Here is a 144,179-nt window from a genome sequence, read left to right on the forward strand (position 1 = left end):
AAAGGCATCAAGTTCTGAGTTCAGCAATGGAAAGGCAAAGATAGATGTTGGACATATCAGAAGTGAAATGAATAAGACATGGAGGAAGAAAGATGAGTCTAGCACATCAAGTACAGAGATCACTTCACCTAATAGGTCAAGTGATCACACTTCATCAAATTAAGGAAAACAAGTGTGAGGGATTGATAAACCAAGTAACATCATAAATCAGTCCCAAGACATATAAGAACTGCAAAAATGAAATCAGCATAAATAAAGATGCTAAGTCAAAATTGAGAACTTTTTGAAGATATGTCAAAGTTGCCTTCAGGAGCCGAGTTGCTAACAACGACCGAGTTGATAGTTGATGCCGAGCTATGAAATATCAATAAGAGCCGAGTAAAGTAAAACACAATGGGAGCCGAGTTATGACAAAACTTTTCAAGTGCCGAGTAGACAGTTGGCAGCATACTAAGCATTTATTACTCTATTTTGAAGGGTACATAAATCCAATTTTCGATCATTTTCCCACCATTCGAACAAGAAGCAAAGCCGAAAAAGAGCGGAGAAGATCAAGATCAGCTCAGAAGCCATTTGTGAAGATTTCAATAGCAATTCAAGAAAAATTTAATCGATTTAAGGTATTTTACTTAAGTGTCGAGCTACGTAGGACTTATAAACTTGTTTTAATTATAAACCCTAGTTTGGCAAACAATGGCATCTGGGTCAGGAACCACTAAGGGTATAGAGAGTCATGAAGTTCAGTTGGTCAGCAACGAAGTTAAACAACCTGAATTTAAGCCCATTCTAGAAGTAGCATACAAGAATGATCTTGCAGGTGCATTATCAGTTATTCCAGATAAAGTTGTTATGGTCCAAGATGTTCGCAGATGTTATAATTGCAAAATAGGTGCCATAGGAGACTTAGAAATTCATAATGCATATGATAAACTGTGTGAAAACAAAGTACTAAAAAATGAGTTTTCAATAGTAGAAAGAAAAGGATTGACCAAAACCCTAGCATTTCTGACTGTTTTCAAAACTGAATGGATACAGATAGTTTTGAGCCGAATACATAGCGGAGCTTTTTGGTTAGAATCAGGGCCAGTAAAATTCACCAAGAAAACTATTCATAGGGTTACTGGTATTCCAACCCTAGATCGGCCAAAGACCCTACGAAGTGACAAAAGGGAAGTAATAGAGAAAAATACAGGTGCCAAATGGAACAATAGAGGAATGACTATTGACACAGTCACAGATCCCCTACTACATTTTGCTGTGAGAATCATTTCACACAAATTCTATCAATCAAGCAGGTTGAACAGTGTACCTTGTATAGCAGTTGATGTTGCATACAAGATAATCAAAAGGGATCATACTTATGATCTGGCAGAGCTCATGTTTCAACAGATTAATGAAAATCTGGGAGCTATAAGGAAGAGCAAGGGAGCTCAATGCAAATTTGGATCAGTTTTGATGTGTATGTTTTTCTATCTGATGAAAGAATTTCCTTCTATGGGTAAAGTAAAATGGAATCCAGAGAAAACAATTGTTGAACAAATTAATGGATACATTGAACAGATGGGTGAAAATTTTGATGCCCAAATGACTGGTTATTTTGAGGACTTCAAAAAGTCCATGAAACAAAGAATGAGAATTCCAGTCTCATTGACTGAAAAATATGAAAAAGATATTTGTTTTCTTGTAGATATAGATTATACTTACATACAAGCAGTTATACCTAGAATAAGATGGCTCAGGCCACTAGGTTATGAACTTGATGTTGATCAAGCCTCTGCAGCAATAACAGCTCTACTTGCAGAAGAAGCTGATAAAAATGCAAAAAAAATTGGAACCTATGATGTTGTCAAATCAAAGGTGATAACAGATTTGAAGATTGCTTCAGCAATAAAGAAGAAAGAGAAAATGGTGAGACAAATCAAAAGAAAATTTGGCGTGGAAGAAGAAGAAGGAACAATAGAAGAAGAGGGAGAAGACATTGAAGAAGAAGGAGATAAACTTGAAGGTCAGACTCAAGGGTTAGGAGAAGACAAAGAGGAAAGTGTTGAGGTAGAAGAAGCCAAGGAAGCACCAGTTAAGAGAAAAACCACAACTCCTTCTGCTCCTAAATCCAAGGGGAGCAAAGAAGCTGCCCCTGCACCTAAGAGACCGACCACAAGGGCTACAGCACAAAAAGCCCAAGAGGAGGCAAAAGGAAAGAAGAAAAACTCAAAGAAGACTGCTGCTGAGTCAAAGAAAAGCAAATTTATTCCCCAGCCTGAAACACATGAGGAGAAAACAGAGTCAGAGGACAATAGTCAATTTCAAGTGGTAAGACACAAACCCCAGACTGCTGTTGATAAATTATGTTCAAAAATTAGAAATAATGATTTAAAAGGTCTAAAGAACCTGAATTTTTCTAAGCTCACCAAAGAAGAGCAAAATAAATTAGAGGAATCTGTGTATGCTATGATGGCTAAGTATAAGCACACACCTCTAGAATTAGATGAATCTATGCCAAGAGAATTGTATAAAATTGTAGAGGATAAATGGCATTTTTGTTTACAAATGAAAAAAGAAATAAGGGAGTCAACATTAGCAAGATTGTTGCCTGATCTGACTAAAGATCAAATAATAAATGCCGTAAAAAGGTATAATAACATATTCACTCCCAAGTATAGAGCATTCAGTATATTGCAGAATAAAATTGAAGAGGTAGTTACCAAATCCACAAGATTGTGGAAAATAGTTTACAAGAAAATTGAAGATGTATATAATGAAGAATATAAGGCAGAGGCAATTGCTAAGACAAAGGAAAATAAAGTATCAAAAGCCAAAGAAGAAGAGAAGGAACTAGTGGAGAAGAAGAGTAAAGAAGAAAAGGAAGAAGAGGCACATAATGAGGAGAAAGAGGAAGATAAAGATATAGCTGAGCCACAAGATCAAAGTATGCAAGACATACAGGCATCTCCTCCTAGTCCTCCTCATGCCATCATCACACTTGCAGATATCATAAAAATAAAGAATGTTACAGATACTTCAAATCTAAACATCAATCCATTAACTACAGAGGATTTGGAAATCCTTGACCAATCATCACTAGTAGCAAAATTAAGTTCAAATCCTGTACTGGTTAGTGTTGATGAATTACAGAATCCAGAAGTCAAGGTAAAAGCACTAGTGCCATCCTCGACCATACAAACTACTGGTATTCTATTCCTTCCACCACCACCTCCACCAAGTATAGTCACTGATACACTCCAAGTGCCGAGTACAGCAACAGGGGAAATAAAAGAAACATCTGAACAATCGACAAGTTCAACCCCACCCAGCAATCATAAAAGGGATATTCAAGCTAAAGAAAAAGATGAGACAAAGAAGAAGGAGGAGACTACAATACAAACATTGGTTGCATTACCAAAATCTGGTACTCCAACACAAACTCTTCAGCAGCCGAGCACAGATGGATTACAGTTGCAAATCAGGACACCAGGCTCGAGCTCATCAAAGACAGTCAGGAGACTTCACTATGGAGTTCCTAAACTTGATGAAGAAATAAAGATCCCATATTATGAATCTAGCACTCTTACTGAAGAAAAGATTAATGAAATTTAGAGTGCATTAGACAAAAGAAGGAGACAAGAAGCACTAAGAAAGGAATACAAGCACAAGCTTACATTGAATGAAATTAAAGACATATTCACGGAAGCTTTTTGCTTACAATCTCCAGATGAGTCAAGACCAATTATGGAACAACTATTTGATATAGTTGACCAGGTGACTAATGAAGACTAGGAAACAAATACCAGATTGCTTGAATGGCCAGAAAAGAAGTTCCAAGGTAAAGTAAATAGTAAAATATCTGGTGATATAGCACTGTCACAAGAAGAACTGGCAAAGAAAGTTATAACAGTTAAAATTGTACTAGGAAACATCTTTTACCTGTACAACAAGTTGTGTGATTTTTCCACATTCACACAAGACACTAGCCAGAAAATACTGAGCTTGGAAAACAATCTGAAAATTTCTAGCATGCAAGTCCCCACAGATCCAGCTCAGAGTGAGAAGCATTTTGTCCAATCGCTTCACACACAAAGAGAGTTAGCTGTTTTAGCAGCAGAGGAGGTAACCACAAAAGCCAAATTGATACAAATTCAATCGTCGGTTACTCCTCATTTGGAATTACTTCACAAGGAGCAGATAAATGTAGAGACAGTCCTCAGGAAAGACCCCAATCTTTCTTCATCTGATGGAATTGTACACCTAGCAACAGAGATTGTCATCCATCATAAGACATTAGATGTCATATTAGCAAATTGGGATGCAGCTCTAAAGGTACTCCTTGAAGTAAACAACACATTTTTGGCCAAGTATGGCATTTCATTGTAAAGACCCTTGACATAAGTGTCAAAAAGGGGGAGAATAAGTAATAAGAGTTGAGTACAGGAATGAAATGATAAGTATAATAAAAGGGGGAGATAGCAAAAAGGGGAAGATAGCAAAAAGGGGGAGATAACACATTTTGAGCAAATTTTGAGATAGCAAATTTTAAATTTAGGATAAATTCATGAGTCACATGGATCTTAATTAAGTGTTTTTGCCACTCATGTCAAAGGGGGAGATTGTTAGCCTAAAGAATAAATTTGACAACTGAGTGTCAATACACTTAACCAAGACCAAAAGTAAGTGTCGAGTAAGATAAAGTGTCGAGTGACAACAGGTGCCGAGTGATAGTAAGTGCCGAGTGCAACAAGTGTCGAGTGACAACAAGTGCCAAGTGACAACAAGTGCCGAGTACAACATGTGCCGAGTGATACAGTTTTGTTCAAGTGCCGAGCTATCCAGGAAACAACATGTGCCAAGTATCAGAAATACTTCAGGAGCCGAGTAACTCAGTAGATCAGCATAAAAGTTTGAAATTGCACAAACTATGATGCAAACAGTTTTTGCAGCCGACAAAAGGTAAATCTCGAAGGATTTAATGATGAGATCGAAAATTTTATTTTTCCTATGTAATTTGCATGCAGCCAATAAGAAAAATGCTAAAGGCATGCAACCAATCAGCAAAAGATAAGTATTGAGCGGGAAATTGAGAATCAATATGGATCGTAGATCCAAATCAAACCCTAAATCTTTGAAGTCTTTATAAGGAAGACAAAATTTCACTGTAAAAGTGAGATAAGACATATGAAAGGACATACAAGGGTGCATAGGAAAATCTATTTTCAGAAGCAAGGGTTATTAGATCACAAAGGATCAAGATCAGGAGAAGGCGGAAAAGGAGCCTGTATTCAGCAATCAAGGATTGTAATCTATCAGGTTTATTGTATCTAATACTCTCTAGCAATTGTATTAGAATGAAAATCCTATGGTGATAGGTTAGCTTTACAGCTATTTTGTAAGATCCTTTTGATTAGGTGATTAAAATCCTTTAACCGGGTGACACTTCATGTTAAGTGTTTGTAAATCCTCTAACCAGGTCACTATTAATACAGTGTAAAGCCTTTAACAGGGCAAGCCTTTAACAGGGCAAACCATCAGAAGTGGTTGAACAATCTTGCTGCAGTAAATTTTTGTGGGTATCATCCCCACCCCAGTTTTACCTTCTTATTCCCAGAGGGTTTCTGGGTTACCAAAATTTTGGTGTTATGAGTTATTGATGCATGAGTTTTGTTACATGTTTATTTGATGTATTTACATGCATACAACTTACTTTCAGTTAAAATTTTTATTGGCTAAAGTTTGATACTTATGATTCACACCCACCCGCACCCCCCCCCCCCCCCCCCCCCCCTCATAAGTACTCTTTCCATATTTGAATATTCCAACAAATTAGACATAAAAAAATTGATTATTGAAGGGGACTCACAAATAATTCTAAATGTTTTAAGGAAAAGAAGTACTCCCAATTGGAAACTTAATTCCAAATTTCAATATGCCTTAATGCTAGTTGATAATTTTGAAGAAACTAGAGCTAAACATATATTTTGAGAAGGGAACAAAGAGGCATATAGATTAGCTAACATAGGCATAGATGGGGAATATCTCTCTATAAAAAATGGTTAAGTAATTCTAAATATACAAAACAATATAAAAACAATGTTTAATTAAACTAATAATTCTACTTAGCAACAAGGGGAGTCTTAAATAACTTTTCTTAAAAGGCATAATAAGGAGTTTATGAAGTACTAGAATACCAATATTATCCTTAAATCTTGATTTATTGATTTTTTTCCATTCCCTAACCCCTCCTCAAGTTTTCTCTCTTGTTAGCTTAATTACATTAAACAAATATTAGTAGCATAATCTTTTTTTATAGATTTTTTTTGGTTAATCTCTCCCTTTAATTTAGTATTTTTTTGATAGATGCTTTTAAGCTCTATTTCAAATGATATCAGTAGTATATGATTTGATTTGAAATGGATAATAATCTCTACAAAATACTCAATTGAGCTAAGTATAAAGTGTGTAATTGTATGGGTAATAGGATTATCCTCTCTAGATATATAAATATTCTTTCAATAATCTAGGCATTCATGGCTAGAATGCATAAACTAAACTATACAAATTTTAAACTGGATAAGCAAGTGATATGATCTATGGAGTTTAATAAATGAATAAAGAAAAACAAAACACCTCTAATATGCCAAAACCCTTTAGGTTTCTAGATCATTACCTATATTTTAATAAGTTGAAGTTAGACCCAAGTTTTACCTAAGTATGGAAACTAATATATGACTTGGATGAATAACAAATCCGAGTTGCAAATTGAAAGATATAATAAGGAACTTTAAGTTTCACATTTGAATTAAACTCAAAAACTTACAACTAAATATTCTAATCTTAGAAAGTTAGTATTCCAATAGATTTAAGGCCCTAATATTTTCATTATCCTAATGAAAGCAATTCTTAAGTATAAATCTATTGTATAGTTTCAAATCAACCAAATATCCAAGGAATTTGAACAGTCTTTTTCCTATTTTGGATTTTGTTAATGGACTTTAGAGACTAACTTTTAAAAATGAGCTTGAAGTGTGTTCAAAGTTGTAAGACTTGTGAAGAAAGAGAAATCTAGAAATGTATCGTTAAAAGAAGACATACATACAAGAAGAAGCCACATAAAAGAGAGAAATTTTGATTTATAACTAAGGATGCATCAATGACTGTAACTAGTTGATCATAAATATATGTTGAAGTTGATGAAAGTTCAACCCCACAACTCCTAAGAATCACCTATATGCAAACACCTATCACAAAAGAGAGAATCAAAAAGCTATGGAGACTGAAATTCCCAAATCCATATATAAGACATTCTTGATGAGCAAAAAAGAGATTAATATTATCAAGAGTGAGTCAATGTAATAATTACAAAGAGAAATCATCTTTATAAAGGAGATGAAAACCCTGGAAGGTAAAACCAAAGTTGCACAATAATAATTAATAAAAAAATTAATTATTATATGCCTAATGTTTAGCTTAAGTAAACTAGAGATAATAAGTGACTTCAATATGATTTAATTAAGAAGAAAAAACTTTATTACTCTAACAATATATGTAAAACTCAATTAAGGGAAACTGTAATAAGTATTAATGGCTAAAAGTGTAATGGAATACCCCCAAATATTCAGGCAAGTATGTATGTTTCACCAAATCATGCAAGGAATGAAACAGTGTAAGGGAGAGTATGCCATCTCAAAGGTATTTGCTAAGAAACAAAGGTGGATGTACTAACACATATGCATGACATAATATGTTCGAGACTACACGAGGAGTTTTCTTTCCCATTCTTTGCCCCCTAATGCTCGCACTCTGAATGGGATAAAAAGATCATAATTTTTTTTATTTTTTTATCGGTAAACGACCAAGGCCATGATAATTTTATTAATAATAAAATAAAAAATACAATAGAGTTCCATCGTTCAAACGAGCACTAGTAGGAAAGAATGGGGAAATAAAACCTTCAGTCTTGCCTAAGACCGTGGTCCTTTATTATTACATCGTAAAAGGGGCATACCCCAATCAGATTGACAAGTATTACAATATAAAGATCTGATTTAACCTAGAAAATTGAGCTTATAGCTCCTTGATACAACAAAAGACCTCTCAAAGAAGATTTCCAACACTTCTCTTTTTGTACTTGCTTGGATGCCAGATACGATCATCCTTGTCTAGCTAACTTACCAATCAAGCTTGTTAATAATAAATATGTAATAAAATTATGACAAAAGTCTGTCTAGATCTAAATATATAATTACTAAAACCATTATAATAAACATATCTTTTACTAATTTAAAGAGATGTTTATGTTCTCTCTTGAACTTATCAGCATATTATTAAAGTTAAAACATATACTAAGCATGACATAAGAGGATTTGTGTAATGCCCCACCAAGGGATCCAAAAGAATTAACCTAAAGTTTTGCTAAGTTTGCCAAACATTAAAAAAAAAAAAACAAGAAAGATAATACATACACATGAAACACATAGTAGTGGAAGCAATAACATACAATCAACTAAAAGCATACATAACAGGTTACATTCCTTAAGGATCCCATGACATTGAATTACATTTAAATTAAATTAATACTAAGTCTAACAACTACCACATCCATATGAAAGAATAATTATAAAGTCCAATGTCCATTTAATATACATTTGTTCTGAATGCCTCTTGGCAAATGAAATTCAGAATGCTCAATCATCCACTGTACATGTCATAGGGTATGAAAGGCTAAAAGAATATACATATGTAAAAATAGAAATACATCATCCTCTTTGGATCCATGATACAAAGTACAATAAAATAAATGAAACCATCCACCATACATGATACATCCATCCATCATAAAACACAACTATCCATCATAAAACACAACTAAATAAGTGTGCAGTTCCTCCCAACTGTCAATAGCATCATAAGACCATCATGGGCCCTAGCCATCCCCCGCATGCAACATCCCAAGCCATCAATCATATTGTTGGTACTATCATAATAGGGCTGTCACTACTAAAAACATGCTACAACATAAGCATAATGAAATCTAACATGTTAGAATAAAGCATAAGATGATTCTACAAAGTAGATAACATCACCTATCACATGTTAATCATCAATATAAGGAATGTGTCAGTAAATACCATCATCTAAAAATGATAAACAAGCATCCCAAGAAGCTCCAGCCACGGTGACTATAGACAGATCTCAATGGTAAGAGTGAAAAAGCACTACCACCCAACCGCGTGGAACCTAAATGGCCCACTCCCACCGCGCTGAGGAGATAGTCTCAAGTCCCAAATAGGATATCAATCCAAACATCAAAATACTCTCTAAGTCCAAGAAATCCTAAAAGCAATCTAACTCAAAGTGTTCTGAGATAGGTCAACATATAATTCCTAGAGGCACACAAGACTCGTAGGAAACCTACTATGTAAGCGGGCAAGTGTCATCACACGAATCACATTGGAGTTACCTTGGCAATTTCTTAGGACTCCAAGGTCCCTAGTGATCCCTATGTGGTCCACTAGTATCCTCTCGTACTAGCAAGGCATACTATGGAATGCAAGGTCGCAACCAAGCATTCTCTCTACTCCCATCCTAGTTTGTACTAGCACTCAAGGCATGGACGAGAACATACAAGACTCTTATTAGGTTCATTTTAATCCCTGTTTAGTGTAATGTTTTCACTTATTAAACAACTTACAATGGGTTACCCTTGGAGCCACTTAGAGCCCCCATTACAAGACACTTCTTGACATTACAAGACACTTCTTGACACTACAAGTAGATAACCTACCCTAGGCTCATCAAAACCATAAAACAATAATCATCTAAAAATACCTCATCCCTATACAAGTGACTGAAAAGCATCAAATGATAATCCACAATATTCACATCAATTCTCCAGGAGCAACTGGAAAGCACCAAAAGATAATAATAATAATCACAACAATTCTCTATGAGCAACTGAAAGGCATTAAATGATAAATCACAATATCCATTGGTTCTCAACAAGCAACCAGAAAGTATCCTAATAATACTGATCAAAGACTCAAATGGTTAAGTCAAACATGTCACAACATGACATCATCAAGAACATAGCAAACACTTCAGTCCTATCAAAGCGACTAGAAAGCAACCCAAATATAAATGATTAAGGACTCAAAAATGGTTAAGTAAAGTAGGTCATACATTCACCTTAGTGTCACACAAGATCACTAGAAAGCAATAACGAACCGTAAATACAAACATACCATCACATTACCATGGTTGGGTTAAAAAGATCGAGAACAAATCATCATAACATCACATTCACAGAACCCCCAAGCCTCTGGTAACATCCTATGACTAGTCAAACTAGGTCAACCCCCAAAACCCAAAGCACAAACAATATACAAACAATTGTGTTGGTCGTATATGGTTTAGTCTTGAATACACATAGTGTCAGTTCACAGTGAAGTTCCAATTTTCATTTCAGTTTGAGTTTTCAAATTTAAAAGGGTACATCCTAATCCATAAAGCTTAACCCATTTTGAATAAAAGTCCAATTACTCAACTTGATTTAAATCAATATTCTAAAATAATCCCAAGATAATTATTTATTTAAATTAATAAAATAGTGCTTGTTGATTTCCCAAGAAAATAATCTACAATCTAATTAAAATTCAGTATTATAATAATTAAGTAAAACTATAACTTAAACGACTTTCATTATTAATTAATTCTAATTAAATTATATTTAATCAAATTAATTAATATACAAAATATTTGTATCAATTCTAAATTTATGATTATAAAATACTTTAATAATAATTTAATTAAGACTTAAATTAAATATTATCATAATTTAAATCAATTAATTAAATTAATAATAATAATTTATTTAAACATAATTTAAATTATTAATAATAATAACTCATTAACATTTTATAAATTAAAACTGATTAATATTTAATACATATTAAATAACATACATTAATATTAATTAATTAATATCTATTATTAAATAAAACCTATTATTAAAACTTAATAATATTAAAATTTACTATTAAAAAAAAGATAAATCAAACTTTGAAGCAATTTAAAATTGTTGTAGGGCTCTTTAAGTCACTGGCCTTAAATATAAAGAGTCGTGCGGCCCCTTTAAACTCTCCCCCATTGCAGTCAAACTACAATCCACGCAGGGCAAGAAAACAAGGAGCAGCGGATAGTATTAGGTAAGTGGGGGATGGGTGAAACCCCTCCCCATATATATATATATATATATATATATATGTATATGTATATGTATATGTATATGTATATGTATATGTATATGTATATGTATATGTATATGTATATGTATATGTATATATGTGTGTGTGTGTGTGTGTATACATATATATGTGTGTATATATATATGTATATACACACACACACATATATATACATATATACATATACATATACATATACATATGTACATATGTATATATGTATGTATGTATATGTATATATATATATATATATATATAATTTTATTTTTAAAAAAAATTGTTTGTTAGAATAAAATTAAATTTTGTTTTAAATTTTTATTTATTATTTATTAAGAACAAATTATATAAATATATTTTATTTTATTTTTAATAAAATTTATCCAAAACAATCTTTTAAAAAAAAAAATTCCAATATAGATCTGGGATGGAATTCTAGATCAACTAGTCAAATTCTACAATAAAATTCATTTTCTTATCAACCCAAATTCTTGAATTCACAACATTCGATTATGTAAGAGGTTCTCAGATTTGTTTGATTTCTTATTAAACCCTATTTGTAATAAAGTTATAATTCCCTAAAATAAACTTAGCGAGGTTTTCTAAATGATCACTAAACCCCTATATACAGATGACATTGAATAGCAAAAGATTCAAAATGAAGAATTGACAAACACATATAATGAAATTTGAGAAGACAAGTTCTTACAATCATGAAGTAGACATGAATATCAAACTGTATAATTCATTCAATGATCAAAACACAAGACCCTACCTGAACCTGATGCTAGCACACAACCACCCGAAGATTGTGAGAAGATTCGCTTCTTTCCAAAAACTTTTCTCTAACAATTTTCCCAAAATTTTCCCTTCCCAAAATTCGCTTCCCAATTTTCTTCCAAAATTTGCATCCCCCCCAAAAATGAACCCTCCAATTATGATAAAGAGTTCTCTCCTTAAATTGAGATACTAATTGTGCATTCATCCGGGACCACTCTCTGCTCACCAGACTTGAACTCTAAATAACTTTTCTTAATCTTTCTTTTATCTTTTTCCATGCACGTTAATGAATTATTAAATTACTTTATTTAATTTTCACTTGACTTCTCTTTTATTTAATTAATTAATTTTCAATCTCATGCACACTTTATGCAATTAAAATATCTTTATTCACTTGTTTTATCTGTTTAATTAATTTCTTTTATTTTAATCTCATGCATACACCATGCAAACTTAAAGCTTTTATAATAAATTAATATCTTTTCACTTTTAATTTATTTTCAAACATTTAATTTGATAAAATATTTATTAACTTAAATAATAATATTATTTAGCATTTATCTAAAAATGAACTCTAAATATATTATTATTAAATTAAATAAATGTTATCACATTCTAAATTTATCCTTGTAACTTTTATCTTCAAATTTAATTCTTTTTATTTAATTAATTTTCCAATTAATTAAATATAATTAAATCTTAAAATATCATAATAATTTTCCATTAAATTAAATCATTAATTTAATCTTTTAATTAGACTTAATTAATAGAAAATTTACCAAAGACTCGTAAAACACAATACGAAAACCCATCATAGAAAAACACATACAAAATCAAACTAAAGGGTTATAATCACGAATTAACGTCATTTGATGCGTTCAGAGGGTACTCGACTCAAATACTTGTCCTAATTTTCAATTAAGACAAATAGCTTAAAAGTTTAGGATTTGGACTCAACAGTTTATCTTCCCTCTCTTACCATTGAGATGCAATAGGGTATGCTCATCCTGGCAATTTAGGGAAGTCGATACTCGGTTTCTGCAACCTATATAAAATCCACGCATGTACAAACATAATATTCTAAGCTAAACAAACAATGACAGGAAGTGATGCATCGTGTAGATCCCGACTAGCAAGTGACTATGACTTCCTTCCTTAACCACATCAAAAATGCCATACATAAAGAAAACAAACACACACACCATACACATGTAGTATGGGTTAAGTACCCATAAGAAAGCACATATGATAACCCATCTAACTAATCATCATTAATAATTGAAAGCACTGTAATAATCATCATGCATACATGAAATATAGAGTACCAAGTAATCTCAACATATAACCAACTAAATGTAAAATAATATCTAATAATCTCAAAACAATACTACTAGTAATCAAGCATAAAACTAGCCTAAAAGAGTTCAAAAATGATAGCAAAAATGCGAACTAGGGGCAGGCACTACATCCACCCCCCAGACTTAGGCTTACTCTTGGAAGCCTACATGAATGATAAAGATAAGGGATTCACTGGGCAGGCCCCACTGGACACTTTCCCCTGTAGGAGGATATGGCTCCATTGAGAACACTCTATGGGGTCTACACATATCGCCAATTGTAGGTTCTAAAGTTGTGGGTGTCTAGTTTGAGAATTGTGGTTTCCCTTGAGGGCAATGAGATGACTTGTGTCTGCATTTTCCACATGAGAAACACTCTCCATCGAAGCTCCTCTGAACTCCAAGTGTTCTAGACTGTTGAATGCTACCCCTACTGACATAAGAAAGAATACCCTAAGATGGCTGGTGAAACTGGTGGCACTTATTACGCTGTGCATTGCAAGATAACATGGACACATAACTATTACATCCCATCTAATTCAAAGGAATCTTTCAATAGAAAATTGATCTATCTAAACTAAATATGCTTACCTACCAAGAGTCATAAGAGAATCCAAAGACAAAGAGGAGCTCACCATCACCACTATTATCCATCTACCATACTCAACCATCACGAAACAAGACAATACAAAATAGGAAACTAACCCTAAAGCTATTCAAACTAGAGGAGAGCCCTTCAAAATATAAATATTATACTAAATAAGAAGATATAAGTATACAATCCATAATAGAAGAAAACTAAGACGTGCTTATACTACTAGACTAATTGCCATCAAATATCAAATTAAATAAATAAAGAACTGAATGCCATCACACCATACTTCTGAGAATGTGAAATGGAGCTCCGAACAATAAACCAACCATGGATACACAAAACTCTGGGAACCAAAATCCCATGAGGGTAGAGGAAACCCAAACCAAATAATATTCATAATAATCATGAAGTTGCAACTAGCTTAGATATCTGAGATTTGCTCACCGAACACCATGAAACCCATGCCAAGATATTAGGGTAGGAAAACTAAAACCAAGCATGATAATTATAATAGAATAGCAACATCTAAATATCAATAGAAAACAAAGTACCTCAGAGAATTGTGAAAAAAGATAATCCTAACCATTCAAATCAAAATTCCATAAATCCAACTATAATTAATGAACATCCACTCAAAATCAGGTCAATATAGCAAATAAGATCTTAACAAATAGCCAAAGGCCATGAGAACCTCCAAATCCAGAATAACCATAAGCATGATAATAACAATATTTATTGCCATCTGAATTAGGAAATAGACATATACAAAGGGGAGGATATAACAAAAACCTCCATGCATCTATATTTAAAGGGTTATACACAAAAACCTAGAGCCCAACTCTATTTTCTGAAATACATCGAAATATCCTAAACATACTATCCATTACATATACCCATAGCAGTGATCATGAAATTACCAACCCATAGAACAAAGCCCTAATATAAAATGCCTCCTAACCAACTTTCTAGGAACATCAAAAACTACCCGTCGGAGCACCCAACAAAACCTTACTTCCACAACACCATAATGACTTCAGGAATATCATTTGGATTCTCCGCATAGAAGTTAGGTGGAAATTCAAAATTAAACTTAGCCCTATTAGTTTTCTTTGAGTTTGGAGTACAAAATTTTAGGGCTTCAAGATTATCGAAGACCACCCCGAGATGAATATATGCATTAAACACATTGAGATAATTGGATAACCATTCTCTATTCTCCTCCACAACAATACCTCTCCACTGTAGAAGAAATTGGATACTGGCCTCCATCTTGGGCCATTCCCAGTAAAAGGCTAGGTTTTTGTGTATGATCAAAGAAGGACGATAGTAGGCAACCTCCAAGTCTAGAGACCCTGGCAAAAGATCCATGTATTTCTCTGAAAGAGGAATGCACAGTTTGTCATCTATGCTTTTGATGGCTTGTTCAAGACCTTTGCTCCAAATTGGGTCAAAGATATTGCAGCAGAGCCTAATAATGGCCCACGGCTCCACCCTAGCTCTTTCCATACAACCAATGAAGGAGCCTATTATGTCACTATTCATCCTCCATGTAAATTTATAATAAAAAACCCCTTCACCAATGGCTCTGCTTACAAGAATCCTTGTCGTATCGTCCACCAAATTAAGGATTCTGCTCCAACACTCTGGTTTGAAATTACCAAGGAATACCATGGTGCGCAATTTTGAAGTATGGAAAATGCAAATATTGGAATCCATGACTAGGGAAGAAAGAGTCGAACAATAGGAAAGGGAGACAACACCAACGAATTAAAAGCTAAGGCAAACAAAGAACCTAGAAGCTCAGTGACGTCATGCAATGATGGCACTAGCAAAATGAAACACGGGCTGGACTTGAAGGATGAAGGATGAAAAAATCATAAAGAAGAAACCATGAAAAAGGACAATCAGGAGTGGAAATGGAGATGATGTCACCCAACTTAATGATAAAAGAAAAGGGGGGTAATAAAAACTCAAGGCAAAATCAATAATGATAAAACAAAAATATTGAAGAGGCATGTCCCTAGATACAAAAGAACTGCACGAGAAAATGTCAAGTCCTGATTATATAATTTAAAGTTAGAAAAGACATCATACTATGAAGAATAATAAAATAAAATTGAGGTCTGGTTAACTAGGATAACCTAGGAATTGAAAAATAACTAAGATAAACGTGTGAGCGATACATCCTTGACAACTTGGAAGTTAACACGATCAACTCCTTTGTTTGCTAAAGAGTTTGCTTTCTAATTACCTTCTTGGAATATATGGCATATCTGACTATCTACGAACTGATCTAGAAGATCAAGGAGTTCTTCCAGCTTAGAATTAAGGATCCAATTCAGAGTGGCACGTTTCCTAACTGCATTTAGGATGATCTGTGAGTCACCCTCTATGATAACTCTGGACGGGCCTAACTTATGACAAAGTTGCAAACCTTTATCGAAGGCTTCTAATTCTGCCAGATTGTTGGAGGTAGGTTGAATAGACATGGCTTTTTTGGCTATCCAATTGCCTGTATCATCATTAATGATACAACCAATTCTTATCGTACTTGGATTGCCTCTAGCTGCACCATCAAAATTGAGTTTAAACCATCCTTTTGGAGAGGGGGACCATTTGCATCTTTCCCTAACCTCCTTGCTCTTCTTATAATAAACTAGAGGAGGATTAATCAGGTTAGTCCAATTCTTTTTCATCTAACCATCCCAAATAGAGAAAGAGCCTTCTTCTTTCCTGGTGTTTCTAAGATGGGAATTAGTTATTTCCATTATGCTAGCTTCAATTTTTAATAATAACTCTTTTAGTTTCAATTCTAAGTCTCAAAAAATGTTTTTGTTTGTTTCTTTCTAAATTTCTTATGCCAAGATGGAAGGGCATATATTCCAAATTTTATTATAAATGCCCTTAACCAAGTTTGTGGGCCAACCTTTGAGGAGGTCAAGGAAAGATTTTAGCAAAGGCATTGACCACCCTAACCTAAGTCTGAGCCATTCCCAACATACGTGGGAGAATGGACAGCTATATAATAGATGGTCCACATCCTCAGTGTTATGTTTACATAACACACACCTAGATGAACCTTGAAATCCAAGTTTACGTAGCCTGTCTGCCATCAATATTCTATTCTAAAAAGCCAACCATAAAAAGAATCCTGCCTTCGGAAGACATGCAATGTCCCAACAAAGATTGAGTGGAATTTCCACTTTATCTCATTTTTGTGAGTGTATCAACACTTATATCCCTTTTTCATGCTATATTTTTCGTCATTCGATGTCGCCTAGATAAGTTCATCTTTCCTCTTGGATTGCTTAATTTTCCTATCTATCAGAATCTTTTCATAGGCCTTTATAGTAGTTGAATCTACTTCCACATCTTCCAAAGGTTTCCAAACCCATCTAGCGATACCTTTCATAGTAATCTTTGTCTTGTAATTACTGACTTTATTTCCCTAGAGACTGACTAATTTTTCTTTGAGTTCCCTAGGGATGGACCTACAATCTATTGGAGGGTGACTGTCCCAAGAGTCCTCCCAAAAGAATGCCTCATCATCCATATCGACATCCCAGGTTAGATACTTGCAGACCAAATGACGACACTTAATCATGAAATTCCAACTTTCAAACCATCTAGGAAGGTTCTTCATTCTAAAAATCGATAGGGGATCATTTGCATTAAGATATTTATTATATAAAATCTTAGCCCACTTGTGATCTCTTTCCTTAAAGAGACGCCACATTAATTTGGCACCTAAAGCTACATTTTGCCATTGTAAATTCTTAATCCCTAGCCCCCCCATGTCCTTAGGTTTACAAATATTCTCCCCTTTGATGAGAGCCAATTTTTTATCTTCCTTGCAATCATTCCAAAGAAAATTCCTGAGCTTGCCTTCGAATTTGAGGAGGAGACACTTGGATAGAGGGAGATAGGAAAGAGGAAAAGTAGGAATGCAGATAAAACAAATATGATCTTTGTGCTCTTTCTAGTCTTTGATAACCATTTATCTTTCCAGCTACCTATTCTAATGTCCATTTTTTCCAAGGTGTTAATCCAAACCTTACTGGACTTCGAACCTTTCTCTATAGCAATGCCCAAATATTTACAGGGAAACAAACCTTTTTTGTATCCCATAATTTTGCAAATCTGATAGTCTACTTTAGGATTAGTGTTCATAAAATAAATCTCAGATTTAAGCTCATTTACTTTTTGTCTAGATGCAACCATGTATGATTCTATGATGGCCTTTAGGCCCAACACCTCTATTACTGTACTTTTGCCAGGCTGAATAATATCATCTGTATATTGTTGATGTGTGATGTTGGGCATGTTCCTAGTTACAGTAATTCTAGAAATCTTTTGACTATTATAAGCATCTGTGATCGCTCTCCCAAAGGCTTCTGCCTTAATAATATAGAGGGATGGAGATAATGGATCTCCTTGTCTAATACCTCTAGATATTTCAAAAAAACCTTCTGGTGTCCCATTAATGAGTACTAAAATTTTGGGTGAAGAAATAAATTTAAATATGAGGTTAACCCATTGATGAGAGAACCCAAAAGCCTCAAGCACCTTACAAAGGAACCACCAATAAGCCATGTCATAGGCTTTTTGAATGTCCAATTTCATAAACATGCATGCCTCTTTGTTCTTGCGAGCAAAGTGAATTGTTTCTTGAATAGTGAGAATGCCATTGAGAATAGATCTACCTGGGAGAAACCCTGTTTGTTCCTCAGATTTTATCTTTGGGAGGAAACTCTTTAATCTATTTGCTAGAATCTTTGAAAAAAAATTATAGACTATATTACAAAGCGCGATAGGTCAGAAGTCTCCTGGAGTCTTAGGCTTAGTTTTTTTAGGAATCAAAGTAAGAAAGGAGTAATTGATTTCTGATAACATAGCTCCACCATTCCTTGAGGCTTTAATAGCTTTCCACAGGTCGTCTTTGATAATATCCCAACATTTTTGGAAAAAGAAGGCCTGGAAACCATCAAGACTTAGGGATTTATCAGGGTTCATATTGAAAACTACCGATCTAACCTCTTCCATAGTAATAGGTTTATTTAAAACCTTATTATCTTCGATTGTAATAATTTTAGGAATTACTTTGAGTAATTGAGCTTGTGCTTCTTTATTAGACCCTTCACAATTATTTAAAATTCCTTGGAAGTGTGCAACAAAGGTTTCCACAATTTCACTTGGTTTATTAGTTAAGATGCCCAAGTATTTTTTGATGCTGGATATTTTACCCTTTGTTATGTTATATAAGGTGGAATTGTGGAATAATTCCGTATTCCAATCCCCCTCATCTAACCATTTCTCTCTCGATTTCTATCTACAAAAAATTTCCTCTTTGGATAATATATCCTCCTGTTTAGCAAGCAATTATTTTTCTAACAAATAGTTGTCATTGTTCATACCTTTCTTAATTACTTCTAAATTTAAGTCCTTTAGTTTCTCTTCTATATCTAATTTTTCTTTAAAGATATTATTGAAGTGTTCTTTATTCCATCTAAGAATTCATTCCTTGAGCATCTTCATTTTAGAAAGAAATATAAACATCTTGGACCCTTCAATTGTCTTGCACCCACCATTCTTTTATATTATTAATGAAATTGGGATCTAGAAACCACATTTTTTCACATTGAAATGGATTCCTTGAAGGTTTATGTGGCTCTGAAAACTCAAATCGAACATGAAAGTGATCAAACCCAGCGATCAGAAGAATGGAAGATTGAATATTTAAATTATTTGCATCCAAATCTCCTTTAATAAAGAACCTATCTAATTTTTTAGCAATATAAGCAAAATCTTTCCTCCTATTATTCCATGTGAAATTCCCATTAATGATTTGGATATCGATCATGTTATGAGCATCACACCATTCTTTAAAATCTATCGATGATTGCGAGATATGTTGAATTCCACCTACTTTTTCAATTAGATTTAAAATGGTATTAAAGTCTCCACCTATTAAAAACATAATATCCTTAAAATTGTTCATAAAAGTGCTAATTTCTTTCCAAACAACTTTTTCCCCCAAAATTACTAGTTGGACCATATACATTAATTAACATGAACTGTAGATTTGATTTCATACTCTGGACACTAACATTGATCCAATTAATACTACTATTTAGAATGTTTGTGGAGACCTTCTTAGGGTTCCAAAAGATTCCTAAACCACCTGAGGCACCTACTGACTCTTGAAGAATGGAGCTTCAAAGGCCTAGCATCTTATCTAATTTAATACCTTCTACCTTATTTAACTTTGTTTCCTATACTAAAATGATTTTAGACTCAAAAAATTTAAGGTTTTCTTTCAGTAACCTTTTATTGCTAGGGGCATTTAGACCCCTAGCATTCCATGTAGTAATCTTCATGATTCCTTGGGAAGGCACTTCCCCTTCCTGTTGTTAAGTAAATTGTCTATCTTTTGTTGTTCTTTGTTGAGACCATCTACTTCCCTGAGTTCCTTCAGAGATCTCCTTCCTCTTTTTCCTTTAACTTTGCCGCATTTAGGTGAGTTTAGACCTTCCTGGTTCATCTGAATCCCTAAATGCTCTAAGTTTCCTTCCGCATTTTGCACAACAATATTCTTATTATCAAGTTTCTGTTTTGCATCCTCATTTTCAAGTTCTCTTAAGATCTAATTTATTAAACTTAGATTTTCCATTTTTGTATCTGAACCTTCTTCGCTGACATTCCCCATAACATTATCCTTTTGTTTTGAAGCTGTTCCGTTTCCACTTATCTGTGAATGCCTCTTATCATTATCCTCAATCTCAATGTTCAATAGATCTCTTCTTAAGTCTTTGCATGTGTAGTTGTTTCCTCCTAATTTGAGAATTCTCTAGATTAAATCTTCTCTCTAAGCTTAAGAGCTTTTATCAATATTTTCAAAGCTAAATACTTGAACTAACTCATCAGTTAAAAGATCTTCTTCTGATTTTGATGTGCACAAGTCTCCATATTTGCATCCAAATTGTTGTCCTTATTTAAGAAATCATGGAGTACTTATGAGAGAGGTTTTTCTGCTCTCTTTGCACTACTGTCATCTCCCTTTTGATTACTAACTGGGGAGAATGGTGAACTAGTAGAAATTGATGGAGTCTGTCAAAGTTTGGATAACTTGTTAGTGACCTCTTTGATAGGAGTTACACTCTTGTCCTCTGAAACATGCAACTAGCAGTGTTTCATTTCGATCTCTTCCACCAAGATTCTATGTTCCTCTGCATCTTCTAGGTTTGAATAAAAAAGCAAAGAATTCTCTATGTCATCTACGTTACCTTTTCCACTATCCCGTGATGCCTCTGTTTGTTGCAATGCAGAGATTATTTTGCCTTTGACTTCTTCGCCTGAAAGATTTAAATTGTTATCCATGATATATTTTTAAAGAAGAATATCTGTATCTTGATGCTTAGCTGCAATAGGGCTTGACTTATTCATTCTTGTGTCTTTAGAAGCCACCCGTCCATGGAATTGCTATAAAATTGTACTTCCAATGGTTTTCATGACTTTACCTTCTTCTATTGTCTTAATTTGTCCTCTACTAATTTTTGAGGTTTTTATTCTTTCCTTTAGATCTCTGTTTTCCTATAGAGTTATCATCTTTTGTCAATCTTGGGCTCTTCTTATGATCAACCACTATAACCGATTTGAGCTTGGCTTTAGCTACTGTTGATTCCTCTATCCTTTCACTAGCTACCCTTTTTTATGCATGGGGGTTCTGTACGAAACTCCATCTCCTCATGTTGAAGTGTGGAAGTGTTCTTATCTGGAATCGTTAGATTCATTCTCTTTTGCCTAATTCTAATCATTGAGAACTTGCTATTGAAATTTGAAGTAAGAGGCAATGTCCTGAATTTGATCTTTCTGTTGTCATCTAATCTTATAATTTATGATATTTTAACCTTGAATGTTTGTAATTTTAGAACATATGTAGCTTTGTTTGTTATCACTTTCCTTTGCATCTGTGATGATTGATTAAACTTGGATTTGATGAGCATTTTAACATTGTTACAATACTGAAAGGAGGAATCAATGCCTATTAATTCTCCGAAGGCAAATTCTAAAGACCTAAGAGTTTCTATTTGGAGAAGCTCCTGGGGTAGTGATTGTATATTAAACCAAGTTGGTAAAATTAATTCTAAACCTTCTTCTTTAAAATCTTGCAACTATTCTACAAATTTAACAACATGACCTTTAAAAAAATACTCAGACACCAAGATAAGTTCTTTTTTAACATGTTCATCCATATAATGCAGATAGAGAATTCTGTCTGAGAAGTGAGAAATACTTACTTGCTCTTTGCAGTTTTCCTCTAGTGAGTTAGAGAGATGAGGTAAATCTTTCTTAGGGCCATTCCAAACCGCAAAGATTCTGACCTTTTGACAATCGAGCCATGTATCTTTGATTTCCTTGTTGGTGATGTGGATGGGATTGTCTAACGTTGTTGACGGAATTTGAGAACCAGGATGACTCCTAGGTTTAGATGGAGTTGTGGGAGAAATAGCTACAGGGTGACGATAGGGGGGAATATAAGAAATTGGGGATGCACTAGCAGAAGGAGGGTTAGACCTTAAGTTATTGGAATGGAGTGAAGCTGAGGGCGTAGACATACTTAATCTTAAAGGTTTTGGGATAAACTCATAGAAATTTGGATGGGCATACTTAGTGAGGTAAAAAACCCTAAACTGGTTTTCCAGACTTTCGATGGTAAAGACTAGTTGGGATCTAAACATACCTAATATTCCTGAATAATATGGAGGAGATATGACCTCAGGGCATTTAACCTTAAGCATATAGTCTGTCTGCCCATTTGATGTCTTCTGCTGGATAATTGCTTCATTGTGGCTAGGATGGCTTTGAATTTCTTTCTCCTCAAATTTCTCCAGGATGAAGAATTTGTTTGCTGTCTTGACTGTATAGTCTGATCTTGTTGAGTCATGGATAACCGAGGGATACTGAGATCTGAATCGAATCTCAGTGTTTGCTATTGAATTGCTATCTCTCCAGTTCCCCATTTTTTTAAAGTTATTTTTTCATTTTTAGAAATAAGATCATAATATTGTGAAGCCTTGTACTGATCACATTTTTTTTAACTTTTATTAATAAAAAATAAATTATACTTATAAATAATTTTTTATTTAAATTATCTAAACTTATTACACCAATTTATATGTCAAAATATTTAAATTTATCACAAAATTATTTTTTCCTTAAAAATACTATATATTAAAAACTATTACTATAGTGCCAAATAAAATAAATTAATGAAAAAAAAAATTATATAAAGATTTGCACATTATTAGCTTTCTAACTTGTTTAGCTGATAGGCTATGTTGGGAGCTTTGCTAGAATTTGTGGTGGAAAAATTGTCAATTTGGCTGGAAAATTGTCAACCCTTCGTTAATTTGTTAATTTTTTTTTGGGTATCTCACTCCACTTTTGAATCTTGTTATTTTTTTATTAATTAGTTGTGATCTCCACTTTTAACTTATTTTTTTCTTATTTAGAAAATTAATTAGTTGTTAACTTTTGATTTTTACAATTGATTTAAGTTTTAAATTTTAAATTGATTTAATTTATTTTAATTTTTTAATTGATTTAATTAATTTTTTTATACAAGTTTAGTTGTTTTTAAGTTTCCATAAATTATTTAGTGTGACAGGAGTTGCTATTTTTTCATATTATCTTTTTTATATTTTGTTATTTAATTTTGATAATAGATTTTTTGAATATTTTTTTAAAAAGATAATATTATTAATATATGATAAATTGAATTTAAATAAATATTATTTATTAATATATTTTAAGTATTTTAAAAAATATTATATTATTTAAATTGTAAATTATTAATAATCTAATATATATAAGCTCATATTTTAAATTTTTTAAACTTTATCAAAGCTCAAAAACATGCAATTCCTAGTTTTAAAAACTCTTCCCTACCAATAATCTCAGCTTCAAGTCAATATAATTATAGATAATTATTAATTATAATATATTTTATTTATAATAATAGTATAGACAATAAAATATATTTTTCACACAAAAAATAAAAATAAAAATGATTAAAAATATATTTATTACTGAATGCCTATAGTTATTTCACAATTTTTTTTTTTTTTGGATGAATAGTACTTTTCAATTAATAAACTATTTCACAATTTTCACAAAAGTACTTTTTCAAAAGTAGTTATTAATACTTTATTATCCATAGCTTTTTTTTTGTCGGGATGCCAGCATAAAGAACGCCTACTTATTTCGACACCCTACAGACGAAAGGGAAAAAACACCACGCTGTTTATGGGTCTCTTTTGATTTGATTTACAGTGGAACAATCGACAGAAAACAACAATTGACGAAAAAAAAAATTCTTGTTCCGAGAATTTGTACTGCTGACCTATTTCATCGGAATCTCTCTTAATGTAAGTAAACCTCATCTCTTCTTTGTAAATTGATCCGTGCTCTGAATCAGCCCATCCCATTTCCTTGAAATTCTTCAAATAATTCCAATTCCTTGCATCGACCAGGTCATTGCGAGCCTAAATTCGGGCGAATTGCCAAAATTTGGGCTGATTGTGTTGGCCGCGAGATTTCGGAAAATATTCCAGTTTCTAAGGATTTTGAACCGTAGTTGCGAGGTTGCTGTGTTTTCGGGATAAAACTGCCAACTTTGTCTGAATTCAGTTATCATTAAGCTTGTTCTGAGTTTGATTGAAAATGAGTGTCATTGGACTGGACATCGGCAATGAAAATTGCGTTGTAGCAGTGGCAAAGCAGCGTGGCATTGACGTGGTTTTAAATGATGAATCGAAGCGAGAAACCCCCGCCATGGTCTGTTTCGGCGAAAAACAGCGGTTTCTCGGAACGGCAGCAGTGGCCTCGGCCACCATGAATCCCAAATCTACTATATCACAGATCAAACGCCTCATTGGGAGGCAGTTTTCTGATCCGGAGGTACAGAATGACATCCGCCTCTTTCCTTTTAAGGCTTCAGAGTCCCCCTTGGATGGTGGTGTTCTAATACATGTTAATTACATGGCAGAAAATATTACATTCACACCGATACAAATCCTCGGTATGATTCTGTCAAATTTGAAACAAATTGCAATGAAGAGCTTGGAAACCACGGCGGTTTCCGACTGTGTGATCGGAATACCGGCCTATTTTACAGAATTGCAGCGGCGGGCGTATTTAGATGCGGCTACCATAGCTAACCTTAAGCCTCTTCGTCTAATGCACGAGTCTGCCGCTATCGCTCTTGCTTATGGTATTTATAAAACAGATTTGCCTGAAACGGAGAAAATAAATGTTGTGTTTGTGGATGTAGGGCACTCTGACACGCAAGTAAGCGTTGCAGCCTTTAGTAAGGGCCAATTAAAGATACTCAGCCATGCCTTTGACAGATGCTTAGGCGGCAGGGATTTTGACGAGGTTCTTTTCAATCATTTTGCCAAAAAATTTCAAGAAGATTACCAAATTGATGTTACTAATAATCTTCGGGCGAGCTTGAGGCTTCGTGCTGCTTGTGAGAAGCTGAAGAAGGTTCTCAGTGCAAACGCAGAGGCGCCGCTTAATATTGAGTGCTTAATGGACGAGAAGGATGTGCGAGGGTTTATCAGAAGGGAGGATTTTGAGAGGCTTTCGTTTAACTTGTTGGAGAGGATCAAGGTGCCCTGCCGGAGGGCTTTGGAGGAGGCTCAGTTGAACTTGGATAAGATATATGCAGTGGAGGTAGTGGGATCCGGTTCAAGAATTCCGGCAATTATGAGGGTGTTGAGTGGGTTTTTCAAGAGGGAATTGAGTAGAACTCTGAACGCCAGCGAGTGCATTGCCCGAGGTTGTGCTCTTCAGTGTGCTATGCTCAGCCCTACTTTTAGGGTTCGTGAATTTGAGGTACGCAGGAAACGAATTGGCCCGAGCTAAGACAACTTCATTATTGTAGATGAGTGATTGATAGGCACCATAACATTTAAATCAGTGTGTTGAATTTTGTTTCTCTGCCTGCTTGCATGTATTTTGAATTTGAATCTCGTCTACGATTTTATCCTTTTTACTTGTATTCATATCTTGTCTATGGTTTTATCTAAATTTCTGGACAGAAACTTGTCACAAGATTTAAAAAGTTGAGTGGCGCACCCTTAAGATGAACGGGGCCAAGGAGTGCAATTAAGAGATGTTTATATAAAAACGTAATGTACATCCTGAAGCTGTGTATATCCAAAAAAGAGAAAATAGCCTCGATGGTGCTAGTCTCCATAGCATAAATTCCGACAAACAAATGCTAGCAAGTCTAATCAAGCATTCTGTCCTCATGCACGAAACATAGGTACCACCATATTGAGTAGCTATCGTGTCCGTAATTGCATCATCTGTATGTATCATTTGATCACTGGTCTGAGTTAACTAAAAATTTAATGTGCTCAACTCATGAACCCAGCTTTGTAGACGGACAAGCCCACTATATTTTCTCAAAGTCCTGCAAGTTATTTGAGTAGCGTCTCCAGCAAGTTTATGGGAAGACCCTTGAGCATCAGTGTCAGTGAAAATTGACTCTGGGATATTTTCTGTTCTTTAATAATTTGTCAAACTTGACAAGAGTTATTTGCCATTATACTCAGGGTTTGGAACCGGAGGATGCAAGCGTGGGGGACTATGGATAAAAAATTGGGATGCAGTTGATTGACAGGGGATGCAAGTGCAAGTACAATGTAGTACTTCAGAAAATTAATCAATAAAATGAGAAGGAATTGCAATCAAATTATAATATACTGTAGTAATTGAAATTTAATATAGTACTTAGCAGTGTCCATTGACATCACATGCAGGTTGCTTAGGTCCTCAGATGCTGTTAACTTATAGTCATTGTGCTAAGTAAACTAAAGTCTTTAAACTGCTATTTGCATTTCGAGTTGCTCAGCTTGTGCTGTTGCAATTATTGTAAATTTGTTATAATTCTCGGCATGGGTGTTGAAGAGCTCACTGTGCTGTATATATTTCATTATTAATGAGCTTAACATCGTAGTGAAAGGGAAATTTAAATCCTTGTCTGTGATGAAAGTCTTTAGTGTTAAATAAGCGAGCATACATTGTAAGAGGCAAAGTATTGAGTTGCATGTAACAGAGATAAAGAGATCTGCTCAATCACAGAATAAAATTCACACAAAAAGACTTAGTTCTTCTTTAAAGTGTTAAAAAATGATCGTGTGATGGGATTCCAAGCCAGCATAACTCCCTTTTTCCAACGCCTTAGCTTTTGCCCAAAATTACAATTCCAACATAATCCATAAAACATATCTTGCCTACTAGAGTTAGGAACATTAACTCAATCATACAATATAACTAATCATGTTGATGGAGTTCCTTTGTAATGTCCCCAACTTGGGGTTTATCATCACATAACCAATCCTAAGTTTATCATCACATAACCAATCCTGAGTTCATCTAGGTAGGTGTAATGACCCCATCTTTTAGCCTTCACGTTCTCCAAAGTCTAAGTGAAGCATAAGAGGAAATTAAATTAATTTCTTATAAATTCATTAAATAAATTAAAAATTAAAAGGTAACTTTATATTTAATTAATTTAATTATTATATTAAAAGGGAGAAGCTTTTAGAGTGTGTATTAATTATTGGAAAGGCGGAAGCCTCTAGTAATTTAATTTTCTAGAAGCACATTTAATTATTGTATTGCAAGGGAGGAGTTTCTAGAGAGTGCATTAATTATTGGAAGGGGGAAGCTTCTAGCACTTGCAATTAATTAATGTTATGGTTCCTTCTAGAAGGGTGAAGGAAAAGGATAAATAGGGGTGAAAGCCTCATTGTTGAGCATGGGATTTTTGTGAATGACATTTGATAAGAGCTTGGATGTGTGAATCACATATCTTTCTTGGCAATAAAGGACGTTCATCCTCTCTTGTAACATTCTAAACGTCATTCCCTTGGGGTTTGGCCTTTGGAATTCATTGCTTTGTACTTGATTTCAACATTTTGAGAATCAATATAATTTCAGCATCGGTTCCATCTTCAGTTTGCTTTAACAACAATTGGTTCGGTTTTTTGGGCATTTCTAGGGTGCTCATTACAGTGGTATCAGAGCTTGCTTAGTGTTTCACAAAGTTATAACCAGTAGCTATTCATTATAGTGGTATCAGAGCTACAAGTCTTGCCATCTTGTGAAGATCTTCAGCATCTATGTTTGAGCATGCAACAAGGGCTTTATAATTTTCGCAATACCAGAGCAAGACAAAGTAGGAGTTCAAACTTGCAGAACAAACAGGGTAGTTCATTCGTGCAGAGGGACATACAATCCAGTTATACAGACACAGGGGAGATATTCTTTGAACAAGACAGTAGTATGGGTGACCGAGATGATCAGGAAAATGTAATGTTTAGGTTACTGGGTACATTGGAGGAGGGGCAGTGGATGCAACAGGAGCAGAATAGGTGAATGGATATGATGTTGCAGTTAATAGCTAGACAGATGGGCATCAATATTAATCTAGGTGATGCCAACAATGGAAACAACAATAATAGGGGCAATGATAATGGAGGTTGAGACAACATTAATGATGGACATGACAACAATGGAAATGAGGCTGATAACTTTAGACGTGTTGCACGCTCAACTCGAATAGCCAGCTCGAGACCTCTTCTACCCACCTTCCCACCCCGAGATCCAATTCAGCTGATTAATGAATCACAGATTGTAGAGTTACAGGATCAATTTAGGAGGGATTGGGAGGCTAGTGGATCGGAGTTTCAGGCGGACATTTCTCGTAGAGATTACTTGGACCTGAGGATGAGACACATGCCTAGATCAGGAGGACGAAGTCAAAACCTTGAGCTGAGAAAGAAAGTTGGGAAACTTTCTTTACCTTATTATGATGCTTTAGGGAAGATGACCACACGAGCTTGGGTGCAGAAGATGGATACATACTTGCAGCTGAATCCTATGCTTGAAGAGGAGGCTATAAAGTATGTAGCTATTCACTTGGATGGACCAGCACATGAGTGGTGGTACCATGGCATGGTAACCTTAGGACATAATTAGATCACATCTTACGAGGAGTTCACTAAGAAGCTCATAGAGAGATTTGATACCAGGGATCCCGAATTATAGTTTAAAGATTTGGCACAACTCAAGCAGTGGGGATCAATTGAGACGTATATTAGTGAGTTTCAGAGGTTAGCTGTGTTGGTCACTGATATTTCAGAGAGGAGGTTAGTAGTGTTGTTTATGGATGGACTCTCAGAACCCTTACGAGGTTGGGTCAAGGGGCATGACCCAGCTATGTTGCAGGAGGCCACTAAAAAGGCTCGTGACTTAGCGCCTTCTTCATTTAGGAGCAGATTTCAGCACAAGGTTTCTTATGTGAAAAAGGACAAGGAGAAGGATAAAAAACCTGTTCACAAGGATGCTCAGCCCAAAACAGATAAGTTGGATAATGACACCTTGAATGATTTAAGAAAGAAGTTATGTTTTCACTGTAGAGAGCCTTGCGATTTATCCCACAAGTGTCCTCTCAAGGCTAAGGCAAATTAAATGGAATATTTCTTAGTAGAAGAGTCACAATCATAGAGGGAGGATCAGCACCCTGATTCATATGAGGATAGCACTACAGAGGAGAGCAGCATTCCTGAAGATGAGAAGTCATTAGCACGATTAACTGGGGCTCAGAAGGAAATCACATTTAAGGTCAAAGGTACTATCCAAGGGCAAAAAGTGATCTCACTCATTGACATTGGGGCTACACATAATTTTATAGATGCACAATTGGTAGCTAAAAGAGGTCTACAGACCGAGGAGCATGCCGAATTTAGAGTTATGGTAGCTAATGGTGACAAACTATTATGCACTCAGAAGATATCTAATCTTCACATCAGGTTTGGAGATGGCTATGAATTGGAAGATGAGTTCTATGTGGTAGACATGAGAGACTATGATGTCATCCTTGGCATGGCATGAATGGCCTCGCTAGTAGAGTTCACACTTAACCTAGCAAAATTGGAGATGAAGTTTCAGCATGAGGGAAGAATTGTTGTACTTAGAGGACTTTCAGATGGGAGTTGCAGAGTAGTTTCCCTGAGGAGAATGCAAAGACTTTTTCGGCATAATAACATAGAGTGGGCAACAGAATGTTTCACTATGCCAACTTCACAAGAGCCACAGGTGAAGAGTCATCCACCAGATATCCAGGAGATACTTGACAGGCACATTAAGGTATTTGGCGAGATTCCGCATGGGGTTCCTCCTGACAGGGGGATAGAGCATGTTATTGAGCTCGAGAAGGGAGCCAAACCAGTCATGATTACTCCCTATCATCATCCTAAGAAACATAAGGATGAGATAGAAAAGGCAATTAAGGAGTTGTTGGAAATAGGGCATATCAGGCCTAGTAAGAGCCCCTTTGCTTCAGCAGTAGTGTTGGTAAAGAAGAAGGATGGGACAATGCGCATGTGCATCGATTACAGGGCATTAAACAAGAAAGCCATTAAGAACAGATATCCCATCCCATGAATAGAGGAGCTGATTGATGAGTTACATGGTGCATGCTTTTTTGCAAAGATTGATCTACGGTCAAGGTATCATCAGATCAGGATGAGGGAGGAGGACATTGAGAAGACAACTTTTCGGTGTCACTATGGCCACTTCGAGTTTTTGGTTATGCTATTTGGGTTAACCAATGCCCTTGCTACATTCCAAAGTTGCATGAATCAGGTATTCAGGGAGCAACTTAGGAGATTTGTCTTGATTTTCTTTAATGACATTTTAGTCTTTAGCAAGACTTGGGAGGAGCATTTACAACATCTTGAGATGGTGCTGTCCACTTTGGAGAAAGAGTTACTATATGCCAAGGAATCTAAGTGCGAGTTTGGGATCACTGAGCTACTATACCTTAGGCATATCATCAACGCTGATGGAGTTCGGGTAGATCTTGAAAAGATTAGGGCTATTGTTGATTGGCCTACTCCTACGAATCTTACACAGCTTAAAGGATTCCTTGGTCTTTGCAGATTTTACAAGAGATTTGTTAAAAGATTTTCACAGATCGTTGCACCCTTGACAAACCTTACCAGGAAAGGGGCCTTCACATGGACAGAGGTAGCTCAGAGAAGCTTCAATCATTTCAAGAAGGTGATGTCATCATGTCCAGTACTAGCTCTACTAGATTTCACAAAGCCATTTGAGCTTCATTGTGATGCGTCGGGAGGTGGGATTGGGGCGGTCTTGATGTAGGAGAAGCATCCCATTGTTTTTGAGAGCAGGAAGCTCCGTTGAGTGGAGAGGAGCTACTCCATCTATGATCGAGAGATGTTGGCTATAATGCATGCATTGGCTAAGTTTCGGTCCTACCTAGTTGGGGGAAAGTTTGTTATCAAAACCGATCACAACAACATCAAATACTTCATGAACCGATGTGATTTGAATGATAGACAACAGAAGTGGATTACGAAGTTATAGGCCTATGACTTTGACATTGAGTTTGTCAAATATAAGAAGAATGTGGTGGCAGATGCTTTATCCAGGAGACCTCATATTTGTGCTCTAGCTGAGATTACAGGAGATTGGAGAAATAAGATCATAGAAGAGTATGCGAGGGACACTTGGGCTTCTGGAGTAGTTGCAGGCACCATACATGATGATCGTTATGTGGTGATGGATAGATTGATAAAGTATCATGGTAGGATATATTTGATTTCTTCATCACAGTTTAGGGAGGTAATATTGAAGGCTTTTCACGATGCACCTACAGCTGGACATCTAGGGGTCTTTAAGACCTACAGGCAGATCCATGAGCGGTTTACATGGAAACGGCTCAAGGATGATGTTCAGAAGCATGTTAGGGAGTGTGCAATTTGCCAATAGAGTAAGGGAGAGCACACATATCTTGTAGGGTTGTTACAGCCTTTGCCCATTCCGGATATGAAATGGGAAAGTATTTCTATGGACTTCATCACCGGGTTACCACGAGTACAAGGGAAAGATTGCATCTATGTGATAGTTGATCGGTTGACGAAGTTTGCTCACTTCTTTACTATTCCATCCACTTACACAGTAGCACAGGTGGCCGATCTTTTCTTTTGAGAGATATTCAGGTTACATGGGCTACCTAGTTTCATTGTCAGTGATCGGGACAATAAATTCATGAGTACTTTTTGGCAGGAATTGTTTAGGTTGTGTGGTACAGATCTTACACCTAGCACTAGTTATCATCCACAGACAGATGGGCAGACAGAGATTGTGAATAAATGGGTGGAAGGATATTTGAGGAACTATGTGACTGCACAACAGAGGGCTTGGGTCAAATGGCTACATATGGGAGAGTACTGTTATAACACCACTTATCATATGTCCATCAAGATGACTCCATTCATGGCACTATACGGTTATGAAGCACCTAGTTTCATGGATCTGGTTTTGGGGGATAGTAGAGTGCCGAAAGTGAAATACTTCTTGCAGGATAGTCAGGATATTTTTAGGGTGCTCAAGGAGAATATACAACAAGCCCAAAATCAGTAGAAATTGTATGCGGACCAGCACCGGATAGAGCGCAGTTTTGAGGTTGGGGATATGGTTTACCTGAGGCTACAACCATATAGACAGTCATCACTCAAGAAAAGCAGAGCAGAGAAGTTGAAGCTTAGGTTTTATGGTCCCTATAGAGTGATTCGCAAGGTGGGCAAGGTTGCTTACGAGATTGAGCTTCCAGAGGGTAGTCGGATACATAATGTGTTTCATGTGTGAAGGCTTAAGAAAGCCATCGGTTAGAGAGTTGTGCTTTGAGCAGAATTACCACCATTAGATGAGGAGGGAAAGCTCGTATTAATTCCTGAGGCTATTCTGGATACTAGAGAAAGGACTCTGCAAAGCAGGTTGATTAAAGAATATTTAGTCAAATGGAGATATTTGCTGGAGGAAGATACTACTTGGGAGAGTGAGCAGGTGCTACAGCAAACAGGACTGAGATTGCTTGAGGACAAGCAATTTCAAGGAGGGCGGATTGTAATGACCCCATCTTTTAGCCTTCACGTTCTCCAAAGTCTAAGTGGAGCATAAGAGGAAATTAAATTAATTTCTTATAAATTCATTAAATAAATAAAAAATTAAAAGGTGACTTTATATTTAATTAATTATTATATTACAAGGGAGAAGCTTCTAGAGTGTGTATTAATTATTGGAAAGGCGGAAGCCTTGAGTAATTTAATTTTCTAGAAGTACATTTAATTATTGTATTGCAAGGGAGGAGTTTCTAGAGTGTGCATTAATTATTGGAAGGGGGAAGCTTCTAGCACTTGCAATTAATTAATGTTATGGTTCCTTCTAGAAGGGTGAAGGAAAAGGATAAATAGGGGTGAAAGCCTCATTGTTGAGCATGGGATATTTGTGAATGACATTTGACAGGAGCTTGGATGTGTGAATCACATATCTTTCTTGGCAATAGAGGACATTATCCTCTCTTGTAACATTCTAGACGTCATTCCCTTGGGGTTTGGCCTTTGGAATTCATTGCTTTATACTTGATTTCAACATTTTGAGAATCGATATAATTTCAGCATCGGTTCCATCTTTAGTTTGCTTTAACAACAATTGGTTCGGTTTTTGGGCATTTCTAAGGTGCTCATTAGAGTGGTATCAGAGCTGCCCATTATAGTAGGAGCTTCAAGAGAGTGCCAATAAACTGCACAATCCAACTATGACCAGTTCCATCCCTTTGGGGCATCCCACAAGCTGCAGAAATGTCCAAAAATGACCGATGCCCTCCCTTCGGGTAAACAAAATTGCCTCTAGAGCCACATGAGGCAGGAATATCCAACTATGACCAATTCCATCCCTTGGGGTGGTGTACATAGCGCAGAGGAGCTGGTAAACTGTATCTCCCTATCTTACTTCCTTCAACTCATATGTGATTGATTGCCAAATATATACATGCATATATTTAGACACATGATTCAAGTATTAATCCTACTGCAAGCAATAATTAGTAATGCATATGACAAGATTGATTGTATTGCATACAGGCAGATCAAATGTATTCTTATTGATAGTTTCATGTAGGCAGATCAAATGCATTAATATCTATCTATAATTTCCCCAACGGGATGCTAAAAAGAAAACAACCATTTTGTTAAGTTTGGTGATCAGATTTATATATATTGAAAAGAAATAATTTGGTTGATTTAATATATTTGTTCAACTTAATTATCTTCTTTAAATAATTATTATAATCTGCTGTGACTGACAATATTAGATCATTAATGATAGTGAATTTATCCTGCAACGAATAAGAACTGAAGACTGGATGTAATTATGTGTTAGATGATGTTAAGACATTGCAGGTCTCTGTGTGTGTGTCTGTGTGTATATATATGTCATGTCCACGATGGATCGTGACTCCATCGTGGAGTGACCACGATTTTCAAAATACATCCAACACTGCTGATAATAATGGTTGATCGGTCAGTTTGATTAACAAGCAGTCAGTCAACTGATTATTATGTGATTAATATAATGACAATTATTGATGACTGTGTGTGTATATATATATGTTTATGTATATGCACATAATATCTCTTGGATCATTATATTAATTTCTTCAGCATTACATTATATATATATTATTTTAAGTGTTAAAGTATATATGTCATATTTCATATATACTAAATATATATATGTGTATCTTCCCTAGTTTGGTTTCATAGAATTTATCTTATACTAAATATATATATGTATCTCCCCTAGTTTTGTCTCATAGAATTTATTTGATAGAAGCTACAAAAACATCAATGCTCCCTCTTAGCTAGGGAGGATAAACACATGATCTGATATTACCTCAATGTAATATCAATAATGACATGATTATGGATATCTTTGATCAGAAGATATTCATTAAAATGATATTGTCTTATGATATCACGAGTAATGGCCCCATTATATTAAGTCGCATGATATTCATCAAGTGCTTCGAGTAATGGCCTCCAAAAATCAAGATGCATGATATTCATCAAATACTCAAAATGTTCATAAGGTATGTGCACACGTATCACTATATGATACTTACTATAGGAACATTATAATCATGGGTTGTTTACAAATGTTAATCCACCATGATATATATCTATCCAATACAATACATAGATATCTATTAGATGATATTTATCTCTCAATTGCTATTGATTTACAAGATATAATCTATCATGATCTGCTTAGACATCAACCATATGATATCCATCATGATAGAAGGTTAAACTTTTGTAAGATCAACACCTTACTATAGTAACCACAAACAAACATCAACGAAAGGTCATCACCTTCCACGATATTTCCTCAAAGTCATGTAGTAACTCACATGACATCCACCATGAACATATCCAGAGGGTGGAACAAAGGCTTTCACCTCAATCTTCTCTCTCATAGAGAAGGATGCATTAAAGTACATCTCAAGTAAACACTAATGTAGAGGGACCCTCTTACCAAAGGTTTTGATCCATAACGCCAAGCTTGTCTTCAATAATGTACAAAAATCACTTTGGCAGAAGGCTTGGAGAAACTATTAGTTGTTAGATCTTCAATGATAATATACTCTGAATGAATAGTATTCCAAGTATCCATCTACAGTTTAGACGTTTGCATAAAGGCCTTTTAGTCTGGACATATAGAACTGCATCTCATGAATCATACACCTTTGACTGCTATAGTTTCTTGACCATTGGAGAATCTATCTCGACATGGTCTACTCCCTTTGAATCAATATGACCAAGATCCTTAAAAGTTGACTGAAACATATCCTCTATTTGCTCCCTCTTTCATGGAAGCATACCTTGATTCATAGTAACATGAGTCAATGTACTAAATTGTGGATTTTTTCTTAGGCTTGGCAACATTAGATACTAAGATAATGTGGTTCTCTTAAGTACATGTATCAACCTCTTGACCTCTTCGTCCAGCGTTTCCTCTAATGAAATGTCAGGCTCCCTCTTGATATAGAAGGATATCTTGCTTTAAGATCCTTACTTTATCTACCATGATCATCAGATGACTAATGAATCCTAGATCAAAACTTCTTTGGAGCTACTATTCTAAGATTGAATCTTACACAATATTTGGTAGCATGGCTAATGTACCAATCTTCTTTTTCTGCAAGAACATCCCCAGAGACAAAGGAAAAGATCAAGGCAAATAGCTCTTAATAGTATGTATAGAAATACAAATAAGAGAGAGACTACAATGAGTAGATAAATGTAATATCTAGGGATAATAATTACTTATCTGCACATCAACATCCTTGATACAAGTTGCTCCAATGAGGGCCCATATGCAACAAAAATGTTTCCATATACGCATTTGCCGAACAATGGGAATAGAACATTGGTTATTATTCCCCCTCACCACAAAGTAAAAATTCCCACTTATTCCATTTTGTAGAGTTCTCAGTCATTATTTAATCCTTTTATATGATAGATTATGAGGTCTTCATAGGCCATGTTATTGTCCATCACTTAGAACAACTATATTCTAAATGTACAAATTGTCTCCCCTTTCCAAGCTACACAAGGAAGGACAGTTTGATACTAGTATTATCGATCACTGCCTTCGATGGCTATGATAGCTTGCCATATAACTCAGATAATAAACTGCAGCACTTCACCATGCAATATTTGCTAAGTGCTCAGAGCAATGTGTTTTGGAGATGGAGCAACAGCAAGCTTACGCACAACAATCCCTCAAAAAATATTGTCGTGCTCAAGCAGTCACAACTTTTCAAGCTTCTGAAACCAAAGGTTGTTGGCTCAAAACAGATTGCACAACAAATATCACAGTGACCTTGTCTAGAAATCACTATCTGCTTCCACGTTGTAAAAATAGTGGAACTGTTGGATTCATTGACTTGTCACTAATGTTAAATCCTTGTGCCCCCTTTATTCTTTCACTAATTGTGACGATAAGTTTCTCATAAGACGTAACACAACCTCCGAGAGAGCCAGGGGCGAGTTCCAGATTCAGCTCTGATGCAGTCACAACTGTGATGGCCCTTGGCAGGATGACTTAAGCTTATTCCCAATTTCTCAATTTTAGGGAGCTCGTCTCTATTTGCTCCTTTATTTGTGAAATGTATTCGCTATGGACTGAGAATAGATATAACAATCATGTCTTTGTGTAAATATTAATTCATCTGACTAACAATTCTGATATTGATATATCTTCAATATTGCCTTTAAAGAAGTCTTACTCTTGACCCCCTACAGAGGAACTGAATTCATGTGCGATACAGCTGTCTCTGATCATTCTTAACTATCATGCTTCTGAGAAGTGTATTTCCTTGTTGCTGACATGTATAGGGGTGCTTGTTTTTGCAGAGTTGCTCACTTCTTCTAGATCCCTTTAAAAAATCTTTGTCTCTTGCTATCCACTGCTCATGTAATAGGTCCTTTCAACTTTGCTAAATATCAGTTTGAAAATAACGTCACTCTTTTTGTGATGATTTGTTTGTTTACTGACTTATTAAATTCGTGGCCCTCCATGAAGTGATATTAATATCTGATATGATCACTGCGATTAAACAGTAATTCTATATTCTTGTCTCTCATGGACTTGATCATGTTAGGAGTCTTTATCTGCTTGATATACATTAGACATAACCTCAGTAATTGAAAGCATTATATTTTCTCTGTCTATACAAATAGCTGATGCTAGCTATGCTCAATAGACCTGACAAAATCTGATGTGCTAAGTGTTCCATTTATTCTCATGAGAGATGGATTCATGTTGAATCACTACTCATGAAACATGGGTCAATGAGTTTGACTCAAAAATCACACAGTTAAATCCTGATAGCAATATCACAATTTGACTTGCTGTGGAAATTATCTCCTACTTATCAAAATCTGATGTGTTAGTTTGTCTTGATTTCAAAGATTAGTTTAGTGCTACGTGCGTGTCTATTTGACCGTGTCATTAGTGATTCTTCAATGCTAAATACTTATCCATCTTAAGTTTGGCTCATAACAATACTCACAAATTATTCATGTCTCCTATTATTCAGTGGCACTTGTAATGATAGATATCACAGTTTGTATTTAAGGAGGTATATTTCTTGTTTAAGAGATACACAGTGGCACTGATTGATACTCTCATTTTGCAATAGAAATGCCAAACCACTTTCCAATGATTATCAATGCTGTAATGCTTGAAGGATGTTGTCGTCTACTCCCTTCCTTATCATTAGCTTTGAGCACATCTTGTTCTATACTCCCATGCGATTAATTTATTCTAGAATTATCTCTGGCTTCTCAAGCTGATTATCTCTGTCTTTATGCGCTGATTGTTACTTGTCTTCTGCTTTGTTCATACTCTCTGTATGAACCAGATCCCTGATCCCTGATCTGGTGTCCTGATTGCAACTAGGCTCTGATACCATGTTAAATCTGGTGATCAGATTTATACATATTGAGAAGAAATACTTTGGTTGATTTAATATACTTCTTTAACTTAATTATCTTCTTTCAATAATTAGTATAATCTGCTGTGACTGATAATATCAGATCAGTAATGATAGTGAATTTATTCTGGAATGAATAACGACTGAAGACTGGATGTAATTATATGTTCGATGATGTTAAGACATGGCAGGTCTCAATATATATATATGAATGTGGAGTCATGTCCACAATGGATCGGGACTCCATCGTGGACATGACTTCCACGATATTCAAAATATAATTAACACTGCCGATAATAATGGTTGATCGTTTTGATTAACAAGCAGTCAGTCAACTTGATTATTATATGATTAATATAATGACAATTATTTATGACTGTGTGTGTCTATATATATGTACATAATATCTCTTGGATCATTATAACATTTTCTTCAGCATTACATAATAATTTATATATGTTAAGTACATATATCATATCTCTTATACGCTAAAAGTAAATATATATATGTATCTTCAATAGTTGCGTCTCATTGGATTTATCCGACAAAAGCTACAAAAACATCAATAATTTATGTAAAGCTAGGGCAAGTCTGATAATAAAAACTATTACAAACTAGGTCATAAATCTGAAATTTATTTGCATATAAATATCTTGACGACAAAACCAGAATTCTGGTCAATATTTGAGATCTGATTTTTGCAGCTAAACAAAATATGGATTTTAGATTATTTCAGAACTTAGGAGAATTCAACCAAATACCTTACTTCTGCCCAGAATTTTCAAAACCATGAATTAGTCATTTCCATCAAACAATATGATGCAGATAACATACCAAAATATTTTAGATTTGGGTCAGAACATTTACTAACCCTAGTTGACATTCCAAAAGTGGTGGTGATAGGCTCCCAAATCGACCGACATTAAGTCTGAAATTGATGCTCTTTAACCATCATCTATAGAAAACTCAGATATAGATGATTTGCGGTGGTGAATGTTCCCAGATTTGAGTCTCCAGCACTAATATTGTCCTTAATTTGGCCTCTAAACCTGATGAACACTTGCAAACCAGAATTAGCAATGTGCTACTGCTAGGGTATCACCAACTGTAGTTCTTCTACCAAATCACACCCTTCTGATTAGGGAGAACCCATATGTCTCACCAAAATCAGGGATACTAAAGGTTTGAATCCTTAATCCAAGTTGCAGCAGCAATAAGCAGAAATCTTCATCACACAATGAACATTAAATGAGCCCCTTGGGTGTAGCACCTTCTAAAATGATGAATCAATCTCTACTCTTGATTTTCCACTTCTTAATCCAACACTCCAAAACAAAAACCTGATGCATGCCCCAGTGAAACTTTTTAAAGCTGGGGCCCACCTTGACTTTTTGTCATGTTTTATTAAGTCACTTAAGCACATAAAAGAAGGGATAACATAAGTTCCTTGGCTAGGCATCTCTTAAGTTGCCTAAAAAGATGTGCCTAACTTATAATAACTTAAGTTCACTTAGAAATAACTTAAGCGCTCTTCAATTGCGTCAAAAGACATGCACTCAACATAAAATTAGAATTTAGAACAAGTCAAGGACATCATTTCTTAAACAATGATGCTCTACGTCCTCTTCCTCTTGGGTAATCCAAGGAAAGGACAATCAATTGCCGTTAGTTGTCTTGCTTTGAGCTGGGGACATGACAGACCAATTCCATCCCTCAGGTAAACAAAAATGCCTTTCAACCCACCTGAGGCAGGAATATACAACTATGTTCGATTCCATCCCTTGGGGTGGGGTAGTTAGTTCAGAGGAGCTGGTAAACTGCATCTCCCTATCTTACTTCCTTCAACTCATATGTGATTGATTGCTGATTATATACACGCATATATTTAGAGACATGATTTAAGTATTAGTCGTACTGCAGTCAACAATTACTAATGCATATTACAAGATTGATTGTATTGCATATAGGCGTTTTAAATGTACCTTAACTGATAATTTCATGTAGGCAGATTGCATTATTATCTTTTAGTGCAAATAGGCAGATCAAATGTATATAACAATTTAAGGCTTATACAAATTTATGGATAGAATGTCAACAGCTGTGTGTATATCTGAAGTCTGCTCTTTTTCATCTCCACAGTCTGCTCCAAAAAATCTGAATACTATTCTTTTAGTGATGCTCTATATTTCGCCTCGATTGATGTGTTCTTTATTTAGATAACTGTTGCCTAATCTCAGGCAGATGTAGACAATTAAACTTCTGCTATCACTTAATTATCTCTGCTGTTGAATTGTGTTTCAAACCCACTCCCTTTGTCCTTGTTCTCCGTTCTCTATATATCTTTTCTGTTTATATCTGTTCATTGGATTGACCTTTTTAACCCTTGACTAGTGAGTCGGCTCTAAATTGTTAGACCCGTAGCCTTGGTTGGTCATGTGAACCTTTTATCTTTTAATAATTTAGGTGATAGGACTTTCTTTTTTGGAAAGCTGCTGGACTTGTCATGTCTTATGCTGATTTCCTGTGGCTTTCCAACCCTGGCGGGTTTTCTTGGGTACATTTTGTGGGCATTGAATATGATTAAATGGTGGAGGGAGTGGGTTGATTTGTTTTCATCTTCCTTGTGTGAATGCATGCTTGGCTTGGTATTCCTACGTGCAATGAAAGGACAAGGACAACATTGACTAAAATTTCCAATTAAGGCGATGGATCGATTCCAGCCGTTGTGCAGTAAAAAGAAAGGTTGCTTGTCGAAATTGTTGAATTTTATAGCTGCGACAGAGATCGTGGTACCTGTGCTGTTTTACTCTGTTGCTACTTTTAAAGTTGTTGGTCCTCTATCCTCCTGTTCGACCTTCTGTTCCTTCAGTTTTCAGTTTGAGAGATTATTTGTGATGACACTTATTCATGGTGGTTACTCTATTTCCTCCTTTCCTGAGTTCTTTGGCATTGTATTGCCTTCATTTATTTCGCCGTCCAACATGGCTTCATATTTGCCATTGACTTTGAATGAGTCAGCATTGTTGTTATTGTTCTTGGCACTGTGCGAACTTGTTATGTTGCTGACAGAGTTTTGCTGATAATGAACACACACGATAAGGTTGACAAAGGGATCTGCTCAATGGTAGATGAAAACTAAAAGTAATGCAAGAAGGATTAGTTCTTATTTAAGTTTTTGCTGAATTTTTCTTGAATTGCATGTAAGAGGGACAAATGAATCTGCTTAATGGTGGATGAGAGATTACGCAAGAAGGCGTAGTTCTTATTTGAAGTGTTTAAAAATGATTGAGTTGCCTACTGGTGTGAGGGGATTCCCAGCCTTCCTTGGGACAGTTGAACAACACCAAGGTGTCCCCTTGCTGTCATGTGGATAGATGGGAGTTCCCACATTGTCTTCTGAAACGGGAAATGTTCCTAGGACACTCCAATTTATGGGCAATGGTTGGGGGACAGTGGGTAGGCATTTCATTCTCGTCCAAACTCCTCAGCAGTGTTTTTGGGCGACCTCAAATTGAGTGGCAATATGGCTAGAGTTTTGTATATTCAAAATTCACTGGTATATATACATGCATATGTGCATATAACTATAACTGTATATGTATGTGTGTGTATATTCTTACATTCCTTTATTTTGCTTGCTAAGTTTATGAACTCCTAATTTAGTAGTTGTTTGAGCTCTCTGTAATTGTTCATTGCGCAACAATTAGCAAACATAATTAAATAAAAATCTAGAATTTTTTGTGTTCGGAATTGCTATTATTATTAATCCCTTCTTTAACTATCATGGTAAAGTTTATCTATAATGGTACAAAGTTATTGGTTGTTTTCTTACATGTACTTCCCCTCATTCTGGACTTCTTTGAATTGGTTTGTCATGTTTATGATGTGTGTAAATATCTGGTTTTAGTTTGTGTGCTTATCCATGTAACATATTTATGCAGGTTCAAGACTCTTTTCCTTTTTCTGTTGCTTTATGCTGGCAAAGTCATGGCTCAGAGGCAGATGAAGGGAGTGCGCCAACACAAACTGATAGTGTCTTATTTCCAAAGGGTAATCCAATACCCAGTACAAAAATGCTAGCTATTTATAGGAGTGGCACCTTCACGATTGATGCTGTTTATGCTGATACAAGGGATTTACCTCCAGGAACCCCTCAGAAGATTAGCACCTTCACTGTAAATTTTCTGTCAGATTGCTTTTCCCATTTTCCAGTTTTATTTAGCAATTCTCTTTTGAAATTGAAACAGTGGTTAATATACATCTATCTCTGGTTAGAAAGGATTTGTTTTTGAAATCAACAGATAATTATATGTTTAAACTTTAAACTAGTCACCACATCTGAAAGCTTTACAATTTTCATTTAGATTCTGCCATCATCTTTTCCTGTCTTCTAGTGTCTGATCTTGCTCCTAAAATTTCTGTAAATTTTCTCTCAGATTGCTTTTCCCATTTTCCAGTTTTATTTAGCAATTCTCTTTTGAAATTGAAACGGTGGTTAATATACATCTATCTCTGGTTAGAAAGGATTTGTTTTTGAAATCAACAGATAATTATATGTTTAAACTTTAAACTAGTCACCACATCTGAAAGCTTTACAATTTTCATTTAGATTCTGCCATCATCTTTTCCTGTCTTCTAGTGTCTGATCTTGCTCCTAAAATTTGTGTGCTTCTGTATGCTCAATTTAGTGGTGCTTTCTTTCTATGTGCACTGAGGAGCAATATAAACATTTTGTTCTTTTGTTTTCATTATTTGAGAATTGAGATATAGTATCAATTTTGGACAAGAGTGGACCCTATGTTACATATTGGTTTTGTATTCGAAGACGTGTACTCTAGAAGTTTGCAAACTGATCCGTGCAGCTTTTGATAATTGTTATTTCTTATTCCTGTTAAACTCTTGAGCTGATAGCACACTTTGAGATCTATGCTGCATTAAATGTAGAACCTGGAGAAAGAATAACAATTTTTTTAAATATTGTAATGGATTGCATTAGGTTTGGCTAAAAATCTATTAGTAAGAACTCTTAATAATGGTAGATAATAAGACTTTGAGCATTCTTATTGACATAATGCAAGGGAGCATGACAGATCGTCTTTGATTAAATGCAATCAACATTCGTGTTTTCTCTCTTTATCCTCTTTAGTATAACAATCATTGATCTTTTTATACTGACGTCTTTGGAAAGATTTTTCATAACCTTATATACCGGTGGAACTTGGTTTGGTTAGGATTATTTCCTCATGAGGAACGAACATATGGGAAAATTGTATAGGGTCAATGACAATTTTTTTTGGTGATTTATAGTTTGTGCTTACTGTTTATGATGACAATGAGAATAAAAAAGTTGCCAATTCTCAGACATCTCAAGTAGAAGGCTATTTTCATCCACAAAGACTGAATTGGTTGTCAGTTAGAGAGGACTAAATTTTGATTAAGTCCTTGGTAGATAGGGGCAGGGCTTTCAATCAGTTGTGGAAACTGATCCTATAAAAGCAGTTTGGTGGTTGTATATTAAAGTAAGGGTTGCTGCATTTGTATCAATTTCGAAACTGTACAAACCTGTAGTCTTTATCGGCATATGAATTAGTGCTTGGTTAGGAAACTGCCAGATTGTGTGGAGATTGGTATTGTCAATTCAATACCACTGAATAAGATATTTACTTCATTTGATTTAGGATCACATATGTTGGAGACTATAAGAAATGCTGGAAAGGAAGGAAAAGGGTATTGTTGTAGACACAAACCAAAAACTTTTCATTTTAAAAGTGATGCAGCTACAGCACTTGGGCGCCTGGGACGAAAACTTGAAGGTGTTTCTACAGCAACCACTGAGGACAAAAAGCCTCAGCTACAAGAAAATGTTGCAAGGCGACAGTAGTACAGGCTAGTGCATAAAGATTTATAGTTCAGTTTGCATGTTTGCAGATTCTAGAGGCTTCAAGGAATCAAATGAATGTGCTGGGTATGCATAGTAATGAAGTATAAAGTTAAATTAGCAGTAATATTTATAATATGAATGGAAAAAAATGAAATAACAAAGGAAATCATAATATTTTAGTTATTATTGTTAGAACCCTTTCTAGGTCTATTTCCCTGTGTTTAGATGAGGCTGCTAAAAACTGGATTCTAGGTCTATTTCTGTGTTTAGACTAGGTTCCTAAATTTTTTCTATATGTTTGAGTAAGGGTCAATACGGTGGCACCAGAGCTGCAATCTTTTTAGCACGTGGAAAGCTCACGAATAAAGAAGCACATTTGTACTGCATGTCTAAAAGTGAGTGGGAAACGAGGTATCAGTATAGGAAATAGAAGAAGCGGTAAATGTCACATGAAGACAGAGCAGAAAATTTTCAAGGTGATTAAATCCTCAAAGGACACTCATATCAAACTCTTCATTCAGAGTATGCAGGATAAGGAAACAAAAGCAACAAATCATGTCACCATGCCTCCAGGAAATAGTGTTTACAAAGAGAGCTTTTATATTTAGATGAAGCAAAACACCCCAGTGGAATCTGTTATAGATATAAACTCAGGGTCTTATTCTTGTAGAAAGAAGCATTGTTGGTGGACAAGAAATTTCACAATCTGTAGGAGAAGGATTTGCATGTTCTTCATGCAGGATATGGGGGCAAAGAGTGGAGAATTTTAGGTGGATATTTACTTCATGAATTGTTTTACAGTGAAGTGGGTTGGGAGGAAAAAAAAGTGATAACATACACAACATCTATACTCGAGACCAACTTTGGAGGACTATAATTCAAAATCGGGTGATCGTCATCACATGTGGCTTGGCAGGAACATTTATATGTAATAACAGAGCATATGTACCAAGTTACAGATTTCTGTTATCAATGTTTAATATACTCATTTTTTATACCCTAAAAGATTCATTGCTTTGCACACTGACTAATGTGCATAAGTGGCTCCCTTTGAAGATCAATATTCCAATACCTTGTGTTTCCTCTCAAATTGACTGTTCCCTGTAATTTCCCTAACAGCAACAAACCCTTGTGTCCATTACATGTAAAGCTCCAAGAATTCATTTGATATTTTTCTCAAGCCAAAACCAAATGCAATTTATGCTAACTTGTTTTTTGCAGTGTCAAAATCAGTTGAAAGTCCTACTTTGAAAAATAAATTCTCCAACTGGATTTATTATTAATCAACCAAATTGATCTTGGCAATTTTTATATGTCCATAACCCCTGTGCAATATTATAGAAATTCATGATCCGGTTTGATACTTTTTATAAGACTCAACCCAAATGCAATTTGCTGAGGTCTGAGCATGCATTTTCAGAATTATTTCTGAATAACCATTTTTGATAATTAATAACTTGCAGAAGGGTGGAATCAAGCAGATCCCGTTGGTACACATATTCAGTGAACTTCAAAGCACTTCAATGTCAGATTTTATATTTTTACTAGGGTTGTTTCACAGACGGTTTACTCAGTTATGGGGTCTGGATGTAATGATTAGGGATTGAAAATGGAAGATGACCCATTTTGTTTCCGGAGTTGGGATATATTGAAATCAGTGTTTCAAATTATTTTAGGAAGCAAATTGTTCGGGTCCACTTCAAGACAGCTACTAGAATTCTCAAAGTGGTCAAATAGAAAAATAAAAAAATCATTTTAATTATAATCCAAAAAGAAGGCATATCTAAATATAAGAGATGTGTTAGTGGTTAACATGCCAAATTTTCATTTATGAATAAGTGGGAGAAAATGAAGTCTTTCATGGATGACTTGGAGTCGCGGCAATGGAGTGAATGTTAGGGACCACGTGGAATTTCATCTGTTTCAATTCTTGGATTGACCAAACATGCTAGATCTAAGAGACCAATTAAGAGTGTTACTGAAGCTATATGTCTCACAAGTGGGAGTGAAACATTGGAAATTCTTCGATGTTTGGAAAGACATTGGGAATCTATCTTTGAAGTGCCATTTCTTTTCGACAAATAATGAGCTAGCCCTAAACAACATGCAAATATGTTTGCAGATTACACAATATGGGAATGTCCAAATTGGATATGCACAAAATGAATTTGGTGGAAAGGCTTTAGGCTTTGAACAAATACAATTGATGGAGATAGATTATAATTCTATAACCATTGCCAAGATCCTCTCTCCATGGACAAAATTGGAAACTTTGAAAATGTGTGGACATGTGTACAAAAATGGAAGCATGCATTGTACCCATTTTGAATAGGCATCAAAGTTAATGGATTTAGCCTATTAGTGGGTCCTTGTAGTATAACACTGGTGATTAGAGGACCTTGTTGTCGAGTTTTTGGCTCTTCAAAGGACATCTGTTGGTGCTTTTCATCTTTAAACCCTTCATATGTTCTTAGACAATTCTATTCAAAGGTCTTTGTTTTGGTTTTGAGGGACTTGCTCTTTATAGTAAGATAGGTGATGTTAGAGATGTGTTGTTACTATTTTTATTAAGGCAGTTCGAAGCATGGTTTATACAAAGTGAGATGGGTTCTTAATGTTCGAATTGGATATGCACAAAATGAATTTGGTGGAAAGGCTTTAGGCTTTGAACAAATACAATCGATGGAGTTAGATCATAATTCTATAATCATTGCAGGGATTCTCTCTCCTTGGGCAAAATTGGAAACTTTGAAAATGTGTGGACATATGTACCAAAATGGAAGCATGCATTGTCCTCATTTTGAGCGGGCATTAGAGCTAATGGATTTAGCATATTTGTAACAAACGAATTTTCCTAACAAAAAAGAAAGGAACTAAAATCTGTTTTTAAGTAGAAATGAAAATAAATTAATAATACTTCAACTAACTTCTGAAAACATAACATCTTATAAGCCATTTCATGAGATATTAATTGAAATAACGATAAACCAAAATAACGTTCAACTGAAATAACGATTAACCGAAATAACAATTAACTGAAATAATGATTAACTGAAATAACGATTAATTGAAATATTGATTAACTGAAATAACGATTAATTGAAATAACCATTTCCTAATCATTCTTTGTATACAAGTAAAGTAAATTATTGTCATTTTTACTATGACGCAAGAGGAAACAATTGCATAATAGGGATATAGAAAGAACATACTAAAAGTAACTGGTGAGTCTTTAACTGGTTGTGCAAGCCTCGGCTTTCGGATAAGAGGAGAAGCATTGACTTAGGCTTAACCTCCCAACAACGGACCATATCCATCCCCACACAATCTTTTGAAAAGAAAGGCCCTCCCTACCTTGGGGCTAGGCTTGGGGTACCACTAGTCCAGCTATCCGAGCAATACCAATGTTTAGAATGTCCGCACAGTTATGAACGGACATGTCTGAATAACTGGTGCTACTGACATCATGTGATCTTAAGAAGGCAAGCATGCCTTTTGATGGAACTCTAAAATTTTGGCAAATTTTAGAGTCTCAAACACCATGTCAAGAGAACAATTTTCAGATCTAACCCACTACTTATATTCAAACAATATACTTCAAGATTCTATAAGTCATGATGAGGAGAATGCCACAGTGGATTATCTGGGACGACTGCAACACTTGATGCCTTATGTATCACATGTAGTTGGGAGAGAATCTGAAGTGGCAATTTCTCATTGTGAAGTTGAAGGACAAAAATAAGTAGTGAAACATTGGACATTGATATGGCTTGCCATCAAGTTAGTATGAACATAAAACATGGACCTGAAGTATGCAGGTAAAAGCAATACATTCAATCTGCATAATAAAAGGTTACAGCTTTCCTTGGAGGACTTGATTGCGGTGATTTATATCATGATATTCCAGAGCACCATTTATTTCAGAATTTGGTGGACTCAAGAGAGCATACAGCATATGATGTTCTGACGTATTTTGAGGGGTGTTGGACGAAGGCAGCAAGACGCTATGGTCTTGGGAAATTAAAACAATGGAGTGGAGATTCTCTTCTGAAGTTAGATCAGCTTCCAAACATTATAAACATGAGCATAAGAACACCCCTCAACTATATACAATCATGAAATTATTTGCGACAGAGGCTGAACCAGGAAGTCAGAATTTGAAATGATTGTTTTACTATACTACATATGGAGTTGTCAAAAAGCAATGTAGTGGCAGTTGTATATATATGGCCACAGTCCTATGTGACTGCTCATGTTATTTCATGCATAACAGGTGGACTGAAGATGATGACCATGGGAGATATACAAAACAATCAGTCCAATAAAGAAACACACACATCAAATGTTATTCTCAAGGTCTTTGAGTATAAAGAAAAAACTGAACAACTAGCATATCTGCAGAGGAAAATATATAGACATGAACTGAAAGGCAGTCCCATACAAATTATTATTGTAACTTTGCAAACTCTTGTCTGAATATCACCATATGTCTACACAGTACAGGGAATGAGGGAGGAAGAATTGTCATTAAATGGAGACCTAAATACACTCCAGATTATTTGATGATTTTAATACGCTAGGCATTAAAGGATGAGGACACTTGATCTTATTTCCCGCAGTTAGTAGAGATGGCTGAGAAGTTGATATCTATTAGGAAGGCTTATGTGGATGGCACACTTTGAGAGCAGATGCAAGTAAGGGGATAACCTACCAAAGATCTATTTCAGCAACCATTCAACAAACCTCGGGGAAGTTCTCTTATGAGTATTCTGAGCTCACTTATGGAAAAGACTGGAGCTTCTACTACAACATCCTTACTCTCTGTCCCACCTGTTAATGAGTACCTTTCAAAAGCTGCACTATCAGAAGCACAGGATGCTCAGGATCCCATTGGAACTCAATTTAATTCAGAAATTCTCAGGGTTCGTCATGAATCTGTTCTCAATGCATTATATAATGATTTGCCAAGACATTACACATCATGTGGGATGCGCTTCAGATATCAAGAAGAGCACAGCCATCACATGGATTGGCATGTGTCTAGAAATAGAACCTTTTCAAAGAGTCGCACGCAAAAGTCTCTGCAATCCACATCTCATAAATGGTTTATGAGCGCTACAAAATGGCTCAACGAGATGGACAATTTGGCAGCTGAGGCTGTTCCTGCCTTTTCTCCTATGGAAATGATTTTGGATAATAAAGACAATGAAGCCTTTGCCGTCCATTAAGTGCTACGGTAACCTGTAGATTAAAAGAAGATCATCATGAGTTAGAAGTCATGGGAGGAAAACGTCACTATCAGCAGAGGATCGATGAGCATGGAAGTATCGTGTGTTGCAGAAGGCGACGCGATTGCAAACAATAGAAAGCTTGGATTAATGTCAAATGCCATTTACAAAGTAGATATTAGGAGGAGCGATTATTATTTTGATGGAGTATAATTTTATTTGATGAATCATTAAAGTAAAGAGAAGACAGTCGAAGAGACTTAGTCTAATGAAACTAAGTGTAAGCTCGATAGTTATATTAAAACATTAATAATAATTATAGAAAAGGTGCAACTTATTTATAAAGAAATGACTTTTGAAATTGAAAAGTCATATTCTTTTTAAGTATGAAGATATAAATAGAAGGAGTTTTAAGAAACAAAAAGACATTGGAAAATATTCATCATTGTAAAAAATTCATATCCGAACATTTTTATATTCTCTCAAAAGGGAGTATTTTATATTTTATTATTGTAAGGAGGGATAAGGGCTACATTATGATTTTGTATTATAAAGTCTATTATTTTATTTTTAAATAAAATAAAATGTCTTTTGTTTATCTTTAATGGCATGGAGATTTAAACTGCAGGCGAATCGTCCTTCATAATTATATTTTAGAATTTTGTATATGATTTTGATATCGGATAAGTGGACATGGTCAATTAGCATTTTAAATTTGATCGTCATTGGTGTTGTGAAATATTAAATTGTTTTCGTACCTTTGTCCAGTTTGTCTCCCTGCGTAGTTAAAATTCAATCCGGACTAGTTTAAGATTGCATTATAATTGGTTGGTCACATCTGGATTATTAAAATTGTTGGTAGTATAAGTGCATTGAACATTATGAAGTTGTATGTAAAAATTCTTTGAAGTTGACTCTATCGCCTGGATGAACAAAGGCACTGGTCTTTTTATTGAAGTCAGAAAATCAATATATTCCTTCTGCAAGCATCAATTCCATTATTTACAAAATTTATACAAAACATTCAATTATCAAATATTCAGCATCCATTTTTAGTTTCATTGAGTTCGAGGACCTTGCTAGTCGAAGAACTCCAAGTTTAAATTTGTTATAGAAAACCTTGAAACCAGACAATTAGCGTTTGAGGTAAAGGTTAACCCGCCTGGGTGTAGCGGAGCCCGAAGTGCAGGGGAATCTAAGAGATTTCCGTTTGTTGGCCAAAATTTGATTGAGAGATCCTACCGGAGAAGTGGCAGGCTCTTGGATTTCCAATCTGTGGTTTTGGTAACCAACACCTTTAACGACCTTGGCCAAGGTTTTGGATGGTTTTCTATTACCCGATCACCACTGCTTGACTTGACAAAAAAAAAAAATATAAATGGATATGCATGAGCTATTAAATGGTTCCTTTTAAAATAATATATATTTATTGTATCACATCTGATTTTGTTTCATATTCTTGCAGATCTTTCTCTCACCTCTTCACCATCTTCCTAGGCCATACAGCTGGGTGAGTCCTAGGTGTTCAAAACCTAGAGTAATCCAACTCTTTCTGCTAAACCTCAGCTAGTGTAAAGAATATTATAAAATTTTAGTATGTCGTAGCACAGTCTTTAAGACTTGGGAGCTGATCTTAATGGACTTGCAAGGAATATAATTTGATTCTGAAATTCATCAGTAAGATAGAGATGTATGAACAAATCATATACATTTGATCTTGACTCAACATGGGAAGAATAGACTCATCAAATATCTATTCGATATTGCAATTTAAAAGTAATGTACGGAATTTCATGGACACATTCCTTATTGTTGTAAATTGAAAAGCAATTATAAACATATAGCAATCTATAATTGGAAAGGCTGACCACATAACCTGGTCTGGAAGACGTGAGCTTGGCTTGACTCTATGTAGCCAGTTCTTGATGTGAGCAATCCAAATGAAGATCTTAGGGTAAATATGAATATGACTTGTCTGAATCACTTGCAGCAAAAGTAGAATAAAGGATAATGTAGGAGAGTAGAGGTAAATCGTGTAGAAGAATAATGTTTTTGGGCTTCTCTTGACCAACATAAATAATGAAACATTCGAAAATAACAAAGGCTTCCAAGAATCCGTAACTCTTGAGCAGTTAAAAAAGAAGAAGAATTGTCTTCTTGAATCATCGATAACATATGCCAAGTGCGCACTTCCGCCTCTTATAAGGAAATAAATAAATATGGAAGAGAACTCGAAGTTTACTAATCAAAAGGATAATTTAAAACATATATTTTTTATTAAGATGGCATCATATTTAATTTTTATCCAATGTTGTACCTATTAAGTATGTATATCTAAATACATGTTTCACCTAGAAGATTATTTTATCTTCTTATCTGCCCATGGTGTACACGCATTTAAATGTACGTATTTTAATAGATATAATCTTGTATAAAATAATATTATGGTGTCACCTTTTTTTATATCTATGTGCACGTACATAAATATGTATTATATTGAAGTGATGAAAAATGTCAACCATAAGCCATTAGAGGTATGTACTTTAATTAAGTTAAAATGATTAACGTTTTTTAATATTTATCTCATAGCTCATGCGTGTCCAATGATTGTATCTTGTTCTACAAGTCGCTAGGTCCTTACTAAGATAGTTAGAGGTCATACTGATCGACCAGATAAATGGACTAAGGTAGTACTCCATTCTGTAGATCTCGTTAAGCAATGCTTCTCCCCTTCGTCTGCTCCTGCAATCACCCATGCAACATTTTCCACAATAATAACAAGTTCCATGATAAATCCATAATAACATTTAACATTGATATTAGCAAGGAATTTAGTTGATAACCATAATTCCAAAACCAAGCAATTGCTAACTGCTATCATTATCATATGACAAATAACGGATAATGACCATCATCATTAAACAGTTAGATCAAAATAATTGATGACAAACAATTTCATAGGATACAACGGTTATATTTAACTACCCCTTTTCACATGAATAGGAAAGAAATTTTCATTCAACTCAATGGCTATAATAAATTAAATTAGGTCAAAATTTGGGATGTAACACTATTAGTGGGTCCTTGTAGTATAACACTGGTGATTAGAGGACCTTGTTGTGGAGTTTTTGGCTCTTTAGAGGACATCTGTTGGTGGTTTTCATCTTCAGACCCTTCATATGTTCTTAGACATTTCTATTCAAAGGTCTTTGTTTTGGTTTTGAGAGACTTGCTCTTTATAGTAAGATAGGGGATGTTAGAGATGAGTTATTATTTTTAGTAAGGCAGTTGGAAGCACGGTGGATACAGTGGCTAACTCCCAGTTTTAAAAGGAACACGAAATAATGATTATTTCTGGAGTTATTTAATTTTAATTATTCATAAAGTAATAATAATTATAAAGTTATATCTTCACTTTATGTGAGTGGGGCCGCTTAATGACTTAAAGGTCATTTAATAAAGTGCATCACAATGATATAATACAACTTTATTGTTTAAATGGTCATTTAAATGACTCAAGTGAAATTATAAAATCTTTCAACTATTTTTAATGAGTTAAGAGGCCTCAAAGGAAAATGACCTGATTGGTGAGGAATATAAAATGTACCAAAAGAAATGAAAAGGGTATGATGGCATCATTTTTATACATGTGTGTTTTGGAGAGCTCTTTTATTGGAGAAACAACCTGAGGGTTTCTGCATATTCGGCATTGGATAGCGTTGCTAATTCATTGTAGCGGCATTCTGAGGTTGTTAGATATCAGCTGAAGGTTGTCCTGGGGTTTGGCAATAGTTTAGAGGTCAAAATAGTGCATATTGGTGTAGGAATTTGAAGCATATTTGAAAAAAGACATTGCAGATTGAAGAACCAACAAAGAGAGACCTGTAGCCTTTATGCAGCCATTTACATTAGTTTTCATGTTTTTAAATTGCTGCTACAGTATCCATATTAACAGTGACGCTACATTACCTTTCTCTTGGCGTGTGGGGTTTCTATCAAGCAGCGCCTAAATTTGGTAAAGTGCAGAAGGCATACTTATTGGAGAATATCTTTTGGGACTTAGCTTACTAGTTTGTACTTCCAAAATTTGCTGTTATAGCAGTTTTCAGCCCTGCAGTCATTGACATTGACAGCTGGGAATGAAAGTATTGCATGCTCACTATTTGCAATAATGCTTATGCATTTTTCAATCATTATAATCACTCTAATAAGGTGCAATATAAGAGTTGGAGCTGCTTATGATTTGTTTATTTACTGTTATAATACCTCCTTGCTGTAGGTGTTTAATTGTTTTAAGTTTAATACCTCCTTGCTGTAGGTGCTTACTATTTGCCAAGTATTTGCATTAGTGTCCTTTGGCTATTAATACCCAGCAATCTTATTGCATTATATATATACCCTGGGTTACATCCTTAACTCAATTCGGGCCTTTGCATATGTTCATTTGAGTCCATTGAGTGCATATTATTATTGTCTTCATTGAAAATACCAAAAAGAATCACCAGTCAGAAAATCTTAGGTTTTATTTGGCTAGTGTTAGACAAAATTCCTAAAGGACAAAATTAGCGTTTTGAGGATAGAGTCCAAGGGACTTAAAAATGATATCAGATTAGTTTTCTGCCATCCTGCCAGGATAGGAAATCATTGAGCTCACACAATTGGTATTAGAGTAACCGACACTTGTTTTTGGTTTCAGTATGGGTAAAATGAAGTCTATACAAGAATTCATGTTAGAATTTACGCATGCTTTTCAAAACTATGATCGATATCTAACAAGGAACTTACAACATCTGGAAATTTGGACCCTTTGTTTGCAAAGAAAAAGAAAACAAACACTAATACAAATAATTCTATCAGTACAGAAAATATAATAGAAAAGAAGATGGACTTTGAAGAGAATGTTGACATTATGAGCACTCAAGAATTTCTTATCAGTCATAATAAAGATATAGCAGTCTCTTTCAACAAAAGGTTATTGTCTCGATTGGTATGGTATTTGTCATGATGCCTTGAAAGGAAAGGAAGAGGAGGTTGATGAGCTTGCTCATGAGCTTGGGGTGACTATGGACACATTGGAGAGCACCCAGTTGGCCCTTCAGGAATCACAGTCATGACTAGAGGATCTTGTTGTGGAGTTGATTTTGGCACAGTCTTCACCAACTACAAATATAGTACATTCTCTTATAAATGTAGTTGACGAACATATATCTATGGGCTGTAGCGTGGATGTCGCTTCATCCATTGCTGATACTGGTGCGGTAGTCTGAAATTGGATGAGTATCTCGGTTGAGAGCAGAGAGAACCAGTTGTTGCATTAGGTTCTCCTGAGGTTAGTATTATGACAGATGATGCAGGTCAGATTCCTGATAGCTCTTGTGTTGCAGTGGTGGATTCTCCAAACGATTGTGCATACAGGTTAAAAATCAGACTCCCAACCAGAGAAGTTAAAAACCCTTTTGGACTAACAGAGAATTGCATATAAGATTTGTCTTTTGCAGAGCTCAGGAGTAATCGAGGATATTTTTGCAAGGTTGCATGGGTACTCGTACCCACACCCCTGGTACTCGTACCCACCGAGTACCCATGTACCCAAGTACTGGGTACACGTATCCCACGTACCGGGCACTCGGTGGAGAGCATCATAGCTAAGGACCTTGATTAAGATTCTGATTTTTTTTTTTGGTTTTTTATTTTTGTATTAGCTTGTTGTTTATCAAACTTAATTCAATACCAAATCAGTTTGAAACTTTGATACTCATTAACAATAAACTTTATCACTGTTCAAGTCATAAGTTTATCATTTGCAATATGTCATTGTTATATGATTTAGGATCCGCTTGTTCATGTTTAAAGTATGCCTTCTTTGTTATGCATCTAAGCATTTATCATGTATTATTATTTCAAACATATAGCAAATCTGAAACTGAAAACAATACATTACATCTGCAAACTTTATCACTGTTCTTGTTTTGAAAAACCATTGTCATGACTCATAATTTCAGATTTTTTATAAATATAAAGGCATAATTTTTAAATAAGTTTGACATACCCAAGTACCTCCGTCCCCTATTATGAAAAATACTTTAAACATTAAACATTCAGCAATAGCATATATATATATATATATATATATATTTCAAATTTCTTGTTTTGAATGCTCAATGTCATGACTCATGACATATATTTTGATTTTTATATTTTCTATAAAATATTAATAATATAGAAAAAATAGGCATACACACGTACCCCCGTCCCCTATTTTGAAAAATATGCGTACCCGTACCCGTTCCCGTACCCACGTACCCGTGCAACCTTGTATTTTTGATGAAATTTTGTCTCATATAGTCATATGTAATAATCTTCATAATAGGTGACTCTGTTGCTCAAATAAGAAAAGGCACTGGTCTTTTAAATCACTGAAGTTCAATTTTTTGAATTTATAGTTGAAGTCAGAAATCTACGTATTTCCTTCATGCAAGCATCAAATTATTATTGATAAACCTTACACAAACGTTCAATCAATTTAAACACTCATCATTCAACCTTATTTTGATTGAGTTCAAGGATTTTGCCAACCAAAGAACTCACAAGTTTAAATTCGCTACAGAAAAGCTTTGAACCAAGTGATAAGGATTTGAGGTAAAGGTCTACTCGCCTAGGTGTAGCGAAGCCTAAAATGCAGGGGAATTTGAATTATTCCCGTTTGTTGACCAGAACTGATTTGGAATCCTATTGGAGAATTGGCAAGCTCTTGGATTTTCAATATGTAGCCTTGGGAACCAATAGGGCACATCCAGGGAAGTTTAGTAGAGTATGGATTTCACATCCTTGGGGAATTGACAAAGTGTAGTGTGAGATTTAGTGTAGTAGATGCTTCCATATATTACTGGCGTCTACATGGTGACCAAAGTAGCATTGCAGTTGGATGAGTTACATTAGATTGCTTCACCTTTTGTAGTATGGTGACGTTGTGACCAGATTATCGCAACAAAAGTCTGAGGTTGTTCTTCTTGGGAGACTTCCATTTAGAATTTGGGATCTAGGTATATTTTGTTGGACACTTTGTAGTTTGTTTTGGGTTTCTTTGTGTGCATCAAGGTTTGGGATTGGGTTAATTATGGAGTATTGTAATGTGTACATGGATAATATTTTTCCACTCATCAAAATCCAAGCATTGAAATATTTAAATTTGGGCTCTTTTTGGCTAGATATTGGAACTTAGTGCCACAGTCCATTGGGAATCATTGCAGTAGAGGCCAAAAGATCTAAAACAATATGCACATAAAATTAGGTAATCGAATGAGCAAAGATCAATCAACTCAAAAGGCACAAAATTATAAACAATTGAGTGCTGGGAGAGCGGGGTTTAACATAGAAACAAACCCAATTTGGTAAAAACCACTAGTAACATGCTACCACTTTTTCACTCTTGTGAAGTGAGCTTTGCTAGCAACCAACCCTGTTAAAGGTTTCAAAACACACTGTTAGGTGTGACACTATTAAAAGATTTAATTACCTTGTTAGTAGTGGCCTTTTTAGAGACTTAAGAACATTCCATTAGAATGTCACTTTGATTAAAGGATTTACAAATGACTGTTATGTCAACCTTATCAAAAGGATTTTACCACTGCCACAATGGTTAGAAAGTAACAAGGTTTTGATCTAATAAAATACAACTCACTTTGCAAATTCAAATCTCTGTTTGGCTCAACTTTGGTTCATTGATTGGACTCTATCATTCTCATCATCTCAGACTTGCTTGGCAACTTTTTCAAGCAATCCTTCACACTTCTCCTTGCAAGTCTGTCTACTGCTTGTCTTTGCAAATTTTTAGTCCAACAACCCAAAAACATAGCATATAACTCCTTAAATAGGCAGCTTTGATCTTTTGCTGCTTAATCACAATCGTAGATCTTAGGGTTTACGATCAGATCCAAAACATTCAATGAATTTGTCCACATTATTCTCCTCTTCTCAGCACTTCTAGAAACATCTTCTCAAATCTTATCCTTTGATCACTCAACTAATCCTTTCCTTGCATTAAATAATAGAGTTCATCAATCCTTATTGTCAACACGTTTTGCTTATTCCAAGATTTCAACTATGTTGGCTACAAATTTTGATTATCTAATATATTGTTCTTTTGTTGTCACTTGGTCATCACTATGTTCTTCTGCTCAGTCTTCATTGGATCACTTGGTCATCACTATGTTGTCTCGCTTGATCACCACTGTACAACTCTGTCGATATTGTCACTCGACAATCTCTGTCACTTGACAAATACAGATACTCGACCAACACTGTTATGCTCGACAATGCTCAAGTTCCTTTATCTTCTACTTCAACTTCTTTAGTGACCGTGCGACATTGATACTCAATCAAGCTTATCATTATGACGTGTTTCAACTATAAGTTTCATACAACCTTCACCTCACTTCATGTATTTATTAAATAATAAATTATCTTGTCAAGTACTAACTTATCAAGTGCCTATTGTAATTCCATCTCATTTACACATCTCAACTCAACCTTTCACTAGGTCATCTCATGATCTCTTCTTTTCAAATCTTCCTCATCAATCAAATGATATGACAGTCTACATTGTTAGTGAACATCTCTCCAATAGGTTTGACACTTGGTCTTACCAATAGGTTTGACATCAATGACAATATAACAATTGTTCCAATTTAATACTCAACACTTGAGGCTCCAATAATAGCATAATTTAAAAATGGATTTAACTGAGAAAAGCTTAGCCAAAAGCCAAAAGCCAGAAGCCTAATACCCTCCCATAATGGTCATCATATCAGCTACCTTCCAAAAGACAGTGCATGTCTTACAGTCACAAGTACATTAGAACATTCTGCTGCTGAGACCCTCCTTAGATCTACAAAATGTTAATGACCAAGAGTAGCTAGAAGAAAATGGAGATAGTGGTCCCCTTTTTTCAGAATGATGTCCAACAAGAGAGTAGCCTTCCACAAACTCTTCCACTATTCTTTCCAAAATTGACAAAACCGATGACCAAAAATCATCATAGAATCATCCAATTTGATATTGAATAATTGAACTGTCCTTCCTTGGAAATAGAGACACATATTGAGAACAACTATGAGAGACCCTCCAAACTATTGTAGATGAGCAAGATGCCCCAAAACGGATTGCAAAAAATTATGATTTGAAGAGTACAAAGCATCATTTTTTTAGAGAAAAATGGTAAATGTCAAGAAATAACATCCCAAATGAACTTCACGTATGACAAAAACTAGAAACAATTTTTGAGGAGAAAAATTGACGAAAACGAAATAGATGTAGGGTTACAGATCAAATATTATGGACTAGAGAATACAAAACTCCTTTGTTGGGAAAAAACGATAAAATCCAACTTAGTCTTTTTAAAGGAAAGAAATTATGAAAACCCACCAGATAATTTTTGAGGAAAAAATTATTAAAACCTTTGCATAATATGAGCTGAATAGAATGCATAGGAGGCAACCTCCTTGCCATTTGACTATAGACCATTTGGGGCCTTTTGCTTAGACCATTATTGTGAAGATGCACCGCCAATTATCTCTTGCAAACTTTCTTCATGTTATCAAGCTTGTGACGATAATTGCGTGGAAAAATCTTCTTCTTTGAAGATGTTGGAGGTTCATTTGATCTTTTCTGTTGAGAGAATTGAGAGGTACCTATGTTCTTGTTTGAGGCTTGTGTTGGAAAGGCAACTTGTTAAGAGGAGGAGAAATTGTCATGACTTCCAAACTATTGCTTCCATTGATCCGGCTGTAGAAGTTTGTTTTAGGATCAAAGAATGCCAGGGAAACACTAGCAGAAGTGATATTGAGCATCTCTATGAAGTGGTTGTAGGTTCATGATAGATTTTTCATTGTGATCACTATTGTATCTTCTTCCTCAATTAGAAAGAAAGCTCGACGTTTCATAAAGATCCTTCAAGATGTCCCATGTTTCTTTAGCTATTTATCAAAAGGCACTTGAGGGAGCTATTCATTTGCAACTGAAAGTTTGATCAGCATTATAGCTTCATGATGATCTCATTTATCACTTGTTTGAATGATCGTATAACGTACTTCTGTACCTAGAACAATCTTTTCAAGACAATGATATTCAGATATCATCATTGTGCGTTGCTTTCAACTGTTGTAATTGCAACCATTAAACAATTTAGAACCTTCCAACAAAATGTTTGTCAAAGATGGTATCACAAAAACAAAGGTTGCTAGTCAACCTAGTGAAGACTCTGAAATCTAGATAATACATAATTGACAAAATGGAAGACATTGGAAAATTATTGAAAATAAAAAAATAAGAGATTCGTTAGGAAAAAATCTTTTTTCTAAATAAAAATTCCCTATCCAGGTTTAGGGTTATAAAACCTAGATCTTCAAGAAAATTGAATTTTTTGGAATAGGTTTTGAAAACAAAATTCCAAAAAAATTCTCAAAAAATCCCCAAAATTAGTGATAGAAAAGAATGGGTGGGAAAAGAAAAAAGGAAAAAAATGCGGCCTTTGAAAACGAGATAACACGGTCAGAAATCAAATGCAAAACAAGACCAGAAATTTTGATTGCGTGTTGAACAAGACACAGAGTAACTTGGAAAAGGTTGGGTGTGGTGGTAATATGTCCAACTGGCAAGGTGCGCATTGAAAAAATCCTGAAAATTGTGGATAGGAGCCAAAAAAAGAAGAAAAAATACTGAACCTACCGCACACAAAAAGCAGATTTTGCTGATGTGGCGGAAAGAAGGCCAAAAAAATGAAAAACTGCGACTTCTGAATGTTGAAAAACTAAAAACAAATGCAAACAGGTGTTAGCAGTAAAAAGTTGAAAGTGCCACTTAAAAAAAATCCACAAATCACAACTGTTTGAGCCAAAAATAGCCAGTGAAAAAATGGAAAAAAACGGGCCGTGGGTACATGTAGAAAATGTGGTGCAAGCAAAAATACGGGATAATAATTTTTTTTGCAGTGGGTACTTGACCACAAGAGATAGACAGAAATAAACCAATGGTGCAGACAGATGAAAGAAATCACACCCCAAAAAATGCTGTCTTCGGATGTGCAAAAAAATCATAATTGGGTTTTTAGACAGACTATAGATTAATTTTTTTTTTTCAAATTTCAATTATTTTTTCTCATGTGTTTGACACGAATTATTGAAAAAATAATTTTGTAAGAGATTTTAAAAACCAGAATGAGTGGAACAAACAAAATGATATTGCATTAACAGTGAACTCTTAGATAGAATTTATGGATGCTAATTAAGTGTAGTCTAAACATAGACACAACTAAGAAAAACTAAAGAGAAAGCCTATATGACCATTAATTAGAACTAGCTAAATATAGCAAGATACCAAAATTATTGTAATAATTTTAGGTAATTTCTAATTTTGTCTTTTGTTTACATTTGTTTCATTTAGAAACATTATAATTGATTGCCTATAAATGCAACTCCGTCTTCATTATTTTTTTTGATAAGTAATAAGTTTTAATTTTATTAATATAAAAGTATTGGAATTTTTTTTTCCAGAAATTGTTAATCAATATTTCTAATGCAATATTGTTAATCAATTTTTTTAATACAAAAATTGTTAAGTCTTTGGTGACCAAGGATTTGACTATCGGCTTTTTCTGCAAACAAAGCTGAAGGGTCTGCAGATTGTGGTTTTCTAAAGGCCGAGGTGGTTTTCTTTTGTCCGTTTTACTGCTCTTAAAAGTCAAAGTTTGGTAATCTGAGCATGACAACATGAAGTGTTTTTGATGTTTTCCACAAAAAAATGTGGTGGGTTGTGGGTGTTATTTTATCACACAAAAATAATGGGATCTTTCTCTGCAAGAGGGTTTTCAGATTTCTTCCACAAAAAATCAGGAGTAATGTTTCAGTGTATGGGTTTTGATTGATTTTGCTACTAAAAAATTGTGTTTGGCTTTGACCGTTTTTTGTCCTAAATGTTTGGATTTTTTGATTTTTTTGGGAAAATCATTGGGAGGGTTTTGTTGTTTTTTTCCACAAAATCACAATTTATTGCAATTTGTTTTCGGGTGCAGTGCTCATTTGCAAAAGTTTTTTGCGATTGTGTGAAAATTGTGGTTTCAGATTGAGAAATGAATCTTGGTACCTCTGGTGACTCAGAGGGACAATTTTGTTACCCAAGATCAGGTTGGAGCGATTTTGGTTATCTTGGTGATTTCCAGAAGTTTCGCAGTTGCAGTCTCATTTAGCAAAGCATTCTATGCATTTTTTACCAAAAGGGGGCATCCTTCTATGCATTTGTGTCCATAATGTTGTGTGGTTTTCACGACAGCACCTCTTTTGTTTTGCCTTGACCGCTGTAAAAGTTCTGCTGTAGGATTTTCCATTTGGCTGGGCTATAGAAGGTTTGTTTGGTTTGAGATTTGAGAAAATAGCCTGTGTTAGATGGGATTAATTTCGTAAAGTTTGGCCAAGTCCGGGAGATGGAACAAAACAGAAATTGGGCTATGAAAGAGTTAAAATTTGGCCATGTATAAAATTTGGAGCTGGGACTTGTCTTCATTCCTATCAAATCTTGTCTCATCTCAAGGCAAGTATAGGAAGCTTTGTCTCGTCTCAAGCCTTGGAGTGGCAACTCAAATTTAGAAAGACGAGCCTTGCACTTTGAAGTTGAGACATAAAACCGTGAAATTTGTTACAATAGTGGAAGCGTGCAGCCCCAAACACGTCACTAGGGCCTGGACATTAATTGCAGACCTTAATTCTAACCAAGTTGGGCATTAATTAGGCCGTCAAAGTCATTGTTTAAGTCAAATAAGGGCCCAGATTTTGAAGGGCAGGGACATCACATGTATTGGCACCTTGAAACCACAAGATATTTAGGATACTATTCCAAATTAAATTTTGTGCCAACTAGCAGGGACACACATATAAATTATTGTCCTAACTTACATAATCATTTCAAGATATTCCCTTTGACTTACCCCTGGTTTCTTATTGGTCTTATCCTTTTCTATCTCCATCTCCAGTATGTATCTAGTAGTGCCTAAGTTTCTCGTGTCAAATATGCTAGACATTTGAGCTTTAACTTCTTGAAATAATGTTTAATTGTCTCCAATGTTTAACATATGATCAACATATAAAACAATAACTAGAATGTGATCATTTACTTACTCGTAATACATAAAATGCCCAAATCGTTTCAAGCAAAGCTCGATTCTAGCATATGTGAGTCAAAAGCCTTCGGTTCCGCATAGACACAAATTGCCTTAATCCACATGGTGATCTTTTCTTTTTTAAAAAGTGGACACTGTTGGATAAATATTCTATTTGAGGGAGTGCAAGTAAGGAGGAGGCGGCATGAATTGTGAAGAAATATTATGGCATATTCCAAGTGAATCATACAGCCAAAGAAGACAGTCTCTTTAATGTTCATGGAAAAATTTCAAGGACAAAATCCCTTAACAACTTCTATCAAGGTAGTGGACAAAAGCACATCATATGACCCAAAATTACGGAAATTCATTCAAAGGAAATTGCTCCAAATTGAAGGAAAAATCACAACAAAAAACAATGATGAATAATATTTTTAGAAACATTTCATAAGCTTCAAGTTTGATTATTATAAAGAAAATTACAATTTAGATAAATAGGTATTTTTAAATATAGTGCAACTATACATTTGAGTCAGAAATATTGCTTAAAGGAAAAGAATAAGCAATATTCTAGATTGGGACATTGCTATCGACCTTTATAGGCTTAGCTTACAGAAGAAGGAACCCTGTGAGCCTTTTGAGATTTCTGATCCAGGTTTGTTGCATTATTACTTAGGCATGTGCACATGATCTATTTAAGGCTTTCATATGGAAGACTGCAATTTATGGAAGCTGCTTTTGTGTCATTGTTAATCAATGTTCCATACATCACTCATGGGACAACCAAAAAGAGAATTTATTGCTATGTAGAAGGAATTTTCTAATTGACTCTTCTTCTTTGGGGTCGATGTGCTGAACCTTTAGGGCTTGAGATTCTAATTGGGTTGGTGATATTGAGAACAGAGGTCTATGTTGGGCAATGTATTCACTTATACAGAAGTGTTATTTCTTATACAAGAAAATGCAGCCTGTTCATTAATCATCAACCAATATAGGATGCTATAAGAAACCAACTTCAGCTATATGTAAGATGTGTTGTTCAAGAAGAATTCATAGTCATTTTGGGCTTTTGCAGATGATACTAAAACACTCTTTGTGAATAATTAAGGGGCCATACAACTTTCAAAAAACTGTATGTACCACGCTATGAAAAAGCATGTGGGGGCCATACAACTTTCAAAAAACTGTATGTACCACACTATGAAAAATCATGTGGAGGTACAGTCCTATTTTATTTTAGAGCAGTTGTGGATTGGATTTGGTTTACATTTCAATCAAGGATCAGGTCAATTACATTCACTAAAGATTGAATTGAACATCATGGGGGTCTGTTTTTGGAAATGTAATAACTAACATTCTGGGTGTGTGAGGGGTTCTGTTATTTGTATCAAATATAGTTCTGTTGATATATATATATATATATTTGTTAACTTGCAATTGTATAATTTTTTTTTTAAAAAGAAATTTGGTTCTTTAGTTGTTGAAGCTCATAATTTTCTCTTTCAATTCCATCTTAAATAACTCCTTTTCATTAGTCATCAACTAATATAGATTTATTTGTAGGTTGTTTGCAATACATTAGTTGAGCAAAATTGTTAGTTTCAGATGGTGTATATATTCAATGAAAAGAGCGAATACAGCTGTCCCAGCTGTAGTAAAGCCATCACTTTTTTGATAGTTTATATTTTAGTAACGTCATTGGTGATAAGATAAGATAAATTTATTAAATGTCCAACAAGAGACCAACAAAAGGGTCTAAGGGATTGGAAGCATACAACCTACATCAAGAACACCAAACGGTAACCAGGAAAGAGCAAGCAAGAAAGCAAAAGAAAGATCGACCGTCAAGGCAAGGACCGAGGGCCCTTCCTTGGCGGGAAGAACTCAAACACCGAACTGTACCATCTATGGCTATGAAGAGCCCAAAACCATCTTTGAGTACTGCTAGAATAGTGGCATTGATAGATGAGCCTACTGTGAGGTCTCACGGATCTAGAGTGGCATGTGGCAAGAGTATTGGGTGCTTGCTTCACGCCTTTAGCTGGAGAGATGGGTGAGAAAAAGGTGGTGGTGAGTTGATGCGAGGTTTGGCTCTAGGGGAATAAAAGCTAGAGAGTGTGGTCGTAGAGCTGCATGGCCCTCCAGAGGTACGACTCAGGGCATCGCTGATTTGTGTATTTGAAAAAGGCTGATAGGGATCCATAGTCTCTGAAGAGTTAGTAATATCTACCTTTGATCTTTTAATAGATGGGGCACTGGAAAATGGAATGGTTCTCTATTTCTGCCTTTGCCATAGTACACAACTGACATATCCAGTTGTCTCTATCAATATGATGATCAATTTGAATACGAAGCCCATGTGAGCCAACTTTGAAGGAACCCAAAGAGATACATAAGGCGTGGTTCTAGCGCTAAGAAAAGTATCTTGGGTGTGCATTGATCTTGTCATGAATATGCAAAAAGTGCTCAGCGTAGAGTGTCATCTGTAGACGTAAACCCCTTGAGGGATTAATCCACGTCGTGGCAATGTGCAATCTTTAGAGATCTAGTTTGACATGCTCATTCAACTCCTACTGCGAGGAGAGGATGATAGTGGGAGCATCCAATGAGAACTAAAAGGGAGGGAGGTAATCAATTTTGATCCGGATTGACCTTAGCAAAGTAGTAGCCTGAGCATACCAATATTAGGCCTTGGTAGCGGGATCAAAACTAGTGATCTCAATTAAAGAGTAGTAGGCTTGACAGGAGTATCTGTGGTGACCATTTGTAGAGTCTGTGAAACCACGAAGATGACGAAGAAACAAGATCAGATCAAAGACAATCCCAAGTCTGAAAGGATGAGCTCCGAACTTTGCAAGGATAACACTGTGTGGGGTGGACCAATGACATTTGATGATGCAAGAGTCTCGATCTTCTCAATCGAGGTCCAAGTTGAGTCAAGGAGAGAAGGTCCCCATACCACATAGCCATATAACACTATTGGTTTGACTAAGGAGTCCAGAGGGACAATGTAAATGTATCTTGAAAATGATGTTTGAAGCATTGTCTCTGCAACATGTCAAGGGAGCCCAATTCCTTGCAAAATCTGGGTTGGATGGCAGGTCTCAAGAAGAAGTAGGGTCTAGAAAACCTCACTCCAAGATACGTGTACTAAGAAGCAATCTCAACCTCTTGGCCCTGAAAGTAAAAATGAGATGCGAGGTCTTTAGGCAATTGAAGACCATGATCCAAGTCTTATCTAGGTTCACCATCTAGAAGCCTTTGAAGACCTTCTAGAGAGTATGCCAAAGGAACTACATCATTAGTGAATAGGAGAATGGAGATCACGATATGGTGCAAGTGGTAGCCATCCATAGGGAGCAAGGAATCCCTGAGCAATTCCTCTAGCTCATCAATGTAGATGCCAAGCAAGATGGGGGAGAGAGGGCAGCCTTGCTTCACCTCAATGGCACTCTGGATAGGGTTGGAGAAGCTCTCGAGAGTCATGAATCTACCTATCACTATCTCATAAAGCTCATATTAGCTATTTGTAAGGTCTTAGTTAAATCAATGTTGTTAAGCCTTTGAAAAAGGGCCAAACCAAGGGGTGGAATCGAAGGCCTTTCAAAAGTCTATGAAACAACTGTAGTCTTTCATCGAGTGGTGCTGAGCTTCCTCAATGATAGGAAGTAGTGTCAGGATATGATCCATGGTTTGGTAGTTAGTTTGAAACTGGCTTGACCCATGGCCTGGTAGAGTCTCCTGTCAAGCTCTCTAGATAAGATAGTGTTCAATACCATGGCATAAAGTTTGGCAAAGGTGTGCCCAATCATGATGGTCCTGTAGTTGTTGGTGTCCAAAGCCAACTTGGACTTGTGGATTAGATAGATCATATGTATAAATCGATAGGGTATGCTAGGACAACTTGGGGTTGTGGATAAGTGTCACAAAGGGATCTCATTGTAATGCATTATGCATCTTAGCTACTTATAAGAACGTTTTAGGGCAACCTCTAAAATTGACCATTTTAGGGTTTTATAATGTCCATTTTATATGAGCAGTCGCCACAACATCAACCCCCACTACATGATCAGTCACCCCCATATCAACACAAGCAAGGACATAGTGCTTGCACCACCACAATAGGGCCAACAAGTAAAGAGCTTTGAGCCCGAAAAGCAAGAGAGGTCGTTCAGGATCAAAAAACTGGAGAACTTACATAATTGGAGGAGGTGGCGACCATAGCATGATAGAGGTCCACGACAATCCTCAAAAAGGTGTTGAAGCCACAAACTAGCAGAATCTGTCCCTAAAGTACAAGTCAAATCAAAACCACAGTCATGAAGAGGAGTTTGCAAATCTCTAGTATGGGCATTTAAGTTCCCCAAGATGATGATATTGCTTATGGCCGAGAACTTGGAAATGCACTCGTGCAAGTCTGTAAAAGGGTCACCATCCTCAACATTGTTCATAGTGATTGGAGAAGAGGTCGACAGAAAGTAGCAAACGACAATTGAGATGTCTGTATGGTGATGGCTGGTATGAGTAATACTGATCCGCAAGAGTCTGGCAGAGGTGTCGGAATGGACCATTGAGATGGTACTGAAAAGACCATCCCTTATCAAGCAAGCAACACCCTCGAGCCTCGAACTCCTCCAGAAGTACGAACCTCCTCCCTATACATTGATAACCACTTGTACCATGCATACCCAGAAAGGGGACGAAGGGGACTCTCATGAGTCTCAGTGACATCCATAATATCTGCAGCCCTAATCACATCTGGAAAAGTATTAGGCAAGGACCATAAATATCCATTGCCATTCTAGCAGTTGATGACTAGAGAACTGATAGAGGGCTCACTCTTGCACAATTGTTGACGGGACCATCATTTGGCCTTGGAGGCATGTCTCAGTTCCCAGTCGTTGGACCATGACTCACGGGTAAGTGCTCTAAGGTTCCTAATAACTGCCCATTTCCTGTTACGCCTTGCCTGTGCCACAAGACCCATGGAGTGTATCAGCTCTATCACCTATGATTTCATGAGATCTTCGTCCATATAAATCTTAGGGGGAAGAGGGAATAACTTCTTCTTAGCCCTAAGAGCTCAAAGCTTATGAGGTAGGGATAGAAACCAAAGGTAGAGGGTGCCATCTGAGCCAAACCAACATTTGTCAAGTGTAATATTGGAGATACCGAGCTGATCCTTGAGGAAGGAGTGCCCAACAGAGGTAGGATCCTTAGGGGAAGGAGGAAGGCCACGAATCCTCAAGTTCAGTTTGCGAGCAAGCCTCATACACTTGTCCTCCAATTTCCCGAGGACAATTTTCCCAACATCAAAAGAGGTGCAGCATTAGTGCATAACTAGAACTGATAGAGGGCTCACTCTTGCACAATTGCTAATGGGACCATCATTTGGCCTTGGAGGCATGTCTCAATTCCAAGCCGCTGGACCATGACTCACGAATAAGTGCTCTAAGGTTCCGAATAACTGCCCATTTTCCGTCACACCTTGCCTGTGGCACAAGACCTCTGGAGTGTATCAGCTCTGTCATCTGTGATTTTGCGAGATCTTCATCCATATAAATCTTAGTGGGAATAGGGAATAACTTCCTCTTTGCCCTAAGAGCTCGAAGCCTGTCAGATGGGGAAAGAAACCAAAGGTAGAGGGTGCCATCTGAGCCAAACCAACACTTGTCAAGTGTAATATCGGAGATATTGAGCTGATCCTTGAGGAAGGAGTGCCCAACAGAGGTAGGATCCTTAGGGGAAGGAGGAAGGCCACGGATTTCTCAGGTTTAGCTCGCAAGCATGCCTCATACACTTGTCCTCAAATTTCCTAAGGACAATTTTCCCAACATCGAAAGAGTTGCAGCACCAGTGCATAACTATGTCCATGTATAAACTTTTTATTCAGTTTCAGACATTAGAGAGGAATGCTTGGCCACCATTTTGGTTTGGTTGTCTTTGATGGTGTCAAGTTTGTCAGGTTGCCCAATAACAGAGTTAAGGTGAGATTTAATGCCCACTGCCTCAAAGGTGAGAGTAGTGGAGAAGCTGCTGAGGAGTTTAGTATTAGACTGTGTCTGTTATTTGAGCTCCAGAATTATCTGAGAGAGAGACTGCACTGTGTCTCTTAGGTTTTGATTCTCTCTTTCCAGCTTTAGCTGTCTGTCATATAACCTCTGGTAAGTAAAGGATGGTTGAGACTGGAGGTCTCAGTCGAGGCAGACATGGTGATCATCTACAGCAGCAAAGTCGGGGACAGTCCGGACAACACTGTCAATCTGCAGAGTAGAAACAGCGTAGCAAGAATTGTTCCAGTCACAGAAATCACTACCAATTTGCAGGGTAGTAACAGTGCATAGAGATGTTCCAGTCACAGAAATCACATTGAAAATCAATGCAGGGTAGTGGCACAGACGCAAGTAGTTCAGTGGATCAGTAAGGAGTGGCTGAGAGATCGCAGTTGAAAATCCGTTGACCACCAGAAAAGAACATGAACACAATGTGGAAGCAACTGCGCTCAGTGTAGTGCAGAGAGCAGCGAATGGAAAAGGAGTCCAGAGACAGGGAGACCAGTGATTGACCCCGATTGCTTCTGGTAGCAGTGAAGGCACCAAGAACAGCAGCCCAGCACAGCTCCCGTAAAAATTTCTATATTTGCACTTTTCAATTTATATTTGCATTTAATTTTTGCACTTAATACAATTAGGTATCTCCATTCAGATTTAGCACATAGGACTTAAGACCCATAAAAACTTGTAAATGTTTAGTGAATACAAGGACCTCTGTATCCATATAATATAAAACAAAATCTTCACTTAAATGATATAAGCTCACTTAAAACATTCCTTCAAGTATGTATTCAATTAGTCTAGCCTCAAAGTTCTTATGATAGCCTTAATAGATAAAACTTAATACCATCTGTTTGCTTTTGCTTTCTTTCTCTTATTAAGTGGACTTCCTTTTATTGCATTTGTTTTGGTAAGATAAGAATTTCGATTTTGATGGGCTGAAAAATTGAGACTAATGCACAATACAATGCATGTTCAGATCGGCCCTTTCCAAGCTACTAAATCTGAGAAACCAAAGATCAAAGTGAAAGTTCGATTAAATTTGCATGGCATTATAACAGTTGATTCAGCCTCTGTAAGTATCGGTTTGATTTCATTTTTGTTTAATTGTGTGAAATGTTTCAAAGTATTTAATGGAACTCTAAGCTAGTCTCATGGTTGTGCTTGCAAGATCTTGTATTAGCCTCATGATGATGGTTATATGAGAAATATATTTGTAAATGATTAGCAATATAAAAGAAAAAAATGTCGTATGCTTCAGCTTATAGAGGAGGTGGAAATTCCAGTTACTGAGTCACCGGCTTCTGGAGAAATGGAAAAGAATAAGGGTGCTGAGCTTTCAGCAAATGCAATTGGGGATGATACTGGAAATGGTTATGCTTCTACTGGATCTACATCTCCTATAGCTCTTAATGGACAGGTCGAATGTCTAAATGCTTAATTCTTTTTTTCATTTTCTGAGTCTGAAAGATGCTTAGGTTTCCCTTTCCTTCTGTTCTTTGTGTGCCTGCAACCACACTGAGCTTAAATTTACCAAAAAATGGAGCATCTTGATAGTCTTTGCTTGAACTTTTTTAAATGCAGAGAGAGTCTTGCATTGTTCTTAATATGGCTTGATTTGTCAGCTTTGGTTTAGATTTCTGAACTACAGAAAACCTATAATTGTCTAAACAAATTATTTATTTTCAAATCAATCTGTTTTCTGCTTTTTTTGAACCTCCAATCAATTATTGTAACCTGGTAGCTATAGTGTAGTGTGTGTGCATATTTATATATCTCCATGTTTCTGTTAGTCAGTTAAAAAGAAAAAGATTAAGAGCTCAAGGTCAACATGGAGTGGGTCTATGAAATTGCCAAGTCATATGGCAAAATGAAGTATGCCATTCCATTGTGTTAATGTTATAGTTTGTGAGGTTGAACTTCTCTTCCAATCGTAAGTGGAATATTGTTTTTATAGTTTGCCAGGTTGAACTTCTCTTCCAATCATAAGTGGAATATTGTTTTTAATAAAAAATTAAAAATATGATATTTTATTCAAAGGAAAATATTTTAAAAGTGACTTTATTAGAAATAAAGTGGGGAAAAAGAAAGCAATAAATATAAATTTATTTTCCATCATATGATCTGTTGTTTTGTGATCTAACCCTATTGTGGTTAGGGTTTGAACTCCAATGTTTAATCTGAGTAATGCTTCATCTATAAAGGCAAGTTTGTAAGATATTCTTTCAGTTCTCTTTTGTTGTTTTATAGCGGCTTATGCTCAGCAACTGTAAATTTTTCCTTACCTTGCATTATGTTAGATTAGTAGTACGTTTTTAGGTGTTAGGTTGGTTTAACACTATGTGTTGATTTGTTTAACATGGTGGATTTCTCTGGTTTAACACACCATGTTGGGTTGGTTCAAGACAACACTTTAATTGGAAAGGAAGCCAATCTTCATTAGTGATTAAACCTCACATGTCCAAGGTCCCACACATGGAGGTTGTTTTCATGTTTCACATGTTCACTTGGGACTTGTATCCCGAGCATGAGTGCAAACTTTAAATCAGTTTCAAGAACATCTACTGGTTGTACAACAGTTCTAGCATGTCCCACCGTCCGTTGAGACATAGATTCAAATCAGCTTCAAGAACATCTCCTGGTGAACCAATATAAGTTCATCATTCCCTGAGAATTTGGGTGTTTTCCTTAATGCCAACAACCTTTGAAGGCAATTCATCAGACACCATGGCAAATTGGTTTCAAGTAGTCCTAGTGTTGGTATGTATAAAGATCATTTCTAATCTTCCATGATTTCCAAGTTTTCTATGAATTCACAGTCTATATAAATGCTTTAATATGGAGCCTTTCCATTGAATCGCAGCCTATCAGCCCCCATAACATGATAATTGTGCACCTTCACCCTCTTTTTATCAATATCAGTCTGACCTGCAAATCGGCTATTGCCTGATTTCTTTTGCAACATTAAATGGTCAGCATGTTCTATCTGCTTGGCACCTTCCCATCCCTGTTCTGTCCTCCATACGGCCTTGACTCTCAATTGTTATGGAGATTAATGAGCTTCAAGATCAGGTTGTGGACATTGCCCATAGATTTTTGAGCCTCGGCTTGATTTCCAATCAGGTTCTAGCCGTTCCCCTATATATAGAAGATATATAATGCCATGAGTTGAAAATTCTTTATTGGGTCTCAGTTGGATAGTTGCATCAAATTAGAAGATAACGAGGGTTGGATATGCCATTGAAAGAACTAGCTCATAAGGTCCTTCAACTATTAATGTTGTTATCCAGAAGACAAACACCTGGACAGGGCTGCAGAACTAAAGCAGCAATTAAAAGTACACCAAAGGCAACATGACAAAAATCTTGCAAGGCAAGTGGCTGAAAAGGACCCAAGTTTCAGAAGGTCTTCTCCATTGCAAGAATTTAAGCAAGGTGGAGGCCTAAAAGAGACAGTTTGAGGAGAAACTTGCAAAGCAGAGGCAACCCATATCCCTAAATTTGTCATTCCAAGCTTTTGGAGCATCACTCACCTAGCTCTTTTCCAAATCCATTTTTTGGAATAGAGATTAGTATACTGACCTTTAATTAGTGTGAGCCTTCCATATCAAAAAATTCAATTTTCCAAGGCTCTTAGCCTGCTGCTACAATTCCTTCCTCTCCCCGTGCAAAAGGCCTCGCCTGCTCAACTCTCTATACTGGATACTATCACACTCTGTTGATTGCCCTAAATTTCAGTTTTGGAGGAGAGGATAAAGACATAACTTCCATGAGAGGGGAAGCTAGAGGAGGAAAAGAGAAGTTGCAGAAGGATATTGAGAAGGTTGTACAATAAAAAACCTGTCTGCAGACTGAGACTAAACATGAAGAAGAGGATCCAATCCTCTTATTTGAAGAGCTTCCCTCTTTTGTTGAGGAAGAGAAAGCTGACAAAGCTGTTCTTTCCCTTGAGGAACAAATATGGGCTAGTGAGCCTCTACAAGAAGTACGAGAAGTGCATTCCAGTAGTATGAGAAGTGCTTGTTATGTTTGCTGCTTTGGCTGGTTGTCCATGTGCATGAAAGAAACCGAAAAAAATATTAGAAGGGGTTGTTGCTTCAACGAGTCAGTCAATTGTTGTGTTTAATTTCATTGTTGTCAATATATGTACATAGTAGGGTAGATTTTTTATACTTTCCAAGAGGTGCACGAGCAAAAAGTATTTCAAATTTTGAGTTTTGTTTAGTTGTGGGAGAAGTCCTTTCATGTTGTTTCAGTCTTCACTCCATGCTCAATGCAGTCTTCATTCCGTGCTCAGTGGATTTCTTAAGGCCATTGATCATATACTTAGTAGGCATGCATCCTCTCTGAGTCACCAAAAATGTTGGGATTTTCATCACCATTAGCCCATAAAAACCCAATCTGAGATGCCTTCATTATGGGCTAAACTCTGTCATACATGGGCCAACATGTCATGTTTTCCAACATTAGTTTTCAACTTGCCATGTTATCTGGATTTGGTTGGTAAGACAACATGTTATTCCCCTAAGATTCAAATCCTAAACCTTTATCTTTCATGCCTTAGTCTTTCAGCCATGTTCTTAATTTTTGACTTGACTGGTTACCCAATCACCCATCACTTACGATTACCAACTCAAGTCCCTTTCACTATCTATTAGTATTTATCCGTCCCATTTAACAGGTCAATTGTTGTTTCAGTATCCCATCTGGGTTTCTATGCTTGTCCACGGATTGTCTCAAGGATGGTAAACAACTTTGGTTTGCATGTTGTGGCACAATTAATTTCAACGTGCTCACCTAGTTAAGTGCGCATACTTATGGTTAATAAGTGATCACACCCCACACCCCAGCCGCGTTACCTAATGCTTTCCATGTTAGTATGTGGGTGTTTGGGTAAAAGTAAGTAAAGGGGAGCTTTGTACCCTGCAGCTCCGCTAGGGTGTAAGGTAGGAAGGAGTGTGTTTGGTGGGTGTGCGGAGGATAGGTGCCAAAGGATATACACACCCTGTGTTCGCGTGAGGGTCAATAGGTTGCGGAGTCTGCTCATTGCCAATAAAAATATTCATTGATGGTCCTATTTTAAACTTGCATTGGGGGTTTGGGGGTTTTGGTTGCTACATCTCAAACTTTCCGATTGTGCATGAGGGTCTAAGGCATATTTCACTTTGAGATTTAAACCCATACATTTCATTTAGGATCTAAAGATCTGACCTCAGGCCTTGCACCAAGATTTAGGGGTTCATCAATTCATTTAGGGTCTGCCCTATGAATTCAAGTTCACACATTTGATGTATAGGGCACAATTTTGACTTCATTTGTATCACACTTAGGCCTGATTTATCCTTCCAAGCTACCATGTTTGCTAGGTCCATTCTTATTTGGATAAGGTCTGATCTTTGGACTTTGGGCCTGATTAGGCTTATGTGCATGAACAAAGGGCCAGATCTAAGGCCTTAAGTCCATATGATTTTCATTTCAGTGCTGCACACTAGCTGATTAGGGCATGACCCATTATAACTTAGGTCGTGATTGCAAAATTTGAGTTTACATGCAAGAGGATATGGTTCAGGCCCAGGCCCAGGTAGATTAATAATGCCTACACATTGCATTACATGACCCCAACTAATCAGTTTTAGGCCTTCCTAAGCCCATACACCAGCCATGGGGCTCACTTTTAAGCCCTCCTGTAGAGCCCCTATGCCAGCCATGGGGCCCACTTTTAAGCCCTCTTATCAGTTCGTGGCTTGGTCTAATTGGACCAAGTCCACATGTTATACCGAGGGGCTGTTTATATTGCTTTTTAAGTTTTGCACGACCACACATTTCAGCTATAGTGCCTTATTCTCTAGAATTTTGAGCCTTTAGATTCAAATTTTAAGCTCTTGCATTTAAGATATAAATGAATGCACACACTCTTCCCTCCCTTATCCAAGTTGATATGAAGAGGTGCTTTCTCTACTCTCAATTTAAGACAGAGATGCTTTGCCTACCACCTACTTGAGACAAAGAGTTGCTTCCATTACCCCCAACTTGAGACAAAGAGGTGCTTCCTCTTCCACCTACTTGAGATGAAGAGGTGCTACTCACACTTAGGAAAATTTAAGCATCCTTGACCCAATTTTATTTTAAATTTTCACTTCTAGACTTGGTCATATTTTCTCAATTTTCAATTTTTTTGGCACTAAGCAACAATTTGCAATTTTCAAAGATTTTTCATACTGGGCCATATCTTGCCAATTTGCTCAATTTTCACATTTGATCTTCTAAGAGGGCTTTCCAAATCCCAAACTGTTGCCGAACTCTCTCTACTACCTAAAGCTACCGACAAAATGAGGGGGTCCCATTTTGGAATGGGGCGTGTAGGCGCACTAAAAGTATCCCAATTTTTAAAACATTTAAATCGCCACCTGATGGAACCCAAAATTCTAGCTTCCATTTTTTGAAGAGTGAGCAATATGAAATCTGGAGCCTAGATTTTCACAGGAGTTAGAGCTTCCATTCGTGAAGCATGATGGAGATCAATATTTTATTTTCAGATTATAATAAGGATTACTCACTTCAAACAAGAGCTTGTTTACAGATTCTTACATGAACACTCTACAAATGTAAACTTTTGCATGTGGCATTGGTATGTACAGGGAGTATTAAGTGTTATCTTTGTAAAGACTATCATAGACAGGGAGACCAGAAGCCCAAGCAAACCCTTATCACCAGAATTGCTATACCAGCCTCAGGAGAATACTTGAAGGTTGTCTTTATCTGGAGTAGGCAGACTTTGGTGCCCAAGAATTTACCAAGATAATAAAGAGAAGACATAGATCTAAATTCATTCTGTCATTATACAGGCTTGTTAACATTATGTAGCAAATAGTTAAGGCATTTGTATAGAGTCAAAGATTTTGACAGAACAGGTCAAACTGCATGTCCAGAAATAATGGTCACTATATTACCTGCTGACAGCAAATTGTTCAAGCTTATAATCCAAACAATTCACATATACGATATTCACGAGTCTTCAAATATACAAAAGAGGAAGTACCCAAATATGAAGTTAGAATGCATGACATGGCACAGGCGGAGTTATCATACAAAATATATAACAGAGGCAAAGACATTAATGCGTCAATTTTTATAGAGATCATTCACCACAAGATGGAGTTTGCATTCAAGATGAGTCTTGTTAAGATATTCTAAAAATCTGTTCAAAGCATTTGATGCGTAGCATTGATCTGATGTAAAATTTTAGATTTTATGCTTGGAGGCGGAAATGTTTGCATTATGAGAAAAGAGATCGAGGCTGAAAGTAAATTTGTTTGTGGGAATCCTTTGGTTACTGAGGTCTGCTGAAGAACTTGAGAGCAAAAGTAACTACAGTTTCTGATTACACTATCAGCATGTACCTTTCTCGTCAAAATTCTTAGTAGAAAGATCAGCTGTATCTATTCCAATACAGTACCTTTCAACCTATTCAAAATGAGTAACAGTACGCAAAGGAAGCATTTATGTTGCCTATTTTGAAGAAAGCATATAAAAGGAGCGTCAATCTGCAGAACAGTGACATAAAAGTCAAAACATGAAAGTAATTGTCAAGAGACCAAGACACAAAGTTGTGAATCATTAGTAGCAATGAAAGAGTAGTGTTGTATAGTATCAGAATGAAGTGAAGGTTTTTATCATTGAACCACCGTTTGCAAGGAAGTAAATGGTCATAATTTTCTTTGTCATTAATCTATGCTCACAACAAAAATGCCATCATTATAAATGAAGCACATAAGTAAATCATGCCATACAGAAAGGAAGAGCTAATATGCCGGATTGTTGTGGTGATGGTTCTGCACTAGATTTAAATGCAGGGGTTATGGGAGAAAAGATACTGAGAGATTTGACTCGAGAGACTTGTGGTTTGTTAGCAGCATTGGCTTCCCACTGGTCTAATAAGAGTCTACCACCAAGTGAACAAATTGAACAACTTCACCGCATGGAATTCTCTTCTTTAGTTGGTACTGAAAAGATTGCATCCGAGTCATTAATAAGTTTCTGATTCAACCATAGCAATGCAGCTTTTCCTGCACTCCAGATATGGTTAAAAGTCTTATCATGGCCTGATAGCGAAGCTGTGGCAAAAGTTTGTATATTCTGTGGATCTGTTGTCATGTTTGCCATTTCCACCAATAATGATGAACTCCAGCAGTTTGCGGGAACAGATTTGTTTGCAACAGTCATTCAGGATTTAACTCTAGAGTCAAAAACAGATGATCACATGAAGAGTTTATGCCTCGTTTCTCATCCAGCATTCATGCCATTCCAGTCAAACGCTTTTTCGGGAGCATTAGGGATTTAGTTGCCTGTTCTCACTTGCGAATTCATTCAATCTAACAATTTTTGTCTTGTTACAGGCTCATGTAGCGTGTATGCGGATGAAGGAGCCATCAGCAAGCAAAAGAGTTACGGAGAAGTTCGAGGGCAAGAAGACTACATTAGCAGCAGATTCATGTGCAAGTTTCACCATGTCGAAGAAATGTCGCACCTTAGGAGAAAACTTTTTCACCCGCTATGGTCTTGGCCAGCAATTTCATGATAAATTTGTGCCATCGGGAATCGTTCTTTAGCTTGTATATGGTTAAAATAATTATTTGAGGTATATGAGCACTTCCCAACAGTTGAATATTTTGAAGGAATTATTAAAATTGCCAGGAGTTATTGTTTCAAATTTTTTAACACTGTTTAGTTTTTATAAAGGGTCGCAACATTTGGAAAAGTAACTGTTGCCCCTTTTGGATGTTTATATATATGTGATGTAAAACAAAGGGGAGACTGAAGATAGAAGACAATTCATATCCATATTTTTAAAATTTTACCTATTTTATACTTTATGATGTATTATATTCTTTTAATTGGTGGAGAAATAAATTTTTGAACTAAGCCTGTGGATGGTGGATTTTCGATTGAATTCTTGTGTGTGTCTGGAGTCGAGTTGTATTGGATGGATCATTCGTAAGGAGTGTCTCCAGTACGATTTTATTTCCGGATCAATAAGAAGTATTTATTTAATTTATTTGCATTAGAGTTTTAATTTTTTATTAAGTTGTGTCCTTTATAAACGTTTTTTATTATTTTCTATAAATATTTTAATATTTGGATAAGTGGACGGGTCATTATTGCATTTTAAATTAGATAAACATAAATATTGTAAAATATTTAATTATTTTTCGTATTTATGTCTAATTTGTCTCTGCAGGAGTTAAAGTGCATTTTAGACTAATTTGAAATTGCATTTAAATAATTGATCAGTCGCGTCTAATTATTAAATTTTTTATAGTTTAATATATTGAACTTTATAAAGTTGTACGTTTCAACTAATAATATTGACTCTATTACCCATTTAGTTAAGCACTGGTCTTTTATTCTTAATTCATAATCCATATGCTGGCAAATGTTTCATTTCTTGCCTTTGAAGAATTAATATATTCATCTGTTGCATTAATCTATATTTATTCTTTATTCAAAACATTATTTCAATCATTTACTTTTGTTCTCAGTTCATAAATTGCAAGTTTAAAGTTTTCCTATATTTCTTGCCATTTGGAAAACTTTTATTGTATTCGCGTTCTAATCGATCTGTTTTAAGTGTCTTGGATTTAAGTGTTTTGTCCAGGATCAGGTACATCGGCCTCGGTCTTGCAGAGCCGGAAGCGCAGGGGATTTAGATCGCATCGATCAATCCCGTCAAGTTGGCCTTAACTAGTTGGATATCCCAGCATCGAGCAGGCAAGGCTCGTAGGATTCCAACCTGCGGTTTTGGGAACCAACACCACCCATGATAAATTTCCACTAATGCATTCCTTGATTCTAAGAAAGTCTCTATGAAGGATTGAATTGTTACTGAGTCCAGATATGCAAATGTGAAAGCAAATGGAAGTCAAAGTTCATTTTTCTGCCATGGAGAAGCACTTCTTGAATTTTCCGCAATGGAGTAGTCAACTTGGGATTTTCCACCAAAGGGAAAAGCGTAGTGGAAAACTCATTATCCGCTGCGCCTTTCGTAGTCATTCTCAGATTTTCCATTGGAGAAGCAAATGTTTCATTTTCCACCAAAGGGAAAAGTGTAGTGGAAAACTCATTTTCCGCTACGCCTTTCGCAATCAAAGTTCAGTTTTCCACATGAGGAGAGAAAAGGCAAATCTCAATCCAAAATGAAGACATATGGGGTCCAGTATCAAGATCAGTTCAGAAAAGTAATTTATGAATCAATCTTCATCAAAATTGTGCCCACTACATGGAGGTGGAAAATTGAAGATTGGGTGCGCTTTTCACACTCAAAAATAGAATTTTCACCAAGCATCAAATCCACAATAGAGAGATGGAAAAGAGCTCTTAATTGATTAAACAAAGAATGGTAATCTCATAATGATTTATTGCTTGAAGATTTGGACATCAACGTGACATTAAATATGAAGTGGAAAATTCATTTTCTACTACGCCTTTCGCAGTCAGTTTGGAGTTTTTCACAAAGGGAGAAGACAAAAGTCAAATTTCCACAAAGGATGAATTAGAGTGTTCCATAACCAATGACCTGATAGCAAAGAAGAAGTATTGCTTGTTAATTATTCTCAAAGTGTAGCTGTAACAAGAATGTGTGAATTTTCACCTACAACAGAGAAGTGGAAAATTGAGAACTTGGTATGCTTTTCAACCTTCATTTGGGATTTTCCGCCACAAGCATTCTAGAGAATCGCTTCCAAAATTCAGCAAGGAATAAACATGGCAAGCATGGAAGATAACATAGTGGCAAATTGAAGACATCTGGATTACATAGCATGTGAAAGAAGAATGGTTGGAAACTTTATTTTATCAATTCTGATTTTGTAGCAGTCATATAGAGCAGAATTCAGTAGCTCATATGTTTTGACTTAGTGATTATTTTTTCGATCGCTTCGGTCAGAATGAAGATAATTAGGTTTGGAAAAACATATTGAAAGAGGAGCTCAATCCAATGGTGGAATCAAAAGATATGCTCCCCGAAACATGACCCATTTTTACCTGGCAGCAATATTTATTTTGCTGTCCGCTTAACAAAGGAAAGATTTTGATATTGATTTAACATATTTAAATGTCAATTGTTAAAATATAATTTAAATATGTAAATATATTTCATTATTAACTTTAAAAGTTAATAAGCATATCAGTTTTCAAAAGGAAAAATATGAGAAGTCAAAGAGACAAGATTGGTTACAGAACTGAAAAGTCACTAGAAGAAACCAAACGGTTGCTGGAGAATGTATTTATTGTAAAACCTTTTCATTTGCAAAGGGTTCTTCTTTTCTGCAAGAGTAGGTATTGCTGGAGTAGAGGGGAGACATTAGTTTATGTTATGTATTTCATTTCATGCATTTAGGGGTTTTATGTTTTGATTTTTGCAAAAGATTATGCCAGAGTTGTAGGCAAATAAAAATCAGAGCATTGTATTTGTTGTGTTCAAAACAAAGAAGAGTTTTTTTTCGAATCAAAGGATTTGGGTTTTATTTTCTGAATATATTCAATTAGAGCATTGTTGTATTCAGTTTTGGACATTATTTTGCATCTTATGTCAAATAACGAATGTGTTGTAGATCAGAGTATTTGCATATATTCCTATTGCAGAAATCTAAATATTAAATCTTCATTTCTTCATTGCATTTACATAATTTGCATTCATATTGCATTACCGGTATCAAGAAGTCATAGGAATTGTGGATTCTTGGCATTGGATAGGTTTAGGAACTAAAATCTGCCTGAGTTAGTTCTGTCTAGGGCTGGCTTGGTTTTCCTCTTCCGTTCTCGGGTTAAGAACGTACCCAATTAGTTTAGGAACGAACAAATTCATTGAATATCATTGATAAGGGAATTGTACCTTTCAATTTAGAGGAAATCTATCAACCTCATGATAGATTATCCAACTGTTGGTATCAAATTGTTTCTCACAGGTTCGGGCACGTAAGAGTTACATTGGAAAGAACAATCTGTTTACCAATAGATTTTTGGCGACTCCGCTGGGGAAGCAGAAAAGAAGATTAGTGTCGAAGATTGTTTCCTCAATTTTATTATTATCTCTACTATCTAGAGATTGGCGACTCTGTTATTGATTCTCATAATTTTTGGTTGAGGAGTTTGGTGTTTTCATTTTCAGAATTATTATTATCTCTATCTGCAGGAGATTGGCAACTCTATTATTAAAAGACCATGCCGATTAAATTTGTGAAAGGAAGAAGGCCAGATCCTTCTTTGATTGAACTTCATCAAACTAATGATCTAGTGCTGCATGATTTATTTGATGCTTTAGAGAAAGCATTACTCACGGGAGAAAAATGAGCCTGAGTATCAAAGAAGATCATGCACCAGTTGTGTTATGGAAAGGTGTCTGTGCCAGGTATCACAAATTGAAAGAGCTAGAGGTGAAGACAAAGTTATTATAGAACTGTAAGGAAAGGATGTTGCAGATAAGCAATGAATTAAAGGTGGATGATGAAGTGGTTTCAGAAGTCCTACTTGATTTTGTTTCCTATAATTTTTCAATCTTGAATGAGCAAGAGGTTTAACCAAGAAAGCAAATCAAAAGGAAACCCACATTTGAAGAAATAAACGCTGAGAGTGATCCTAACTTACAATTCCTTTGGACTGCATTTAAACAAAGTATTACTGAAGCTGAAAGAAAAGGATTAAATCCCTCAGAAGATCATCAATCCACTCTATTGTTAAAGTGTGTGATCCAAGGATATTTTAATGTTGAAGACCGAAGAAAAGGGAAGTATGTTTCAGCAAGTTTACCTGAAGAAAAATCAATAAAAGAAGAACCAATACCAGTCAATTGCTTGGTTCTTGGAGAAAAAGAAATACCCTAGCTTTTGGAGGCACAAATTTCAATGAACAAAGACACTCTTTATGGCGGCAAGGAAATGGTGAGCAAAATAGAAAATGAGGATTTACCCATGCTTTCCTTTTCTCCTGTTGTTGAAAGTTTCAGATTTGAAGAGAATAATGAAGATCATTTTTTGCATAATATTTCTTTTGAAAGTCATCCCTTAGTTTTTACACAAGCGGAATATGAAACTTTTAAGTTTGAAGAAGATGATATTAAAAATGATTTTCGATCTTCACAAGTTTATGATGATCCTGTATTCGAATCATTTTCTTTTGATGAAACTGCAAAGTTAAGCATTCCCAACGGACTATGTATCGACGGAAAGGCTGGATCATGTTTCAGTGATTATCAAATTAAGTCTGAAATTTTAATTGAAGAAAAATGTGTAAGAACAAATTTTGTACAAAGATCTTCAGTGCCTTACAATGTGTTGCATCATCGTGAAGAGTTGGTTTACATTTTTCTTTGTCATGAAATGGAAGTTAATCAATCTTTGGTGCCAGCTGAATATAAGTCTTCTTCTACACCGATTCAAGTATTGAAGTTTTGAATTTGGATAAAGATTTTTCAGACTTGATAGCTACAAAGGATGATAAAATTGTTTCATTTTGGATTGACCCTATGTGTGAAGAAGACTCATGCTATTTCAGCCTGATGTAGATTCTGAAATTTCTATATTAAATGATCAAGTTGGAAGTTATGAGTGCGAATATGTTGACACATCCTTTCCAAAAGCTTGTGATTATTTTTCTCTTCAACAAAGAATGGTTGAATACATGAGAAGTAATGTGCAGATGAATTCCAAAAAATTAGAGGTCTATGATGAGGCATGGTTGTTTGGAAAATGTTTTTGGCTCACTATTTTCCAGCACTATATTAGTGTGGCATTCAGACATGAAGAGTTTTCCTAAAGGTCTTGGTTTTGGTTCAACTTTGCAAAACATAACCCACTTTACCGGAGAGGCTCATACTTCTCTTTGCCAATTAATGGTAATGCTCCTATCAAGATTTTAGTTATTGATCAAATCTATATCTCTGTTTTAAATGAAAGATTTTCAGATTTGATGAAAGAAAAGGGTGACAAAGTTATCTTAGTCAAGATTTATCCTCACCCTGAAGAAGCAAATTTGTATGTTGAGAGCACCAAGGATACTGGAAATTGTTTTGATTATGGTAGTCTCAAGTGCTTGGATAATAAAGATGATATGATATTTTCCTTGGAGATGTCTAAGTTTCAGTTTGAGATTGGGAATGATTCTAAATCTTACATTCAAAAGGATAAAGAAGAATCAGAAATTTATGACAAAGCATGGTTACTTGGAAAATATTTTTGGGTCACATATTTTCAGCATGCTTCCGGATTCACTTTCAGCAATGATGAAGTCATGGAAATGAAATGGTTTTGTTGCAGCTTGTTGGAGTGCAAGTTTCTTTTCTGGAAAGGATTATACTTCTTACCGGTTAATGGCCATGTGTGAGTTTCATCCTGCTTGCTCTTCTTTTGGTGAGGCCTCCTCACCTGTGTTTGTAAATAAGCTTTTGTTTCCGCAGTTTTGGGGTGCTCAGCTTACCATTTCTTGCTTTCTCAGTTTTGGTTTTGCCCTGCTCCCCTCCGCCCTCCCGGCAAGCAGTTCTTTGATAATCTTATTTGTGCATAGACTCTGTAGCCCAATGGATAGACACTTGTCTTTTGCTAGAGATTCTGGATTTTTTATGCACTTTGCAACACATAATCCCCATTCAAAGCCAGTTGTAGGCGCACTAAAAGTATCCCAATTTCTAAAACTTTTAAGTCACCACCCATGATAAATTTCCACTAATGCATTCCTTGATTCTAAGAAAGTCTCTATGAAGGATTGAATTGTTATTGAGTCCAGATATGCAAATGTGAAAGCAAATGTAAGTCAAAGTTTATTTTTCCACCATGGAGAAGCACTTCTTGAATTTTCTGCAATGGAGTAGTCAACTTGGGATTTTCCACCAAAGGGAAAAGCGTAGTGGAAAACTCATTTTCGCTGTTCCTTTCGCAGTCATTTTCAGATTTTCCATTAGAGAAGAAAATGTTTCATTTTCCACCAAAGGGAAAATCGTAGTGGAAAACTCATTTTCTGCTACGCCTTTCGCAGTCAAAGTTCGGTTTTCCACATGAGAGAAAAGGAAAATTTCAATCCAAAATGAAGATATATGGGGTCCAGTATCAAGATCACTTCAGAAAAGTAATTTATGAATCAGTCTTCATCAAAATTGTGCCCACTACATGGAGGTGGAAAATTGAAGATTGGGTGCGCTTTTCACACTAAAAAAATGGAATTTCCACCAAGCATCAAATCCACAATAGAGAGATGGAAAAGGGCTCTTAATTGATTAAACAAAGAATGGTAATCTCATAATGATTTATTGCTTGAAGATTTGGACATCAACATGACATTAAATAAGTGGAAAATTCATTTTTTGCTACGCCTTTCGCAGTCAGTTTGGAGTTCTCCACAAAGGGAGAAGACAAAAGTCAAATTTCCACAAAGGATGAATTAGAGTGTTCCATAACCAGTGACCTGATAGCAAAGAAGAAGTATTGCTTGTTAATTATTTTCAAAGTGTAGCTGTTACAAGAATGTGTGAATTTCACCTACAACAGAGAAGTGGAAAACTGAGAACTTGGTATGCTTTTCAACCTTCATTTGGGATTTTCTGCCACAAGCATTCTAGAGAATCACTTCCAAAATTCAGCAAGGAATAAACATGGTAAGCATGGAAGATAACATAGTGGCAAATTGAAGACATCTGGGTTACATAGCATGTGAAAGAAGAATGGCTGGAAACTTTATTTTATCAATTCTGATTTTGTAGCAGTCATATAGAGCAAAATTCAGTAGCTCATATGTTTTGACTTAGTGATTATTTTTCCGATCGCTTTGGTCAGAATGAAGATAATTAGGTTTGGAAAAACATATCCAAAGACGAGCTCGATCCAACGGTGGAATCAAAAGATATGCCCCTCGAAACATGACCCATTTTTACCTGGTAGCAGTATTTATTTTGCTGTCTACTCAACAAAGGAAAGATTTTGATATTGATTTAACATATTTAAATGTCAATTGTTAAAATATAATTTAAATATGTTAATATATATCATTATTAACTTTAAAAGTTAATAAGCATATCCGTTTTCAAAAGGAAAAATATGAGAAGTCAAAGACACAAGATCGGTTATAGAACTGAAAAGTCACTGGAAGAAACCAAATGATTGCTGGAGAATGTATTTATTGTAAAACCTTTTCATTTGCAAAGGGTTCTTCTTTTCTGCAAGAGTAGGTATTGTTGGAGTAGAGGGGAGACATTAGTTTATGTTATGTATTTCATTTCATGCATTTAGGGGTTTTATGTTTTGATTTTTGCAAAAGATTTTGCCAGAGTTGTAGGCAAATAAAAATCAGAGCATTGTATTTGTTGTGTTCAAAACAAAGAAGAGTTTTGCTTCGAATCAAAGGATTTGGGTTTTATTTTCTGAATATATTCAATCAGAGCATTGTTGTATTCAGTTTTGGACATTATCTTGCATCTTATGTCAAATAACGAATGTGTTGTAGATCAGAGTATTTGCAATTATTCATTTCTTCATTGCATTCACATAATTTGCATTCATATTGCCTTACCTGTATCAAGAAGTCATAGGAATTGTGGATTCTTGGCATTGGATAGATTTAGGAACTAAAATCTGCCTGTGTTAGTTTTGTCTAGGGCTGGCTTGGTTTTCCTCTTCCATTTTCGGGTTAAAAACGTACCCAATTAGCTTAGGAACAAACAAATTCGTTGAATATCATTGATAAGGAAGTTGTACCTTTCAATTCAGAGGAAATCTATCAACCTCATGATAGATTATCCAACTGTTGGTATCAAATTGTTTCTCACAGGTTCGGACATGTAAGAGTTACATTGGAAAGAACAATCTGTTTACCAACAGGGCGATGATGTGAAAACCTCGCAACATCTAGCATCCACCCAAATAAATGTTCCTAAACATTTCAAGAATAAAAACCTTATTTAGAATCAAGAACCTTCAGTTATTCCATTTTCACCTTTTCCATAACTAGGAACTGTACTCAAAATTGGAGGAACCACGAATTGAGCTGAGAGCCTTAATTTTCTGTTCGTGATGTGTGCAAGTGATTCATTCCTCGCTCGACAAGAACCTAGATAGTTTCTTATATCCATTGGACTTAGCTATTTTGATACCCTTACTTGAAACATCATGGACAGAGCCTCGCTACTAGCGATACGTCTACAAGCCCGACGAGGTTATTCCTGTAGATATTCACTCATAGAGAGCCAAATTGGTTTACTTGTCTATATTTCTCTTTTCTTTGGCTTTCTTTCTTTACTTTTCTTTTGATATTGCTTTTGTTTTATTTTTCATCTTTTATTTGTCTTAGAAGCAATGAAGCTTGTAGCATGTTTGGAAAAACCATAGTGGCACTAAGGCAGATTTATACTTTTCACTAGTTCCATCTTCACTTTGAGAACTTCGAAAGAAATTAGTGCAATAAGTGACAGTAAAATATTTTAACCGATAGACTCAAGTATTCCAGACACAACAAAGGAATTCTATCTAGATTTAGTTTAAAATAATTTTTCAAGGATTAACTATTAGGAACAATTTCCATTTCAACGTATCTTTGCAAGAGGTATTCAAGATATAAACCAAACAAATCTATTGGGAGAATGCCAAATTGTGTTGTATGACATATTGCCTTTCTTACAAATTGAGATTTTTCAAGCTAAACTACCCAAAGAAGACACCTTAACTAAAGCAAATTAAGCAACTTCCACTAAACAACTTGGTCAAATGACTCAAGGAAAACCTACAAACTAACTCTCTGAAGAAAACTAAACTAACAACTCCAGACTGCGACAGCTAAAGATCTCAAGTTAAATGACTCCATAAAGACCTAGAAATTGACTCTTTAAAGAAAACTATACAATCAACTCTCAAACTACGTTAAGATTCACTTAAAAATCTTTGAGTCAATTGACTCAAGGCAAATTAACCACTTGACTCCAAAACACCTAAACTAAAACAACGGAAAATGAATGCTACACTAACCCTCTTGAACCAAACGGTTCAAGACAAACCTTCTCTAACTAGGTAGAGCTATCTACATGCTTGACCGAAGAGCAACAAGGCTTAGATGATGGTTTTCAATCTTGTGAATTTATCCATGTACTCTAGAAAAGGTTCTACCACCCCAATTTCAAAATCAAGGAAACTATTGTGTACAATCAATAGTTGGGGGAATTTATATGTGCCATGGTCAATCCAAATGCAAGTTGTTTTTCTTAGATCACCATAATCAAAATAATAACTTTCACAACTTTCAGTGTTAAATGCAAGCAAATATACAACCTTTCATGCTTCGTATTTAACTAGAACTTGCAAATTCTCCACAACTTCAGGAGGACAAAGTCAGTAATGGATCATCTCGACAACATCAACATCCAATTCATGAGTGATCGAGGTAGGACCAATCTTGAAGTCAAGGCCTTGGAATACTACTTTTGGAGGTCCATCCTCGTGTAACATGATCCTTGAGAAGTTTTGCTAGCACATCCTCAAAAATCAAGGATTCCTTGATGAGTTCTCCGTAAAATATTTCTTCAAGTTGTTCAAATACAAAGTCCAACTGTAGCACCCCCTTGAAATGTTCTTTATCCTTGTCTTTAATGAGAGCAACTCGTCATCTCTCAACATTTATTGCATATTCTCATTAGATGCATTAGAAGCCTCATCATTTGTTATGAGTATCACTAATTGATTCCTCTTTAGGAACATTTTGCAATTCTTCGTGTGTATTTTCATCAAGCTTGGTTTTTCATAAATTGATAAGAGGATTATCAATCATTTTCACAAGCTGATCTTCGAATAGTGTCTGTAATGACAATGTTTGTGGAGGTCAAAGTTGATGGCGAATGGTGCACTTGCAACAACTTATTTGTCTTGAGATGCCTTGGGCAATGACTCCATTTATGCTTCTTCCACGATATTTTTTAGCACCTCCCCTTGCATGAATACGGTGGTAATGAAATCTTGCGATGCCTTGTCAATTTGCTCTTCATATTTGGATTCATTTATGATATCTTGCAACTCCTTGTTCAACACATCTACTTAACCATGTCCCTTTCCAAACACGTGAGAAATTTCTTGCAACTCACTCTCACGAACCTCCTTTTTAGCATTAACAACTGTTTACCAAATATGTCCTTTTCTTCAAACTTGTGATGATCTTCTTCTAGTTTTAAGTTTTTCTCTTTGCTTCCTATCCTTTCTCTTTCTTGAAGAAATTCTATTTTCAACACCTTCCTCTTGCTCTCTAACACTTGATTGGCTTTGTCATTGTAACTCATTTTCCTCAAAGGGTGATGTAACATGCCCTTCATTTGATGCCCAACATGAGCATTGATTGCCATCCTTGTTTCCTTCTTTTGATAATTCATCATACTACACCAACAATAATGCCAAGTATTTCTTTCATATCTGTTTCTCAATTTCCCTTGAATCTTCTCATTAAATTCGTGGAGCTTTGATTCTAATGTCACAAGTATCACTAGCTTTTGCACATCTAGAAAATATATTTTTCCTTGTAATGCTAACTTCACCTCAAAGAATTGCCAAACAATGCATCTTCACAGGCTCTTTAATGCCGTGTATTCTATACTAACCTATTGCTGCAAGTTGAGATAATTGCAGTGGATGTAACTTCTTGTTCATATCAAACCAAAATGGAAGAACTTTGACTTGCCTGTCCATTGAGAAACCCTTTTCCTTTCTTTTGAATGTTTGCTTTCCAAACTATAATTTTTTTTTTTCAACAATTTCAGTTTTTGGGGATTTTCCATGTTTTCATGTTTTCACGTTTTTTGGAATTTTCACCTTGAAGAGATCTCTCACATCTCAAACAGAGCCTAAAAGCTCATTCTCATTGATATATCCACGAATTAACTTTGTTCATGCCCTCCTAGCGCTAATTTCTGTTGATTTGAGTTTTATTCCACTACAACATACAAAATCAAATACTTGATGTATGAGGATGAAACATCAATATCCAACTATCTTGAGTAAGGATGCTCACACACTAAACAATGTGGATAAATTGTGTGATCAAATGAGACAACCTCAAGGTGCCTTCTTACTATGGACTTCCACTTAGTTATTTTTAGGTGATATGTTGTTTATCACAAAGGGACTAATACCATTCATTCAGTGGGTACCAACTACTTTAAAAACTTCAATCACTCCACCCAAATAACTTGTATAGGAAAGGGTTAAGAAATTTTATCTATGTTGATGATGGGGTGAGCCTTTGACCAATCCTTGCTTTGTTGTATCAACTAGGCATAGGATGGTGCTATCTTCTATGGATGCAAGAATTATTCACATTGTCAATGCTCTTTCATTAGGATGCTTGGCACATTCTCACTGATTGAGAAAATAGATGCCATCTCAGCATGTTCATTTACAAACTTGATAAATACCCACTTATTAGCCGATGAGAAATCATTGTTAAACCTGCAATTGTGATGGCGTATATTCTCAATTGCTTTATCTTGAAATCCTGCATTTTGTAATATCTTTCCTTGACATCTTCTTGAAATTGTTGATCTTGTTCTTCCATCAATCTTGTTGAGTCTTTCTTCTCATCCGTCTTTTTGCATGACTTAGACCTTTTGATTCCTTTGTTCCATGCAATCAACCTCTTGGACTTTATCTCAAATTCCTCAAATTTGGATCTGAATTCTGTACTTCTAATTTGTAGCTTGCTGTTGTATGAAACCTTCATGTTGTCCTATACCTGAAATCCATGTAGCCTAAAAACTTTTTTGAAGAAGACTTCTACTATCTGTGGGGCCTTGTAATCTGTGGCTATTGGTCAAATGATCCACTGCCTCATAAATACAATCTTTCCCTTGAGCCTTGGGTGGACCGGTGATGAAATCCATTGAAATACTCTCCCATTTTTGGTTAGGAATGGGCAAAGGTTGTAAAAGGCCCGCTGGAGGGTTTTGTTCTGTTTTGTCCCTTTGGCATGTCACACATTCTTGGACATATTTCAACACATCCTTTTTGAGACCCTTCCAAGAGAATCTCTCCCTTATTTTTGAATAGGTTTTGTAATATCCTGGGAGTCATGTTAATGGATGATAATTATATTCTTTTAGGATTTTCCCCTTCACTTTTGAGTTAGGGATTAGCCATACTCTTCCTTTGTAGAAAATGAGCTCGTTCATTATCTTATATCCATGATTGGGTAATGTCCCTTCCATCATCTCATTAGCTTGAGGATCTTTTACATATTCTGCTATAATATTATTCCTCCAATCTGCTGTGATGCTAGTTATGGTGTTCAGGAAACTTCATCAAGATAGCTCATCTGCTACTATGTATTTAGTTCCTTTGACGTAATCAATGTCAAAATCCTACGCTTGAACTTTGCTTACCATTTTTGTCAATGACCATTGCTTACCTCTTTAATATGTTTGAGATGCTCTTCCCTTTTTACTGTAGATGAGAATATCATCAAAGGATATAAGTAGACATCTTCTGAACTGTTTCTCGAAAATGTGATTCATGCATGATTGGAAAGTGGCTGGAGCATTAGTGAGGCCAAATGGTAGAATTAGGAATTCATCAATCCATGGTATAGGATATCAATGTTTCATTGTCTTCTTATCGGGGGTTCTATAGTTTATGCACATTCTGTATGTACTGTCTTTTATTTGACCAATACTATAGATGATGAAAAGGGTCTGGAACTAGTTTGAATGTGATCCATCTCTAGTAATTCCTTTATGGTTTTCTCAATCCCTTATTTAAATTTAAGAGGATGTTTGTAAGGTGTGGTTATGACTGGTTTGGCTCTAGTTTCCAATTCTATAGTATGTTCAAATCACTTTTAGGAGGAAGCCCGAGGGAATATCTTCAAAAATCTTCTTATGTTTCCTTAAGATAGGTTGGATACGTATATGAGTTTCTTGATTTCGGGGTGTAGATTTGTCCATAATTATACATTGTGCAACCCATTCTGCTTGATTGGCATGATATCCTTTCTATTTAATAACATGAAACTATCCTTGGGGATCCATTTGGTAGTCCTTTTAGGGTGATCTCTTTCCCCTCATGTTTGAAGCAGATTTCCCAATTGGGGTGATCCATGGTAAAACACCCTAGCGAGTCTATCCAAGGCAACCACATGATTACATCTCATTGTAAATTTACCACATAAAAGTTTCTCTTAATTGTATGCTCCCCCAAAGTTGTCTTCCAAGTTCAGGGACAATTTTAGTACATTGATCAATTTTCCCATTTGGAAAAGCCCCCCTAAATCCCTTAAAGTCTTTAGTTTCTAATTTCCTTTTTTCAACAAGACTTTTACTATTAAAGTCTTGAGAAGCTTCACTATCCACTAAGGCAATCACCTTTTGCCCCTTGATGTTACCCTTGATTCTAAAAGGTCGATTTTCATTGGTTTGAGAAATTGTGGCTCTGGATCCTGGCTCTTCTTCCTCTTCTATTTTTGCTTTCTTGTTTGGACTCCTTTCTTCCTCTATATTGTGTACATAGCTTTCATTTTTGTATATATGATTATGTCCTCATGATTCTTTACATATGAAACACAAACTTTTCCTTTTTGGTCCGTTTTCTCCCTTGTATTTGTGGCCCTTCTCCCATGGACCCTTGCAAAAGAAACAAGGTTTTTTGATTTCCTTAGATGATGAGTTTCTGAGCCAATCTTTGGATTGTGGATGATTAAATTTCTTGGCTTTAGAAACTGCATTTTCAAGTGTAGTGGGTTCCACGGCACTAACCATGCTACGAATTGAATCTTTTAATCCTTCTACAAATAGGTATGTAAGTCTTCTTTGTGATATTTCTGTTACAAATACAGACAGTCTTTGGAATTCATTTGCAAATTCACCCACAGTTCCTTGTTGTCTTAGTTGAGTTGATCCCCTGAAGTACCATTCTGGGTCTTTTTGATCAAATCTTTGATGAGTTTTTGGGTAAACTCATTATAAGAGTTTTTGGATAAGCTCATTATAAGAGTTTTTGGGTAAACAAATTTGCAATAAGCATGAGTTCAAAATGTAAAACCCCCTTCTAAAACCTGATTCCAACTTAGATATTTGAATTATAATCAGAACCTTAATTCAAATCCTTTGACAAAACTGCTTATATGACCTCTCTCATTCAGAGATTGCCAAAATAAAGTATACTCACCCTGCTTTGTATGTTGAGATTCTGAGTTTTGGTGCCAGTTTTCTTTTGACTTTCAATGGTCTACAAATCTGAAATTGATCTGCTGTTAAATGACTTAACATTCATGATCAGTTCCACATGAATCTTGCTGTTAATGATCAAGTTCTGATTCTAGAAAAAACTCAGATTTGCAGATGATTCAAACTTTGATTGGATAGGATTGGTAAAGCCTTCAAGTCACCCAGGTTTGTGAGTGGCTTAGACCTGCTTTAAAACGAACTTCCTCAAGGCTTCAAGTTTTTAAAATTTTGGTGCTGTTTAGGATAATTTGTCCAGGCCTGACCTGCTATTAGAAAATTGACTTGAATTGGGTGTTACATTTGGTTTCACCCCACCTAAATATCGTTTATGTGCTGAAAGGATGTGCCTGTTCTTAAATTCATGCTGTTGTATTTGAATTCATGCTTCTAGCATTGAATTGAGCCCCTCTTGGATTCATTGCTTGATGCAGTTCTCATTAAATTTTGGTCTTCGGGTCAGATTTGGGGCCCTTCATTTAAATTCATGAAGCCTTGCATTAAATTGGGACCATGTCTGCTCTTATAGGGCTTCATTTCCTCAAATTCATGACCATATTTTGTTCAATCTTATGAGATTAAGTCCCACATGTTGGAGTTTAGGGGCTCTGCCATACATTTTAGATTTAGGTTTCCATATTGGACTTAAGCTTGGATTTAGGGCCCCATTATGTTAGGATTAGGCCACCTGTCTCAAATCCTCATATAGTAGTGGTTTCGGTGATCATGAACCTTACATACAAATGGTTTCAGCTAACTATAGACCTCTCAATTTGTTTTGGATTACAATGAACCAATTGCACAAATGGTTTCTGATAACCATAGATCATCATGATGGGAAAACTAATTTACAATGTAACACAGGGACTCACACCCCCTCCCAAACCTCAAAGTACTCGTCCCTGAGAAGTCCCCGCACCCCACCTTTGCCATTCCGCAACCATGCTGCCGCTGGAATGGGTACTTGGATTTCTCTTTGAATTTTGATTTTTTGATTGTTATTATTGGATATGTAATATGTTACTATGTTGAATGTTCAATGGTTCTAGTTTATGTTGCAATTTTGCTACATTCAAGTATTTTAATCTGGTATGTTCTACTGAAACTTCATTTCATAACAAGCATTTCAAGTTCTATATATATACTATACAACACCCCTCTTTGCCCTATCCTCCCCTTGCCACCGTCCCCTGGCCGTCCCTCACCGTCCTGAAAATGAGGTCCATTTTCCCCTGTCCTGATGTATCCCAGTATTACTGTAACATTACTAATTTATAATGCGCACATTGTTTAATCATCACGCTAGTCTTTCTTCATGAACATTTATATGTGTTTTGTTCTTGCATTAGGTTGATTATTACGTCCATATAATATGCAATCCTTCTATCTAGATACATGGGTACCTAGTCATTGTTCTTGCTAGTTCTATACAAATCCTTTTCATCAACATGGTTCATGAATATGTTGAACTCTTTTTTAAACGTTGCCTTGGGCCTTCATACTTTTTGTTTACATTATTTCACATTCCATCTTGAATCAAATTTTCAACTTCTTTGATTGCCATCAAGCTTAGATATGTTGATGTTTGATAGCTTCTGTCGGATAAACATATATATAATTATATGACATAAATATATGAGAGAAATTTATATATATATATATATATATTGATTAAATGTATTATTATATTAATTATCTAATTAACAAATAGACATGTCCTTTCATGTCTATTCATGGCTTATACTCAATATAAAAATGTAAGTGATTTTTGCATTTGAAAAATACATAACCAAATATCATGGCAGTGTTAATACATTTGCAGCAGATCCAAAAACTCATCATGATATCAGAGCAGGTTCAAGCCACTGGGAATCTACAGATTTGTTTTTAATTTTTTGGATGAATATTGTATCAAATACAGGTGATCCCTGCACGACAATGTCACCAAGCAACAGCGAAGACCGTATAAAGTAGGGGAAAGAATATGTGAGATTGCATTCCATACACAATTACCCAGTTTTAATATTCACATCGATGCTGTGAGAAAATATATTGATAGTGAGGATACCAAACAAAAAATCGATGAAGTCAAAAGAGTCAGTAGATCAACAAATTATTGAAGTCTGGATTGAAATAAGGAGCAGATTTAAAAGAGGGCAGTAACAGATCAATTCAGGGCACAATCCTGATAAGCAACTGATAGGACATTTGGTTGAGATTAGTTTCGATATCGCTTCCACCTTGAATTAATACAATTCTTAGTATGGAGGGCAATGATCAAGGAGAATGCGTGGAGTCCCCAAATTAAAAACAAACAAGAGAATTAACTCAGCAAAGAGGAAGAAAGCCTAAAATACAAGATTGGACATGTCAGATCATCTCGGGTGTGAATTATTGGTAGAGCGACATGTGGTAGGTAAGAGTATGAAGAACGTTGCATGCATTATGGGACCCACCACTAAGGTAGTAGAGATACGATAATAATTATTATGTAATTCAAAATGTTACCCACTATGAATATGAAATGGAAGAAAACAAAGAAGTTAGCAGCGACCAGTAAGCGACTAATGGTGACAAAGGGGTCTAAGTAGTGGCGACTTGGATAGGAATCAAAGCAGTGGTATTAAGCCGATGGTGAGAAAGGTGTGCTCCCACACCTTGAGTAAGAGGTATGTTACAATAAAATTATTTATTGTTTTTGAAAGAAATAAATTAAATAATAATATGTTTAAAATATGGATTAAAATATATACATATACATATATGCTCAAAGCATATAGTTAATTAGATATTTATATATATATTTTGAATGATTTTATACGATTATGTAAAACTATTTATTATTTTTGAGTATTATAGTAGCGTCTCTTATTTTTCACATACCATAAGAGCTACGTGCCTTGAGCTTTTCCTATGAGAATATGTTATTACAGAAAGAGGGAGATTGAGATTTAGAGGGAGCTTGGTATTTCATTAGAGGCAACCTTGAAAGAGAGGGAGCAGATAGAGGATATGATTCATCCAACCTTTGGTGATCTCGGTCATATTGATTCAGAGGGAGTAAAGTATGTTGAGATGGATTCTTCAGTGATCAATAAATTGTAGTAGTCAAGAGGATTGTGATTCATAAATATACATCGTGACTGTGATTTTAATGAGCCTAACCCATTTGTACATCATGAGGAAGTGACGACTTCCAAATGATGTCACTTGTATTTATAGAAGTTATTGAAAGGCGATGATCTTACAATAACTTAATTTTCTGTTATGATGGATAACTTATGGTATCTATGTAGATCATGATAGATTATACTTTGCATGTTGGATGCTTATATGGTAAGCATTATGAGAATGCGTGTGCACATAGCTTATAAACTTTTTTTGAGTACATGGTGAGCAATTAATGTTCTGGAGGGACATAACACAAAGTAATTGGTGAGCATCATGCGACTTGATGTTCCGGAAGGCCATTACTCATAGTACTTGGTGAACATTTTGCATCTCAACATTTTGGAAGGTCATTACTCACAGAGTATTTGGTGAATATCACTAATATTTCGGGAGACCAATACTCATGATATCAGATGTGATATCAAACCTCATTGAGTACTTGGTGAATACTATTTGTTGATATTCTGGGAGACTAATACTCATGATATTAGATGTGATATCAAAACCTTTTGAGTACTTGGTGAATATCGAATGTTAATATTCTGGGAGACCAATACTCATGATATCAGATTCGATATCAAAATCTTTTGAGTACTTGGTGAATATAGAATTTCGTATTCTGGGAGACCAATGCTCATGATATCAAATTTTATTTGAGTACTTGGTGAATATCATTTGTTGATATTTTGGAAGACCATTACTCGCAATATCAAAATAATGGATATCTTCTGATCAAAGATATCGTTAATCTTACTAATTTGATATTACTTTGAGGTAATACATGTTTATCCTCCCTAGCTAAGAGGGAGTGTTGATGTTTGATAGCTTTTGTCCGATAAACATGTGTACTTATATGAGAGAAATTAATTATATATATATATATATATATATATATATATATATATATATATATATATATATATAAATTATCTAATTAACGAATAGACATGTCTATTCATGGCTTATACTCAATATAAAAATGTAACTGATTGTTGCATTTGAAAAACACATACCAAATATCATGGCAATGTTAATACATTTGCAGCAGATTTGAAAACTCATCAAGATAATTCCTCAAATTGATCCCTCATTATCTCCATGCACAAGAGGATACTCCTGGGATGTTTGACACAAATCCATGTAGGCCTGACTCAGCAAGGCTTATAGAACACTTGGGGACATTGAACTTGCTTATGGCTAAGTTTTACATCTTTATATCAAAAAAATCTCGAGGTGTTGGGTACAACTAATCATGCACCTTGACAAAAATCAGGTACAATACATACTTTGAGTTTTCCTTTTAACCTATGCTCCATGAAGTTTCTAGGACATGGATGTGTTTTTGGTATGGGTATGGGTTAGAGCCAAAATTTAGGGGATAGGTCCTTAGGGGACGACGATTAAAACAATAGGAATTAGCCATATATAGGAAGAGAATTCAAATATGCATATCATAACATTGATAAACCATTCATCATAGACATTTTAGAAGCTCAATACATAGAAAATCAACAAAATTTATATACTAAGTACTTTCAATGTATGGCATACATATAGCAAAAATATCCAAAAGCTCCAAGTATGATGCATGAAATCGAAATGACATAAAGAGACAGAGCATCTGCAAATAGTATATGCTAACTATATTGCTGCTCACTATGAATCCAAATCTAATTCAAAATTAGAGAGCCTCTGAGTCATTGGTAGGGGTAGGTAGAGGGTCCTCATCCAATGGAACCCCAAGCAATCTCCTCATCAAATGGAACCCCAAGCAATCTTGGAGGTGTGTCATCCTCAACCTACATAGCATCCTTGTGATTAACATCCCAACATAATGCTGGAGTCTAATAATATTGAGGAGTTTGCCAATCATGTAGCTGCAATATGGTGAACAACCACTAGCTTCTCAATCGTATAGAGCTAAGGTCGTTCCTCTTGATTGATTGGATGAAGCTACATGTGGACCAATTTCTCTTTGCCAGAGGGACTCGCAGTCCTTGGCATGAATAATTTGCTCGATCTGCCCAAGCATGCTATCAAAGGTCTCATAAATCTCTCTAAGGCGAGGAGAGTCAATATCAACATTTCTAATTGACCTACACAATAGGGCTAATAAAGGAGCAAATGTCTCTGCAAATGCAAACAAGTTACAAGTGAGAAACATCATAAATTTTAAATTTTCTATTTCTTAAATAATAAAATCAGAAAATGCTAAAATGAGAAATATTTTTAATAAATCAGCAATAACAGTTTTTTAAGTTTCTTACCACATTATGGTCCACCAATTATCATCGAAGAGTCTTTTTTTCACATTTCTTTCATTTGGATGCTTGATTCATGCCATCTATTCCACTCCGCATTGACCACCATGAATTGTAAGACCTCTTGGATCTCAAGCATCTTTTCCAATAAATTGAAGTAGCTAGCATATCTAGCCTCTACGAGCTTGGGAAATTCTTCTTTGAATGTGTCCTAAATAATGCAAGAGATGTGTGACATTTGCAAATAAACATTTGCACATCTCTAGCCTCAGACACCATAGGCTTTATCTATTTTCCAATGTCCTTCAAGGTGTTATTCAATGCATGTACAAGACTAGTGAGGGACAAACAACATATATATCTTTGCACATTTGTTTCTAAAATGAGGAACACCACACATGGACTGGTATACCATGAACAAAACAAATCTATCAATAGATTCTTCAGCCTTCTCTATTGCTTGTATATTGAACAAATCAACACCTTTTGTTCTATTTTGGCAATATGCTTCAAAATCTGAAAATGGAAGGATGCATCCTTTCTTTTCCCTGAACAATCAACAACTCTAAGAAAATAAGAACATGTTATACTAGTGACAATAAGATTGATGAGTTGCCGATGTTTGATATTGGTCTTACCGTCCATGATGATAGAGCATCCATCACTCAACCATGTCTATGTCATATCCTCCATCAAAATGCTTACTTTTGAATACTATTTATCAAGGGTAGTGGTGCCTAGGTTTGTCTCTCTAGGTGGTACGGACGAGGGACTAACAACATATATACCTTTGGACATTTGTTTGTAAAATAAGGAACACCACACATGGAATGGTATACCATGAACAAAAAGAAACCTAGAGCTAGGTCTTTTTATTTGTGATATTTGAGTTTCTTGCATAGCAACATCCATGCTATCATTACTTCCCTCATAGTCACTCTCACCGCTCCTTGTTGTTTCAGATTTTGCAATGTAATATAGTGCTGCAATTTATTAAAAACAAGATATTTTGATGTTTCATTCAAAATACCCCATCTGTGTGATGAAAAAAAAATGAAAATGGCAATAAGGTTTGAAACAAACAAAAGAAAATGAAATGCATATCTGGAATGAAGAAGCTATGAAGGCAAAACCTCATCTTGCAACTCCGAAATGCAATCTATCCTCACTGTTGTTACGGCTCTATGTTTTCCTCTTCCTCTTAGCAACTTTAATAAAACTTGAAATGAGAAGAAGACTTACTTTTTTGGTGTTTTAATGGTCAAAATAGGGTGTCAAGATCTATCCTTAACAATGGTGTCAAGATCTATGATCTCTTCCTCATCTTTTTCTTCACACTGATCTCTAAATCATCCCAAACATTTCTTTTCTGCATGTATGTCTCCATTACACAGGTCTTCTTTCAACCAACAATCTTTGACATGGAGAATATCAACCTTCTGCTCCAATAAATTGCAGACAAAGCAATTTAAGTTTTTATTGAAGGCAACTAAAAAATAGAGGGAATAATAGAATAGCAGGCATAATAGAATAATAGGGCACCCACGGCTATTTCTCTACAGTCCTTGCCCCCATGCATGTGAATGCACATGCAGGGTGGCCCTACTATTCTAAAGGCTTTACTGCAGCTCGCTAGCCTATAGAATGGTGCCAAATTAACCCTAAATTCTATGGTAGCTGATCCAGGTTGAATCCTAAATGCTTCAATTGGTCCCATCCCCCCTTTAGAATAGTAGAGCCAAGTGGGGAGCCTATTGTTTATTTAGGCAAATGCCAGACTCTGGCCAACATCTAAAGGTATAATTATTGCCACAGTCAATGCTTTATTTGTGTGCTGCAATCTACCTTTCAAATATGAAAATTATTGAAACTAGCTTTCCCTTTCACTGTTGTGTCTGGCAGCTTGTCCAGGTCTTGTGGTATATCTTTATAGATCTGAGGTCCTTACTGGAAAATTCAACTTCTCTCTGATCAGCCTCCTTTTCTAACTTGGCTTAATAAACTCCCACAATAGCAACAATTCCTACGTACTGTGACCTTTGTTTACAAACAGCACAGCTTACATTTTTTAATCTATTCTCTTTATTTGGTGGTTGCAATTTGACTTCTGCAACTCCTCCAATCACAAAAATTCTGATTTCTTCTCTCTTTTCTATAGAGTAGCGATCTAGGCACACAGTGAGATGGACAGTCAACAGCTTCAGTGTTGACTTGAAACAACGGCTTCCTTTGACCTACTGCAACTTCCACATTGTTTGACTGGCCTACTGTTTTTTCTGACAGTTGGCTTCAAAACATAGATCTCCTACTTTGACCATGAAGTTCACTTTGTGTTCCATTTATTCTCATGAGAGATGGATTCATGTTGAATCACTGCTCATGAAGCATGGGGTCAATGAGTTTGACTCAAAATCACACAGTTAATTCCTGATAGCAATATCACAATCCTATAACAGCAACACTAGCTGATCTGATGTGGGGACATCTTTCTTCCTTTTCTTTTGCTTTCATCTGACATTGTTGGACAAGAGATTGGCAAAGCTGTTTGTTGCTGCAGAGAGATACAAAATGAAGAGCAGTTCCAGTACTCAACAGCCTCTTCAGTTGCAAAAATCTATTCAGTTTTCAGGATCTTTAACCATTAGCTCTGATACCATGTAAAAAAGATGGAAGAGAGGAGAAACTCAAATACAAGCTCTGATGAATACTGATCCAATTTATTAATTTATAGCAATGAATGCTGGTCATAAGGTTAGCTGCAGCATTAATAATGGATAGTTGGAGATAAGGTAAGGAGAGGTTACTAGAAAATAAGGTTGAACTTTCGTAGGGGTCCTACTGGTCTTGCCAACAGTTATTTGTCTGGCCATTATCAATGCTCAGCTGAAACCTCTGCAACACGTCTTTTAGTCTTAGTTTGCGGTAATAGCTGTTTTGTTGTGTAGTCTCTTCTAATTTTTTTTGCTTTCATATGTTTGCCTGTTCTTAATTTTGTGGGGAGCTTAAAAATAGTTCCACATACTTGCAGCAGTATTTATTTTGGAAACACTGGATGTTATGTCTTTGGAATATACTTGCACATAAAAAATGTAGTATCATTTGTGGCAATAAAATTATACTTTGACAAATACATCGTTGTTTGATTTTTGTAGGTTTATCATATAGTTTTTTGCTTGTAAGGTACTCAAATTTATTGTATCGATGGAAATATATATTTCAAACATAATGAGGTTATGGATTTTGTGTGCAGCTTATGAAAAAATCCAAGAGGACAGACACACCAGTTAATGAGGTTGTCAACAGAGGCTTACCACAAGCAGAGTTACAAAAAGCTGTAGAAAAAGAGTATGATTTGGCACATCAAGATAAGCTTATGGAGGAGACTAAAGATAAGAAAAATGCTGTGGAATCCTATGTATATGATATGCGTAACAAGGCATGTGTATTTGTAGGACTCTCTAGTTTCATCATATTAAATGCATGTTAGTTTTCATTTAATATTGAGTCACAGTAGAGAAATGAAGGGAACATGCAGTAATATGTTTGTATTCCAACTTACAGTTGAGTTTGCCTGCAAGAACAAAAGTGCCATTTTTAAATCTTGATTTAACTAAGCCTCCTGTTACTCCATTAAAGACTCGTCTAAAACTTCTCTCATGTTGATTTCAGCTTTTTGACATTTACCGCAACTATGCAACGGAGTCAGAGCGGGAAGAAATTTCAAGAAAGTTGCAGCAAACAGAGGATTGGTTGTATGAGGAAGGTGACGATGAAACCAAAGGAGTGTATATAGCAAAGCTTGAAGAACTTAAAACTGTATGTTGTGTAACGTGTTTATAATTTTTAGAACTTTTGTAAGATTCAGATGCAATGAATTTAGATGCCCAACCTATATATGAATTGTTGTGGTCACATTAGATTGGCGATGCCATTGAGCAAAGATACAGGGAGGAGGGAGCTCGTTCACAAGCTGCTGCTGAGTTAATGCACTATATCACTGGTTATCGAAATTTAGCTCAATCTAGAGATGCTAAATTTGATCATATAGATCTCAAGGAAAGGCAAGAGGTAAGTTTGTGTTCTTTTGATCTGAAAAAGTCTCTGGTTTTAAGGATGACTCTGATTTTATTTTATTTGTAGTTGGTAGAGGAAAAAATGTAGCCATTAATCTTTTTATAGACGAATTCCTCTTGTATGGTACCTTCTGCCTTCCGCTTGTTTGTGTACAATTTGAATTCAAGTATATCATTTTTAGGAAATCACATATATCATTTGTATGCTATTATTTACTCTTATTGAGGAACTCACTTTGTAACTTTCAGCTTAGATGCATCTCTTCCACTGGGCTGCAAAGTTGGATAGTCTCCTAGGGATTTGATGCTGTGTGCATCAGCTGTGAATGCCTGATCGGTCACAATTTAATTTAATCCTATTTGAAATCACTTCAATAGTCTAAGCTGGGTCATATTCTGTGATCATATTTTCTGTTAGATGTCCCTAATAGGTAGTCCTTTTGTTGTTGATTCCGCAAAGAAGCCAACACCAAATTTGCCTTGTTGATTGTGTCATGGGTGTTTCTTTTGACAGCAAACTGGGTATTAAATTTGTCACCGAGTCACTGAGACCAGAATTTTGTGTACTTGTTTGAGACAAAACTTTACACTATGCTTTAATCCTTTCTCAGTGAACCAGGTATCAAATTTGTTACTAACACCAGAACTTGTGGAATTGTTTTATATACATATTTGTTGTGCTTCATCTGACTTTTTGGTGCTTCGAGACAATGGGTGTGTATTTTTCTTTACAATGGGGATCACAGCCTCTGAAAGCTCATGAATTAAGCCTCATTCAGGCAATTTTATCAATGTATTGTAGGAATTGAAGTCTTCATGTCCAACTTATACAAGGGAACCGACAAACCAAGTGCAAACAATGAAGCATATGTATTTCTTTGTTGAACTCACGAGTACTATTTATTTGGCTTGTTGGCAGTGGGATTATTTTTTGGTTTGGTTTCATTCTGAAAAATGCAACCCAAGTTATAGATTACTTATATATGTGAACTTACTTTGCATTCTGTTGTATTAGATTCCACTGTCCTAACATTTTTGAGCTCCTTCCAAATATATGGTAGTCGACACCTCTCTGGAAAATTCTATAGCAGGCTCTGTTTCATTGTCTGTCTGTATTGGAGTGTTTTTAGAGAAAACGGTGAAAAGCTGCCAGATTTTGACAGTGTTATCCATCTTTTCTGGCCCTAATTAGAGAGCTCTGGCAGATGTTTTGGTTTTGGCTATTTAATTGAAGTATAGGTTGAGAAACACATTTTTCTTCCGTATCTGTATATTGTTAGTATCATTTTATGATGATAGCTTCCATTGGAAGATGTCAGAAACTTCAACATATGAAAAATACTTGCTTAACAATCAAGTTCGTTTTCTAATCCTGATTTCCACTCCGGTACAGGTTTCTGCCGAGTGTACCAATGCGGAGAAATGGCTTACTGCGAAAACACAAGAGCAAGATGCCATGCCAAAAAATGCAGATCCAATAATTTCCTCAGCTGATATCAGAATGAGAACTGAGGATTTGGATAGGTATGGCCTTTAAGCTTTCTGCAGTTTTACATGCTTTACTTTTAGTTTTGGGGGAATGAAATGATTAACTGAGATTGTTTGTGTTTGTAGGTATTGCAAACCAATCATGTTTCAACAAAAGCCAAAATCTATTCCCAAATCAGGTGATGCAAAGGACCCTAAACAAAATGCACCTCATGGAGGTGAACAATCATCCGAGCCAATGGATATTGATCGTGAACAGGGTCCTGAGAGTACACATTCAGAATGAAGAACTTAATCTAGAAAGGATTCTTGGGTTTGAGTCGTGATAATACACATTCCAAATGAAGATCTTAATTAAGGAAGGACATTTAGGGTAAAGTGGAACAAGCCTTATGACAGTGACACTTTCAAACCCTTCGTGGAATATGTTACTTGAACGGTGGTTTCTACATCTCGCTTTTGTGGGGTCCATCCTGTAATACAGATCAATTCTTCAATTTTCAACTTAATACCATGTGGCAAAATAGATGGACTGTGGATATTTAGGAGTTCGTCTCTCCATTTCTCTATGTAATTTTACATATTAAGCTAATTAAGTACAGAGGCCGCGGATATTTAGGATTTTGTCTCTCTATTTCAGTCTGTAATCAGACGTATAATATTAATTAATGGCTTATGTAGATTCTGCCTCTATTTTTTGATTCTTCATATTAGTCACATGCTTTTCCACTTTTGTGGTGAATTTGTTGGGCAGATATCTGCTTCCCACCGTAGAGCAACATAGCACACTTATTCTAAATTAACAGAACTATAATACAACTTTCCGCGTCTCCAAGATGACAGACCCTATAAATATATTGGAGTCTTATTCAGAATGATGTTTAAAACTATTAAGCCCACTTAACATAACATGGCCGAGTATAAGGGACTTTAGGTTCTAAAGATAGAATTATTGTATCTCGATTAGTTTCATGAAATCCGTCACCAGGATTTTGGTGTCATTCTATGAAATGATATTTTAATAATCAAGTGGTGGGTGCTTCGTTTTGGTTTCCAATAGTAAGCTGTAGATTACTGCACCATAAGATATAATTTGTTTTTGTCACACAGAAATCACCAAAGGGCAATGGCGCATTCCTCTTAACGACTTGCTAAGATGAAAGCTCTCTTCTACGGTCATGATCAAAAAGCACATGAAAATGATTGTGTACATATAATAAAAAAAGGTTACAGAGCTGTATGGGAAAAAGCATCAATTCGCCATTAAAGATTGGACAGACTCGTTACAGCATAGAAGGTTTAGTTGTTAGCTAATGTTTTCGCCCAACAACATTTTTGAGGGATTGTACATGGTTTGAACATTTGATGGTCAATAATTAAATTATTTGAAGTCATGATGGAGCAAATTATAAAATTGCAGGGAAGTAGCAGAATCCAGTCATTAAAAGACATTTGGAAGCTTCAATACAGGGGCACAAATTTATAAGTGCAATTCGATTTGGAAGCTTCAAACATTGTGTTGATACAATATTGTTTTAATGAATTAATATTTAAAATTGAGTACTATATGAGAATTATATGGAAATTTACTTCATACATTGTGTTGATACCCAATACTTGAAATGAGAATTATAAGGGAATTTATGTTGGCATTTGCACGACTGTCTTTGCAACGATGAGTCGATGCTTTTAACGGTAAACCTATTATTAAAAATACAATTTAAATAGATTAAAAAAGTATTATTTCCTTATATTTATATTCTGACCATTTAAAAAATCTTGACATACAAAATCTACTATGAAAAATTAATTAGAAAGTTTCATGGAAAAATAGAAATAAAAGATAAAAGAAAAATATAAATCTAAAATAATTATAAAAATAAAAATTAAACTAATTAAAAAAAAATAAATTAAACTTATTTAAAAAATAAACTAATTTTTTTGATAGATAAACGGTCCAAGTCTTGATACATCATAAAGTACGTAGTTATATCCTGATAAAAAATGTTATTTACTTATATTTAATTTATGATCATCTAAAAAATAGTTCGAATCATTTGTTTCGTATAGGCTAAATCTCTCTTAGGCCCTCGTATGGAAACTATTATTAAGCCTCACGGGCCTGCGTTACAAATTGCAGGGAACAATAATAAAAGATATGTTGATGTCTACACATTTTCTAGTCATTAGAGGGGTTAATAGAATACTAGTGAAGGAATTCGTTTTTTTATCTCAACTGGTACAAAGTTCCCTAAGACATTGCATCAATGTTTGTTGTTATGGTACATATGGCGGAGGTTGCAAAACATGGTATAGAGCTTCTTTGTAGGATACCATTCAAGAACATATATCTAAGAGATCTAGAGGTGTTGAATAACATTAATGAAAATCAAATGATATCTAGGTCTTGCAATTATGACCTTAATATGATGGGTCAGAATAATGGTCCTCTTTTCCCTATTGTTTTCACTGCAAACCACAAAAGATTTAAAAAGTGGAAACCTATGATAATGAGGAATGTGGATTTTTGAATGTACTTTCTCCATGTAGGATACCCTCTTTCACATGATTGGATTGATTAGTTCATGAACAAAGACCAAGTTATTCTATGGGAGGATATTGCTAGCATAAATCTCAAATTTATTAAGCCAAACAATCCCTATGATGAATTGTCCAACTCAAATGTCACTCCCTCTCAATAATATGCCTTCAAGCTCTTGGATATGGATATTTAACTATGTATTATTCTCATTTATTTCAATGTAAAGGAAAGACTATTTAATTTCTTAAGTATCACCATTGATCAATCAAATATTCTTTGTTTTTTTACATCATACAAGAAAGAGCTAGAACTTTATCAAAATATTTCATTATTTCTAATTAATAGAAAGTTAAGGTTTCTAATTAATAATTATATTTTTGAACATGAGTTACTGTTAATCTTATTATGGTTTTGACAAAGTAGTGACACTTAGTCATTATCTAGCATAGTTGGTTGGTTATCACTGCGATCGAGCTACTGCTTAGGCCAAGTGCATACAACATGCTGAGCATAAGTGTCTAGACAATAAATGCTAAGTCATATGACAGTTTGTGTCGAGCACTAGTAGGTGTTGAGTAGTTAGTGTGTGCCGAGTAACTCAAGTGCCGAGCAAACAGAAGGTGTTGAGCAAAGAGTGCATGTCGAGTGATTCAGGTGCCAAGCCATTTAGAAGCCTAGTGGTAGTAGACAGAGCACAATTAAGGCCAAGCATCAGAAGCCTACTGATGCCGAGTAATGGCACAAAGTCCTATGCAAACCATTTTTGGTCGACATGAACATTAATTTTTGATATCAAGAGATAAGGATCAAGTCATATCTTGCATCCCTATGCAACACATGCAGTCAATCAAAAAAAGGGAAACATTAGGCGACAATAAAAATCAACCAAAGCCATCGATTATGACCTAAACTATTTTCCAAATGCCTATTTAGAGAGGTAAACCCTAAGGGGGAGTTATGATGGGAAGAGATGTATCCTATGCAAAGGAGAAGGCATCCACGATGGAGAGGGTGTTTAAGTGAAGGATTAGAGATGTTGAAACAATTGATTAGAATAAATTAGTTGTGAAGTTAAACAGTGAGAGATCAGAGAAGATACATTAGATTAGGAGGATCAAGATACAAACTGTAAAGAGGAGATTTGACATCTAGCAGAGAGGTGCTAATCAAAGGATCGAGTACTAAATCATTTTTACAGGTGATACATGGTAAATATCTTAACATAGTAGCCCTAATAGACTTTTGTAAATCTCCTAATAGAGTGCTTAAGTGTGAGTTAAAATCCTTTAGTCAAGGTGAGACCTAACAATCTTGTAAGCCTTTAACAAGGCAATACATTTCATAGGGATCATAGATTGTGATCAAAACATTGTAGCCATAACTGGCCACACTTTATTGATGTAGTTTTGAAGATTTGTGGGTGTTGTCCCTTCCCCAGTTTTACCTTCTCATTGGAGGGTTTATGGGTAACCAAGATCTTTTGTGTTATGTGTTGATTTACATTATGCTATAGATGTGATGCATGCTTACATATTTCAATTTACATGTTAAGTTATGAGATGGATGAATGGTGAAATATTTTAGTGTTTAAAGTCTTAAGTGCTGATTCACCCCCCCCTCTCAGAACTTACTTTCCTATTTATATTTCTAACAATTGGTATTAGAGCTAATTTCTCTAGAAAGTAAAGTTTGACATCTTTGGAGGTAAGATCTTGAAGATGGAAGTCTACAAACTGGGAAAGACTATTGAGAATTAGAAGATTGAAATACAACTTGCTCTACATCAACTAAAGGAAGCAAGAGATGAACTGCAACATTCATTAAAGAGAAGAAAGAAATTGGCCATTCAACAAAATGACACTCAATATCAAGAAGAGGACATGGAAGAATTGTTTGAGGACAAGAACTTTGAAGAATTTGATGCAACAATTGCAGATCTGATGGAAAAGAATAGTGCCCTAAATGAAGAAGTCAGGAATTTGAAAATAGAACAAGAAACCTAGTTAGTATTGTTATGTGAACTGAACATAAAAAGAAAGTTGAGGAAGATAGAGGCATGATTGATGAAGACAAAAGGTTACTGGTAAATAGACTTGAGAAGAAGACATCAGATGTGCAAAAACTAACAAACACTCAATTGGATTTAATGAATCAGCTGATGCTTGCAAATCAAGAACTGAATAGAAAATACATTGAGATTGCAACATTGAAATCATAGAATAACTTACTTCAGAATGAATCGAGAACTAAGGTGAAATTTATTGAAAGGTTTAATAGGCCTAGTGAAGCCATAAAGTACTTTGAACAATTGATGAACACACCAAGATCAAATGGTGATACTGCTGGATTAGGATATTCCACTACTAAGAAAGGAGAATCATCTAAAAATGGTGAACAAAGGAATGAAAAAGAAAAGAACATCAAACATACTTGTCATCATTGTTGAAAATTAGGTCATACAACAAATGTCTACAAGAGTAACATTGGAAATTAAAAACCTAAGCAAAAATAAAAGGGACATTGCCATAATTGCAAAAAGCAAGGACATTAGGCACATGAATGCAGTATAAAGACCATCAACACTCAAATATTTGAAGGATATTATTAAAACTGTCAGAAGTATGGACAAGGCATATGAATGCAAATCCAAACCTAAGTGGTCATCAAACAAACAAACAAAGGTACATCATAATAGAAATTCTTACAATTGGGATTACAATACAAGGTACAATTGTCACTACTATGGAGAATTTGGTCATGTTGCTATAAATTGCATAAGGACTCACTTTAGAGACAATTATAAAAAGTGGTTGAATGGAGAGAATATATGTTTTAGTTGTCTTTAGGTTGGTCATGTAAGTAGAAACTATATTTGATCCTGCTAGCTAGGAACAACTAATCTGAATATGCAATTTTATCAGCTTGAAAAACTATATTTGATCCAGCTAATTGGGAACAACTGATTGTTCAAATTATTTTCACTTGAGAAATTATTTCTCCATCTTCAACTAACCTTAATCCTTGCTTCTCCCTGTTGTATTGTTTCTCTATTGTTATATATTGTAGAATAGATTTTCAATTTCTTTCTCCATGTTTTTATGATGCATAGAAAAGTCCATATCATCTTAGGATAACACTAAGGAAAGTGATTGAAAATATATAAATAAAAACCTCAAAAAGAAGTTCAATTAAATAAATAATTTGTGTGTCTTGATGCTATTTAATGACATACTAAACCAGTTAATCAATATATACTTATGATGATCAAAGTATGCACAAAGTAAGATCTTGGTACATAAAATTTCAATGAAAAATAGAGGGAACAAAATTCAAATTGGGAGTCATATAGTATCTAACTATAATTATGAATTAAACATAATATCAAAGACCACTCTGTTTACAATGTAATATCATTATGTGTATTTTGTTAGTCCACACCAAAATCAATAACATGACAATGAGAAAGAGAATATCATACTATTAATTTTAAAGATTACATTAGTTTTATATGTATCTCATTCACTCAGAAGATTTACTTGGAAAACATATGTCCTGATTTAAGTTTTGAAAAAGGAAGGGCCCTAATAGGCCATATCTAAATACATAATGATATCCAACAACTCTCAAAATATAGCCATGTATAAGAACTTAAAAAAGAGAGTTGAGCAAAGAGAGTACCCATGCTTACAAACCATTACCTTCAAACCACATTTCAATATGAAACCACCCATAATTAAAATTGGAAACACTAGCTATAACATATTTTGAAATTAGAGCAAAATTTTTTTATTTGCATATAGCTGAATTTTTGTAGTAGTTTGAGGCCAAGTAAACTGTCGTCACATCCAAAAGGCCCAAAAACTTTATGATCAACTTATTGAAGTTTGCATTACAAGAGCCAAAGGATCAAATAATAAGCAAAAACACCTTCCAAAAGAAAGGGTAGCAAGAAAGAATTGCTATATTCCTAAAAAAAAGTCATAATATGCAATATGAATTACAATGAAGAGATCAATTTCTTTTATAGAAATAATTAGTCCTAAAAATATGCAAGATCTAACTCAAATTGAATTTATAGTATAATAGAGCTAGATATGCTAGTTAGAAGTGCACGATATGCACAATGTATAAACTAGAGCCCAACCAGACTAGAATATTATAAATTTAGGCTCGATTAAGTGAACTTAAGTTAGATAATGAATGTACAAACATGTTCTTGATTATGTATAAAAATATCTATGATGATATTCTTGAACATGTAGGCAATTAGTTAATGCAAGATTGCAAACTCTCTAAGCATGAAATGCATGAATAGGCCCTAACAAAAAAATAACTTATTAAGTACCCTTGCACAATGAAAGCCTCTCAAAGTGAAGAAAAAGGAGAAAAACCACATGGTCAAAAAACCCTCTCCAAAAGTGAGAGATGTAACTATATGAAACGTAAATTAAAGGGAGGCCTCAAGAGGACCCCTCAAAGACAAATTCCTTCATTGAAATAATCAAACACAACTAAAAATAACATGGAGATGCCAAAGGCTTGACAAAGATGCTTAAAACTTGTTCCTCTATCAATGTGTACTCTAAGTGGAGAATATCATCTTGAATAAATTGTTTATAAATATAGTGAACATGCGGATATCAACACACTTAATCCTCTGATGCTCCACTAGATTGCACAAAATGTGAATAGCACTCTAATTATCAGACAAAAGAATAATGAGACCATTGGGAGGAAAGAGAAACTCTATCATTAACTATTTGAGCCATAAAACCTTTTGACTATTAAGAATTCTTGCTTTGTACTTAGCCTTTCTAGATGGTAATGCAATTAGCGATTAGTTCTTGTAAAAAAATGCAATAGAACCTAAACCAAGATAAATAAAAAAGAAGAAGCTAGAAGTAGACTTCCAATCATCAAAATCACAAACCAAATCTAAATCTTTGAAGACAATGATGCAAGAGTCACTTGATGAATAATATGTATCTCAAAATGCATTTGGTAGTCTACCACTAACTCATGTGGATCATGAGAAAAGTGAGCACATAAAGGTCAACCATAAAAGAAATATTAGGACAAGTATGTGTTAGATATAAAATATTTCCAAATGAAATATCAACTAATAAAGAAGTGCTATTGGTATTCAAAACAATACCTAGTTGAAAGAATGTGGTAGTAGGCTTGGAGTCAAGCATGCCAAACCTTTGAAAGCATGTCACTTTTGTTGAAAAATGAAAATCACATGGAAATATTGAAAAACCTCAATCCCAAAGAAATAGTGTAGATGCCCAAGATCTCTCATATCAAAAATCTCCATCAATTTCACTGAATAATTTGAATCATAGAGTGAGATCTATTTGTAAGGACCAAATCATCTACATATAATACCAAGATAAAATTATATCCCTCTTGTTGTTTCCCTCTTTCTATTGAGTGTAAACTATGGGATTGGAATGACAATGAGTGAAACTAGTAGAGAGAGAAAAAGAGTTCATCTTCTCCTACCAAGCCCCACAGACTTACTTGAGCCCATATAATGAATGTTGGATACTAGAAGAAACATAGAATTCCTAAAAAAATCCCTATAGTTAATCCATATAGATCTCCTCATGAATATTTCTATGCAACAATGCACTCTCTACATCTATTTGAAAAAATCAGCATCCCTATGATGTTATTGCACAATAAGTAAAATGATGTGGAGGCCAATGTTTTGGAATATGTATGCAGGTGAATCATTTTTGGTAACACTGATTGTTCGTTTTATTATACCTAATATGATGACAGTTCTATAGGAATTTGCAATCAACCCAACTAATCAACAACTAGACCAATTTAACTAGGTTATGGCTTGTTTCTTTCTAAAAATATCTGCTATGATATGCTTTTGAAAAATTTCTTGTGCACTCTGCCCATTTTTCGTGGTCTACATTATTTTTGTGCAAGATCTTGAGGTAAGTCACTTAGCAAGGGTTGAGTGAGTTTTATTATTTTATTATTTGGATTTTGGAATATGTATGCAGCTAGATCATTTTTGGTAAAGCAGATTGTTCATTTTATTGTACCTAATATGATGATAATTCTATAGGAATATGTAATTAACCCAGCTAATCAACAACTAGACCAATTTAACTGGGTTATGTCTTGTTTCTTTCCAAAAATATCTACTATGATATGTTTTTGTAAAATTTCTTGTGAACTCTGCCCATTTCTTGTGGTCCACATTATTTTGTGCAGGATCTTAAGGTAAGTCACTTAGCACGAGTTGAGTGAGTTTTATTGTTTTATTATTTGGATTCTAGAATACGTATGCAGGTGGATCATTTTTGGTAAAGCTGATTGTTCATTTTATCGTACCCAATTTGATGACAGTTCTACAAGAATTTGTAATCAACCCATCTAATAAGCAGCTAGATCAATTTAACTAAGTTATGGCTTGTTTCTTTCTAAAAATATCTACTATGATATGTTTTTATAAAATTTCTTGTGAACTCTGCCCATTTTTTGTGGTCTACATAATTTTTGTGCAGGATCTTGAGGTAAGTCACTTAGCACGGGTTGATTGTGTTTTATTGTTTTATTATTTGGATTTTGGAATATGTATGTAGCAAGGTCATTTTTTCTATTGTGAGATAATATGTAATAAGCACCTTAAAAGAGATCTCTCTAAATATATAAACATATACATGTTTAGAAGGAAATATAAAGACATACGTGTTTACAAGGAAAAGAAAAGAAAAACATTTACATATGTACCTCTTCTCGCCTTTGAAGAAAATTGTAGAGCAAGGACATGTAGATCACAAGGGCACGACATGACAATGAAATCATAAACCAAGGGCACAACACGACAATAAAATTGTAGAGCAAGGGTATGACATGGCAATGAAATTACAGAGCAAGGGCATGACAACAAAATGCAAAGACACAAGGGCACAACAACCAAATGCACCAATCGCAAGTGCACAACTCTCCACCCTCATTCAAAGCTCTCCACCTCTTTCGTGTACAACTCTCCACAATTAAAACAAATGGAAAATGATTTATTTCATATTTTATTTCTTTTTTTTTTATGCTCACGGGGGCATCACAATTGTGACTCCAACGCTGGTATTGCAACAACATTGGGGAAATTGCCAAAAAAAAAAGAGAATCAGCACAAATTACATCATTGTCACAAATTTCCATCGCATTTTGATCCCAAATGTTGTAGTGCATGAATTTTTTCTCTTCTTTTCTTATGGAATGGTCATGGTCTAACATGTATGATATGATGCCAACTCAAATTTGCAGATAAGTGTTGGAGTCAAGTGATCACCACATGTTGGATTGGTGAGAGGAATACCAAATTGGATGCAAGATTATAATAGTGGAAGTTTTAACCATTTGAGGGCTATATTTTATGTTTGAATCATATAGAGTGTGTCAAGGAGACAATGAATGCACTCTTTTTTGTTAAAAATTGAATTGGGAAGGATGAGATTGAGAAAGCCCTAGGCTATGAGGGTTTTGTGGAGTGATTTGAGGATTTTGGGTATAGGAAGCCTGTAGTATTGAATTATGATATTGCTATCAGGATTTAACTATGTGATTTTGAGTCAAACTCATTGACCCATGTTTCATGAGTAGTGGTTCAACATGAATCCATCTCTCATAAGAATAAATGGAACACTTAGCACTCATTGGATCTAGGTGATGCTCACAGGGGGTGAAGCACTAGGACTTCCTAGGAGGTCACCCATCCTAGTACTATTCTAGTCCAAGCATTCTTAACTATGAAGTTTCCTCCATGGTTAAACCCAAATCTTGCAACTCCATTTGCAAAACCTTCACCAAGTGTTGTGCCTTATGAGCCATTCATTAGACAGCCCCTTAAGCTCATCAATTGACAAGTAGGAGATAATTTCCACAACAAGTCAAATTGTGATATTGCTATCAGGATTTAACTGTGTGATTTTGAGTCAAACTCATTTACCCATGTTAAGCGTGCTTAACTACTCATGAAACATGGGTCAATGAGTTTGACTCAAAATCACACAGTTAAATCCTGATAGCAATATCACAATTTGACTTGCTATGGAAATTATCTCCTACTTATCAATTAATGAGCTTAATGGGATTTATAATGAATGGTTCATAAGGCACAACACTTGGTGAAGGTTTTGCAAATGGGGTTGAAAGCTTTGGGTTTAACCATGGAGGAAACTCCATAGTTAAGTGTGCTTGGGCTGGAGTAGTACTAGGATGGGTGACCTCCTGGGAAGTCCCGGTGCTTCACCCTTGTGAGCATCACCTAGATCCAATGAGTGCTAAGTGTTCCATTTTTTTCTCATGAGAGATGGATTCATGTTGAATCACTACTCATGAAACATGGGTCAATGAGTTTAACTCAAAATCACACAGGTAAATCCTGATAGCAATTTCACAATTTGACTTGCTTATTCTAATTGGAACCATAATAATACTCTATACAAGGGTTGGGCGGTAAGTCTATAATAGGGTTCTTTTGGAAAAATGGCCTTATTTTGGCATAAAAATAGTCACAATCAACTGGTTGAGTGGGTTGGTCCAAAGTACTTTATAGTGAGTTTTGGATATATTGAAGAAGAGACAAATGAATGCTCAAATATGCATGTTTTTAGGATTCATTTTGGAAAATTTGAAAAAAATAATTTAAAAATTGGTTTTGGAGGCCCAATTTCCCTTTAGGCTAATTTGATCAACATTTGGGGTTTTCCTATCTAGTAGGCACTTGTAACTTTGTAAGTGGTTTCTTTTGGTTAGGTTGGGATAATATAAGTTCTTGAAAATCTTCAGGGACATTGAGGAAGTGGAATGTGTAGGTTGAGTCATTGGTTGCATTGGTTGTACTTGGGAACATAAGAATCTTTGAAACAATTCGACAAGTTTGTCATAAAAGTGAAGAAGACCTAATATTATTTTGCATCAAAGTGGCATCAAAGAACAATAACATCTTTTGAGAAGGAGGAAAAGCTACATGTATGCAAAGTTTGATATTGGAGAAGAGGCTCAAGGTATGCCTCTTAGAATGAAAAATATAGAGCTTGTCAAGCTTGTGACACAACAAGTAGAGAAAAACAAGAAGTTGAGAGAAGAGTGGGAGAAAAATAAGAAGATTTAAACAAGAAGAAAGGGAGTAAGGAGAAAGAAAACCATGATGTTTAAGAAAAAGTTGAAGTATTAATAGAAGAAGAAAGAACACCTAGGGGAGAGTTAGACCCAAATGATGCAAGGGTGGCTAAGTTGGTTAAAGCCATATAAAGAAATGACTACAAGGGTAAGTATGATATACCCATATATGATGGGAAAATGAATGAGGAGGAACTAATTGACTGGTTTAGTGCAATGAAAAAACTTTTTTGATTGTGAAGATGTACAAGAGGATCAAAAGGTGAAGATTGAAAAGTCACGATTGAAAGGACATGCTTTGTTTTGGTGGGATTACTTACAAACTAAAAGATGGAAGAAGTTTACCAAGATAAATTCATGGTAGAGGATTATGAGAAATATGAGGGAGAAATTACTTCAAAGGGACTAAAAGGTTCAATTATACAAGAAGACGTAAAACCTAAGGAAAAGGACATGGATATCCAAAAGTACATCGAGGAGTTCCACAAGTTGGATATCAGAGTTTCTCATGATGTGAAGGAGGAAGAAAAATTAGACATGTATATGAGTGGATTAAGATTCAACATCCAAGATGAAATCATTTTGAGTGCCCGTAACATTGTTAAGGAGTGTTAACAATTGGCCATGGGGACTCAAGAAAAGTTGAGAGAAAGGAAGGAAAGACAAGGAGGAGGAAGAAACTAGTCAAGTAGAGGCATATGTGGCAAGAGTGGTGAGTGCTAGGGGTAAGGACACAATGATAGAGGCAAGGAAACCATTTCAACAAAGAATTGGATAGAGAGGTGGTGGAAGGTCTAGTGCAGGATAAAAAAATACACCAATAAAAAAAAATTCATTAAAATTTTAATGTGAATTATAATACTTTCTTTAGGTTTAAACCATATAGAACTTCTATTTCCTTTAGAAAGACAAGAAATTTGATAGTGAGATATGTAGAACATTTGAAGTATTAGAAGTGATCAACATACTACCTTATTGATTGAATTTTCTTTCTATTTAGAATCCCTACTAAAATATACATTCAAAATTTGATAGGTAAAAATCTCAATTAAAAACTCACATTAATATATAAATGACTCAAAAAATGCTTCAGATAACACACATTTGTAAGAAACGTCTCTAGTTTCTCACTAAAAAATCTCCAAAAATTGTATAAGAGAAAAACATATTGAAGACTACATTTTTTTTTTCCAATCAAATGGTTTGATGAAATCCATTTCAAAATTGACATAAAACTATGTAAACACCAAAAAATACATATATTTATTGAAAGGAAACTATTAGATTGATTAAATATGAGCCCATTGGCTTCGTACTCAATACTAACAAAATTGATCATAGTGTCTCGTAGCCCCAAAGAAGAACTAACAACATCAAATAACTTTCAAATTTGATTTTTCATCATCTCCTTTCTTCTTCACCTTGCAATCTTTGAAAATATAGGTTTTGAAATAAAATAACGAGAGTTGAAGCTACTGAACTCCATTTTGATACATCTCAAACTATGGTTTGGTAAACCAAATCTAACAAGGGCTACAAGGTAGCTAAGTTCCTTCTTAAGACTGGAAGAATCATAGTTCTTGGAAAAAAAAATGAATAACATAAATGATAATTGGGTGATGCATCAAAGACACAAAATTCCATTTCCTATCATGGAACTTACAATCATTCAAGATGCAACCACTTAAAAAGTGGAGCTACTAACCTAACTCATTTTATTTTTCCTTCAAATGTTACTTGAAGAGACCAAGATGAAGGTAGTTCTTCTCTAATTACATGTTTCAATTTCTGGTATTCTAAACTAATTTCTATTACAAGTTTTCTTCAAAAATTCTTGATGAGCATCCTCTTCTCCTTTGTGGAAAGTGAAGTGCAATTTTAGTCCACATAAGAATGTGAAAGATATTCCATCTTCTTCTTCTTGTAGAGTGAATAAGGTTTTGATTCACATAAGAGAGATAAATATGTTTCATCAGGAAGAGAAACATTGAGATAGTTTTGTCACCTAAGCTTAAAATAGAAATGAGAAAACTAACCTTGTATTGAGAGGCCCCAGGTACATTGCCAAGATCTTTACAGCTTGGGGGTGTCAGTGTTGAGTCATTAATGTCATCGATCACAAGTTTCATAGTCAAGCCACACAAAATCTTCAAAATTCACAGATTTGTGCACATTACCTTTAAAATAAAAATAAAAAAATGAAAACTTAGATCATACAAACCTTATTTAAAGGAACCTGAAACAAAAACCTTTTTAACAGAAAGATCATACATATTTAGAAGTAATACCTAGTAATACCTAGTAGCTGTGGAGGCCAATGAAAGATCTACAAGAGAAAATTAGAGGGGTAAAATTATTATCATAAACAAAGCATCAATTCTCTTGGAAACGAAAAGAACTTTATCAATAAAACAAAATAAAGTCATTCATTATTATCACCATGAATAACATTGTAATAGAACACAACATGCGCTTAGGCTCACAACATTTGAAATCACTTGAGATGAGGGTGAGTAACTGATGCCTTTGTAATAAGAAGTAATTTGGTTGATGCTGGCATCTGCAACATTCTTAACTTTTATAGTAACTAAAATAGTTTTGCCAAACAAAGAGAGAACAAGTGACAACTAAATCTATTATCATAACCAAAACTTTAATTCTCATGAAAATGAAAATAACTATAAAAGAAAGTTAAACATTTATATAATGTCATTGTTAATATTCATGTACTTCTTTATGGCACTGGGAACTTCAACGTTCACTGAAGTTTGGATTGCATTTCCACAACTTTGACCTACTGCTAATAACCTTCTGTTTAAACTTTTAAAAATCACGAGAAATAATGAATGGTATCAAAGCAATTCATTGGATTTCATTTTAGTGGCTAAAAAAGATCTTACAAATTAAAATAGGGAGATGTCACAAAAAGATACTACTAGAAAATTACATAGAGTTCTCTACTCTATGAAATGCACAAAATGAAAAGGCTAATGTGTACATATATTGTGCACCCATACTGTAAAGATCAATGTGTATCTATATCAATGCACCCCATACATCAAGTTAATCTAATAAACTAGTGATAGATCCTAATTCCTCTAAGTCCATTCCAAAATCTATTACAATTTTATGAAGTTTAGGATAATAATAATGTCAATAGAATTCATTTCACTGCAAGTGATGGGGGCATGACATGGAGATATGGAATAAGTTGATGTTGCCTTGTCACCTCGTTAGAACCCAGTTTGACCACATTAAACGTTGAAGGTGAAATGAAACCATCAAAATCCAACCTAGTTTTGATGCACCCCCTTCTTCGTTGCTTCCATGGGTTTAAATTTCTCGGAGAAGGATCCTTACCAGAGCTTTCATCTTTTGCAAGGGTATTTTGATTTACAGAATAGCTAGAGGAATTCAAGATTTCAGAGAATCTATACTCAAAATTTTTAATCTCTTGATTTGCTGCTTCCTCACCATAGACCACATTATTGTATCTAAGCAATGAGTTAAGGTTAAATAAGAAGAAGCAATCAGAGTGTTTTTTCCATTAATTTATATTAAAGTTAATTTGAATAACACTATTAAATACTTATGTATACAACTAAAGTCAATGGATCATATCTATTTAATATTTTGGTTTCACTATCCCTAAGAGTGGTTTTCTTAAAGTAGTTTCTTGCCTTCTATTTTGAAAAACTATAGCTAATGGAGTATGTCTACTTAGTAGCTTGAATACTTAGTGAACATATAATTAGCAGTAAGTGTTTAGACATACTTGGGTTACATCTTGTAATATTTTAGGTTTTTAAAAAAAAATTAAATATATAGATTTTTTTATTTGAAAACAAAGAAAAAAGTATATTGATAAATTATTGATCTCTAAGCTTATATTGTCTATTAGTGTCCAAACACTTAGTCCTTTACTAGGAAAGGATGAATGGTCATCTCTGCGACCAAGTCATTTAGTGAAGGCTGAACATATATAAGGACTTGTTTATTTTGTATTACATGCCAAACAAGTTAGTGATTGCTGAGCCCCCCAATTGAGACCAAGTGCATATGTAAGCCCAAATGTTATAATAGAGATGATAGTATGAATATTAATGATGATTGAGTGTCAACACATTTAGATGCCAAGCAATCCAGTTTAGTCATATGAGTTTGTAATTGTACAAATGACTATGTAAATGATTTTGACCGACTTCCATATGATATGCAATGTTTGTAGAAATAATTAAGATGGAGATTGCATGCCATTACAAAAGGTAATGATCTCGAGAAATTCAAATCAACCAATCAGAAAATCAGTTATAAATGACAAAAAAAGAAGAATTGTGAACCATTGATTGAGATCTAGAACTTTCATAGAACATCTATTTTAGGAGGATTCTAATCCTAGAATCAATGTATAATTGTACTGAGAAAAAAATAATGCATAAGTGAAGAAGAAGACAAGGAAAGAATAGAGAAAGAAAGGTTAAGTCTAGAATCAATTCAGACAGAGCAATAGAAGTAGTGAAGGACTGAAAAAAGATATCAGATTGAGAGATCAGATCATGCATTGTACATAGGAGATCCAAAATTAGCTTGTAGAGTAAACTGAGGGTCAGGTATTGAATCAGTTCTTAGCAAGATTGAATTAGGAAAAATCTCTTAACCGAGTGATCCTAACAGGTCTATGTAAATCTCCTAACTGAGTCCTTAATTATAAGTGTGAAATCCTTTAATAGGGTAGGACTTAGCAATCTTGAAGCTTTTGATAGGGCAAAATCCTCACAAGGTAGATCATATATTATAATCAAACATTATAATACTAACAAGTTAACTTTATTGTTGCAACAATGAAGATTTGTGAGTTTCATCCACATCCTAGTTTTACCTTCATATTGAAGTGTTTCTAGGATACCAAATCATTTGTGTTATGTGTTGAATCTTTCATGGATGTGATGTATTCATTTATTATTCAACATTATAGTTTTAAAGTTAGACCTAAGATATGGGATGAATTAGGCTTGAATTCAGTAATTTGGTTTTGTAAGTAAAAGTTTGAGATCCCAATTCACCCCCCTCTCAGTATCTGGTTTCCCAACAATCCTTCCAACATGCAATGGAGAAACCCCACACCGAATTACTTCAAGTCACTACATATAAAAACATCTATAAACAAAGTGCACATCTTCGTACTGATTAACATGAATCTTCCTTTTACGAGACTAGAGAAATTGATCACGAGGAAAGAGCCAAACTGCTCACAATCATAACCAAAATTCGAATATTGAACTATTATCATCTAATATATGATGCATGTTAGGTTAGAGCTAATCCATCCATATATTCCTAGGGATTGTACCTGATTTATGCTATTCTGAAATGACCATAGTTTGTAATTGAGAGATTGCATACATTAACATTACAAAATTAGACCTAAAAATAAGAAACACAATGAAAAATTGAATTATTACAAACAAAAGACATGATTATTTTGTGTTTTAAATGAACTGGGCAATGAAATTTTGATTTTGGTCTTGGAAATAATAAGAGAACCTTACCTGGAGAATTTTATCTTGACTCGTTGCACAAAACTGATGAAACTTAGATGCCTACATTTATAAAAGATCACACTCTTTGTTTGGTCATATTGCGACATATCACTAACAATGCATTTAGCTTATGATTTCCATTAGTGGAAGCAGAAATGCATTGAAGCAATCAATGTTTTTATAAGTATTTAAAAAAAAAAATCAAATTAAACTTATTATAGGAAAACCATATTGGACACATCAAAAATAAGCCAATAAGTCAAGGAAGCGTTGTTTGCCTTTAAACATTTGACAAAATGCAAGAATTTCAATAGATCCTAGAGTAGAAAAATGGGGAAACTGAGAGGGAGACAAAAAAAAATAAAGAGATTTAGCACTTGATGTAAGCAGGAATTAGTGTATCTTTACCGTAAAACACTATGATGAATTTGGTGAGACTCTTACTTTTGAATTCTGGGCTTCTCTATAGATTGTACTTGTGAAAGTGAATGTGCTCAGGAATCTTGAATGGCAATGCAAAAATGAATATAAGTAAGTGAAAAAAATCCATGGAAAGGTCAATATATACCTTCAAATACTAAAAACTGAATCAATATCGAGAGCAAAGTTGATCCAATGCAAAAACACACTAGCGATATCTGCAAGAAAAAATGAAATTCTTTTAAAATTGTCCCTTTGAGAGTGAAAATGTTGAGAAACATGATGGACCATGCAAATTTCTGTACATGCAATAACGAAAACCATCATTGCAATACCAATCTGGGTCATTTTGAAGAGCATGGTACCTGCCATAAATACATTGCCATTAACATAAATGGAAGATAAAATCTCACAAGAAAGTCCAGAATCTGCTATTTTGAGAACTAATAAATATATTGTGCACAATGAAACATTTTGATTGGATATAGAATAAAACATTAATGACTTGTTAAGTTAAATGCCTGGGCAACCGTTCTAACATAACCAAGAAGGAAGACTTTTTTTGAATTAAAAGTGCATTAGATTACAATAGATGGTTCCCCAAATCTCCCTCTAAACCCACCAATTACATTGCTCAACTAGCTCACTCACTCCTCTCTAACATGAATCCCAAACTAGAAATTAACCAATAGCTCATTCCTGATAGCCATTTAGAATAGCTATCATTTAGGAGAGAAATTATGAGTGGCCAAAACACAACTCCTAAAATATCATGCCCAAAGAGGAACATTCCAAGTTTGAAGAAGAAATTGTTGCATTCAAATTTAAATCACTTAGTTAATCTTGGCTTCTAAACTCAAATATTGACCTTTTATGTCAATTCATTGATCCAATAACATTATTTAGAAAATAACTTATAAAAATTAAATTCAACATAGTTTTGGATTGATGAGGATAACCAATTTGACCATGGATGCTCCTTAATCAAACCCAAGGTAGATTGAAATTCTTTTATGAAAAAAGAAAACACACATTTAAATATTTAGTGCTTGTCTTGGATCCATCTCTCTTCCCTATCTACTTGAATATTCTTCCCCATATTTATTTACAATTTTATGTCTTCTATCTTTCATTCTTCCTCTCTTTCTCCCCCTTTTCCTATGATCCAACTCCAACTAATATGCACTGTAATTTTTTTGGAAAATCACAAGCATAGTTTTCCTTTTCCTTGGTAAAATAGTAGATTTCAAGGATCACCTCTTTCTCTATCACTACTACAACAAATTTCCCATTATCATTATTTATTGGGATATTATATTCCTTTTCACCATGTTTTCTAAAGATAATTTTCAACTAAAATTTTCTTCTTCTTTGTATTTAAATCAATTTTAGTGAAATAGCTATGGGACTCAAATTTCCATAAGACCTTAATTTTCAATAATATCTTTATCAAACAAGAGATCATCAAATAACTCAAATTTTAGTTGCACATCTACTTGCTTACTATTAACTATATAAGGAAACTTACAACCATATGGTTTCAACTTAAACATAACCCATATGATAAATCAATCGAACGAGTACTAAAAATATACATACACACAAAAATGTGACACAAGATATACTTTGTGAAAACCCCCATGAGGAAAAATCCTAGCCTCCAAAAATATTGATTATCTATGTATAATTTAATACTACAACATTACAATCCATCCATGAATGCCTTTAAAACCACAACCACCAACAAGAATTCCAAGTGACACTAATTATGAAACCACACATCCCGTGTCATGCTTCCAACCTCCACAATGATAACATTAACGACATAAAAAATTCTATTATGTTTTCTTTTATAGAAATGAGTGTAACTGTAACTCTCACAAATGAACACATTAAGCCATGAGCCTCAAGACATAAGGTCTAAACTCTCTCAACGTGATATAATCATGATCACACATATTGAAGTGTCATACACCATAAATACAACTTTCTCCAACTACATGTACCAACTAGAATTAGTGACTATCTAAACCAACCAATGCATAATTGATACATATATTGACATCAATGAAAAATATAAATGCCAACATACAAAACAAAATACAACCAATATCTAATGATCTATTCCTTTGACATTGGTGACAACATATGTGTGAAAAACCATCAATCTAAAAGTGCCATCTCAATACAAATTTCTCAATATTCTCAAGTGCATAACACTCCCCCTTTGATACTAGGAGGCTTTTTACATAACACTCTCCCCCTTTGACATCAATGACAAAGGGTACGAAACTCTAAAAATGGTGTCAAACTTTGTTAACTTCTGATCAAGTAATTTTCTCCCTCTTTCAACATACCATGATCAAGTGCATCTTATGACTTCCTTATTAGCAAATCAAGTGCCTTATATGCTATCTACAATATCTCTTCAATACATCAGGTGCTCTTTTCACCAAATATTCATTCTATAGTCTGATAATTGAACCATGAAGCTCTTATAGTTAGCTTTGACCATTCTGATTGCTCCCCCTAAGGAGTAGCATCCAACATTATGTCCAATTATATAATAATGCTTTGATAACAACTAGAATGATGTATTTCTACATGTTTTAATTGTCACTGGGTGAGGTCATCACCCCAAACATACCTATGAGATGCTCAAATGCCTCTTTAGGAAAAGGCTTTGTGAAATATCTTCTATTTTCTCCTTTGTGCTTATGTATTTTAATTTACTTCCTTTTCAACAACTTTCTCTCTCAAAATTGATACTTAATTGATACATGCAATGTATTTTGAGTGCAATACATGAATCTTTGACATATTAATTGCATTTATATTATCACAATGAATGGTAATTGGATCTTCAATGAATATTCCAATATATTTCAACTTCTCTTTCATCCAAAAAATTTATGTTCAATTAATAGAAGAGGAAGCATGCTCTGATTCTCTAGTAGATTATGATATACAATCTTATTTCTAGCAATATTTTTAGTGGCGATTTTTCACCATTTCATGAATTGTAGATTTCAGCCGCATTGATAAATTGGAAAATTATTATATTGGGTGGTATCATTGGTTTTCCCTATAAATTCAATTTTTGGGCATCTTTTCTTAATTGTTTGCCACCATTTTATTGGAAATGGTTACCTCATTACACAGTATTCACCACCAACTTAGTAGTGGTTTCTATTACTATAAGGAGTGTAATGCCTACCCCTAGTTTTCTTTTTAATTATTATTGTCAAACTCTTTTAGACCAGCTTTATGTTTATGTTTGATGATTAGTAGTATTTGATTTCCATACTATTTCTTCTATCATTATTATACTTAGGTTTCCTACTATCAATTGCATTATGACCCATACCATGACAATTATGACAATAAAAGTCCTTAACATGGTTAAATGACTTACTAATACAATATTTTTTCATATGACCTATTTCATTAAATAAAAAAGCACTTACCTCTAAATTCATACCTAGTTTCCTTGGGAGTCTCCACTTTCTTTGGTTCATCTAAGATTTCAACTTCATTGATTTGCTCAACTTCTTTAAGTTTCTCAGAAGATTGACTGGATTCGATCTTATCATCATATTTGTCTTTTTCTTTCAGATTTAATCTAATCTTAGGTTTCTTTGTAGACATGTTAATCAGATAACCAAGATCAGTCTTATCATAAGAAGGTCTCTGTATAGATATAGAATCATCAAGTTTTTCTCTACTAGAATAGAGCTTCTCAAGTTTCTGCTTGCATTGTGTCAATTCACCTTTCACAATAGTATTGTACTTATGGAGTTATTCATGATCTTCTTTCAATGTTTCAAAGTTAGATGTTTTCTTTGCTAGACTTGCTCTCAAATTTACATTTTTGGTCTTCAAATTAGATTCAATTTTTCTAGGATCACTTCTCAAAGTCAACTTTAGATTTGTAATCTTCAATTCATGTTTCAAGATCTTGTATTTTGTATTCAACTTTTGTCATGTCCCCTTTTCAAATAATTAAAAAATAATAATAAACTTTGCTAAGGCAGGCAGGCTCCAAAAAGGTGAAGTTTCAGAAAAAAGGGCTAATCTTTGGAAACCAATGGACTAATAAATAAAAATTATTATTAAATTATATTTTATTAACCCCTCTTGGACGTGAGTTAGGGTTATGCCCTCTTTTAAGGGGTTTGGAGGCATTTTGGGCTCATTCTACAACTTGATTCTTGCTAATTTTCTTGTTGTTCTTCAGAGGCTGCCAAACCTGTGGAGAAGGAGACCAAAAAATGGGAGTTTGTAGGTTTCCAGGAAGGCTAAGGATGGGAGTTTGAATCCATTCCATGTGCATGCTCATACAAAGTTTTCCTTTGTGCTGAATAGTGCCGATTTGGGTATTTTCGGGGTTGTTTTTGGTTTGAGTTTGGGTTTTCAGTTGAGTGTTTCATATCAGTTTGGTTTGCTGCTGTATTTCAGACTTTATGATGTTAAAATAGAGCTGAATATATGTATTGGGTCGTGATTAAACTTCTGAGATAGTTTATGAGTGTTTTTGTGGTGTTTCCGAGCATTTTTGTGTTAATTTTGGGAGCCCGATTGAGCATAGTTTTGCCCTACATTTGTGAGCTGTTGTGTAAAGGCTATACAAATCTGGAAATGTCATTTTGTAGGCTATTATGTTGCTGAAATTTTTGTAAAAATGTCCATTCTCAGATTTATTAAAAAATTGTGAAGTTGTGAAGTTTTTGGCACTAATTTGGACATACCCAATTTGGGTTTTATTGGAAATTTGGCAGATCTATGTAATATTGGTTGTTTGATTTTAGAGTTCTGATTTGAGGCTGGAAATATCATACAAAATTAGTAAAGGGACATTTCAGTGGTATCATAGCCATGATCTTGCCAGCCTGAGGGTTTGTAGAAGTTGCATGTCAGTTTTAACAACTACCCAGATCTTGCATGTCAAGTTTTGACAACTACCCAGATCTTGCATGTCATATTTTATGATTGCATGCAACTAAGTGAAAGAGAAAAAAAATATTTGCAGCGTGAAAAGAATAAAGAAATTTTGATCAAACCCCCAGTTGAAAGCAAAAGTACAAAATCCAAGGAAGAAAAAAGTATGGCTGATCCAGATGAGATGGCAAAGAAATTCTTCCAAGACATCCAAAATACTCAGAAGAAAACAGTGGATGGTTTGGCAGAAACTAGAGAGGCTTTGCGAATATTGACAGAAAAATTACAAGGAATTTCATCTATTAATGAGAAAGGGAGCACTTCAGAGGAGCCAAGAAATGGGAGATCCACACCATCTAAATCAACCAAAACTATTTTCTTGCCCGCAGATGAGCCACCAGTACCAAATCCAGCCATTAATCCAGTGGAAGAGGTTACAGGTAATTTAATTACATTAAGAGCTACTTACAATGGCTTAGATGATAACTTTCGTAGTTCAGTTCCTTTTAGAGAATATGTGGATATGATGAACGCTTTGATGCCCAAGAAAGAGAACAGGAGGGAGCATGACACAAGTGGAAGAGAGCTCAAAAATAAAATAAGCAAGTTTACAGCACCTACTTTTGATGGAACAAATAAAATTTCAGCTAGAGCATGGCTACAAAAATTACAAACTTTCTTCACACTTAACCCCATGAAAGAGAGTGATGCTATTCAATTTGCAAGTCTACACTTGGAAGATGCAGCCTATGATTGGTGGTATCATGGAATGACTACTCAAGGTCACAATCAGGTAACTACATTTGAAGATTTTAGTCAAAGAGTGATAGATAGATTTGACCTCAAGGATGATGAAGAGTACTTTAAAGAATTGTCAAAATTGAAGCAAACCAAATCAGTTAATGAGTATATAGAAGAATTTCAAAAAGTGGCTGTTATGGTACCTGATATGAGTGAAAAGAGGATTGTTTATCTTTTTCTTGATGGTTTAGAAGATTCTGTTAAGGGTTTGGTTAAGGCTTTCTCACCCTCAACCTTACAGGAAGCTATCAAAAGAAGCTTGCAACTTGAAACTTGTGTGCCTATGAAATCAATCACTAATCAAAAACCCCCAAATCTTTGGCAACATAAGGGAAATTTTCAAAAAAAGACTTTCCCAACACTACCACCAAAAGATGTGACAAATGTGGCAAAAAAGAAGGTAGATGAAGAGACTAGGAGTGAATTACGAAGGAAAAAGCTTTGTTTTACTTGTAGAGAGCCATGGGTTCCAAGACACAGATGTTTGGGGAAAGGTCAAGTGCACTATATTGAAGTTGCTTCAGAATCTGATTCAGATGAGCATGAGGAATTTCATGATACTAAGGAGGAGGTAGAAGAAGAGAAAGTAAAAGAATTCAGCAAGGATGGCACTTTAGCAGCATTATCAGGAGTCCCAAGATACCATCCCTTCCGAATTTGAGGGGTACTAGCAGGGCAAAGGTTGACTGTTCTTCTTGATAGTGGGGCAACTCACAATTTTATTGATAAGGGATTTGTCATGAAAAGAGGGCTTAAAGCAGAAGATTTTGAGGGATTCAATGTTACTGTAGCTGATGGATTCACTATGCCTTGCACACGGGTGGTGAAACAACTCAAGATGACCTTAGGAGATTATGAGTTATGTGATGACTTCTATGTGGTTGGTATTGGGGAGACAGATCTTGTATTGGGTGTTCAATGGTTGCACTCTATCGGAGGCTATTACATGAACCATCAAACTATGGAGTTTAAATTTCATTCCAATGGGAAAGAAGTCATATTGAGAGGGTTATCGAATGGAGCACCTAAGGCGATCTCTGCAAAGAGGATGGAGAGGACTTTTTGAAGAGGACAAGTAACATGGGCAGTAGGAGTCATAATCCAACCAACAAGCTCTCCAAAGAATCAAGGTAATTTCCATTTTGAAATTCAAAATATTCTTGATAAGCATAGTATAGTTTTCAATGATTTGCCTCCAGGATTACCACCAGATAGAGGTTTTGAGCATGTTATAGAGTTAGAACAGGGTGCCAAACCAGTTATAACAACCCCATACCGCCATCCAAGAGGTTATAAGGAAGAAATTGAAAAAACTATTAAAGAACTCCTGGACATGGGATTCATAAGGCCTAGCTCTAGTCCATTTGCATCATCTGTGGTACTTGTCAAGAAAAAGGATGGTACAATGAGAATGTGTATAGACTACAGGGCTCTAAACAAGAAGACCATAAAAAATAGGTATCCCATACCACGCATAGATGAACTCATTGATGAGTTACATGGTGCTGTATACTTCTCAAAAATTGACTTAAGATCAGGCTACCATCAAATCAGAATGAGGAGTGAAGATGTGGAAAAGACTGCTTTCAGATGTCACTATGGGCACTTTGAATTTCTTGTTATGCCATTCGGACTCACTAATGCACCTGCAACATTCCAATCTTGTATGAATAAGGTATTCAGTCAGCATCTTCGAAAATTTGTTCTGGTATTTTTTGATGATATCTTGATATACAGTAAAACATGGGAAGAGCATCTAAAGCACATAGACACTGTTTTGGGAATCTTGGAGCAGCAGTCCTTCTATGCTAAGCTATCTAAATGTGAGTTTGGTTTGACAGAGATCCTATATTTGGGACATATTATAAGTTCTAAAGGAGTACAGGTTGATCAACAAAAAATTCAGGCAATTTTGGATTGGCCTCCACCCACTAATCTTACACAGTTGAGAGGTTTCTTCGGGTTGTGTAGCTACTATAGGAGATTTGCCAAGGGATTTTCTCAGCTTGCTGCCCCCTTGACTGATTTGACAAAGAAAGGAGCTTTTGTTTGGACAGAAGAGGCACAAGAAACATTTGATAAGCTTAAGGAGGTAATGAGTTCATGCCCTGTGCTTGCAATTCCAGATTTTGCTTTACCTTTTGTTGTTGAATGTGATGCTTCTGGAGAAGGTATAGGGGCTGTCCTAACTCAAAGGGGACATCCAATAGCATTTGAGAGTAGAAAATTAAATCAATCAGAGAAAGGTTACTCCATCTATGATAAGGAAATGTTGGCAATCATGCACGCACTTCATAAGTTTAGACAATATTTGGTATGTGGGAGATTCATTATAAAGACAGACCATAATAGCCTCAGGTTCTTCTTGAACCAAAGGGATTTGAATGATCGCCAACAAAAATGGGTAAGCAAATTGCAAGCTTATGATTTTGATATTGAATACATGAAAGGAAAGAATAATGTGGTTGCGGATGCTCTCTCAAGAAAGCCCACTTTGTGTTCCTTATCATCTATCTCTGCTGATTGGAAAGTCTCCATAATTTTAGAGTATGCTAAAGATTCATATGCCACCAAGATTTTGGATAAGTTAGTGGATGATAACAGGTACAAGGTTGCTGATGAATTGATTTATTACAAGAACAGGATCTTCATAGTGCCAGGGTCAAAAACTAAGGAGAGGATATTGAGGGCCTTTCATGACACACCTTTGGCTGGTCATCAGGGATACTTCAAGACATACAGGCAAATTCGAGAGCGGTTTTCATGGAAGGGTATGAAGGAGGATGTCCTTAAACACATTAAGAAATGTATGGTATGCCAACAAAGAAAGAGTGAGCAAAATTTTCCTGCAGGGTTGTTGCAGCCACTTCCTATTCCCGAACAAAAATGGAAAAGTATTTCCATGGATTTCATCACTGGGTTGCCCAAGGTTCAAGGTAAGGATTGCATATATGTGGTGGTAGATAGACTAACTAAGTATACACATTTCTTTCCTATCACATCTGATTTCAAGGCATCACAAGTGGCCGAATTGTTCTTCAAGGAAATTTTTAGATTACATGGTTTGCCTAGAAACATTGTTAGTGACCGGGACAGTAGATTCCTCAGCTCTTTTTGGAAGGAGCTCTTTCATTTGGCAGGAAATGAACTCACTCCCAGTACTAGCTATCACCCTCAAACAGATGGACAAATAGAGATAGTTAATAAATGGATAGAGGGATATTTGAGGAACTATGTTTCAAATCAACAACATGCTTGGGTGAAATGGTTACACCTAGGGGAGTATTGTTACAATACATCTCATCACATGTCTATTGGTATGCCTCCTTTTCGTGCTCTTTATGGTTATGATGCCCTTTCCTTTGTTGATCTAATACTTTCCGATAGCAGAGTACCCGCAACATGTGATTTCATCAAGCAAAGCCAAGACATAATAAGGTCCCTCAAGGATAATCTACAACATGCACAGAACCAACAAAAAATATATGCTGACAGGAAAAGGATTGAAAGATCTTTTGTGGTGGGAGATTTGGTATTTGTTAGGTTGCAGCCATATAAGAAAAGCACCTTGAAGAGGAGTGGGGCAGAGAAACTCAAGCCAAGGTTCAATGGGCCTTATAAAATCATCAAGAAGGTAGGAGAGGTAGCTTATGAATTGGAGCTCCCACCAAACAGCAAAATACATAATATTTTTCATGTATCTTGCTTAAAGAAGGTTCTAGGCCAACAAACCATAGCATCTACAAAATTACCACCTCTTGATGATGAAGGGAAATTAGTTTTGATACCAGAAGAGATTTTGGATACAAGAGAGAAAAGGTTGAGAAATAGGAGCGTCATAGAGCATTTGGTCAAATGGAAAGGATTACCACTAGAGGATGCAACTTGGGAAGGAGCACATATTCTTGAGAATTCCAACCTTCATTGCTTGAGGACAAGCAATATTTGGGAGGGGAGGACTTGTCATGTCCCCTTTTCAAATAATTAAAAAATAATAATAAACTTTGCTAAGGCAGGCAGGCTCCAAAAAGGTGAAGTTTCAGAAAAAGGGGCTAATCTTTGGAAACAAATGGACTAATAAATAAAAATTATTATTGAATTATATTTTATTAACCCCTCTTGGATGTGAGTTAGGGTTATGCCCTCTTTTAAGGGGTTTGGAGGCATTTTGGGCTCATTCTACAACTTGATTCTTGCTAATTTTCTTGTTGTTCTTCAGAAGCTGCCAAACCTGTGGAGAAGGAGACCCAAAAATGGGAGTTTGTAGGTTTCTAGGAAGGCTAAGGAAAGGAGTTTGAATCCATTCCATGTGCATGCTCATACAAAGTTTGCCTTTGTGCTGAATAGTGCCGATTTGGGTATTTTCGGGGTTGTTTTTGGTTTGAGTTTGGGTTTTCAGTTGAGTGTTTCATATCAGTTTGGTTTGCTGCTGTATTTTAGACTTTATGATGTTAAAATAGAGCTGAATATATGTATTGGGTCGTGATTAAACTTCTGAGATAGTTTATGAGTGTTTTTGTGGTGTTTCAAGACATTTTTATGTTAATTTCGGGAGCCCGATTGAGCATAGTTTTGCCCTACATTTGTGAGCTGTTGTGTAAAGGCTATACAAATATGGAAATGTCATTTTGTAGGCTGTTATGTTGCTGAAATTTTTTTAAAAATTTCCATTCTCATATTTATTAAAAAATTGTGAAGTTGTGAAGTTTTTGGCACTAATTTGGACATACCCGATTTGGGTTTTATTGGGAAATTGGCAGATCTATGTAATATTGGTTGTTTGATTTTAAAGTTTTGATTTGAGGCTGGAAATATCATACAAAATCAGTAAAGGGACATTTCAACTTTGAATAGTCATCATCACTAGTTCTAGATTTAGTAGATTCAGGCTTAGATTTTAGATGATCAATATTTTCCTTCAATTGACCAATGTATACTTTGGAGTTCTTCATATCTATCCTTAAGCTTATCTCTTTCTTTAGTAAGGAGATCAATTTGTTAAAGAGCTTCTTTGAGGTTCTTCATCAATTGTTCCATATTCATAGGGATCTTACTTAAGCTATTAAGCCTGTTCAAGGTAACTGGGCTTTGATACCAATTGTTAGAAATAGAGATTACTAAGAGGGGAGGGGGGCGGGGGGGAGGGGTGAATCAATAAACTATAAAATTTAGCTGCCAATTAGATATTATTATCTACTTTAAACCATGCATAACAAAGCAATAAAGTAATGCTAAACAAAAACAATAACAATGCACAAAGATAACTCATGACACCATATTTTGTTAACTGGGGAAACCTTGGCCAAGGGAAAACTTCGGTGGGTATGATACCCACTAGATAATGTACTTATATATATGTTCCTTGTCAGAGGATGGACCCTGTTAGGAGTCAATGAGAGAATCTAGTATAATAGTCCTTGTTAGGAGACTTTAAACCCTTGTTAGGAGATTCCAACGCTGTTAGGAGTTGTAGTGTAATGTATGCAAGATGAGCCCACTGCCCAAACATGAAATTTCAACTACAAGAAGAGCTCACTGCTCATACAAGTAATCTACTATTATTTTCCTTCCTTGTTTGATCTTTGATCTTCAACTTGATCTCAGATCACCAGATGGTTCATACAAAACTTTGCATGTATCGCTTTCACAAAAGTTTGCTCACAAGTTCACTCTCATGATACATCAAGATTACACACACACTTCTTTTCGCAAGAAGTACTTTGCATAAATACCCTGCCTTTACATAAATTATTGCTGGATCAACTAAGACCACAATTCACTTTTCTAAGTTAGAATAAACATCTAAAATTTGGCCCTAATTTTACAAGTAATTATTTTGCAACCAAAACAATTCTTTCCTTCAATTCCATTGTCCTGCTTCATCAAAACATGATTAACTCTATTTCATATAGTCTGTACACACTTTCGATGTTATACACATCATCATCAACATGTATACTATCTCCATGTAACTTCACTTACAATAATATGATGTTTGCAACATGTTATAAATAAATAATATACTGCTGTAAACCAAATTCTATACTTAGACAATTTTTTGATCACCAAACACTAAGTATCTTTGTTTATGAGGTTTCCTATTAACATGTATGTCATGTGTTTCCATTTATGACAACAATTAAATATCAAAATTAGCCAATTGTCAATAGGCTAGACATTATGCTAACTCAGTAAAGTGCTATATAATTATGATTGATGAAGAAGATTTGAAGAAAGTATGTTGAAGAAAGAGTTGATAAGTTGTTGGGATTAAAGATAGAGTAACTGAGAGGGGGGATGAATCGATTACTTACAAAAAAAATCTTTAGATCTCTTAGATGTCTTAAAGGCCTAGTTATTGTTGATACTCAGTAAACATAACAAAAATGCTGTAACTTTGTAAATTAATCTGTTACTATCTTCAAGCATTCATGCATGTAATTGAAAACAAAATGAACACAAGAGACATCGGATTTAACGTGGAAACCCAATATGGGAAAAACCACCAAGTAACTAGTTACCAATTTTCACTCTTCTAAAGTGAGCCCTGTTAGGAGCCAACCCTGTTAAAGGTTACAATACACACTGTTAGGTGTGACCCTATTAGAGGATTTTGATCACCCTGTTAGGAGTGGCCTTGCTAGAGGTCTTTAGAACAATTCAACTGAACTGTCACCTTGTTAGAGGATTTACAAAATGATTGTTAAACCAACTCTATTAAGAGAGTTTAAATCACTACTAAAATTGTTAGAAAGCAACAATGAATTGACCTGAACAAGATGCAACTGAATTTTCTAATTACAGGTCTCTATTCTACATCATTAGATCCTCCTAGATCAAATATGGATTTGCTGGTCCTCAATGATCTCTGATCATCCTTCAAATTCGCTCCCACAATAATCAATCCTCATATCACATCAATTTCTCTTCCACACTTAGAATTCACAAGTTTACCTCTTATTTCTACCATTTAGATTATCAAGTCAGCTCATTCTCATGTTACATTTACCAATAATCCATACATCAGTTAGCTACATATATTACTTTAAACGAATAGACGTTATTTCACAAAATAATGAAATCCTTTACTGGCCACCCTACTTGGTAAATACTACTTCCATAAATTTCCCGAGTTAATCATCTTGACTCGGTTAACATTGCAACTTTTGCAAAATCCTTTGGTTACCGAGTTTACTCGGTAAGAACTAAATTCCTTCTCTATTCGTGAGAGCTTGGTAAGAACTATTTCTGCCATAATTCCCTTTGATGATCGAGTGAGCTCAATAATAACTAAATTTCCTTGATTAACCTTGAAAGCTCGGTAACAACTATCTACTCAGTAGACATTGTAAATTTTCTTTATTAACCTTCTAGGCTCGGTAGACACTGTCTTTTGCCTTGCTAACCATCTAAGCTCGGTAGACTCTGTCTTTTGCCTTGCTGACCATCTGAGCTCAGTAGACTCTATCTTTTGCCTTACTGACCATCTGAGCTCGGTAGACTCTGTCCTTTGCCTTGTTGACCATCTGAGCTTGGTAGACTCTGTTTGATGACTGATATGACATTTGTGTAACATCAAAGACAACACACAATTGAACAATTATATCCAACAGTCTCCCTCTTTGGCATTGATGGCAACACAACATGTCATAGCAGAATGAAATTTGAAAACAAGTCTTTACTAACATAATACTTCACTTTCTTCTTCAAATACAACAAACTCTCTCTTACATAATAATCTCTCCCTCTTTCACAAACTATCTCTCCCTCTTACAGAAACTCTCTCTCTCCCTCTTACATAAACTCTTATTATTTTGCAAATTTTAGAAAGATATGACACTATACTCTCCCTTTTTGACAAAACATGCCAAAGACAACACAAAACAACTGAATAGCATTGTACTTGATGTACTGATTCATATGCAATGTCTTCATTGGTTTACTGCATCATCTGATAGATCTTCAATTCTGTTCCTCTTGATGCATCACTAAAACTGTATTTTAGTGAGCTTTAGATAGAGGAATGGCCCCTAACTTACCTCTAAGATACAAGAATGCATCCTTAGGTAAAGGCTTTGTGAATATGCCGGCAATTTATTCCTTTGTATGGACATATTCCAATCTGATTTTCTTTTCCTGTACCAATTCTCTAACAAAGTGATACTTTATGGCAATATGCTTGGTCTTTGAATGCATTACTGGATTCTTGGAGATGTTAATTGCACTTGTGTTATCACAAAACATAACAACAAGCTTTTTGATTTCTTGCTTCATACCTTCCAATAATTGTTTGAACCACATAATGTTTGATTAGTTTACTGCTGCTACAACATATTCAGCCTCTGCTGTGGATTGGGATGTACAATTCTATTTTTTACTTGTCCAAGAAACCAACCTTTTTCCAAGAAAGAAAGCTCCTCCACTTGTGCTCTTTCTGTCATCAACACTCCTTGCCCAATCTGCATTAGTGAACACCTTTAAATCCAAATTTCCTCCAAGTTTATAGCATAATCCATAATCTTTAGTTCCTTTTAAGTATCTCATGATCCTTTTGATTGCCATCATGTGATTTTCTTTTGGTTTTACTAAGAATCTTGCTACAATTACTATTGCAAGGGAAATGTTTGGCCTTATGTGCACCACATATTACAATTTTCCAATCATAGATCTATATAATGTCTGATCTACTTCCTTTGATTCATCATCCTTGGTAAGTTTTAATCTAGTACACATAGGAGTTCCAATTGGTTTGCAGTCTTCCATACCAAACTTTTTCAGTATCTCCTTGATGTATTTGGATTGAGTAATGTAGATACCATTCTTGCTTTGATGAATTTGAAGACCAACAAAGAATTTGATTTCTCCAAACATTGACATTTCAAATTCTTTGTTCATTTGTTCTAAAAATTCTTTGCAAAGATCATCATTTCCTATGAACAAAGTATCATCTACAAATATTTTTGCCAAAACAATCTTATTATCTAGTCCTTCTTTTATGTACAAACTATTGTTGTCATTAGTTCTTTGAAAACCAATCTAAATAAGATAGTTATGCAATCTTTCATACCATGCTCTAGGTGCTTGCTTCAGACCATACAATGCTTTATGCAATTTGCAAACCATGTCCTTCTTGTATGGATCAACAAAACCTTCAGGTTGTTCAGTGTAAACTTCTTCATCCAATATACCATTGAGAAATGCTGATTTGACATCCATCTGATAAACTTTGAATCCTTTGTATTAGCATATGCAAGTAGGGTTCTGACACCTTCCAATCTTGCAACAATAGCAAAAGTTTCTCCATAGTCTACACCTTCTTCTTGAGAGTATCCTTTGCATACCAATCTAGCTTTGTTCCTTGATACCTTACCATCTTCATTTAGCTTGTTTCTAAATACCCACTTAGTTCTAATCACATTCTTGTCTTTGGGTCTAGGTACAAGAGTCCATATTTTTTTTTTCTCTATCTATTCTATCTCTTCATTCATAGCTTCAATCCAACTTTCATTGTCTAGTGCATCTTTGACATTTCTAGGTTCAAAATGAGCAAGTAAACAAGTTCTTTTCAACTTACTTCTTGTCATCATCCCTTTTGATTTATCTCCAATGATTTGATCTAGTGCATGATGTTTCTTGACATACTTGGCTAACACAGGCTGCTTTCCTTTTAGGTGACTTGCTTTGTTAACCTTTTGGGCTTCAACTTCTGGTTCTGATTCTAGTTGCTCGGGCTTGGTAGATGTTGACTCGGTAGCTTCTATTTGCAACTCAGGTTCTTGTAGCTTGGTAGGTACTGACCCAGTTTGAACTTCCTATGACTCGGTTAATGAAGACTTAGGAGTTGAAGATTCTTGATTGACAGATGTATTTGGTATTGTATCAAGTTCAATGTAAACAAATCTCTTGTAGTCTTCAGGTTCCCTTTTGCTTTCTTCTTCTATTCTTTCTGCAAACTCATCAACTTTCACATGTGCACTTTTTATGACTTTGTGAGTAGATAAGTTCAAACATCTATATGCTTTACTTTTGCAAGAGTATCCCAAAAATATTCCTTCATCACCTTTTACATCAAATTTACCTTTTCTAGATTCTTTCAAAATGTAACATTTGCTTCCAAATACTTTTAGGTAACTTACATTGGGTTTGTAGCTATACCATAACTCATAGGGGGTTTTGAATGAATCCTTTTTCAGCTATACTTGGTTCAAGGTATGAACTGCAGTGCTGATAGTTTCCTTCTAGTATTTGATAGCAATATTTTTCTCAATCATTAAGGTTCTTGCACAGTCCATGATAGATCTATTCCTTCTTTCTGCTATTCTATTTTGTTCAAGAGTTCCAGGTGCTGAAACTTGTCTTTTGATTCCCCTTTCAATGAGAAAGTTATTGAACTCATGTTAAATGAATTCACCACCTCTGTCAGACCTTAAGTATTTTAGTCTTTTTCCTATTTCCTTTTCTACTCTGGCCAAATACCACTTGAACTTTTCAAATGCTTCTGATTTTTCTCTTAGGTACATGACAGTCATCATTCTTGAATAATCATCAACAAAAAGAATGAAAAATTTCTCACCAGTATAGCTTTCAATGCCAATAGGTCCACACAAATCAATGTGCACAATTTCTAGAACTTCTTTAGTCTGATAGTTCTTGCTTTTAAAACTAGTCTTTCCCATTTTACCAATTTGACAATTCTTGCATAGACCAACCTTAGGTTTCTTTATATTAAGAATACCTCTTACTTTCCTGAATTTACTGATTTTTATCAAGTTGTCAAAGTTTACATGAAATAACCTCCTATGCCATAACCAACTTTGTTCAATTTGAGCAATAAAACATGAACATTCACCAAGTTCAAGATAAAATAAGTTATTTTTGGCTTGAGTGCCTAATCCAATCAGCTTACCTTTGTCATTCAGTAGTCTTGCTTTTCCTTGCATGAATTCTACTTTAAATCCATTATTGAGTAGCTGTGCCACACTCAACAGATTGTGCTTTAGTCCTTCTACCCAATATGCATTATCACATACAAGTTCCTTGGTTAGAGATATTCTTGCTTTTCCTTTTATGCAACAAGGTTCATTGTTACCAAATCTTACACTGCCACCATTATAGTCTTTAAAGTGTTCAAACTTAGTTTTATCACCAGTCATGTGATGAAAACAACCACTATCTATGATCCATGTATCATTTCTGCTCATGTGAGAAATGAGTGCCATTTTTTCATCATTATCAGACTCATCTTTCACACAATGTAGACAATTTCATCTTCTTTTTCATCATCAGAATCATTAGAATCTTTAGCCATTAAACATGTTCTCTTACCTTTATCCTTGAATGATTTCAAGTCTTTCTTGCCATTGTACTTGTGACCTTTCTTCTCATCCTTGTTCTTCTTATTTGGGCACTTAGCAGCAATATGTCCAATTTCTTCACAAGAAAAATAGATTAGAGGAACCTTACCTTTGTATTTCTCTTTGCCTCTTGAATATTTCCTTGCTAGTAGAGCTTCAACCACCTCAAGATCACTGTTTGAACTTTTTTTTGATTCTTCATCACTGTCTGACTGTGGATCCTTTATCTTCTTCTCTTTTTCTTTGAGTGAAAGCTTGGCTTCAAATGCCGATTCAATGCTCTTGGTAGCTGTAACATAATTATCATAGTTGTCTAGCTCAAATGTAGTCAATCTTCCAACTATGGCCTATAAATTTATCTTATGATTTGCTTCACATCTTCTTTCTTGAATTGTAGAGACTCTGATTGCATAGATAGGAAGTAGAGTTCTAAGAAATTTACTTATAACTATCTCCTCCTTGATATCTCCTCCAGATGCTTTGGAAGAAATAAAACATGCTTTGACTCTTTCAACATACTTTGCAATGTTTTCATCTTCTCTCATCCTTATTTGATCAAATTGACCTCTCAAACTTTCTGCTTTGGCTCTTCTCAGATTATCATCTCCTCCATAGATCTCTTTCAGCTTGTTCCACATTTCAAAGGTAGTTTTGTAATCTTTGATGTCATCAAATTCTTCATAACTCAGAGCAGATGTAATATCTATCATCATGTTATTGTGAGTCTTATTTTCAGCAATATCATTGATAGATAATGTACTAGCAGGTTTTGCATATTTTTCGTCAAGCTACTTAGGTCCTAAATCACCAATAGAAGCTAGATGAAGTCTCATCAATCCTTTCCATGCTGAGAAGTTGTCCTTGTTAAGTCTTGGAATTTCCCTCTTGTAAGACATCCTGATCTTTGGCTTAGATCCTTGAAATATTTTCTTGTAAGCACCAAATGCTCTGATACCAATTGTTGGGATTAAAGATAGAGTAACTGAGAGGGAGGGTGAATCAATTACTTACAAAAATTAATCCTCAGATCCCTTAGATGTCTTAAAGATCTAGTTACTATTGATACTCTGTATACATAACAAAAATGTTGTAACTCTATAAATTAAACTGTTACTTATCTTCAAGCATTCATGCATGTAATTGAAAACAAAATGAACACAAAAGACACCAAATTTAACGTGGAAACCCAATATGGGAAAAATCACCAAGTAACTAGTTACCAATTTTCACTCTTCTGAAGTGAGCCCTATTCGAAGCCAACCCTATTAAAGGTTACAATACACACTGTTAGGTGTGACCCTGTTAGAGGATTTTGATCACCTTGTTAGGAGTGGCCTTGCTAGAGGTCTTTAGAACAATTCAACTGAACTGTCACCTTGTTAGAGGATTTAAAAAATGGCTGTTAAACCAACTCTGTTAAGAGATTTGAAATCATTGCTACAATTGTTAGAAAGCAACAATGAATTGACTTTAACAAGATGCAACTAAATTTTCTGATTACAGGTCTCTATTTTGCATCATTAGATCCTCCTAGATCAAATATGGCTTTTTTGCTCTTCAATGATCTCTGATCATCCTTCAAATTTTCACCCACAATAATCAGTCCTCATATCACATCAATTCCTCTTCCACACTTAGAATTTTCAATTTGACCTCTTATTTCTACCATTTAGATTATTGAGTCGACTCATTCTCATGTGACATTTACCAATAATCCATACATTAGTCGACTACATATATTACTTTAAATGAATAGACGTTATTTCACAAAACAATGAAATCCTTTACTAGCCGACCCTGCTTGGCAAATACTGCTTCTAGAAATTTTTTGAGTTAACCATCTTGACTTAGTTAAAATTGCAACTTTTGCAAAATCCTTTGGCTATCGAGTTTACTTAGTAAGAACTAAATTCCTTCTCTGTCCATGAAAGCTCAGTAAGAACTGTTTCTGCCATAATTCCCTTTGATGACCGAGTGAGCTCGGTAATAACTAAATTTTCTTGATTAACCTTGAAAGCTCGGTAACAACTGTCTACTCAGTAGACACTGCAAATTTTCTTTACTAACCTTCTAGGCTCGGTCGATGCTATCTTTTGCCTTGCTAACCATCTTAGCTTGGTAGACTCTGTCTTTTTCCTTGCTAACCATCTGATATTGATAGACTCTGTCTTTTACCTTGCTGACCATTTGAGCTCGGTAGACTCTGTCCTTTGCCTAATTGACCATCTGAGTTTGGTAGATTCTATCTGATGATTGATATGACATATGTGTAACATCAAAGACAACACACAATTGAACAATTGTATCCAACATAAGAATGGTATTCAATGGGAACTTGAAGGAGTTGGATAATGATAATGTAATATTGGTTTTATTAGTTTACAATCATGTAATATTGTAATGCATTGAGCTACACAAGCTTAACCAAGTGACAAGGTTAGATAAAGAAGCTATTTTTGCCAAGTGACTATAGTGTTGAATGAGCAGTTGGAAAAGTAAGAGGGAAATTTAGTATTGTCCAAATGATTTAGGATTAACTAAGTAGTATATTACCCAAGTGAAATGATATGTTCACCAAGTAATAGCTGGAAGAACAAGTTGAAAGAAATGGAATCCAAGGTTGATTTTTGAAGGAAATATGGAATGTTCTAGATGTTAAAAGGTACAACTCAAAGTTTGTTACAAGATCAATAATTGGGAAAACTCAATAAGGATCTGATGATGGAGAATAAAGAAAGATAAGGAAGTGCATGAATTTATATGAAAATTTCTACTTTTTATGAGGTTGAGTACATTGAATTTGAGATCAACATTTGTGATAAGGAAACAATAGATGGAAGAATATGGAAAGCCAAAAATGATTATTTAAGGAGATGTTTAAGGCATTTTTAGGATACTAATGTTGTTGATCGTATTGTTGGTTCTATTGGAGTTCTTACTAGTGAGGAACATATCAGATAGATTTAAACCTAATACTAGGAAGCATAAGACATGGACAAGCCCAAGGATTAGATAAATCCTATATTCAATAGGGCTAAATCTTCATTCTAGGCCAACATTAATAGAGTCCTCAAGACTTACTTCACTTTAGGCTCTATAGGGCCAAGGCGGACAAACCTTAGGGATTGATCTTATTAACTAGATATTCTTCTCTTCAATACTATCCCCTATAGAAAAAATGGTCAATGTTCTTCTATGATTATCTCATAAACTTCCTAATCACAATAGCTAGCTATAATTAAAAAGGAAAGGAAAAGAAAACAAGTAGCGACCAACAACTTTAGTTCATCATTACATAAAATGGTAAATTGATTGTTTATAATTTTTGTATTCAACATCTATATGAATCATCAGTTTGCAACTTAAAAATTAATAACCAATGTCTTTTCCATTATTATATAAAGTCAAAATTAGTAGAGATCAGCAACTTAGACCTATTTAGTCAACTTGTAACAAAATCAATTAATAGTAAGCTCTAAGTTTCATTCTTATCATATCCTTCTAATAAACCCTAAACCTTATCACTTACAAAAAGAAATTAATTAATTCTTTGAATTAACAACAATTAGTAAGAGATACAAAATTCATTCAAACTAAATTAAACTAAAAGGTGCTTGTTCATTTCAATCTCAAGATCAAAGATATATAAAGAAGGAAACATGTTGTGATGTGGAGCCTAATTAGACTCAGAGGTATATTTGGTGGGGTTTCCCTCTAGATTATTTCTATAGGGGTTTGGGGGCAACACCCCTAAGACAGGATCAAGGGGTAGCACTCCTGTAGGGTCCTAAGGTAGTGCGCCAGGTGCGCTCCTTGTCACAGTACAAGGTGGGGTCGAGGGGCAACAACCATGTAGGGGTTTTCAGAGGCACCACCCCCAAAGCAAAAAATGACCTTATATTATAAAAGATATCGACTACTATTTGTATATTAGTTAAACCCTAATTTTATAAGTCACAAAAAGCTTGTATAAAAAGGCTTAGTGTTAGGGATTTTCATAAGGTGTGATGCAAAAAATGGTTCTTGTAGCGGTATTGAGCCATAAGGGATGAAGGATTGTAATAAGGTTGTAATCACTAGATCATAATGATATTGGACTTGCTATTGGTGGACATAGCCTAGGGATTGGGTGAACCACATTAAATCTTGGTGTCTTGTGTTCTCTTTTATGTGATCTACTATTTTTTGGTATTGGTTGTATTTTCATGTAATTTTTATTTCTATTTGAGGTTAATCCTAACAAGTGGTATCAAAGCTAGACCATCATAATTTTTAAAAAGCTAGATCATCATTATTTTTATTTTTTATCCTTTGCAAGAAAGTCTCACGGTTGAGTGGGAGCAATGGTAGACAAAGGTAAACTAAGGGTTAACAAGTTTAATGGACATAATTGTGATTCTATTGGTTTCCCTAGTATCAGTACACATTCTCCACTTACATCCCTTTTTAGGTGCTATTTGAATAATTGGTATTGCACATAGATTGATGCTCTTCCTAATTAGCCCTTGATCAAGCAACTCTTGGACTTGTCTTGCAATCTCTTTGTTCTGCTCTGGGGTCATCTTGTATAAAACTTTGTTTGGTAATGATGCTTTTGGTATGAAGTCAATTTTATGACTTATGGATCTCTTTGGAGGTAATGTTGGTGGTGCTCCATCACAAATTATGTGTTTGAAATGATCTAGTAGTTCTTGCACTTTTGTAGGTATAGGTGCCTATGAAGATGACTTCTCCTCCTTAGGCTTCACCATGATGGCATACCATACTCCTTTACCTTCCTTCAAGTCTTTGAGGAATTATTTCTCACTCATTAGCAAGGTATTAGTAGTAGCCTTCTCTACCTTATCTTCTTCCACTATTGATTGTATCCTATAGGTGACTCCATCCTTCTCGAAAGAGTGTTTGTTTTCCTTCCCATGATGTACTGCCTCCCTATCATATTGCCAAGGTCTTCCTAACAGAACATGGAAAGCATCCATGGGAAGCACATCACATAGGATCTTATCTTGATACTTACCAATATTGATGTATTCCCATACTTTTTCATTCACTAATATGTTCTGCCCCTTGTTCAACCAAGACCCCCTATAAGCACATACATTGGGAATATTTGTTAAGCTAAGCTTTTGTACTACCTCCTCTAACAAGACATTTTCAGTAGACCTTGAGTCTATGATCACTTTTCATACCTTACCTAGTATCTTGCATGTAGTTCTAAATAGCGATCTTCTCTATTTGGGTTCCTCCTTTACTAGCTCCTTAACTAAGACTCTCCTCAACACGAGGTTCTCACTCTTCTCTATTTCAAGGTACACTTATCCTATTTTTTGATTGTCTTCTTCTTGTACATATGTGATCTTATTCTTTCCATAAGATGATGATGCCTTCTTTGGAAATTTATAGACAAGTGGCCCAAACTTTCCACAATTGTAATATCTTATAATACTGAAGTGTGAACCTTTGCTACTACTCCCATATCTGCCTTTGCCACAATTATTGGATCCTCTACCTCTACTAGGGCCTCCCCTTTGACTAGTCTCACTACCTTGCTCATTCCATTTGGAATCTCCATAGATCTTTTGTTCATTAGTCCTCCCACTAGAACCACCCCTTGAGCCACCTCTAAAATCCTTACCTTTATCTCTGCCTATAGACATTTAAAATTGTCCCAAAAGACTATATTAATTTATTTAATATTGCCCTTGAAATTATAACTAGTTATTAAGTAATTAATTATATTTTTCATGTTCTTCTACTTATTTAATTAAATAGGTTCATTTTTCTAAAGTATTTAAATTTAATTTGAACACCTCTAGCCTTAATGTGTTAAATTTATTTAATACATGATCTTGCATTAATCGCCCTTTCAAATAAATTATATTTATTTAAATCCCACCATCTCATTAATTCCTCTAAACCTATGATTAAATTAAATCTTATTTAATTTAATCTTAAACCTAGCCTAAAACCTAGTCTACACCCATCCCTTTCATTCTCCTAAGCATATCCATCCTTTAATCCCACTTAATTACCTTAATCATCTTGCTAATCCCTTCTTAAGCCTAAGTGTGTGTTCACACATTTGTGAGACAACTCCCTCTTGCAAGCTTTGTCCCCCACTCTTCTCTCCAAGTTTGCTCACACATGTGTGAGGAAACTTTGAAATGTTGACCACTTGCATGGCTTGCTTATGTGTCTCCTTGTGCCACTATGTGATGCCACATAGATGCCACCTCACCCAGGGCCTCCCTCAAACCTATAAATAGAGCCCTTGTCTCAAGCATTTTCATTTCCCATAATTGCATTTTTATCATGCTAATTTGAGTTTAGAGCTTTCATAGTGATTTCTAGGTTGCATACTACCTCTTGGTAGCTAGTTTTTAGATTGCGTTTGCATTATTAGTCTAGTTTGCTTATGCATTTGCATCTCCATTTCACTTGCATGTTAGTGTAGCTTGCATATTAATTTAGTTTCTTTTGTTGCATTTCACATCTCTGTCCTTGAATGCCTTAAAAAATGGCTTCTT

General features: G+C 35.2%; 1 protein-coding gene across 2 annotated transcripts; it reads left to right on the plus strand.

The window, feature by feature from the left end:
* Positions 1 to 24,169: 24,169 nt before the first annotated feature.
* LOC149553285 (heat shock 70 kDa protein 14-like) lies at positions 24,170 to 103,611 on the plus strand. 2 transcript variants are annotated; one of them, XM_089788758.1, is made up of 10 exons: positions 24,170 to 24,367; positions 24,473 to 25,838; positions 42,324 to 42,557; positions 69,671 to 69,766; positions 69,953 to 70,111; positions 100,597 to 100,782; positions 101,016 to 101,162; positions 101,265 to 101,414; positions 102,813 to 102,943; positions 103,034 to 103,611. In XM_089788758.1, exons 2-10 carry the CDS (start codon positions 24,663 to 24,665, stop codon positions 103,191 to 103,193), a joined length of 2,439 nt encoding a protein of 812 aa, XP_089644884.1. In that variant the 5' UTR covers positions 24,170 to 24,367; positions 24,473 to 24,662; the 3' UTR covers positions 103,194 to 103,611. The 2 variants fall into 2 exon arrangements, with proteins under 2 accessions (XP_089644884.1, XP_089644885.1); XM_089788759.1 differs by lacking the exon at positions 24,170 to 24,367 and having other exon boundaries at positions 24,400 to 25,838.
* The last annotated feature ends 40,568 nt before the right edge of the window (positions 103,612 to 144,179 follow it).

Source organism: Cupressus sempervirens, chromosome 6 (genome assembly GCF_028749045.1).
Source record: "Cupressus sempervirens isolate cs-2001-9-10 chromosome 6, ASM2874904v1, whole genome shotgun sequence".
NCBI classification, from domain to species: Eukaryota; Viridiplantae; Streptophyta; class Pinopsida; order Cupressales; family Cupressaceae; genus Cupressus; species Cupressus sempervirens.

Excerpts from the sequence above, each read along its gene's own strand:
- LOC149553285 (XM_089788758.1), top strand. The coding sequence starts at position 24,663 with ATGAGTGTCATTGGACTGGACATCGGCAATGAAAATTGCGTTGTAGCA. Across the intron at positions 69,767-69,952 it reads TAACAGTTGATTCAGCCTCT|CTTATAGAGGAGGTGGAAAT; the intron begins GTAAGTATCGGT and ends CGTATGCTTCAG. Across the intron at positions 102,944-103,033 it reads AGAACTGAGGATTTGGATAG|GTATTGCAAACCAATCATGT; the intron begins GTATGGCCTTTA and ends TTGTGTTTGTAG.